Source organism: Spinacia oleracea, chromosome 2 (assembly GCF_020520425.1).
Source record: "Spinacia oleracea cultivar Varoflay chromosome 2, BTI_SOV_V1, whole genome shotgun sequence".
In the NCBI taxonomy this organism is placed as follows: Eukaryota; Viridiplantae; Streptophyta; class Magnoliopsida; order Caryophyllales; family Amaranthaceae; genus Spinacia; species Spinacia oleracea.
In genome coordinates this window covers 106,501,813-106,623,729 of record NC_079488.1, presented here as the reverse complement: position 1 = coordinate 106,623,729, position 121,917 = coordinate 106,501,813, and the positions used below count along the sequence as shown (strand labels likewise).

Here is a 121,917-nt window from a genome sequence, read left to right as displayed (position 1 = left end):
CTCGCAACGTTTGATATTTTACACTATTCACAAATTCTAGTTTGACTATTGTTGGTGATTTATATGTCAAATAAAACATAGTCATGTGGGATCTTGTTAGATTCGTCTCAATACGTATTTTCAAAATATCAACTTTTTATAATTTTTGCTTGGAGAGAATTTAAGATATTGACGATCTAAATTGTGAATTGGCATGCGTAAAAGTGACAAACGTTGCGAGTATTTATCAACGGAGGAAGTAGCTTATAGATTTCAATATCAATTAATGCCCTTGTGGCTCATTTGCTCCAAAAATAAATAATTTATTAAGTCTCATAAGGCTTGAGATATGACTTGACTTCACAGATAGAGTTGCAAATGGGGACAGACTATCTATACTAATATATTAAAAGGCGTTGTGGAAAATGTATATGTGTCACGTAGTACTCTCATCACGCCACATCATCCATTCACAAAGTATTATGTAATGGACAACCAAAAATCAATATAACAAGGTTCGAACAACATACCTCAAGTGTGGATGATAATTCTCATTACCATCTTAACCAACCACCAATTGTGGTTTATCTATTCACATTAATGTATAAATAAATGTTCACATGAAGTTTAAAACAAATAAATTTTTATGTGACTTTTAAAGTTCTATGGACTATTTTGAAAAGAAAAAAATTTAAAGCATTATGACGACCATGAAGAAACATGATGTCATAAGTCTCATAAGAATAAATTATAGGATTGCCTTACATAGCTGCATATATACCTAATTTATTGTTTATTAATTTGACGCACTTAGTTCCACGATAAAACAAATTATACAAAATTGTAAGATGATATGATTGAAAACTTACTTGCCTTGATAAATGACTTAGCGTGTCTGTGTAATTGACGAACTTAACGGTTACTTTTCATTCTATAGAATACAAGTATTTTGGTCAAATATTTAGCTCAAGAAAAATCTAAAACTTTAGTTATTCAATGTAGCAACCGGGGCATCGCCCGGACCACACACTAATTGTAAATTAAAATTAGGCAGTTTATAATAGTACAGAGTAACTCTTACTTTTTTCTCACATTCTTAATACTCCGTATAAGTGTAATGAGACTCGTAAAAATTCATTTTAACATTACTCTATCAGATTTATTTTAGCACTCTTCTTTGCTCTTACCGTTAAAGTGCCAAAATCAATTTTTTTAGTGCCAAAATCAATTTGGGGGACTGATGACATTAAAAATATTAGAATAAAATTAAAGGGCCATAAACTACCCATAGGCACATTAGTTAGCTGCTAAGGCAGGGTGCTGGTCCCCTCTATAAGCCTGCATATGTGTAACGCTGTAAATCAGAACAGTACCCGCGTGGATTACGGGGGACCAATAACCCACATGAATGAAATCGGGTTGGCGGGAAAAAGCTCAACAGAAAAAGGCGGGGGTTGCATGCAATAACAGATTCGGCGCATGGTGGTCATTAGACTTTAAGAATTATGATTAGCCACACCACTTTCTTCCTTAAACATCATGCTAATCATCATTATCCATATCACTTTACTAATCCCTACTATTTTTCTACTAACTCCAATCCTTTAGTTTCTCCTGAATTATTTGGGGCCTATGGCTTATGATCGAGATCAGTGGCGGACCTTGAACTGTTTTATGAAGGGGGTCGGTAGAAAAAAAAATTAAGTAATATACTATGTTATTATACAATTATAAACAAATTTTAGGAGGGTCGTGAGTAAAAATACACTACAAAATTTTCCGGCCGGGGGGACCAGGCCCACCCCAGCCATAACAAAGATCCTCCCCTGATCGAGATGGTCACATACTCATATAATACAGTCGGTGTATTAGAAATTTTATATCGTTTTAAGTTTGATGTAAGCATTTTCTGACCATACTTTTCGAAATCTTAATCAAAGTCTATGAGATTCAAATTCAATATACGTGTACGAGGTTGACTACATCGCTGGTGGACAGCGGCATAATTACCCCATACCCGGGGGTAATACGGTATTTTCACTTTATGAGTTGAAAAGTCAAACAAAGTACTAAATATCGGCAACAATGACAGTACTTAATACAACAATGACAGTATTTTAATAAAATAATGACAGTATTTATGCAAACGATGACAATACTAATATAACACTTGTATACATACTTTTACCCATTCATTTAAGTGGTCCATTTACTTTTTCTATTTCATTACAGTTGTATACAAAATTTCTTTTTTTTGGATGATTGTGACAGTATTTTAATACAATAATGACAGTATATATATACAACAATGACAATACTTATATTACCGTTGACAGTATATAACAAGTTAGCAACACTTTTATACTTTTATTTAAGGGTGGATCATCTTTCCAAATTTTTTTTTCTAGGGTGGATATGGGGTCTTTATTTCGCTGTCCACCAGCGATGTAGTCAGCCTCATACGTGTACTGAATGTTAAAAGTTGTTGTACATTTATGTTTGGAATTTTAAACCTTAATAAAAGGGAATCGATGATTCGTATCTATTTCAAGATTTTGGAGTAGCACATTACACAAAATTTCGATTTAAATATAAAGTCCATCATTCAAAAATATAATAACGATCGTCATTTGCTTAATTTATTTTATTATTAATCTACAATTATGTATGCATGATATTAGCAATGATTGATTTTGGATTCATTTCGGCTGAAAGTTTTAAATGGAGTGAACATTAATACCTTTGAGGGTCGAAAACTTGAAATAAAGTTATATGCAGCAAAATCAGTGGAGATGCTTTGCGCCGTTTTGTTATGTTTAAAAAAGCCATTTAAATCTATTAATGGTGTTTTACTCCATTAATAAAAAAACTAATCTTTGCTGCGAGATGGAATAAATTTTCTAGCAATTAACAGTGTGTTTGGAAATAAAACTAGTGGTGAAATATGTGGAAAAATCAAAAGTATGTGGAAAAGCATAATTAAAGAAATTATGGAGTACTAGTTTTTACTTGTTGATTGTTTAATGAGAAAACTGTTGAAAAGTAGAATATTCTACATAATTTCCCATTCTTTGGTTAGTTTAATGAGGAAAATTGTTAAAATTAATACTCCGTAAGAGAATTTTTAAATTCCTGTAGTTTTTCCATTGATTTTGTACGGAAAACTAAATGACACAATTATAACTAAACAAGGATTTTTACATATTTACACACATTACTTTTCCATAGTTTTCTTTCCCAATAAACAAACATGGTAAAATGGAGGAATTCATACATTTTTATAATCTTTCCCTAGTATTTAAAAAGGATAACCATAGATTATTGGAAGTCATGTGTCACCATAGATTATTGGAAGCCATGTGTTATCTCTCATTTCATTCATCAATTTATTATTAGTTTTTTTTATTATTGTTGTTTCTATGTTTTACAACTTTAACTCTTCTTCCACTTCATCTTCCTTATTCAACATCAATTACCCATAGTCCAATATACACATTAATCTCTTCCACTTCACCCCCTTTAACATTCAATATTAATTCAACATATATTTTTTATATTTTCTCAACCTTCAAATTAGGGGTGACAATTTCATCAAAGTCCGACGAATATTCGAACAACCGGAACCAAATATATGGTTGAAACCCAATAAAACGCTGATGCTAAACGGGTGGCGCGTGGATCGGGTGATGGGTCGGGTCGGATTCGGGTGGATCTTCATCCAACCCGTCACCTGATCCATCATTTGATCCATCCATCCATCCATTAAAATTATTAATTTTGTTTACTACAATTACTTAATTATTAATAGAATCATGTATGTATTACCTAATAATTTTTTATTATTAGTTTTCGGTTATTTTATAATGTAGATGTCAAAATTATAATTCATTGTCCACTATATTAACACATATTACTTTATATTGACTGATATTATAAATAAAGTTGACGATACTTTTAATTACTATTGTTAATCAACCGACCAACCCGATTCATCCGCGGATGCATGATGGATGAGTCGGATGTGGGTGGAGGGTAAATGGAGTAACGAATGGGTTGGATGATGGATGAAAAGTTGACGGATGGAGGCGGATGAATCTCCACCCGATCCACCTCCGATCCATTGTCACCCCTACTTCAAATTGCACCTCTATTTAATTCATATCCTAACACTTATAAAGCTTGGAACTTGGTTTACTATTCACCCAATAGTGATTTACCGATTCTACCCCCATTTTGTGCTTTGTTTTTGTTTTTGTCCTATTCTTAATAATAGTGCATGGACTATCTTACCCTCGGATTATGTACCAGTGCCACTTTCTCCTTTGCTTTGAGATTTTCCTCCCCCAGTTCATTTGAGCGTATCTTCTTTCGCTTTACTTTCCTCCCTCAAACCCCCTTCCATTGGAACCATGCTCCTGATTTCTCCTCCGCTCATAACTTTGTGTAATGATGTTTGTGTTTACTATCTCCTCTATCTCTCTCAAAATCAAGTAAACGTATTGGTTTCGTATTGTATTTATTACATGGAAATTGAATTTCAGCATAACTTTTCTACCAGTTACCCAATTTTTTGCATTTACCACAAATTTGTAAATGTTTGTATTTTACATAACATTTTTACGAAACAAGTTAATATATCTTGGGGGATCGTGCGCGCTAGCGCACGGTCCAACAACTAGTATTACCAAAAATCACAAGTCCTCACTAATTAAAACTTTAAAAGACAGCTGAACAACCATTATACAACCGCCCTTTCTATGAACGGGCTCAAAAGCTAGTTTTACATAGTTAACTACTCCCCCTATCATTTTTTATTTTTTACGCTTTCCATTTCTAGTGTCCCATTTTAATCTTTACATTTAAAATCTTTCCTTTTACTTCGTATATTATATCATAAATGTCCTTAGTATTCTGTCAAAAATCGTGCAAGTAATTATTTTAATTAATTAAAATCATTGGGACATTAAACTTTTCACATTTTCTCATTGAAGCATTAAGGCCCTGTTTAGTTCACCTTATTTCTCCTGATCTGATCCGAACTTATTTTTTCTGATCTGAACTTATTTTTTATGATATGATATGATATGATCTGATTCTTCATAATTAAGTTTAAACAAAAAATTACATTTATTAATATTAAACGACTTACGTGTAAAATAAATGTCACACAAATTTATAATAGTGTTATTATTTATTTGACTTTGCTCATGATTTAACTATTCCTTATATTAGATAGGCCTATACATGATCTAGATATATCGGTTATGATCTAGACATATAAGTTCTGATCTGGGTAGGTTTTGATCTATACATGATTTGTACATATCACATTTGATCTGGACATGATCTGTATATATCAGTTCCGATCTGGACATGATCAGTACGGTTCAGTTCTAATTTGGACATAATCTGTACAGATCAGTACTGATCTGGACATGATCTGTACATATCAGTTCTGATCTGGTCATGATATATACAGACCAGTTCTAATCTGGTCATAATCTGTACAAATCAATTCTGATATGGACATGATCTTTGCAGATCAATTTTGATATGAACATAATCTGTACAGAGTCGATATCTAGACCAATTATAATTTGGACATATCGATTCTGATCTGGACATGATCTGTACAAATCGGTTTTGATCTGAACATATTGGTTCTGTAAGGATCAATTCTGATGTAGACAAGATCTTTGCAGATTTGAACATGATTTGGACATGATCTGTACAGAGCAATTATGATCTGGATATTATCTGATCCTATCAGTTCTGGTCTGAATATATAATGGTTCTGATATATAAAAATTAGTTCTAATATGAACATGACCTGATCATATCGTTTCTGATATGGACTTAATGGTTTTAATTTGGACATGATGAATTTGAATGTTTTGTTAATGTTTTTTTTATGCCTTAAATAATAGATTTTAATTGCACCGACAACAACATTATTTTTTATTAAAGCAATAATAGTAATATAATATTAAATATAATAACAATGATATAAACATATACCAATAGTAATAATAATAAATAAAATAATAATAATAATAATAATAATAAAATAATATTAATTAATTAATAATAATAATAATAATAATAATAATAATAATAATTTGGTCTGATCTGATCTGATATGATCTGAACTTATTTTTTCTGATCTGATCTGATCTAAACTTATTTTTTCTGATCTGATCTAAACTTATTTTTTCTGATCTGATCTAATCTAAACTTATTTTTTCTGATCTGATCTGATCTGATCTGATTAAATCTGAAATAAGTAATAAGGTCCTGAAATAAGGTGAACTAAACAGGGCCTAAATCTCTCATACATTCTCAATGTCATATTTTGGATAAAAGTGAAAACATTATCAATAAACGTAATTTGCATTGTTTAAATAAATAAATAAAAGAATCTTTATCAACATTATTTAATTGTTAAATCACGTGCATGATATCAAATATAAAGAATAAAAAGGGACGGGAGGAGTAGTTAAGAGCTACTTGTTCCACCTAATCACTTTGCAGTATCATACAAGCATCAACATGGCAAAAAATGAAGGTCTTGGTCTAGTGAGTAGTGACAACAACCCAAGTCCATGTACTCTCGTGCCACACTTACAGGTATATGTCTAATTTTACTCAATGTAATGTATAATGTTGTATCGGGCCAATGTCACATTTTTTCCAAAAAAATGCGGCATGAGCACGATTCACAACTTTGTGTTGGTGCCGTGCTAGATCAGGTTGTGCACAAACCAGTAACATCTTTAAGTTTACGGATTTTTCATGAAATGCCCCCGAGGTTTGCTTTAATGCACCAAATACCCCTAAACTTTCCAGAATGCACCAAATACACTCGAGGTTTTAATAAATAACACAAAATGCCCATAATAAGCATTTTTCGTCCATTCCGTTAAGTCTCCGTTAACATTAATTTTTTTTCTTTTCTTTTCCTTTTTTTTCTTTCTCTTTCTTGTTCCTTTGTGATGTCTCCTCTTCTTCCCAGGAGTCTGCAAATCAATCCTCCAAATTCCATAATCTCCGCTCCTTTCTAACTCCCTCTGTCAATCCTCCAAATCCCATCATCTTTGCTCCTTTCTCTCTCCCGTTGCTTCTTCCAAATCAGTATCCATCGCCACCCACAACCACCAAGGAACCCTTCCTCTTCTCTTCTCCTTTTCTTTCTTAAACCCAGAAAATCAACTTTTACATCCCAGAAAAATCAGCAAAAATCAACGATTATATCACCAAAACATTCGTAACAAGATCCAAAACCAACAAAAAATTCAAAACCAACAAGATCCCAGAAAATTTCCAACAAAAAATACTCCAAATTAATCGATGAAAATACTCCAAAACCCTACTGTGCAGATTTATTCCAAAAAAAATAAAAAATGTGTTCTTCCCCAAATTGATTTTCCCCAAATCAATTTAAACCTAAATCGCAAAATCGTGTTCCATTGATTCCCACCTGGTTAAAATGGCTGGAGGATCTACGAATCCTCTATACCTCCATCAGATGGTCTCATATCATCTCCATCTCTAAACTCACAGGATCGGAGCTTCAGATTACCGAACATGGCGTCGGTCGATGGAAATGACGCTTCAATTCCATGGTGGTTTGAGATGAGAAAGATGATGATATGAGAAAGATGATGGTGGTTTGAGATGAGAAAGATGATGATAATGATGGCGCCGGTCGATGGAAATAACGCTTTCATGGTGGTTTGAGATGATGATGATGAGAAAGATGATGATGGTGGTGTGGTGATGAACAAGCAATTAACTTCACGTACATATTTTGGGTCAATTTTTGTTTTTTTTAATTAATTAGATTTTTAGGGTCTTAATTTTTTAGATAATAGTTAATTATTATTTTTAGGGGTTTAATTAATTTAATTAAGTGGTAATATTATGATTAGTAGAGAAAATTGTTGAATAAGGGTAAAAAAGTAAAATAATGTTAACGGAGACTTAACGGAATGGACGGAAAATGCTTATTATGGGCATTTTGTGTTATTTATTAAAACCTCGAGGGTATTTGGTGCATTCTGGAAAGTTTAGGGGTATTTGGTGCATTAAAGCAAACCTCGGGGGCATTTCATGAAAAATCCGTTAAGTTTATTACCATAGTAACTTGTAAGACCCCACACTACTTTATGCAAAAATGTAGCAAGAGTGGCAAAAACCAATCAATTGAATTTCCAACATCTCCCCAATCACAAGTGATCATAGACTTATAAAAGCCCCTCCTAAGTCCTAAACAATCTCAAAATCTCAATTGGTTACACCAAAAGACCAAAAACCCCTTTCTCCTACCCAATTCTTCAATTTCAAATCAAAAAATTGCAAAAGAAATGGGCAAAACTAAAACCAACCACAGCAACCTGCAAAATGCAATCATAGCATTTGTAGCCCCTCTTCCTTCCATCCTCTTCTACCTGTATTTCCTTACCCATTACAGTGAGCCTGATCATTCTCTATCATCCCTTTGGTCATGGTGTTACCACCACCCTATCCTCCTTGCCAATGTCTTCTTCTTCTTCAACATCAATGTCTTGTTCTGGGCTATTGGCCATCTCCAATCCAGCCACTGGGTATGATTTAATCACCACTTCAAATTTTCCTTTTGGATATTAAGTAGTTTCTTTTTTTAAAAGAATTGTTGATTTTACCTTCTGGGGTTTGTTTATAATCATGTTATTTGTGTGATTAAGAATTTAAGATGTTTTGCGGTGTGAAATTTTGAATTTCTTGGGGAATGATAGTATAATTACTACTATTGATTTTGTGAATTTTTTTGTGGGGTTTAAATTTTTGGTCTGCAGATGATTGATCCATATTGGACAGTACTTCCGTTGCTGCTAGGCTGCTACTATGCAACTCACCCATTAGCTACTTATAATATTTGGAGGTCTAGAGCTGTGATCCTTTTGACATTGATGTGGAGTTTAAGGCTTTCTCATAACTATTTTCGCCGTGAAAATTGGCAATGGGGTGCTAGGGAGGACTGGCGCTTTACTGATATGCGCCAACAGTATGGCAAAAATTGGTGGTGGGTCTCCTTTTTTGCCATCTATTTTGCTCAGCAGGTATAACACTCATTTATCTTTGTAATTTTCTTTTACATGTTTTTAAAGATTAAACAGTTCCTGCTGCAAAAATGTAATTGTTCAAGTGGGTCCTGCGAGTAGAGGCTGAATTTTAAGTGGTTTGATTTCAGTTGTGTGATCTTTAGGATCATACATAAGTATGCTTCTGGTGTTAAATGCTATAAGTTTGTTGATTTATAAATAGTAGCAATGTATGTTTATTCAGAAGAGTTAGGGTTTCTTGGTGAATAGCTTGAATGAGCTCTCTTTAAAAGAAACATTTAAATGTGTTACAGGTATTTCTGATGGGACTAAGCCTTCCCTACTACACCATACACGCTGTTGAAACACCGTTGAGCATGTGGGATATCGCAGCCATTGCTGTGTGTTTGGCTGGTATAGTTGTTGCTTACTATGCTGATACTCAGCTCCATGAATTTTCCACCAAGAATGCGGAGTTGAAGGCTTGTGGGAAGCCGATATTGCCTACTTTGGATGATGGCTTGTGGAAGTACTCACGGCATCCAAACTACTTCGGGGAGCAGTTGTGGTGGTGGGGACTTGGTATCTTTGCATGGAACCTCGGACAAGGGTGGACATTCTTAGGGGCGTTTGTTAACACTTTGTGCTTAGCTTATGTGACTGTTCTGGTTGAGGAGAGAATGGTTAAGCAACCCTTTAGAGCTGAAGCATACCGACAATACCAAAAGACCACCTCAGTTTGGATCCCATGGTTCAAGTCATCATCCCTCGAGGAGACAAAAGATAAGACCAATTAATTTGATATTGTTCAAATCCCTTGAACTTTTTCTATGTAATTGTGTTCCTATCCTTACTTGTCCCCTACTCTCCTTCAGTTTTATATTATGATCCATGATTGTTGCTTGTTTGATAGAGGATCTTCATGTGTTCTTTTCCCTATTTTTTTGCTCGTCCTAGCTATCTAATGATTCCAAGTGTATAGATCAATTGAGTCCCTTCTTATCTTGAATTTGCCCACCAAGTGTCAAACAAGTTAAATGATAAATCTGATCTTTCTAGTACCTTTTGTACGCTTTTGTTACCAATACTTTAAGTGTGCTAAATCAACACTCTTCATAAGTTTGGGCTAAGGCTAACTGATAGCCACTTGTTCTAATGTTCACTCTTGAATGTTGTTTTGGTGTTGGTGCAATAGAAGAAATCGAATCCAAATACTGAATACCAGATCAGTTTTGGATTCCTTGTTGATTTTACTGATCATATTTCCGTATTTCGTATATAATGGACTCTTTCAGATTTAGACAATAGTATTTACTGTATTGATATGTATCTGTGTTCCTGCCTTCCTGGTCTTTCTGATGTAAGCCCGAGTTACCTTTCTGGCCAAAAACTTTGAAGATTCGTCGTCAACCAAGTGAAATGAGGAAATTGATAAATGGGGATAATGTAATTGTCAACTTGAAGATTTAGTTTCTCAGAGGAAGATTTTGTGCTGTGGCTCTAAGATCTACAACGACTCAGGGAGAAAGTTATGTATGCATTCGGAAAAAAAATATAGACAGCACACATTAGTAATGACAGTGTCATCTAACCATGGATACCATACCGCACCCCTTTTTGAGAAATTTGTGCAGTTCCTAGTTCCTACTCAGTAATAATTCCATATATAATCAAACCTTCAATATAGGATATCCTTTGTGTCAAATAGCTTAACTGACCTGGATATTTCACACTCATCTGATTATTATGAGGACAACAGAAATATGACATAGTCGAAGTCTTGTAATTTCTGTGTATTCAATCCTCATTCTCAAATTAAGCATGTGAGTGAATGCGTAGTGGTTGATGATCGGCTTTCATTATACTGTATTCAACTTTTAAAGGCAATCTTGTTGTTCAAGGACATTAACTTTTATCAGACAACATAATCAACTACAGCACTAGAAAGATTTAATCCTCATGAGGCCATTCAAAATGCTGTCCACTTTGAATTAGGTCAAATGCTCAATCTCGTATTTCTTTACAAAGAGCTAGGATTGTAATTCTTGTTTCTTTGTTTCTTATTCCTATACACCAAGGGGTAAATCCCCTGTCGGAGTTTCTCTGTTTCTGTAAACAGCCTCTACGCTGGCTACCAGATGTTTTCCTTTCATAGATATGTCATCTCTGGCTTTTGCAAGAAGTGTATCTAGTTTCCATGTTACTTATTTCCATCTTTGTCTACAAATGATATTCTAAAGGAAAAGGCAGTAATAATTCCTTTTATTTCAATTAAAATTGTAGCAAGTGTAAATGTTTGTTACTGCTGTGTATTGTTTGCCTAGTGTGTTATGTGATACGACGTATTATTCTAGTGGCTTGTCTGCATGAGACTGCTGATTATTCTGTTGTCTTGTAATAAGAATTACATTCCATTCAAAAGGAAGGATATGCCCTGTTTTGTATCACACTTAGCAATGAAGAAAATTTTGTAACTTGTGAATTGTGATTGTAGAGTGCAAGTCGTAAGGCATGATCACTTTGCTCAGCCACTGATTGATGAACGTGTGTGACATTCACAACCTTCATTAACTGTGTCTCCAAATCAACACAAAAGTAAGAAAAAGTTGATAAAAGTGTAAACAAAGACTTCTTGCTTAGAAAAGCACATGATATGATGTTATCAGTTTGAACATGTCATTCCATCCTTTGTGTGTGCTTATAGATCACTGCATGAAGATCAGTCTGCTTAAGCTTTTTATCATAGACAAAAAAAAACAATGAAGAACGAAAGAGGAAGCATAAACTTCCAGATGTCAGGATGTCAGAAGTGGAAACCTGTTGTTGTCATACTGGCGGTCTACTTTGTAATGGCTGTTTTAAACTTTTTATTTAAGAAGATTCTCGATAAGGGAAAGAGTCATTTAGTTATAATCACTTACCGGCTGACAACTGCTGCTATTTTTTTAATGCCTGTTGCCTATTTCCATGAAAGGTATACCACATCTCTTTTTATAAAAAATGATAAGAACAAAGAAACAAGGTACAGATATTAAGTTCTTGATTGTCGTTGCAGGAGAAGAGGTGTGAATGTTAAGCTCACAACTCCAATCTTATGCTATCTCTTCCTCAGTGCTTTAATTGGGTGAGCAAGAAAAACTTATGCTCGGAATCCTCGGATACTTATTGTTGCTTCTTATTTTTATTTAAGATGCCATTTTGTTATCTTCTTTGAACTTGCTACAAAATCTGAAAAGGAAAAGATGTTTTCAGGGCAACACTCACCCAGTATCTGTTTCTTATTGGAATCCAATGCACATCTGCTGCATTTGCCAGTGCCTTCATCAACATGACTCCTGTCTTCACTTTCCTTTTGGCTATACTACTAGGGTAAGCATTATTACTATTTATTTACTTTGTCTAGTATCATTTTGAGAGTAAGGCTTGGTTGTTGTTGTTGTTGTTGTTGTCGTTGTTGTTGTATTTACTTCGTCTAGTAGGAGACCACTGAAAAGAAAGTAGTGTAACTGTATTCAGATTTTCTCAGGCAAGAGAGTGTGAACTTGAGAAGCACAAGAAAGATAGCTAAAGTGTTAGGTTCCCTTGTCTGCATTGGGGGAGTTGTAGTACTGATCTTGTACAGAGGAATACCACTGAACAAAGAAACTTTCTCGAAAACGTCTTCATATAATGCCAATACCTTGAGTATCGTCGCTAAGATTGGCAGCAAGCAGAGATGGATCTTCGGATCAATTTTCCTTGTGCTCAGCATCCTATGCTGGTCTGGCTGGTTCCTCATACAATCAAGGATTGGCAAGTTATACCCATGCAAATATACAAGTACTGCCTTGATGTCTGCTCTTGGTGCTCTTCAGTCAGCAATCTTGTGTTTTGCCATCAACAGGAATATGTCCATTTGGATTTTTACAGGAAAGCTGCAGATCTTTACTGTCCTTTTTGCTGTAAGTATAGCTTTGACTACCGAGATGTAGCTTTTTTTTCTTTGAATCAAAGTTATTTTTCTTATGCCATAAAAATATTTATTGAAGATTATAGTTAATCACTATGGAAGGCTGGACTGATTATTATAATAGGGATGATTTATATGGAGTTTCAGACACTACCTTTATGAACCACTAAAGACATTAGTTTCCAAAATATTCTTCCAGCAACTAGGCTAGGAACTTTTTATTTGGAAGCATTATCTTATTTTTTGAGAGTGGAGATTTTAGAGCATGATAATTCATTATTGTTTAAAATGCAGGGAGTTTTAGGATCAGGACCATGCTACGTTGGGATATCATGGTGTGTTGAACAGAGGGGGCCGGTCTTCACATCAACATTCAGCCCTTCCATACAGATATATATAACAGTAATGGATTTAGCCTTCTTTCATGAACAAATTTTCCTTGGAAGGTTTGTTTCTTTCTCTTTGTTTCTCAATTCCACGGAAACTAATACTTCTCTATCACTAGTAGTAGGAGTAACTTTAGTTTTTAGCCATTAACGGAAGGAATCTAGATTTGGTTGTTGTTTTGATTGTATTGATAGTACTCATTTCCCCCTACTTGTGGGTTGTTAACAGTGTTATAGGATCAATCCTGATAATTTGTGGTCTCTATATACTTCTTTGGGGTAAAAGCAGAGAGGCGTCACAAGATAACCTCACCAAGCCAGTTGAGGCAGTGCAATGCAATGAGAGTCCCGCAACTGCAATTGACATTATTCGTATCACCAATTGAGGATGTCCCTCTTTGGTTTGATGAGAATTCTAGTGTGAGATTTCAAGTCAAATAAGGGAAACTCACCTTTATGATCCCTACTTTGGCTGATTATGGACCTTAATTAGTCAATACGTTGAATATTTAAAACTAATTTTAAGTTTGAGGATGTTCTTCCTGAAATGGACTTAGATAGTGAAATATGAGCTCTTCATTAAAAAATTATTTATGTATCTTAATACTTCAGTAATATGTAATGGTCAACTTTTAACAAGTTAAACACTTTAATGAAAAACAAAAACAATTCATATATTACTATACTTGTGAGAATAACCATCATCCGTGGTTGTTCTCTTTCCTCCTTCCCTCCCAAGCTTGAGCTCTTTTCCGTGTGGTATTACCATTCGTGAAAGTCTACCTTCCTCCTAAATTAGAAGTATTGTCAGATAGTCCAGCCATTCTGGAACATCTCATCTGTATGCTCTTAGCTAATTATAACATGTAATCTAAGATATGTATTTTCCCAATAGGCTTGATACGAGCATTATTTAATTCATACCCTACAAATTTCTGGATCAGTTCTGAACTTCTTGTTCATTCAAGTAATTGTATCTGATAATAATAGAGTTGAGAAGCTAAATAATGTTTTAGCAGGTCATAAGATCTATGATCTACTGTTCGCATCTCTGATATATGGTAGAACTGCTATGAGTCTGTCAGACTGTTGACAAAAGATTTGGAAAAATTTATCATGAAAATAATCTAGGTGAAAGTAGTCGGTTAATAAGAAAGAAAATAGTAATTATGAGTACTAATATTAGATGCTCATCTGAAGATTGTGTTATAAGGCATAGAGATTGTTGATCGGGAATGGGGCAATTTTATTCTTGTCTGGCACTCAGGCAGAAGTATGGTTGCACACCAGAAATGATAGTGACATTTAACTATATTATCATACTTATCACCACTCTTTTTACCAAAACACTAAGTGTCTTGTGTACTTTGCTTGTATTTTAAAACACTATCTTCACTTCTAGTCATCGCTTCATTAAGAGGTGATCCTTCCGTGTCAAATTTACCAAAATAGGATAGTTGATCGCATCTCAGTTCTGTGAGGCGAAACAGCAATATGACATAGTAGAGCTATCTTTATTGCCCTGCATATGTTCTGCTACTGCTCTAATTAGAAATATCAGCGCTCTTTTGGCTAATTGGCTATACTAATTTTGTACTGCAAAGACGATAAAACTTGTAGCAGAAACAAAGCAAGTATCTGAATGGTTTGTTCCTAAGGCACCCACTGAACAAGAGCACTTTGGGATAGTCTTCTAACTGTTGTCACACAAAGAATTAACATTTAAAATCTTCAAGAAAAAAAATCACCCTCATTGATTTTCCAAATCGTACTTTTGCAAGATGTTCTACTTTTTTCAGCATGTGTACATCACTGCGTCTACAAATAGTGTCCTGAGACAGCTTATTCTAAGATACACTAATTGCTGCATAATGGCTTATAAATGTGATATGACATATTATTCTTGCTTGTTTAATTGCATATGAGACTATTAGTCATTCTCCTGTCCTTTAGTAAGAATTAGATTCTGTAAAAAGAAGGATATGCTTTGTTTTGCATCACACTCTAAATGGAAATGAAGATCTTCCAATTCGGGTAAGTGTAAAGTGAGTCATGATCACCGTTTGAGGTTACTGGATGATGACGAAGGCGTGTGACCTTGGTAACCTCTAGTCCTCTACTGTTATTTAAAATATTGGGAAGCATCAACGCTATAGTTAATAAAACAGAATATAAAATATGTTGATGCGAACTTCTTTTAGTTGAAAAAGCAAATGATGTGATCTTTCCAATTTAAGTGTTTCTATTCGTTCATTTTTGTGTGTTTATTTATTGCCGCAGTGTGATCAGTCTGGCAAAACTTTGTTGTACTACACAGGAAAGAAGACGAAGTGGGGAATAGGAAGTGTAACCTTCCCAATGGCGCGGTGTCAGAATTTGAAGCCCACTGCTGTAATACTGGTTGTTTTCTTCGTACTGGCAGTATTAAACATCTTATTTAAGAAGATTCTTGATGAGGGTACAAATCAGTTGGTTATAGTCACATACAGACTGACAGCAGGTGCTATTTTTTTGTCACCTATTGCCCGCTTCTGTGAAAGGTAATCATCTGGAGGCATTGCTTGGATCGACTTAATATGTAAAACTAACCCTGACCCCCCCCCCCCCCCCCTAGTATAACAAAAATTCTGGAAAAAATGCAGGTACTAAGGTCTGTACTGTAAATTGTAATGCAGGAAAAACGGAGTAAAGCTTACAACTCCAATCTTGTGCTATATCTTCTTCAGTGCTCTGATTGGGTGAGAAAAAAAAGAACATTATGCAGTTTTCTTTCTTCTTGAATGAGATGAGCTGCTTAAAATGTTATGAGTTGTTAAAAAGTTGGTTGTTTTTAGGGCAACATTCGCTCAATTCCTGTATCTTCTCGGGACTCAACACACATCTGCTGCCTTTTCCAGCGCATTCTCCAATATGAATCCTGTATTCACATTCCTTTTGGCTTTACCACTACGGTGAGATGATTTTTCACTTTCTCTTGTAGTACTAGTACCCATGTTACTCAGACCCTTCTCATATGAAGTACCCGTGTGGGATCCTCAATTCTTTGACAATAGGACACTTGACCCTTCATATTGAGGGGGAAAGGAAATTGTTCATAAATCATAATAGATGATTGCGTCTAACACTTGGGTACATACTTTTTCCTACGTGCATATTGAGTTACATAGATTATTGTTACTTGAATACAAAGGTATCTTGACTGCATTGAACTTTTGCAGGCAAGAGCGTGTGAACTTGAGAAGAAAACACGGGATAGCTAAAGTATTAGGTTCACTTACTTGCATCGGTGGAGCTATGGTACTCATCTTTTACAGAGGAATTCCACTGTCCACATATCATGCTAATAACTCGAGTAACACTTCCAAGGTTGGCAGCAAGGAAAAATGGATTCTTGGATCAATTTACCTTCTGTTAAGCGTCCTGTGCTGGTCTGGATGGTTTCTTTTACAGTCAAAGATCGGGAAGATATACCCACTTAAATACTCGAGTACAGCGTTGATGTCAACTTTTGGTGCTGTTCAGTCAGCAATCTTATGCTTTTCCATCAACAGAGACACTACCATATGGATTCTGAGGGGAAAGCTGCAAATTTTTACTGTGTTATCTGCTGTGAGTATGATTTATTATTTGCTGCTAATCAAAGTGTTTAATTCTTGTAATCAAAGTTAGTATGCTAATGTGAACCTTTAACATAGATTTTAAAGGTCCCACTAAATATTTCTACAGGGATTACTTAGAAGGAATCTCAGAATCTACCTTTATGCACCAGAAAGACCATCTATTTCCAAGATATTCTTTCAAATAACTAGACTAAGAACTTGTACTGAGTGCTAAATGAGATTGTGCTTTTTGAACATGAAGAAATTAAATTGTTCAAAATTGCAGGGAATAATGGGTTCTGGAATGTGCTATGTTGGGATGTCATGGTGTGTTGAGCAGAAGGGCCCGGTGTTCACTGCAGCATTCAGCCCTTCCATACCGATTTTTGTTACTATAATGGATTTCGCCTTCTTTCACGAACAAATTTATCTTGGAAGGTCTGTATTCGTCACTTTGTTTTATGAATTATTCCCTCCGTCTCAGATAAAGTCCAACGTTGCTTGAGCAAAATTATAACTTACAACGGTCACATGCAAAACGGTATGTGTTAACTTGCATCTGGACGAAGGGAGTACATATTGAGTTTTTTCGTGACAAGAAAAAAGTAAATCTTTTACAATCTGAAGTTGAAATCTGGTCTTCTATGATGTGTTGTTTTGGAAAGTAAAAGAGGTACACTATTCTGAAGACAGAAGGAATATTAATCATATGAAATTAAAAATAATAATTATGTTTCACTTTCACTTTGATTATTATTGATAGTTCTCAATTTCTCATTCATTTATCTGGTTTTGTGTTTTGAACAGTGTTATAGGATCCATCATGGTTATATGTGGTCTATATACACTTCTTTGGGGTAAAAGTAGCGAAGCGCGACATAATGCCAGTAAACCAGCTGAAGCAATGGAATGCAATGGTACTTCTGCATCTGCAATCAACATTGCTGAAGTCACCTCCAATTCTTAGATTGTTTTAATTGCATTTGTGCTCTACACCATTACAATGTTAAGTTAGAATCTTTTGAATTTGTTTGGCCTTTGTAATAGAGGATACTAAGGTATACCAGTAATTGTACTACTGTACGATATTATTATATACGAAGTATATGAGTTTCAAGCACCCGTATTAGGATAAGCTGTATCTTTAAATTCACATGGTATCGAGAGCGTAGGTTTTTCTTTAGATCCAAAAACCCTAAGGTTCTGTTTGGTAGGGCGTAAAACGTTTTCAGTGTAAAATGATTTTTCATGGATAACTTTTTTCAAGTGAAAATACAATTCCCAACTAGTTTTCCTTTGTTTGGTATCTTAAAGGAAAATGGGAGAAGATGGTGAACATTGAGGGGAAGAAAGGAGGGGAGGTAAGGAGGAAAGAAGGAAAAGTGGTTTCCCTCCATTTCAAATGGAAAAGGGGTTTCTACTTTTGAGGAGAGGAAAATTGGTTTTCATCCCTTTGTCAATCAAACAACGTAAAATGATTGTAAAGAGGAAAACCGTTTCCCATGAAAACGTTTTACGCCCTACCAAACGGAGCCTATCTCTCAAAATAAAGATTATCACGTAATTCCACCGAAAAGGGAAAAAAACAATCAGATTTTATTTTCTACACGCCAAGAAGCTAGAACACTTTGTTTCGAAATTTTTCAGCAAAATAATCCTGTTTCTCGATGGGATATGTTAGTTGTAACAAAATAATGTTAAGTTTCTTAATAGCTTTAATTGGTCATAAGATTCGATTTTTCGTCATGTAAGGTTACGAGTATTGTATGACCTCAATATCGCAAAATATGGACTATGCGAATGATTTTTAGTGCCTAATATTTGTTAAATTCCGCACGCATCGCGTGCAAAAAATACTATAGTATTACTAAAGCAAAGTGGTGAGAAATGAAAGACTTTTAATCCTCGATACTTGAACTCTCGTTAACCTGTCATAAAGAAAACGTTATTCCAAGATTTTATGTTCACCATACCCATTGATGGTTTGGGGCAGAGGATGAACCATCGTCAATTTCGTTCTGTGTTGTGCTATAGGCTCACGGTACCTTTATTCTCGGAAGGTAGTCTCTGCCCGAGTTGCAATGCTCATAGGATGGACCAATGGGGAGATCATGATGTCCATTGTTCTAGTGAAGTGGGGGTGAAGTTCAGGCATAATTTGGTGCGTGATGTTCTTGTTGATATTTGTTCCAAAGTTGGGATTGTGGTGCGCAAGGAGGCTCTAATGGGTTTCCTCTCAGAGGCGGGGAAGGACCTTAGACCTGCTGACCTTTTACTATTTAATTGGTTCCAGGGTAAAGATGCATGTTTGAATGTGACTGGCATCTCTCCCTTTGCAGGTTTGGGTGTGAGTTCTTGGGCTCCCGGAGTAGCCCTGCACAAAGATGTGGAGAAGAAAGAGAAGAAGTACTCGTCCAAATGTGAGGACAACGGATACAAGTTCATCCCATTTGCTTTCTCTACATTCGGGGAGTTGGATAAGGAGGCCTTGGACACACTATCACGTATCAAGTCTCTTTTTATTAGTCACTCCAACAATGTTAAGAGTGGGGCATTTATTTTTCATAGATTGAGCTTTTGCATTCAGAAAGGGGTGGGAGCACAGCTTGTTTCTAGACTTCTATCCAACTTTATGTAATATGTTTACACGTGATAATAATATCAGCTTCTACATCTATCAAGAAACCACAATAAAAATATAATTATGAAATGTTATTTGGTTTCTTTCGTTCTTTTATCTCTATTATATAAGTGAAGAGGTGGGGTTGTTTTAGTAAATCTACTTTTGGTGTCCCTCTTGGATCCATATTTATAGAATAGAGAATATAATGACAACCTACTTAATAGGAAAAGCCCAAAGAAACATTTTAAGCAATCTAGCCCCTTAAATAAATTCTTACCATTTTAATCAATATATTTATATGCGTTCGACTCTATTTAACTTATATGTTTCTTATATTCGCACGCGTTGCATTTATATTATATTTTTTACATGTTATTTCAGGTTTAAATGTAATAACACAAATTTGTTTCTTATATTCGCATGCATCGCGTGAATATAAGACTAGTAAAACAATAAACCAACCAATTGTTTGTTGGTTCAGTGGTGATTGAGGCTGAACTCGGTAGGAATGACCCTGTGTTCGATCCCCCACGACAACAATTAGGAGGGGACTGAACCTATCCACTCAAAATTCGCCCCAAATCCGAATCTATTACTATATACTAAAAGAGACACCAGGAATGACACGTGTCATTTCCTGGTGCAATTTTTTCCCGCCAAAATGTCTTTTTTATTTTTTCACTTTAAAATAAATAAATTACATTACGTTCTTTTAGGAAACTAAGATAAAAATATATTTTAATTACCATAGATGTGTACTATATTATTGGAGGAAAGCTAAATCAATATTATTTTTTCCTTTGTGATATAATTTTATTTATGTATTATTATAACTTTTTAATCTGATAAGAAATATAAAAAAATATTGATAAATGAACTTCTAATGTTAGTCTACTATTAATAATATAATACAAGGTAACTGGTAAGTAAGAATGTTAATTAAAATAATAATACATGGTAAGTAGACTATCATATAAGTTTATTTATCAATATTTTACTCAATTCAAAATATGTTGTATTTGACTAACTCGGTTATGCTCGGGTTTTTTCGAAAATTAGTCTTGAGTCATTCGGGTTTGGATAACGTTGTTAGATTCTACATACAAGTAAACGACTATAATTTTTAACTTTGTATAGTAATATGCAAATTTAGTTCATTTGAATATTTTTTTTACACAATTTTGAATTTATACTTTTTCATATATCCTTTTTACTTTCATGTTTTCCTAATATCACAAGTCTTTTAGTTACTATTAAAATAATAAATTGCTTTAGTAGTAGCAATGCGTTGCACGGGCCCTAAACTAGTTAACCCTAAGGGTGAACCGGATGCTAACACGCGCAAAAAAAAAAAAAAAAAAAAAAAAAAGAACAATAAACCAGCTCCTAAATCAATCACTGGAACCAAAAGGAAACAATTCAAAATTTATTTTAGTATTGTCATATTCTACAAACTAAAAAAGGACACACTATAAATTTTAAACCTTTAACATTTTTACCTCTAAAATATAAGTAGATAATCAATATTAATATTAATACGATTCAAATCATCTAAAATATAGTAGAATCAACATATAACTAAAAATCTCAAAAGAAACTAAGTGGCGCTATGATTGGAATAATTATGGAATGCTGTAGAATATATGTCATGTGAATAACTGAATGGAAGTAAAAAGGCCTACATAATTCTAGCTAAGAGGTGAAAAATCTTGAAAAGAGTAAATGCATCATAATGTTCTCTTATAAATATAGAATTCCACTCATTTTCTGCCCTACACCAAATTAACATGGCTCAATTTTTGTCTACTTTTTTTTGGTTGTTTTTTGTTTTTTCGGAGTTTGCATTGACATCCTCCCCTGCACCAAATAAAAACACCGAATTATATGTTGGATTTTCTTATTTGGACATCTTTTAGAAAAATTGATTTGATTTGGAGAGGGCGCCGAGTTTTACAACACAAGTTAAACAAAATGTCATGACTCCATAATTTTATATTTTTAAAAAATAATCCAATGTTTAACAAGTTTTTCTTTTAAACAACCGATAACTAAAACTCATAATTTTCAATTAGGACAAATGAAAAATAGTTATCTCGTATACTGGAGAATAATAACTCATAATTTTCAATTAGGACAAATGGACTTGATTAGCATATTCAAATCCAAATCTTCAATAAATTGTTTGAGAAAAAATCAGATTAGAAGACTCATATTTTACCTCAAAAAAGTATCAATCAATAATAGAGTATGTAATATCGATAGTCGAATCATATTCTTGAGTTATATCAACAAACCTTCTTCGCTTCACCCACTCATATCCATATTCACATCAAAACTTCTACCATGAATTATTATATAACTCATGCGTAAACACGCTCTGGGTCCTCTTTTAATAACCTCAGCTGCGAACAAACTCTCAAACCAGCAATCATCAGTTGTATGAGAATCCGCCGCATGATCGTATCGTTGTCTGATGTTCGTATGCTGCGAAAGCTGGTCCTCAGTATCCCCAATCGTTTTCCCTCTCTTTGGGTGATGTTATCCGCCTATCTCGGAATAATCTGCAGCTAAACAGATCACATGCTCAGTGACCCACCTCAATAAGTTCTTCCATATAGCATTCCCGAACATCAATCAATGATTTCTTGAATAGAGGGAACAACTCATCTCTTGTATTTCAACATGTATACTCTCTGCGTCGCAAGTGGGTCATATTTGATTTCGGACTGGACAAATGAAAAATAGTTATCTCGTACGGGGAAGAATAATATTTTATATTTTATAATAATTTTCAGAAATCATAGTTGTCAGTGGCGAAAGTTCTATGTCAAAAATAATAATAAAAGGGCCAGGAAACCATTAAGGATGCTCGATGAAGGGTTTCTTGGTGTGTTTTGATTTGGTCATTTTACTACATTAAATTAATGTAATGTGCCTCGATAATTAAAAGGTCCGGTCCTAAACCTAAGTGAGGGGGTGCAAGTGTGCAACCGCCTAGAGTCCAAAATGATAGAAACTAGATTAGGACGAGTTAACCTCTGTCCATAGAAAATATTAGCCCCCACTATATTGATGATGGAATACAAAGCTAATCTACCCCCGGATTCCCTAATCACGAATGGAATACAACAAATTCAACCATTACCATGAACATGTATTTTGGAAGAAACTGACATTTTGAGAAATATGAAAAATGTTATTAACATTAACCTAATGCATCTATACCTAGTCTATACCTAGTATTTTAAAACTGAAACCATAGGTTAGAATGTGACATGTAACCATATATTATAATGTGACATGTGTCTTCACATCATCAATCTTCTCTTTTAGGAAAAAAAGCTAAAATAGACAAAAATCAAAAGAGATCATCATTAATGTACATGTCCTTATGTTTAAAGAGGAAAACTCAAAAGACTTCACTTACAAAAAAAAAAACTAAAAAAAAAACTAAAAGACATTCATACAACTAAATAATCATAACTTAATGAGCTAAGTTAAATTGTTATTAATATTTCATAACTATAACATTAATAAACATTAGTTCTTACTAAAAAGAAGGCATAAGAAACTAAACATCTGTCAGGATGACTCCTCGGCCTCTCATCTTCAATGCACTCCTTATAAATAAATTGACTAACAACCATTTCGTTACATCACTTGCACAATCAACTATATATAATCACACATTTTCAAAGGTAATGTGTGTTTTACTTTATATGTTTATTATTTTTTTGTATGGCTAAATATCGATTTTCGTCAATTTATTATGATTATTTTAATAACCGTTTGTTTTTCTATTGACGTAAGATTATATGTTACATTATCATCACCTTTGATCGATTATTCTCACTAAATGTTGTTAGATTAACTTAGTAATAACCTTAACACATACATAATGTGGTTCTATTTATTTATATATTTATAACTTACATTAAGCAAAAATTTACGAATGCATATAAATAATTTAAAATTTCATAATATCGAAGTTATTATATGTCGAGAAATATAACTATGTAAAGTCTCATAAAACTTTACAAAATGCTCCCGTGCATTGCACGGGTCAAAATGCTAGTTAGATTAAATAGGAAAACCAATATGACAGTTACAAAATAACCGCCCTTGGTATTATCCTATTTAAAAAAAATTAATTAATAACCGCAAAAAAAATTAACGTTAAGTGCTAAGTCTTGATTAATAATATATAGCTATATTACCAACTCAATACTCGTGTGCAATAACGTGCATGTGCAGACAGCGACGAGCAGTAGCTCGTGTGCGCTGCGTGCATGTGCGCTGTTGTGCAAGGCGTGGACTTTGCGGCTTGCGTCTTGTGCGGCATGGCTGATGCACAACACATCAATGGGATGGACGCAAGCCAAGCCCACGTTGCATCGTTTTGTGCAATTTTGCTTTATTTTAATTCAAGGCCTAATTTTTGGGCTTTGGGCTTATTTTTGCACGTAGGGGCTAACATTGGACTTGTTTAATATTTTAATATATTTGACTTGGGCTGGGTCGTGAGTTTAAATATTTAAAATTAAAAGTTAAAACGGTATTGGTTTAAGTGGGAGTCTTTTAATGAATTTATTGAAATTGATTATTTTTATTAATTTTCGTAGGACAATCACTTTTAATTAAATAAATATTTGTTTATAATATAATTAAAGATTAATAATTTGGAATTAATTATCTTTTAGAGCGCGTGTACATGAACGTGATTTTAATTAATCATGTAACTAGTTTTTGGCCCGTTCTACGCACGGGCTATATTTTAGGAAACTCAATTAAAAAAATGGTAATTTTACGTACCAAAACGATAGAGGTATAAATGTATATATAAACTTTTATGTAAGGCGGTCTTACAAAAAAGACCACATTGGTGTCATATAAGTTAAAGAATGAAATCAATTAGTTAAGCACTGCAACTAATTAGTTAAGCACTAAAACCAATTAGTTAAACAATGAAACCAATAAGTTAAGAACTAAAACTAATTAGTTAAGAAATTGAACCAATTAGTTAAGTAATCAAAGTGGTCTTTCCGGTAAGGCGGTCTTACACAAAAGTTACCGAAATGTATATTACTTCACTAAAACTTTTTATAGTATGTAGAAAACTAAAATTTTCAAGATGTATTGGGTAAAAGCATTACTTTGAAGGAATATATTATGAGCTCTCACAAGACCACAAATATATTATTAGTTTAGGAGTATATCTTTTTTATCCAAGGGTTTTTTTTTAAAAAAAAAAATAGAATAAGAGAAATATGCTAGTATGGAGTAACTAAGTTAAACATATATATTCTTTGGATTAAACCAAAGAGATCCACAAATCTTCAATATGCTAAGAAATTCACCATCGTGGTTTGTTAGATTAAAACTATATTTCAGTTGCCAAGTATACATGAAGTTTCGCACCTTATCCTTTGCATCACAATCAAGAAAACTACCAAAAAGGAAGTTACTTAAGAATTAAGAGTTGATGATCAAGCTAACCAAACGTGATATGTCAAAATTCTGGAAAATATCAAAGACTGAACCATTTTTTTAAAACTCGAAATTATGCTTATAGAGGTAGGAGTGTGGTAGTAGTAGATGTCATACAGAATTCAAAACAAAAATGCATCCATGTTTGTCGGATTTTTGAGTAGTTTGTAAATGAACTTGAAATATGATGATGATTAAGGCAAGTCAGGCAACGGGATGCAAAGAAGATGCACCGTTGATTTAAATGGGCTAAAAAAAAAAGAATATAATGATAACATTAACTAATACCGACCTCATTAGAAGAAATATTTTTTCAGAAAACAATGGGGTGGACATGAATTTAAAGTCCATTACATAATTTTAACTTCCACCCACCTATATGAAAATAGTAAAATTCTCCAGAATGAAGAAATTTAGCAAAATAAGGCAGGGAGGAATATCGCTCTTTAAAAAATTGTAGACATGTAGATTTAATAAATAGTCAAATTCATTAACCCGGAAATTATAACTATCTGAAACGTTTCTCATTCTTGATTCACCATAACCGCCAATGTATTAAACTATGTCTCTAATTAAATTGTTCTAAACAGTTAAACTAAAATTGGAAAGGGGAAGGATGAAATGTTGAGATGACTTATTATGTATTAATTAAATGAAGAATTGGTTTAGAAGGGAGAAGTGGAAGAGGAAGAAGCAAGACATTGGCATGAGTATATGTTTTCCATTAGCGTCAAATTAACAACGTTTGGTAAATAAACAATTTATTCAAACAAATTAAGAGAATGACACGTGACTTTCATGATTTTAGTTTTTAAATATTAGATTAGATATAGATATATGCTTGCCACGTGTCTTCTAAATGGTGATATAAGTCTTCGCCACGTGTCTTCAAAATAAAGTTGCTTACGTATCTTTAAAATAAAGCTGGTTATCTTTTTTAAATACTAGGTATTGATTATGTGTAAGCTTACTTGGGCCATTCGTCTTAGAGTACGAATGGGTTGATGCATATTATATTATTATGTATTGCAGATTATGTAGGTGACTAGTATGACCCAACTAGGATAGTTAAATACAGTATGCGAACCGTTTTATCTTCGAATGTAATTTTTTAAATATGGTATGCGTACCATGAAGTTTTGTTGTAATAATTATTAATTCAAGTACTTCTAGGTAGCATTTTAAAAATTCTAAGTTAGTATTTTGAATGGTTTTCAACACGGTGCCAAGTTAACAAGGTGGAGTTTGAAGATTGTAAGCTTCAAGACCAAGTAAATGAGGTCATATTAGTTCACCAAGTTTACTTATGCTTTTATATATTGGTGTATGTATATTAGGCATGAGTATGTTGTTTGTATGTTTTGATCGAGGATTTAGTTCACTAAATAATCAAACCAACGTAGGAACAACTAGGTCCAAAAAATATTGAGTTTAAAAATTGCCTTCCAAATCAAGCACTTACAAAAATCTTCGAACCTAAGATAGTAGGTTTCTGCGAAAGCGAGGTGTTATTTTAGCATTCCTAGATGATAAAGTATCCCAAAGGAACACGTTGGCTATGGCTTTAACTCAAACAATATTGGTATATGTTGTGGCAATGGATTAAGTTATGACATTTTGTTAACCAAGAGTAATTTGGAATTACTAGCAATTGAGTTTTGCTTACCTAAAATCTTAAAAGGATAAAGACAAACCAAAGCATACTAAGACTTAGAGACTTTTAGGCCTTGGATTCGTTTCATTCATTTATGGACCATATTTTGTTTGCATGAATGAAATGTTTAATAGTTTTAATGATTGCATGTTTGCTTTTATTTCAAAGTTATTAAAGATTATGAATGATTATATATTGCAAATTCTTTTCAATTGTAGAATGTTTGAAATAACAATCAAAGGATCAGAAATTCTGTATGTTGAGCTGGGCTTAACTAACTCTCTTGAATGGGAAAGGAAAGTTTTGAAAACTAACGACATGCACTATGTTGGCAAGCATCCTTTCCCTAGCTAATATGCGAAGGATATGTTGCCACATAAACACCATGACAATTAGGGATATTTTATCCCCAACATGTATACATGAGTAAAAGTTATCCCGATATATGTAAAAGTTCTTTATTTGATGTTAATCTTACACATTTCATTTCCCATTTACTAATATTTGTTGGGTTCAAAGTGGTAGTTTCCTAAGAAATTACTCGTCACGAGCGAGACCTCCAATCGTAAGAGGACAGTCGTCCCCAAGGACATGCATACCCATAGGCACCTTGATCATCCTACAAAATAAGGTGTTATTGTTTATTTGTTGTTAGTATCAACAAGTTTTGCCGATCACAGTGGAAAATATAATTAACAATTTAAAAAATCTCTTATAAATTGGTAGCATAATAATTCTGAAAAATTATGCCCCCGAGACCCCGAAGAGTAAGAAACCGAATAATTGATTTGACAACTACGCATCTTTACGGGAATGTTAAGAGAAATAAAAAAATCAAACTATGATTTGTTAATAGTGCAACTAACAAGGTATTCTCGTGATCTATACTAATATATTAAACGGTTTTTTCATGAAATGCCCCCGAGGTTTGCAATAATGCACCAAATACACCTGCGCGTTTCAAAATTCATAAAATACCCCTAAAGTTCCGTACTGTTCATTAAATGCTCCTGGATTTAACGGACGTTAGCTTGCCGTTAGTGACGTTTTACCAATTTGCCCTTAATTGTTGTTTGGCGCAATTTAGGTAACAATTGTGACTGAAATTCCAAAAAAAAAAAAACTTCTCAACTTCTCTTCTTTCTCTCTCCTTTCCCCTGTTCTTCAACCCTCATCAATTCTACTGTAACTGACAAAATTCTGGGTAGATCTTCAAGAATTTAGTGAAATTTGTTGCGTTCTCTTTTGGCGAGTTCGTGGGTGTTCGTTTGGTGAATTCGCGACAAAAAGGGGGCAACTTGGAGGCGATTTAGAGCTTCGGGTGCAGTGGACGAACAAGGGCCCTTTTCCTAGTTGGATTATCTACTTCAAGGTAATAATCCCTTCTTCGCTGATTTATTTTGCTTGTAAAGTACAATTTTTTTCGCGAAATTGATTAGGGTTAGGGTTTTGCGAAATTGTCAGTGATTTTTTGAAATTGTCAGTTGAGATTAATTGATTGGTTAGAAGTTAGTTATTCCTTGGATTTGTTGTGAATAATTGTTTGGTTAGTTGTAAGTTGTGATTGTGACCTGTTGAATTTCATTGTGATCATGATTGTGGTTGTTTATTGATGAATTGTTGTTGGTTGAATCGAAATTCATGTTTTTTTTCCTTAAATTTTCCCTTTAGGATGACTGCAATGTGGTTGTTATTGCATCATGGATCACATAGCTTTGATGTGAGAGTTACAGACATGGAAAAGTATCGTCTTTTGAGGTTGTTTTTGGATATTTTTGAGGAATCTGTTAGGCAGGATGTGTTTTTACCTAGTACATTTGCCCTGTTTATTGAGTCTCCCTGTGGTAGAGTTGAGTTGGTAGATGATAAGACAATGAAGCTAATGTGGGGATGGAATTGGGGTAAGGACACTGCTGAAATATGGGTTGAGGGTACAGACAAACCAGGAGTGGTGTTTAGAAATGTTGTTGCCACAATTGAGCATCATAGGAAGGAGAGTGAGAGAAAGCTCAAAGAGAGACAAGATGAACTTCTTAGGGCTCAAAGAAAGGAGGAAGAGGAAATGAGGAAAAAACAGGAGAGAGAGGACATTTTAAGGGAACTTCAAGAACAAATGGAGTACACAATAGCTGTGGAGGTGCCTGTGGTTGATTGTGAGGACTTAAGCACTGAGTATGTGAGGATTATAAGCAAGGATGGTGCTGATGAGGTGTTTCCAGGAGCCTCTCAACCACAACCCACACAAGAATCTTCACCCTCCAAAAAACCTACTTCTCCTAAACCAAAACAAAAGGCCAAAGTCAAGCCAACTACTCCAAAAGCTCCTAAGGTTCCTAAAGCCAAGAAACTGACCCCTAAGAGGAGACCCACCCCAACTCAAAAACAGGCCACACCAAAGGCAAAAAAACCCACCCCAACAACAAAAAAGCCCACCTCAACACCACAGCAACCCACCCCAACTCCAGAACAATCAATCCCACCAGCACAGCAACCCACCCCAACAACACAGCAGCCCATCCCACCACCACAGCAACCCAACCCATCACCACAAACACACCCCACCCATTTCCCACCACCACAGAACACCCAAAATGATCAACCACCCCATTCCCCACCACCACAGAACACCCAAAATGATCAGCCACCCCATTCAACACCAACACAGAATCAGTCTGAAGCTGTTAAAAGGAAGGGGGCCAGAACTAGACCTACAGGGTTCAGGGTGAACAAAGTGACTGCCAAGAAAGCTGGAACTTGGGTATCCAAAGGGAAGGGCATAGGTAGGAAGGGTACAGGGAGGTCAAAGAGTGCAAGGGTGTTCACTGATATTGAGGATATAGGTTCAGAAGAGGAGAGTGAGGATTCAGATTGGGAGGAATCTGAACCAGACTCTGAACTAGAGGAGGATAAACTTGATGATTGGGTTGACTCTGATGTGGAGGCTGAGGTGATAACAGATGATGTGCCTGACTTATTGTTTGAGGAATGTTTGGATGGTTCTAGTAAGATGGATAAGGCCTACAAGAATGGAAAGATATGGACTCATCAACCATATGGGTCCATCAAATTAGAACCTTGGTTGATCTTTCCAGACAAGTCCACTTTCCTAGATGTTTTGAGGAGTTTTTGCATACAAGAGGGGTTTGGACTAAGTGTTGAGAGGGCTGACAGTAAGAGGTACACTGCAGTGTGTGCAATAGAAACTTGTGACTGGAGGATACATGCAAGTAAGATGTTTGACAGTGTCAGTTGGGCTATTAAGGGGATCAGTGGGTGCCACAAAACTTGTGGGAGATTGGAGGAGAACCCTGTGGTGACCTCTGAGTGGCTATGTAAGAACATGATGAGTCTAATTGAGGCCAACACTGATAGTTGGACACATTTCATGAGATGCTTGAGGCAGATGTTTGAGCAAGAGGGTTGCAACAAAGATGATTGGACCTTCATCAGTGACAGGATGAAGGTATATGTTTATTTTGCTCCTTTTTTGTTTCAATTTTATAATATTGCAACAGATATGATTGGCCTAAAATGAACATATCCTGTGTAGGGAGTTGACTTGGCAGTGAGAGATACTTTTCCTAGAGCTACTAGGAGAGTTTGCTGCCAACACTTGTACATGAATTGCAAAAACAATGGATTTAGTGGATCTGCTTTCTTCAAACTGTTTTGGATAGCTGCAAATGCACACAATGAGTATGTGTATGGTAAAGCATTAGAGAAGATCACTGCTCATGATCCAAATGCTGCTGCATACTTGGACACATGCCAGGAGCAGTGGTCCAGGCATATGTTTGACCCTGCTGTTTGTTGTGATCACAACACAACAAACTTTGTGGAGTCATTCAATGCATGCACAAAACCATACAGAGACATGCCTGTATTCTCATTGTTGGAAGGTATAGCTCACCACTTCATGTTCTGTTCCTTTATTTTGTGATGTTTGTGATGTTCTGTGTATAATGTTGTATGTTGTTGTGTTGTTGTACAGCAATCAGAAAGTGGTGTATGGAGAGGGTTGGGGCAAGATTTGACATGGCAATTGATATGGAGGATGGTCAGTTGACTGAGTATGCCAAGAAAGAGGTGGATGAAAGAACAGGAGAGTCTAGGTTCTGCTATGCTACAGCCTGTGGTGGGGGGGAATTTGAGGTCAGAGATGCACATGTGAACTTCCCCATCAGGTTATCAACTAGAAGCTGTGGGTGTGGGAAGTGGCAAATTTCTGGAATCCCCTGCAAGCATGCACTCAGGGTGATTTATGACCAAAGGCTGAACCCCATTGATTTTGTCTCCCCATTCTTCAAGTCTGCTGCATACAAGCTTACATATGCAGACCACATTCACCCCATGTCAGACCCAACACAGTGGCCTAACTTTTCTCTCCCTACCATTCAGCCTCCAGTCATCAAAAGACAAGCTGGCAGACCTGCTAAGAAGAGAAAGAGAGGACCAAATGAACCCAGGAAGGGGAAGAGAAACAGCAATGTGAAATGTGGAAAGTGCAGGGAGTTTGGTCATAACTCAAGGACATGTAAGAATGGAGGACCAAGCACTGGACCAAGCACTTCAGCAGCAGTAGGAGCAAGTACATCACAAGGGGGTTCAAGGGGGAGGAAAAGAGCAAACACAGCAACTTAACCATGCACAAAGTTAAAAGTTAGTCAGTTTTTGGTGAATTGTAGGTGCACAAAGTTAAAATAGCTTAGGCAATTTACAATTAGTATCACTTTTTGGAAAGAACACAATTGCTTAGACAAGATGTTTTTGTGCAGTTTCAGTGGCATTTGTCCACTTAGAAATCAGTTTTTGTAAAGCTCATATGCTTAAACAAGTGATGTTATTGCTTGAAATTTGTTACAACTCTACTTCATTGCTATCCAAATTAGAAATGCAAACATTATTACACCAATTTTTATTGCAAACTTGAATTGTTGTTTCTGTTGTTTCAGTTTCTTCTTCAATAGCTTCAACTCTTCATGCATTCCCCTGCTTCCTTCTTGCATTCCCCTGTTTTCTTCTTGCATTCCCCTGTTTTCATCAGCTCTGTTTCCCTTGCTTTGAGCTTCATCAAATGTCTGCTCAACAAAACCTTTGCACCACTTGAAATTATCACAAGGATCACACTTGTAGTAAAGCTTTTGCGGATTTTTAGCCGTTTCCGAGCTCCTAATTGCAAATCTTCTCCCACAATTGCAGTTTTTATTTGGAACTCTTAGGTATGACAAACTTGGGATGGAAGAGGATCCGGTTTTTGAATTAGAACTCATGGCTATTTAGGAAATAGAGGGCTAAACATGGAGCAAGTCAAGTGAACAACAGCCTTACTTATAGGCAGCATGAACATAACGGCTATATTGAATTAAAACTAGCCGTTGGATTCAAATTATGAAGTTTGGGTATTTGGTGCAAAGAACTTTACAAATAGGTGTATACTATGCAAAACCTTTATATTTAGGTGCATTTTATGAATTTTAAACATGACTTAACGGAGGACTAACGGAAAATCATAATAGGGGTATTTGGTGAACAGTTTTGAGTAAATAGGGGTATTTTATGAATTTTAAAACGCGCGGGTGTATTTGGTGCATTATTGCAAACCTCAGGGGCATTTCATGAAAAAACCGTATATTAAATGCCAATGTGAAAAATGTGTATGTACCATGTATTACTCTCTCCATCAGTTACGCCACATCATCCATTCACCAAGTGTTATGTCATGACATGGACAATAAAAAATCAATACAACGAGGTCCGAACACCAGACCTCACGTGTGGATGATAACTCTCATTACCATCTTAACCAACCACCAATTGTGGTTTATATCTTCACATTAATTTATAAATAAATGTTACCATGAAATCTAAAACAAAAAAAAATTATGTGATTTTTTTTAATTTCTATGGACTATTTTGGAAAAATAATACTCCCTCCGTCCCAAAATTATAGTATTGTTTGACTAAAAATACCGATTTTAAGAAAAGTGGAATGTAGTGTGTGGGAAATTGAAATATAGTACATTGATGATGAAAAAGTAGAATTATTCTACTAGAATATAGTACATGTAAAATGGAATAAAGTACATGGTGAAGAGAAAATAGTACATGGTAAAAGGAATAAAGTACATTTTAGTTTTGTTTTGTGGTCCCAAATGAGGGTAACATAGAAATTTTTTGTGTTCAAATAAGGAAACAAGACTATAATTACGGGACGCCCGATTTGAAAAACAGGACTATAATTTTGGAACGGAGGGAGTAATAATTAAAGCATTATGACAACCATGAATAATCACGATGTCACAAGTCTCATAAGCATCAACTATAGAATTGCACAACATAGTTGCATACGAAGCATATATCTAATTTGGTGTTTATTAGTTTGAAAGACTTAGTTCCACGAGAAAACAAATTATACAAATTATAAGATGATCTAATTAAAAAAATACTTGGCATGATAAATGACGTAGTGTGTCTGTATAGTTAACGAACTTAATGAATGCTTTTCACTCTGGAATACGTACAAATATTTTGGTCAAATATTGAGTTCGAGAAAAATCTAAAATTTTAATTATTCAATGTAGTAGCCGGAGCATAGCTCGAGTCACACACTAGTTAAAACAGTGAGAAACGCGAAAAAAGGTGGAAAAAAAAATGATCTGTTATGAAAATAGAGATAAAGGGAGAGAGAGAAAGAGAGAAAATGGGCGGTTATCATCTTATTCCAATCTCACATAATATGTACACATACGTACATTATATAGTATAAGGATGTCAAGGGTATAATGGGCATCCACAATACAATATATTTATAACACTCCCCCTTGGATGTCCATTATCTAAAATAATACAATGACTATGTAATATACATGAGATGATGCCTCGTTAAAAACCTTACTAGGAAAACCCTGTGGGATAAAAACCTAGTGAAGGAAAAGAGTACAACACTCATCATAATACGCTTAGGGATGTTGCCTCGTTAAAAACCTTTACCAGGAAAACCCAATGGGAAAAAAACCATGGTTAAGGGAAAAAGAGTGCAACGCGTATTTTCTCCCCCTTATGAATACATCACTTGAGATCTTCTAGTTCAATGAATATAATATTGTTGATAACTTTTCAAATGTAGCAACATGAAGCTCCTTGACTTTTGATTCTCCACCATTTGACTTGAATTTTCAAATCTTCACTTGTATGCACTAGGTGAGTATTTATATCACCAGACTTTTGACAATAACACCTGAAATAAATATATTTTCTTGTACATAATATTACAAAATGTATCCTAGCTTTCATATTGGACATATGTAAACCTTCTTCTGGAGGTCATAAGTAGTAGTAATCATCAATGTTGATCAAAATTTCCCTAGTCATACTTTCATGACAATACATGATAAATAATAATATCACTGTCCAACTTAGGGTATAATGTAATTTATGGTTCTTCTAGACCATAAAATAAAACTCAATGTAAGGACATTACATACTCTTATCTTACAATTTTGAATCAACTCATATTTGTACACGAATTCTTCCGTGAATAAACTAATATGTATATTTCATAATTCTCAGGTACTCAAACTACTGGTTGAGACAACAGTTCAAAAACACTCTTCAAGAGTTTAGATAATATTTGATCAATGTTATGACATTCATATTGTAAAACTTAAAGGGCTAGATGTTTAAGAATATCATGTATAAGTTTTTCAGGAACTCTTCTTATTTGCATGATTCATAACATGCTATTTAATCAACATTATATATATATATATACTTCTGTCGCAACTATTCGCCCATTGGAGTAAGAAACTCCTCTTATAATATTCATAAAGTTACAAATCCGTCTTATCATTCTTTGGATGCATATTCATATATGACATCATAATAGTTTTGAAAACATATATAACTGGATAAATGAAAATCATATCATGATAAAACATAAAACAAACTAAATGTATGATGAATGATGCATGTCGCATTTACCTTTTAACTACACATGTATATGAATGTAAGACTCAAACGCAAAACACTGTACAGTGTGGATATTTCAAATCCATAACTTGTTGGACTTCAGGTCCATGAGCTCATTTGATCATTATAATGATGTCTATATCGAAATAGACATAGATTTACAATCCCCTATTCAATCCATTATTTACGATTATGTTATTTGATTTGTACTTTTACTAATAACCGTTATGGATTAAGAATCACTCGTGGGTTAACAAGGCCCAACTTAAATTGGTTGATGAACCCAGCCCATTATAACCTAAATTTCGCCGTCCATCGGCTTCCTTCGCCGAGCCAAACTAAAACCCTAACAAAGCCCCTATTTCCGACACTGCTGCCATTGCTAACCTTTGGAGAGATAATCAAAGTGAAGGAAGAGATGGGAGAGAAAAGGAGAGACAGAGGAAAAGAAGAGATGGGAGGGAAGAAGAGAGATAGAGAAGACTCCAACAATGGCGGAAGAGAAGATGCCAAGCCTTCAACTTCAACCTTCAGAAAGGAGCAAATTCTACCTTCTATGATAAAGAACAAAGCTAAGAGGTCTGAAATTCACTCCAGGCTTAAGCATGAGAAGAAGCTTGATAAACGTAAGAAGATCAAAGCTCGCGATGCTGCCGATAAACGCGCGCTTGAGCTTGGCGAAGAGGTTTTCTTTCTCTCTCTCACTCTTAATTTGAATCGTTTGATTTGGATTTGATATTGATTGAACGGCTGTGATTAATTCTCACATTTTGTGTTGTAGCTTCCTACAAGGCAAATTCCTCGTACGATTGAGAATACTAGGGAAGCAGATGAGACTGTTTGCAAGCCTGGCGATGAAGAGGTTTGAATTTAAATTTTTGAAAATTATGGTTCTAATGCTTCAATTTTGTTGATAGTGCTCAAAATCTGGTTGAATAGTTGAAAATGTGTGTCATAGTTCTCAAAATGTGATTGGATTGTTGAAATTTTGTGTCATACTGCTCAAAATGTGGTTGGATTGTTGAAATTTTGTGTGTAATTTTGTTGCAGTTGTTTGCGGAATTAGATACTGATGAGTTCAGCAATGTTCTGAAAGGAGAGCGACCTCAGAAAGTATTGATCACTACATGCCGTTTCAACTCCACTGTAAGATTAACTCCGTTATTAGATTGTGGTTTTTAGCTCTTGATTGTTGTGTATATGTCCGACCATGTGTGCTTATTTGAGAAATGCATTCTGAAATGTGGTGGTAATTTCTGCACAACAAAAAAATCAATGAATTAGTGACTGATGAGCTTTTGAAAATTAAACTTTGACATCTCCACTGGTGTTACCTTACTTTCGATCTTTTCCGCGAGCCTTGTAGTGGTTTTTGTTACGTTCTGTGTATACTTTGAAAGGATATGATAATTGCCTCCCAAATCCTGTGTCATTTTTGTTCTTTGTTGTTTTCATTTCGAATTCAAATTCAAATTTAACCTTGGCTTTGAAGTTAGTTATTGATAGATAGGCGGGCCCAGGCCATTTCAAATTAGCTAAGTAGTTAAGTAACTATTTCTTTGTGCCTCAAATATGCTCCTTCGTTTGGAAAAATGATAGGTACTTATACTAATTTGGGATGTTTGGAAATATTCATCACCTTTTCTAAAATGTACTAATGTGAGTATTGTCGAATGGTTTATGAATGGGCATATCAAGATACCCCTATACAAGTTGATTGATGGCCATGATGGGAGGAGTGTGTGAATGATCCAGCCATTTCCAAGGATTTTTAGTAAAATTTCTTGACATGTCCGTTATAATGATAATGAGGGTTTTGGAATTTGGATAGTGTGATAACTATAACTGGATCTTGTTTCTTTTATGTTGAGATACAATTGAGGATCGAGAAATATATCTGTGAACTTGTGTAGCTCTAATATTGATATCCATGTCAGATAGACGCAAAGAATCTTTATTTTTAGACCCGTTGTATAGCAAAGATCGTAGTCCCTTGGGCATATGCCGCATAGCAGCTGGTTTGGGCAGTATTTCATATGGTTTGCCATGCTAGTTTGTCTGAGGGTTAAGGAGTTTGGAATAAATAAGAATTGGCATACTTGTTCTTGGTACCTATGTGTTGGAAATTCATGGAAGCAGTTGCTTGTTTGGCTCCTGGCTTGCTGCACATCTAGATGTTCTTGATGGCTGGGGTGCAAAGTTTCCTAACTTGAGTTGTTAACGATAAGGGCTTTAATTGAAGTCAATGTGATACAATCATGTAGCCATGCTGTACTATTAATTACTTTGTACTATGTGATCACAAAAATGTCTCCATCTTCTGATGTTGCACACTATTTTCTGTGAAATGAATGCATATAAGCTGATTTTCATCTGTTATGATGTCTACAGAGGGGACCTGATTTCATCAAAGAATTACTTCAAGTGATCCCAAATTCGTCTTACTATAAAAGGGGAACTTATGACTTGAAAAAGGTTAAAATTTATCTCTCTTGCATGTTATAATATTAAAAAATAAGTTATCTTTCTTCTTGCCAGATATCTTATTTCTCTACCTTTTCTTTGACAATTCTCTCAGATCGTGACATATGCAACTAAAAAGGATTTCTCTTCTCTGATTGTTGTCCATACAAATAGAAGAGAACCTGGTTGGTGACACTTTCCTCTAATCAACTGAAGTATTTATAGTACATTTTAGCTGACCCCTAGCTAGTCATCTTTTGTCTATGTGTCAACTCGATAATTGTTTTTATTGCTTCCTGCATATTTTGACGTGTTTCTCTGTTATGATATTTAGATGCTCTCCTAATTATGGGCTTACCTGATGGACCAACTGCGCATTTCAAGCTTTCGAAACTTGTTCTACGGAAGGACATTAAGGTTGGTGAAGCATTTGTAATTCTTGAATTGTAATACATAATTGCTACATTTGCAGTTCTAAACTGAAACTGTAGTTTTTAAGATACACATATTTTGAGACTTGTAGTGCCGACCCACTTACCTGAGCGTGAAAAGAATATATTGCTTTGTATTATGCTTTTCTCTGTTCATAGCTGATGTGTATTTCTGGCCTGTAATTTTGCCTAGTAAGAGTGTCTAAACATCTTGCTGTCCCTTCTGTGTACATTTTTTTGAGTCAATTTTCTAATTCATGCAAGACTGAAGGGGGTAAGGAAGTACCATGCGCTTAAGAAGCCTTTAACTTGCCTAAAATTTTCGTTCTTGGATGAAAAAAGTCTACCCATATATTGATAGCTTGATTAGTTGGTTGGTGTTGTGAAAATATACTTTCGACTGCTGCTGTGTATGTGTAGTGATCTATTTTTCAGTTTCTCTATTTTATGCTCATGGCTGTTTGTTCTGCAGAATCATGGTAATCCAACCAGTCATTGGCCTGAGCTAGTGCTAAATAACTTCACAACAAGGCTTGGTTGTCGTGTTGGAAGGTATTGTCTTTAATAATAAGCATGTTAATATCGTGCCTCTAATCACCCTATCCTTTAGGGTTTATGACTGGTTTCTAACAGTTTTCCTTGCTTGTTTCATCCAGAATGATACAATCTCTCTTTCCCCAAAATCCAGAATTCCGTGGTCGTCGAGTTGTTACCTTTCACAATCAGCGGGATTATATATTTTTTCGCCACCATAGGTACACCTTCTGCTGCTTGTTGCCTCTTCTGTTATGATGACATTTCTACCCCATGAAGATTTTGCTGTACTAATTTCTACATCTTTATATTATAAGGTATGTATTTGAAACCAAAACAGCAAAGAGTGGAGACTCGAAAAAGGACCAGGATCCTACAATAGAGAAGAAGGCTTCAGATCATTTCAAGGCCCGGCTCCAGGTGTGTATTTTCTAGTTTCTCTTTTCCTCTTCCTTTCTCTCTTCCACCCCCCCCCCCCCCCCCCCCCCCCCCCCCCCGGCTGCACACACACACACCACACAAAAAAAAACACTTTTCGGCTTTTAAGTTATTTTGGCTTTCATTCTGAAGCATATAAATTTTCATCTTATTTTTCTTCAATTGAACATAGTTCCGTCATTTCATTTGAGATCTTTCACATCCTCGCCTATCTATTTGATGAAGTGACCGTGTGCCTTCCACTGGCAGTGACTTGCAGCTTCTGCATGAAATTGCACACTTCTTTCCTCTCCAGTCTCCCCAATGATTCATATACTATTTTATGTTAATCATTGTGAATTTGGAAGACGGTAATTTCCAAATGTTAGGATCTTTGAACTGTTAGTTTATTCTTCCATGCAGGAATGTGGCCCTCGGTTTGTATTGAAATTGAAAAGTCTGCAGCATGGAACATTTGATTCTCAAGGCGGGGAATTTGAATGGACTCATAAGGTACGATAAATTTCTGCTTTTATTGTTTGAGCAAAAGAAATCATTGCTGTAATTTGCTTACATTCTTTTGTGGTTAAATTGTGTATTAATTTACTTTCTTGCCATTTGTCCGAAACAGCCAGAGATGGACACCAGTCGAAGGAGATTTTTCCTGTGATTTGGCCTTGGATTCCTGTGTCCAAATTTTGGCCCATTGGGTAATTGTAAAGCCTCAAATTTTGTTAAGTTTGTCGATGTATTTCAATTTCCAAATTATTGCCTTCATGAATGTCATCCTGTCAGTGAACAAATATTCTATCAATCAAATAACAATGAATTTTGTTTGTCTAAACATGTCTATTTTCTCTGTTCTTTTTGCAAAATTATCTATTGCCACTCTGCACTTTGCAAGTTGCCATTATATTGGGCAACAATAGAAGTAGTAATCTTTTTTAGAAGTTGAAGGCACATCAAAACAAAAACACCAGTAAAGCTAGCTGCTTTTGTCCAAGTTCGTACTGGTGGAGGAATGATCAGTAGATAGACACATTCTACAGTCATTAAGATCCAACTCAAACTTTCCATAGTGAACTTCACCAACTTGAATTTCCCCTTACTTTCTGTAGTCAACCTGCAAAATATTCTGAATATCAGAGTAGCCACCACCAAAGCGGTGGTCACCGACCATCCCCTGTAGACTATCATCCCTCCTACAACTAGAGCCTCCTGTCTACAGACACAAGATAAGCATTCACCTGAGAACTTAGATGACATTAGAGCATCAAGACCGGTGTAGTAAGGCAAGATAATAGAGTCTAAGTAGAGTGCTGCATGCAAAATTCCAGATATGGTTGATGCCTCTAGGAATACATACTTGAAGTCGCTTTCTGTTTCAGTGTTGAATGCGAGAGCAGAAATCCGAACCAGGTGGAGAATTGCAGGACCATTATACAATAGAGGGAACACGGTGTTTATTCTGTTTCCCTTTGCCATGATGACTAGGATGATGGGCAGGAAAATCGGGCCTGATGGGAGAAAGTATCTCCTCAAGTGATTGAGTCGAGTCGGGTGAGCTGCCTTTCTCCCTCTTATCATCCCCACTACCATCAAAACTGAAGTTGCTAAGAATGTGATGGTGATGAAGACAGTTGCCAAACTATCAACCCAAGACGGGTAATCCCCGGAATAGTTGCTGTTGCAGTAGTAATGGTAAGGACAGTTGATTGGGTCCATAGTTTCTTCTAGCTGCCATTTTGTGCATTTGAAGAATGTCCCTTGGATTTCCCCCTCCTTTATCGTAGAAAGAAAGGCTGAATTTCGAGAGGGGAGGAGTTGGCTATACATATTTTCTTGCACTTTTTTGCATATTAGAGTAGCATTAATCTCCTTACTTGTAAGTTTTGATTTATATGATTTTGCTGTGGTTTTAAGTTTTAACTCTTGAAGAAGGGAAGGTGGGCCTCCCTTCAAATGGTTGAGCAGTTGTTTTTGCTGAATGAGAATTGGATGAGGATTGACCAACAGCAAAAACTTGTTGAATAAGGGCTAGCTTGTTACTTGTTAGGAAGAATAAGATTATTGAGAGATGTTTTTAGACTTCTTGTGATTGAGATGCCTGAAGATTATGATAATAATTAACATGTATATGATGTGACTCTGTTTGTTATAAAGTGAGACTCTTTCCTAGGGTTTTTGTTATCGCAGAATCCGGGTTTAAAATGTATGCATTATTTTGGAGACTGGAGATTGAGATACCTGAAGTCCTGAAAGATTATGAATTTATGATATTCAATTACATGTAATTGCTGTGAGTTTTAAGGTGAGACTCTTTCCTGGGGTTGGTTATCGCAGAATCTGGGTTAAGAACTGATGCATAATATGGATGAATTCTGGATTATCATAATACGTAATCCTATATGTTACTATTTTCTATCAATTCTTTGTCAAAATTTGGGGAAGACTGAAGTATAATATTAATCTCTCCCTGGTTTGCTGAGGTCGGGAAGTTTGGCCAAGTCCTTAGGACTTAGGAGTGTGCATACCTTTTTTTGGAAGCAATGATGTTAGTTGATGATTGCAACTGATTTGTTTAGCCTTTGAAGTGGTTAGAAGGCGATTAATAGTATTATCGCTTCTGGATTAAGATGGAAGATCAATTAATTAATTTTAAGTTGATTATGCTGCCTTTTAATTATCAAAGTAGTTTGATGAACTTCTCTAATCCATAAGTATAATAATAAGAATTTAGTGTTTAGACTCAAGAGTGCCTTGTTCAATGGTCAATGGTCAATATGGTGTTGCTTCAATGTTACTTGGTAATTGTTGGGGAATTTTTATTTGTGTAATTTAATTATCGACCGTTTAATTATTTATTGTTGACATGGTATTAATTTGAAGTAATTTTTTTTTATTACTGCATTTGGAAGGGCAAGAACCATAACTTGAGCCGTTTATTGGGCTGAAACCTAGTAGAGTACTCCCTCCGTCCCTTAATACCCGCACCGGTTTGACCGGTGCGGAGTTTAAGACATTTGAATTGACTTATTAATTTAATGAATGTTTGTTGATAGTGGGTTATTTTTTTAATATAGTTAGTGGAAAATGTGTAAGGGGTGGGGAGTGGTGAGTGAGGGGTGTTGATTTTATATGATTTTTTTGTAGGGAATAGGGGTGTAGGTGGGGTAGTAGGTAAGTGTGAGAAATAATATAACTTTGGTAAAGATTTCCATTTATAGAAGCGGTGCAAGTACTAAGGGACGGCCCGAAAAGGAAACCGGTGCAAGTATTAAGGGACGGAGGGAGTAGCAGATTAGGTAGGCCCAACATATTTGATACCCCTCCGTATTTTTTTAAGAGATACACTTGGCCGGGCACGGATATTAAGAAGAATAATTGAATGAAATAAAATAATAAAGCAAGTGGGGTTGGATAGATATTTTAATAATTAAATATGTGGCGACCATGTCATTTTGGTGGGTGGAGGGTGGGGTGGGTTTATGAAAATATTTGTTTAATAAGATGGTGGGTGATAGAGTATATTACTATATTAGATGTATTATTCAATTAGATGGTGGGGTTGATAAGTTACTAAAAATGGCAAGTGTATCTCTTAAATAAATACGGCCGGAAAAGGCAAGTGTATTCCTTAAAAAAAATACAGAGGGAGTATAGGAAAACGGATACAGAGTGGTGAGTCTGGTTTGAGGTGACTGTTGAGCAGAAACCCATTTGCTTATTTTTGGTTTCCCTTGAAAAAAAAAATTGGGAGTTGATTGAGATTGAATCCGGGTTACCACTTACCAAAACCTTATTGAGATTGAATTCCGAGTAGTCGTGTAATAGCATATCATTTCCTTTACTGAGTCTCCATATATTATAAGCTTAAAAAATACAAGTCTCATTGGAATTCAGTTTGACCTAGTGATAAGGATTGTATCTTACAACTATGAGGTTGAGTAACCCTTATCCTTTCCCTTACTTTTAAAGTGTCATGCTAATTAATTTGATTTGGTCGGTCTGTGCGTAAGTTTTACCTAACGGAGTAAGGAAGTTTATCTTACCCGTCCGTAAAAATATTTGGTAGAGAAAATTTGTAATTGATCATGTTAAACATGTGACCTACTATTAATTTTCAACAAGTTTTTTTGTTTTTGGTTTTTGTTATGGTGTTGTGGGTTAGAATGCTACCATTAGTAATTATAATTTGGAAAAAATAATCTGAAATTGCATGGTCATTGAAACACGTTTCTATATCGGAAATAACGTGCTTGAGCTTCTTCTGACACCCAAGTGTGTAAGACTGTAAGCTTGAGCATACTGCATATTGCATAAATGCATACTGGTATCTCAATTTTGATCTTGCAATGACATGAACTCAGACGGTCGTAGTCATGACAGCTTTGTATTTATTACAATTGTTAAAGATATGTTAAGATATTAGATATTATTCTGTGAATATTCTGTAGAGTCCTAACTATGGTAAGTTACCTAATGTGTACCTAGGGTTTAGGTAACTGAGTTGTACTATATATACGTGCGTTATTAATGAGAATGATAAGAGATTACACAATATTTGACATGGTATCATGAGCCTAGGTTAAAAATCCTAGATTTTTTTTTTTTTTTTCCGCAAGAAATTTGAGAGAGTGTAGCCGAGTATTGAGAACAGCGACTTTCTTCGCTTGTTGAGTATTGAGATTAGGAGTTAACAATTCCTTAAGTATCACCATGAGTTCCGATGAGGAGGCACCACCGAAGGTCATCGCCGCCGCCGTCGACCTAGACTACTATCTCGGGTCAGGCGACGGCCCCGGTATTGTTATCACCCCTGTGAAACTGAGAGGAGCATCGAACTACGATGAATGGGCCAAAGCCGTTCGTCGCTCGATGATTTCAAAATTCAAATTTGGATTTCTTGACGGTTCTGTGAAGGAACCCATTACGGACGAGACGAAGATGAAACATTGGATTGCGGTCAATTCGATGGTGGTGTCTTGGATCACAAACACCATTGACGAGAGTTTGCGTTCGAATCTGGAGGACTTTGATATTGCTCACGAGTTGTGGAGTCATTTGAGGACGCGGTACTGCGTCGTGTCGGGCACCAGGGTCTGCCATATTAAGATGGCTCTGAGTGGTTGCAAGCAGGGCACGTCTGAGGGCGTCATGGAGTACTATGGCCGCTTGTCGAAGGTATGGAAGGAGTACGTACAGTATGCACGAGTTCCCAGGTGTGTATGTGCGGGTTGTACGTGTAATATAGCGAAGCAGGTGGGGGACATTCACGATGAAGATCGTCTGCACTATTTCCTAATTGGCCTGGATGATCACTATGAAGCCATTCGTGCACAACTGTTAGCACGATCGCCGTTGCCAGGACTCGACGAGGCGTACCAGACGGTTATGAATACCGAGACCATGCGCGCCAAGGCTGCGAGAGGTCCGGAGAGTGTCATGGCGTTCAAGGTCGAGACTAAGGCTCGGTCGAGGTCGGGAGATGTCAGTGGCAGATTTTGTGGTCATTGCAATCGTGAGGGTCATGAGGAAGAAACTTATTATCAGCTGATTGGATTTCCTGAATGGTGGGATGAGAAGAAACGAGGTGGACGAGGGCCTGGTCGAGGAGGCAGGACGTCGATTAGAGGAGGCAGAGTAGCTCGTGGGGCAGCGTCGTCGACCAGTGGTGTCGCTCGGGCCAATGCCGTGAGCAATGCCACAGGAGGGGCGACAACCACTGTGACGAGTGGAGACGGATCGCAGGGTGCAGTGACGACAACCAATCATGAGCTTGTTGGGGTGACGAAGGAGCAAGTCCAGCAAATAGTTGACATCTTGTCACGACCTTCAAACAAGTTGCAAGGTAATCTTGATTTACGATGGATTGTTGACAGTGGGGCATCACGTCATGTGACGGGTGATATTTCAATCCTGAGAAATATCAAGACATCAAGAAATCAACAGGTTGTGTTGCCGGACGGTCAACCTGCAAATTCAAACCAATATGGTTCGGTGGTCTTGGAGGATGGTTTCGTGCTCGATAATGTTCTATTTGTGCCTAAATTGAACTGCAATTTAATTTCTGTAACTCAATTAAGTGACGAATTACATTGTGCTGCTCAATTTACTAACAAAATGTGTGTTCTTTAGGACCGCTCGACGAGGATGGTGATTGGCGTAGGTGATCGACAGGAAGGACTATATTTTTTCCGTGGGGCTCCAAAGGTTCGTGTGCTAGCAGTGGAGTGTGTGGTCGACTTGTGGCATCAACGGATGGGGCATCCGTCGGAAAAAGTGTTGCAGTTACTTCCTCATGTGAGTCATAAGATTAGGAAGAATAAAACAATTTGTGATGTATGTCCGCGGGCGAGACAATGTAGGGAGAGTTTTCCAGTTAGTGTTAGTCGTGCTAGTCGCACATTTGAATTGGTTCATCTTGATTTATGGGGACCCTACAAGACTCCCTCGTCTTGTGGGGCAAAGTATTTTTTTACCATTGTTGACGATTATTCTAGAGGTGTGTGGATTTATTTACTAAGTAATAAAATGGAAGTTGCATCGACATTTCTTAATTTTGTTGCCATGATTAAGTGTCAGTTTAATAGATCCCTTCGAGTAGTACGCAGTGATAATGGTACTGAATTCAATTGCTTACAAAATTATTTTCGTCAACATGGGATTCTGTTTGAGTCGTCGTGTGTTGGGACGCCTCAACAAAATGGGAGAGTCGAGAGAAAACACCAACATATTTTGAATGTTGGGAGGGCGTTACGTTTTCAAGGAAATCTCCCAATAAAATTTTGGGGGGAATGTATTTTGGCCGCCTGTTACTTGATAAACCGTACACCTACCCCGATCCTTGACAATAAAACACCTTATGAGATATTGTTTGGTAAACCACCATCGTATGTGCCTATCCGCGTGTTTGGGTGTCTGTGTTATGCATATAATCTCCGGTGTAAAGGGGATAAGTTTGAGTCTCGGAGTCGCCGATGTGTGTTTTTGGGTTATCCGTTTGGCAGGAAGGGATGGCAACTTTATGATCTAGAGACACATGAGTTCTTCGTCTCACGGGATGTCAAGTTTCATGAAGGGACGTTTCCTTTTGTAGATGAATCGGATGTGTTGCCACTGGTGCATGATGGTCATGGGGGGCTTGACCATTGGAGTTTGGATGAGAGTGGGACTACGGGTCCTGAGACCGTGTCGTCGCGTGCAGGTGATACTGCTGGGGTGTCGCCGCCTACAGGTGATACTGAGGGAGTATTGTCGCATCCGGGAGCTGATGAGGGGGTGTCATTGACCAGTGGCGACGACAGGGGAGTGTCGTCGCCTGTGAGGGAGGAACAACAACATGAAACTCCTAGTCGAGTGGATTCAGACGTCGTCTCCTCACAGACAGGTGTAGAGGAGACGACGGGTAGTGACGAGAGTGAGACAAGGCAGTGTGTGGAGGATACGGAGTTAGGAAGGGGGAAGCGTGCGAAGTTTCCGTCGACAAAGCTGAAAGACTGTGTGATACATACAATACGGGAAAAATATAGTACTTCCGACAAAACACCTACGGCGTCATCACTCTCAGGTACTCCTTATCCTATCACATATTTTGTTAATTATGAGCGTTTTTCGTCAAAGCACAGGCATTATATAGCAGCATTGCAAGAAGGGCAAGTTCCTAAGAGTTTTAAACAAGCGATGCAGCATGAGGGGTGGCGTCAGGCAATGGCTGCTGAAATCGACGCGTTGGAGGAACAGGGGACATGGACGTTGGAAAATTTACCAGAAGGGAAGAAAGCACTGGGGAGTAAATGGGTGTATACTGAGAAGCGTGATGAGGATGGGAATTTGTTGAGACTGAAGGCTCGATTGGTATGTTTAGGGAATCATCAGGAGGAAGGGTTGGATTATAATGAGACATTTGCTCCCGTCGCGAAGATGGCGACAGTTCGAACTTTCCTAGCTGTCGCAGCTGTCAAACAGTGGGACGTGCATCAGATGGACGTCCACAATGCGTTCTTGCACGGTGACTTGGAGGAAGAGATCTATATGAAGATTCCTCTTGGATTCCAGAAGAATCACTGTGACAAAGTGTGTCGAATGAGAAAGTCGTTGTATGGGTTGAAACAAGCACCTAGATGTTGGTTCCAGAAGTTGTCGACGGCATTGACGCACTATGGATTTCGACAGTCGCTGTCCGATTATTCTCTCTTTACTCTGTCTAAAGGTACGTTGCAGCTGAGTGTGCTCATTTATGTGGACGACATGATTATCGCAGGCAATAACAAGTTTGCGCTTGAGAGTTTTAAGGCATACTTGAAGGAGTGTTTTAAAATGAAAGACCTCGGGGCTCTGAAGTACTTCCTTGGGTTAGAGGTGGCACGAAGTAGTCAAGGGTTCTATGTATGTCAGAGAAAATATGCCCTCGACATCATCTCAGAGGCCGGATTGTTGGGAGCAAAGCCTGTGGACTTTCCCATGGAACAGAATCATAGGTTGGCATTGGCAGACGGGCCAGACCTGTCGGACGGTGAACAGTATAGGCGTCTGATCGGACGTCTGGTTTATTTGGCTGTCACGCGACCAGACGTTGCCTACTCTGTACATGTCCTATCTCAATTTATGCAAGCACCAAAGGAGGCACATTGGGAAGCAGCTTTGCGAGTAGTGAGATATTTGAAGAAGTGTCCGGGTCAAGGTATACTACTTCGGTCGGACAGTGCGTTGCAGTTGGAGGGGTGGTGCGACTCGGATTGGGCAGGGTGTCCAATGACGCGTCGGTCGGTGACTGGATGGTTTGTGTCACTTGGTATGTCGCCAGTTTCTTGGAAGACCAAGAAACAGCATACTGTTTCTCGGTCGTCTGCTGAGGCAGAATATCGATCAATGGCAGCTCTGACGTGTGAGTTGAAGTGGTTGAAACAACTACTACGCGACTTGGGGGTGACACACGACCAAGGCATGAGGATGTATTGCGACAGTCAGTCTGCGTTGCATATTGCACAGAATCCGGTGTTCCATGAAAGGACAAAACACATCGAGTCAGATTGTCATTTCATTCGAGATGCAATCAAGGAAGGGATCATCAGTCCGTCGTACGTGTCGACGAAGGTTCAGTTAGCAGATATCTTCACCAAAGCGTTGGGGAAGGCGCAATTTGAGTTTTTTTTGAACAAGATGGGCATTCGAGATCTACATGCTCCACCTTGAGGAGGGATGTTAAGATATGTTAAGATATTAGATATTATTCTGTGAATATTCTGTAGAGTCCTAACTATGGTAAGTTACCTAATGTGTACCTAGGGTTTAGGTAACTGAGTTGTACTATATATACGTGCGTTATTAATGAGAATGATAAGAGATTACACAATATTTGACAACAATTCAATTCTTTTAAAATACCGAGTACCATTTTTGAACTATAAGAACAAGTATTGTAATTAGAGTATCCATACATGTAATGAGTTTCACTTGTTATTATGTTAGATTCTCTGGTAACTCGACGATCTATCCAACTCTTTTTTTTCACTTACTATACTAATGGATTGGTGAGAAAGAGGAAACATTCAAATAATTTGATGAGTAAACGTCAAAATAGTTTAGAAAATATAAGCTCAAAATATTGAATTTTTCATATTGCGTGAATTACAACACTGCTTAGCTATTAGAACAATTAACAACTTAGTAAAATCGGTTTAAAATTTAAAATTCCAGTGAAGTTGGTTTGTAATAACATCAAACGAGTCCTCCAGCCAACTATCATCGTCTGGATCCTACATGTTTTTTCCCGGTATCATTTCGCCTTTGACTGAGCTTTCTGGTTCCTCTTTGCCCACGGACTGCCATTTAGAATGCTACTGCTACTTGAAATCCTAGGGCTTGCAATTCAAATCCATTCTTTAGTCAATTATAATGGTTTTTTTTATATTTTATTCAAGTTTCATTTTTTGAAAAAAAGTCATATATCCAAAACTCGAAAATTCTAGGCATATTTATTTCGATTAAAAACACAAGTGTAACAATTTTAGGGAGGTCCACCGGCCTCCAATTTACTTATTCTAGGCATCAATATAAGGACATTGATACAAGCTATCTTAGAAGTCTCTCCCCTAGCTCAATAACAAGACCAAGTTAGAAATATCATCTAGACAGCTTAAGTTACAAGGCTTCCCAAATGGATTATCCTCATGTGGATGATCTTATTCTTAAGGCATAAAAATATTCTCCTCTCATCCCTTTTACCATATTTAAAAAAAATAAAAATAAACCTTCGTCTCTTTGTTTGCCTCATGTTTTTTTAGATGTCTCTTAAGATTGTTCATACGTTAAATTGTAAGTTTTTCACTTGTTCTCTCTTTCTTTATCAAGTTATGTGCTTATTTTATAACTATTGAGTTTTAACTACGGGACAATCAAAAGGGGACGAAGAGGGCAAGTTACAAAATTCTTATATATATAAGAATAATACCAATTCCAGCCAGATGATGGGAGTGCCAAAGAATCTAAGGTTTCTTGAACTTTGAATGGCATATTGACCTGCCTGAGTTGTCACATTTTTAATTTCCCACTATGTACCATAAAGATCACTATGAAGATCTTCTATTCGACGTCGATCAGATCGACACAGGCTGAGTTGAACTCCCTAGTTACTTTAACACCTCCCTTGTATTAGCTTTCGTAAGAAGCTATGTTTCGTTGGCTTCCTTGAGAAGCTTTAGTTTTAGTTGTTTTAATTTTCTTCTTATTAATTTTTTTTTTCTAACCTATTAGTCTTTCCTAAAGACAGAGAGGCTTTTAAGATTCTTTGGTTTTTCTCTGAGACAGGAGACCTTAGAATCGTGTACCTTTCCTTATAAAAAAAGAAATATATGTATCATTTTTTAATATCCATTACGAACAAGATGTGTTAAACTAAAAACCAATTGGAATTGGTTAGTTTAAACAAAGACCTACAACTTTTAATGGCACAATTAAGGGGACGGTAAAGGATATTGAAATGGCGAAGAGATCGAGTATAATAATATGTTGATAAAATGGAAATTGGGGTTAGTGTATTTATTATATTACAACTAAGTAATGAATCTCATGCTGGTGATTGTTACTGTAACTTACCATCTCATTAATTATGTCATAAGTCGATTTAAGAAACGGGTTGGGATATTGAATTGACATACTACTATCGCAAAAGGAAATATAACAAGCTGGTTTGCAGATAGAGTTATTGAATAAGGATGTCATTTCTAAATATACACGTTTGACGCTAAGGAATATATTATTTGCGACATCTTCTGCTTTGTTTACCATTCATTTATTTGAGAAATACATATACTATTCGTTCTTTTTTAGTTGTAAAGTTTCTATCAAGAGGCGTTTGTTATGTTACAAGATTTCTATTTTTGTTAGCTTCACCCATTTGATTTTACCAAACTATCCTAACCTACTCCTTCCGTCCCAAAATTATAGTCTTGCTTTCTAAATTAGACGTCCCAAGTTTATAGTCTTTTTTCTAATTTTGGCTACTAAGGTCCCCACTTTCTCATGTACTATATTAATTAAATTTGTATTGAAAACCCCACCCTATGTACTATATTTCATTTTCCTATATACTACTCCCTCCGTCTCTTTTTGTTTTGTACGTTTTCCTTTTTGGGTATTTCAAAATGTTCTTTAGATTTCCTTTTATATTATCACATAAATGCCATAATATTCTATCAAAATCTGTGTCCACTAATTATTTTAACCAATTAAATTCATTGAGTCATTTAATCTCTCACACTTTTCCATTGGGACAATAAATGTTTCTCATATTCTCAATATCAGAATTTTGATAAAAGTGAAAACATTATAAATAAACGTAATTTGCCTTGTTTAAATGAAAAAAATAAAGGAATATCAACACACATTAATTAATCGTTAAAACGCGTGAAAAATATCAAATGTAAAGAACAAAAAGAGACGGAGGGAGTATATTCTCTTTCATATCTACTTTATTCTACTTTTCAATACAACTCAATCATCATTTGTACTTTATTCCACTTTGTCATGTACTCCCTCCGTTCCAAAATGTTTGTTACGTTTGGACTTTTGGACACTAAAGATTCTTTTGGTTTTTTATTAAAAAAATAAACTGAGTAAAACCCCAATCCACTAATAATTACAACAACCAATAAGATTGTTTTATTTATCAAAATGAACCAATAATGGAAAAGCACAAAGATTGCTAACTTAACATACTTGGGAAATTGTAAAGAAATTTAATGAGTTGAAAAAATTGGACCAATTAAAATTAAAAGTTGGCACAAAAAATAATAGTATAATAAGTTTATAAAAGGAAAGATTCTCCCATGTAACAAACATTGTGAAACACCCTAAAAGGAATACGTAACAAACATTTTGGAACGGAGGGAGTACTACATTCCATTTTTCTTAAAACTCGTGTTTTTGGTCAAACGGGACTATAATTATGGGACGGAGGGAGTACATTCAATAATCCACATTTTTTTTAATTATATAAAAAAAATGAGGGTATGAATGTAATATTGTTACCTTTTCACTTTTATTACAAAAATTGAAAATAAAACATAAAAAAACACATGAACCAAAGTAAACATAAAGTCAAATCCTGTCTCATAATGAAGTACTTGAAGACTTGAAGTAGCGTATATGGGCGAACCCGTGAGAAGTCTCAGAACACACACACAACTACACAAGTCACACGACCGCCTTTCTTCTTCTCCACCTCTTTTTCTCTCTCCTCTCTCTCTCACACAGAGCATAAAACAGGAGGAGGAAGAAACAGAGAACCCCTAAAACCAAAACCCTCAAAAAGAAAAAAAGAAAAAAAACTATCCTTTTATGGATGATTTATTAACACGATTGAATTCCCAATTTCCCTTTTGAGAATTTAAAGCAGAATCGCGTTGATAGACCGTGGATTCTTCGAATCACACCATTTGCTTTGTGCTTCTCTTTCTCTCTCTACCACTGTCTCTTTCTTTCTGCATTGTGCGTGCTTCGTACGGTCTATCAACGCTCTCTCTGCTCTCCATTCTCTTTCTTAAATCCCCCCAAAAAGCTAACATCTTTTTCTTAATTTTCAGCTTAATTATTGTACCATTTATTATAATTAGTTGATGTTATTCTTGCTGTTGAATTTCTTCTTGTGTTGTTGATTTAAGTGTGTGATTGAGCGAGATATGGAAGGAGAGAATAAGGTTTCGGATGATTCGAGGCCGAATTACTGGCTAGATGCCTGTGAGGAGCAAGATGATATAATTCCGTGCGAGTTTATCGGCGATTTTGGCGAATTCGGGAGCTGTAATCAGCCTGAAGTTGCCGGCATTGATCCGAGCTTCTTCGGCGGGATTGATCATATACTTGATAGTATCAAGAATGGTGCAGGATTGCCTATTGCTGCTGATAATAATGATGGTATGGATATTATTACTCCTCCTCCTACTACTCCTAAAGATATGCAAGTTGAGAATTTAGTTGTGAATTGTAATGTGGAAGTTCAAAGATCATCTGACAACAAATTGAATGGTGTTGATAATGGTAGTAATAATATGAACATTGATAATGATAATGATAATAATATGAATATGAATAATGGGGATGGAGATAAGGGTGTTGTTGTTGATGTTAGAACGAGTAATGGAGATTCGAAAAGGCCGAGTGCTAGAGAGGATTGTAACGTTGATAGAGACCGGGATAGTGAAGAGAGAGGTGGAAAGAGGACTCGTCTAAGTAGTGGTTTTAGAGACGAGAGAGGATATTCAAGTCGTGTGCAGAGTTATGGGGAGAGTAATGGAAGGAAAAGGTATCGAGAGTTTGACGAAACTGGACGGAGGGATAGGGATAGGGATAGGGATAGGGACTTGGGTGGTAGGAGAAGGGAGTATAATAATAATGGGAGGAGAGAAAGTCGGGATAGGGAAAGGAGAGATAGAGAAGGAAAAGGTTATTGGGAGAGGGAAGGGCCGGGGATGAAGGAAATTGTGTATCGTGTGGGTTCATATGAACCTGCCCGAAATAGAGACGCAAACAAGGTGGAGTTTGGGAAGAACCAAGAGTGCAACGTGAGGGTTGGGAAGAATGAGGAGGGTAATAATAAGGAGAAGAATTTGGAGGAACGGGCACGCCATTATCAGTTGGAAGTACTTGAGCAGGCGAAGCAGAAAAATACTATTGCTTTCCTGGAGACTGGTGCCGGAAAGACTCTAATTGCTGTTTTACTTATTAAAAGTATCTGCAATAGATTGCAACAGCAGAACAAGAAAGTGCTTGCTGTTTTTTTGGTGCCAAAGGTTCCACTAGTTTATCAGGTAAATGTGTAAATGGTTGGAAGTTTGGTTGAATTTTTTCTTTCATGAGTTTGGAGATTAACTAATGTGTTCCTGTGAATATATAGCAAGCAGAAGTTATACGCGAACAAACTGGATACAGTGTAGGACATTACTGTGGTGAAATGGGTCAAGATTTCTGGGACACTCGGCGATGGCAACGGGAGTTTGAAACTAAGCAGGTATGCTTCATAACCTTGGAATTTCGTAATCATAGAAGTTTGAGTGCAGAAGAAGGTTGCTGTTCGACACACAGATGAGCTCTTGTTTAAATTTGGTAAAAGGAGTTTTTGGAAATAATTTTTTTCATGGTGTATGAGTTATTATTCGATCCATCACAATATCTTATGACTTAGTATGTCATATCCGCAACATTGAATGTTTTATTGGTAGTTTTACTGTCATCCGTTTTGTCTATTATCTTTGTCCATCTCTTTGTCAAATTGCAATTGCCAAGTAAATCATAATTGTAATTTGACTTACTGGATATGATATGCAGAAAATATTTTCAATAAGATCCTCTAGTTAACATTATACTGATTTGAACAAGCCGTGTTTCGGTATCTGAATAGTTTCTACGAATATCTGAATGTCTCTCCTTTACCATACAACTGGATTGTCTGCCACACAGAAAAGGAGAAATGTTTGAATCCTGTCCTATCCTTGGCTTTATCGTCATTATGTTGGCACTTGACGGTCAATGCTCCGGATAAAAGTGAGGTTCATTAGCTTCATGTGAAACCCTGCACAGCATTTGGAATCAATTACTTTTCCATTCCGTATTAGCTCTTATTGTCCAAGAATTGTCTCTAGGGTTTGGGGATTGTCTCATATTTGGGTGCACGCCTATACTTGTAATTTACACATCATGAATATCAAAATCAATCTATACTAATATATTAAAAAGCGTTTATAACAAAATATATGTGTCACATGTCACGTGTCACCCTGTTTTAGCACTAGAACCATGCTACGTAACATATTTAGCAAGTATCATTACAAAAAAAATGAGTTAATACAAAGATTCGAACTTTTGACCAACAAGTATTAAATAATAAGTCTTACCAACTTAGCCAAGTATTTGTTGTGCTTTACTACTCTATATAAATGTACTTAACAACAACTTAGCAACTTTAATTTTGTGGGTTTTGAATTTTTTTTTTCTTCCATTTGCGTCACATAAAAATTATTTTCTTTTACGCAAATTTTTTTTTTGAAAAGAAAGTTGAACATACATATATTATTCAAACTAACAACCTGAGCCATCGCTCAGGCAACACACTAGTGCTGGATAACATTGTGTATGCGTATCATGTATCATAATTACTTCAGGCATTCAGGTTATAAGATAGTGTGTTTGTTGGAGCCTATGTCGCTTATGATTCCTACTGCTTGATGTATACTTCTTTTATTTCTTTTAGTTGCACCATATTGTCTTCGCATGTTTGGCAATGCAAAACTTTGACGGTTTAACCATTAATATCTTTAATTATCTAAATCTTAAAATTATAAAGAAGTTGATATTCTGAAAATACATATTGCAACGAATCTAACAAGATCCCACGTGAATAGTTTTTTTAACGTGCAAATAAACAAAGGTGGTCAAAGTAGAGGTTGTCAATAGTGTGAAAATCAATGTTACAACTAGAATAACCGGGGGCAGAGGTTGTTTTACCACTTTACCGTGATTAGCATTTAAAAACTTTCCTTTTTGCAGGTATTGGTCATGACTGCTCAGATTTTGTTGAACATTTTAAGGCATAGCATAATCAAAATGGAATATATACATCTACTTATTCTTGACGAGTGTCACCATGCCGTCAAGAAACATCCATATTCACTAGTGATGTCTGAATTCTATCACACAACTCCAAAGGAGAAAAGACCTGCTATTTTTGGGATGACTGCTTCCCCTGTTAACTTGAAGGGTATGTACCTAATATTCATTTTTCCCCTATCCTATGTTTGGGTGTTTTAGCTACCTTATGCTTTACAATCCAGTAGTCACTTTGCCATTGTTGATGGGGCTTCTTTAATGTGTTCTCTTTTCTCTTTGATTTCTTTTGGCGATACAGGTGTTTCCAGCCAAGTGGATTGTGCTATCAAGATACGTAACCTAGAGACTAAGTTGGATTCCGTAGTTTGTACAATAAAAGATCGTAAGGAGTTGGAGAAACATGTTCCAATGCCATCAGAAATTGTTGTGGAATATGATAAAGCAGCGTCTTTGCTGTATCTACATGAACAGATCACACAAATGGAAGTAACAGTTGAAGAAGCTGCACGAGCAAGTACAAGAAAGAGCAAATGGCAATTTATGGGGGCTAGGGATGCAGGAGCCAAGGAAGAGCTACGCCAGGTCTATGGTGTCTCTGAAAGAACTGAGAGTGACGGTGCTGCTAATTTGATTCAAAAATTAAGGGCTGTTAACTACGCACTTGGTGAACTGGGACAGTGGTGTGCTTACAAGGTTACTGTTTTGCAATCTGTAACCTGCTATCGGAGTTTTATTCTTTGTCCTCTATGTAATTAATCACCCACGGACTGTTTATACTACTTGCAGGTTGCACACAATTTTTTAGTAGCCTTACAAAATGATGAGAGGGCAAATTACCAGCTTGATGTCAAGTTTCAAGAATCCTATTTGAGCAAGGTGGTTGCACTTTTACAGTGTCAGTTATCAGAGGGAGCTGCTTTCAACAAGGATGCCAGCAGTACAGAAGAAGTGAATGGCTTCCATCAAGATAATGGCAGTGTTGATGAGATTGAGGAGGGAGAGCTTCCTGATTGTCATGGTGAGTATTGTTGTCAGTGTCCTAGTAATCTGCTCAACGTTTTCCCCATTGTTTATCTTCTTCCCTTTCCCTTGAAAATTTTGGATTGGAAAAAAATTATATTAGACTAATATCATTAATTTCTGGCAAATTTGTCAAAAACTACCTTATAAAATTGAGTTTTTGCGAAAAAGTACCTTATAAAAAGAATGTTGTAAATAACTACAGTACCTTATGAATTTTTTATTTGTAAGATACTACCTTTGGTTGGATTATAACATTGATTCAAGATTCCGGGATTAACTTTACTAGGTGTATCTCACGTGATATCTAACGGGGAAGGGTAGTTAAATGGCATTTAAGATGTATATGGTAAAGTCAATCCCGAAATTTCGATTCAATGTTCATAATTCGGAAAAAGGTAGTATCTTACAATATAAATTTTATATAAGGTAGTTAATTACAACATTTTTCTTATAAGGTAGTTTTTCGCAAAAAAGATTTTATAAGGTAGTTTTTGACAAATTTGCCTTAATTTCTTGGTGTTCTATGAAATTATTGTGTTGCACATTGATATAATTTCAAGGAAGACTTCGACATACTGACAAATGTTCATGCCTTGACAATGTGCGAAGACATAAAGTGTTAACTGGTGTTTATATTTAATTTATGTGCATTGCAATTAGTTGCGACTTTGATATCAGGAATAAGGGCAATGATAATGGAGAACCGTATGGTTCTTAAGAGTAAGTGGGGCGTCCCATCCTCTGGCATTGTCAGTCACTGACTTAATTCAATTGTTGGGGTTATTTTTTTTTTTTGGGCGTTTAGTTGTCTCTGGTGGAGAGCATGTTGACGTTGTCATTGGAGCTGCTGTAGCTGATGGGAAAGTCACCCCCAAAGTGCAGTCACTGGTAAAAGTACTGATGAAGTACCAGCACACTGATGATTTCCGTGCAATCATCTTTGTTGAGAGAGTTGTGGCTGCATTGGTTCTTCCAAAGGTTCAGTATACAGTAATTATTATTTTTTGGTCATGATGGGTCCTGCTTCTTGTACATAATGTGTTATGGCTTGTCAATTGTTATTTATGCAGGTTTTTGCTGAGCTTCCATCTTTAAATTTTATCAAGTGTGCAAGTTTGATTGGACATAACAATAATCAGGAAATGCGAACGTCACAGATGCAGGATACAATTGCTAGATTCCGGGATGGTCGTGTATGTTTCTATCTTGCTTCGAACTGAAAAATATGATTTTGATATAGCAATCAATTTTCTATTCTCTGCTTTCCCTTGTTTTTGTTTTTTTTGTTTTTGTTTGTTTGTTTGGGGGGAGGGGGTATTATCCTGAAGATTAGTGGCGGCCTTACATTCCTAAAAACTTCAATGACTGTGGGAAGTGCTGCTCCGTATTATTTGTATCTCAAATGGAATTTCAGATTTATGTTATAGGTCATCTTTTCCATGGTTATGTTCTATTGATATTAGATGATCTGAAGAATTTTCACTTGGTTTCTGCTTAAAGTCTCATGTCATTGTAAATATGTTTTAAAGTATTTCTCCCCTGATGACTTGTCATTGTAAATATTTTTAAAATATGCTTTATCAATGAAATGTTAGGCGTCTTAAGGTTGAACTAAATATTCTATTAGCATAACTTACACATTAACCCTATTCAGAATCATAGTTGAAGCTTTTGATACTATGAAACAGAATCAGTTTCTAGCTGCGCTTGTTATAAGACTTGGATGATTATCATGATTCACAATGGTTCTTTCTGCCATTGAAGTTATATTGGAATGAATGTCAATACTTGGTGGACTTCTTATGCCATATAATTTTTTTCACACCTTCAGTGTTTGTAAATTCACCTTGATTTTCCCCTTGAATTGTTTTCAGGTGACTTTGCTAGTTGCCACTAGTGTTGCTGAGGAAGGTCTTGATATTCGACAATGTAATGTGGTGATTCGCTTTGACCTTGCAAAAACTGTTTTGGCATACATCCAATCTAGGGGACGTGCAAGAAAGCCAGGATCAGATTATATCTTGATGGTTGAAAGGTACTTGTACCCTCTAAATCCTTAATGCTCCTTTTGATTAGTACATATGTTTAAGAAAGGTGCAAAGGAGAGGATATACTTAACTCGGCTGTATTTATGTTAGGGGGAATATGTCACATGAAACATTTCTAAGGAATGCTAGAAACAGTGAAGAAACTTTGCGTAAAGAAGCAATTGAGAGGACTGACATAAGTCATCTCAAGGGTACTGCAGGATTAGTATCAGCAGATAATGTCCCGGGTTCAGTGTACCAGGTAGCTTCTACTGGTGCTACTGTGAGCTTGAATTCTGCTGTAGGCCTCATCCATTTTTACTGTTCGCAGCTACCCAGTGATAGGTGCAATTTTTTTTCATCTTTGACATCTGTTGTTATTGATCTGCGTTTATTAAGAATATTTCTAGACATTTAAACGCCAAAATTGTAATATATTGATATGATTCAGGTATTCAATACTTCATCCAGAATTCATCATGGAGCGGCATGAGAAGCCAGGTGGATCTACAGAATATTCTTGTAGGCTTCATCTCCCTTGTAACGCTCCTTTCGAAAACCTTGAGGGCCCGTTATGCAGTTCAATGCGTCTTGCACAGCAGGTTTGTTCAATCTTGAGGTTCACTTTTTAAATATCAGCATTTTTATTGCCTCATTTTGGCGAGATTATTTTGTCCTTGTGTTGAATGCCTTTAATTATTAATTTTTCTACGGACGACTTCAAATCCAGGCTGTTTGCCTTGCTGCTTGCAAGAAGCTTCACGAGATGGGGGCATTTACCGACATGCTCTTGCCTGACAAGGGAAGTGGGGAAGATGGAGAAAAGATTGAGCCAAATGATGAAGGAGAACCACTTCCAGGAACTGCAAGACATCGAGAATTCTATCCTGAAGGCATAGCTTCGATACTTCGGGTTAGTATTTTTAGCCAAGCTCATATATGGTTGCATTTTGTCTCGGAATATCCCATCATGCAATTTTAAATGTTCCGTTTAGCCTTGTGTTGTTCTCCTAAGAAGGCACCATAATGTTATTCCTTCAGATATTGCTCAATATGCTATCATGTAAATAATTGGTTGTATGCTTTGATGTAGACGATAAAAGTACCCCTGAAAGTTATAATTTGAGAAACTGAAGTGGAAGAAAATAATTCGTATAATCTAGTTTTAAGTCCTAAGGTTGTGAGCATGATGCCATTGTAGGGTTTTGACTTTTGAGATTTCTGTGGTTTAGCTTCAGGTTTTTCTTTGCTGCTTACTATCATGCCCCTTTGGTTATTTTTAAAGGTTTTACCTGCTGCATTTCATCATTTTCACTTTTATGGCTATATCCTTAGCTCTTGTTTCTGGCTGTTCAGGGGGAATGGATCTTGTCTGGCAGAGATGGTTGTGATAACTCCAAAATATTTCATCTCTATATGTATGTTGTGAAATGGGAACATGTAGGATCCTCGAAGGATCCATTCTTGACCCAAGTTTCAGAATTTTCAGTACTTTTTGGCAGTGAGCTGGATGCAGAGGTATCTCCTCGAGACTTTCTTTTTGGCTGCTGCATTGATTGTAGTTTCAGTTGTTGCATTCATTAACGTTTTCTTGGATAACAGGTGTTATCGATGTCGATGGATCTCTTTATCGCTCGAACCATGAAGATTAAGGCCTCTCTTGTCTTTCGGGGCTCTGTAGATGTCACAGAAAGCCAGGTGTGCTTCACTTGTTTTAGATCTATAACTCAACCTTTTAGCCTTCGTGTAATTTAAACTTATGGCCAGAGTTTTATGGCCCGTTTGGTAGCCGGCCATAAATGGTGTCAATGGGAATGAATTCGTAGGTCAATTTGTAAGAAAATCAATATCCATTCCCATAGTAATGCTAGTTCACTCAAAATAATCTCTTTTTCTTTATAAATTTCCATTACCATCCATTACCATTTGGGGAGTGGTATTGGGTGAGAATGCAAATTTATAAAGAAAAACACCAAGTTTGAGACAAAATTTCATTACGATGGATATCATGATGTTATTTTCTTGTCAAATAACACTTAGATTTATTCCCTTTCCCACCATTCATTACTGGCTACCAAACGGGCCGATTAAGGTACTGGTAGTTGAGAATAACTTTAATATCTGCTAATGTGCAGCTAGCATCCCTGAAGAGTTTCCACGTGAGAATGATGAGCATCATACTGGACGTGGATGTAGAACCTTCTACAACTCCGTGGGATTCTGCAAAGGCTTATCTTTTTGTCCCTATGGTTGGCGATAAATCTTTAGATCCTTTAAAAGAAATAGACTGGGATCTCATTGAGACTATAACTAGGACAGATACGTGGAACAATCCCTTGCAAAGGGCTCGACCAGATGTTTACTTGGGAACAAATGAGCGGAGTCTGGGTGGGGATAGGAGAGAGTATGGGTTTGGGAAGCTGCGTTATGGCATGGCATTTGGGCAGAAATCTCATCCTACTTATGGTATCAGAGGAGCAGTTGCACAGTATGATGTGGTCAAGGCTTCTGGATTGGTTCCTGATCGGGATTACAGTTTGCAGGACAATCTAGAACTGCCGAAAGGAAAGTTGATGTTGGCTGATACCTGCATTAGCGCAGAAGACTTGGTGGGTAAAATTGTGACAGCTGCTCACTCTGGAAAGAGGTTTTTCGTTGATTCGGTGCGTTATGATATGACTGCAGACAACTCATTTCCCAGGAAAGAAGGGTATCTTGGTCCTTTGGAGTATAGTTCATATGCAGACTACTATAAACAGAAGTATGGTCCCATACTAACGTCTTCAACCCCTCCCCCTTCTCCTTTCTCTAATCATGTCTTTTCTTGCTCCACACTTGATCACATGCTCTATATTAATTGGCCTTCCTGTATTCCAGTGTTATTAAGTGTGTTCTTTTTTTTTCATCTTATGTCAATAGGTATGGAGTCGAATTGATCTATAAGAAACAACCTTTACTTAGAGGTCGTGGTGTTTCATATTGCAAGAATCTCCTTTCCCCTAGATTTGAACATTCAGAAGGTATGTTGGCTCTCCGAAAAAAAACCCTTTTCCCTGTTCATATCTTCTACCAGGGCTAACTGGTTTCGTTGGTGCAGAACATGTGGGTGAATCTGAGGAGACCCTTGACAAAACTTACTATGTTTATCTACCTGCTGAATTGTGTTTTGTACATCCACTTCCTGGAGTGCTAGTTCGAGGTGCCCAGAGACTCCCGTCTATAATGAGACGTGTGGAAAGCATGCTACTTGCTGTTGAACTTAAAAGTATCATTAACTACCCTGTCCCTGCTTCCAAGGTCATCCCCTTTTCAGCATTCCTTTGTCCTTTTTTGTCAATAACTTTGTTGCCTTGAAGTGATTATCTATTACATTATACTAAACAGACGCTGGGAGCGACACGTGTCACTTCATGGTGCAAAATTTTCCCGCCAAAAATAGTTTTCTAAAGATATATCTACTTTATTTCTATCCTTTTTTATAAAATGTTTACGTATGGAAAAAAAATATTGGAATATAGGATATGACAACTAATAGATGCCGCATAATAATGAGTTGCTTATTTTAGTCAAACAGGTATATCAAATGGAAAATTTATTTACTTAATATTTTGGTCAAATTAGCATATTAAGCATATAAAATATGTAATACGTAGTAGGAAGAAAATTGCAAATGAAATGAGTATGTAACTGATTTATTTATTATGCTTTATAAGGAGAACTATATCAGTTAAACATTTTATACAAAAAATGATCAAATAATAATTTTAGATATCCGTGCGTGCACGGGATCTAATCTAGTATTTATACATTCATTTAACCAGTTTGGCAATTCACAGATTCTGGAAGCTTTAACTGCAGCCTCTTGTCAAGAGACATTTTGTTATGAAAGAGCCGAGCTCCTTGGAGACGCTTATTTGAAATGGGTTGTTAGTAGATTTCTATTTCTCAAATATCCCCAAAAACACGAGGGTCAGCTCACGCGAATGAGACAGCAAATGGTAAGCAATATGATATTATACCACCATGCACTTGAAAAGGGGCTTCAGTCATATATCCAAGCAGATCGCTTTGCACCCTCTAGGTGGGCTGCTCCTGGTGTTCTTCCAGTCTTTGACGAGGACATCAAAGAAGGGGAATCATCTTTATTTGGTCAGGAAAAGGGTAATGCAAAGACTGGTCTTGAAAAAGATGTCAATAATAACTATGATGATGATGATGATGAAATGGAAGATGGTGAAGTTGAAAGTGATTCAAGTTCTTACAGAGTCCTTTCTAGCAAGACATTGGCAGATGTTGTTGAAGCACTCATTGGAGTTCATTATGTTGAAGGCGGAAAGATAGCTGCTAACCACTTCATGAAATGGATTGGAATAGATATAGAGTTTAATCCTGATGAAATCGTGTGTCCAAAGAGACCAAGTGTAGTTCCAGAAGGTGTTCTTAGAAGTGTGAATTTCGATGCGTTAGAAGGTGCTCTAAAGATTCAATTTCGAGACCGGACGTTCTTGATTGAAGCAATTACTCATGCGTCACGTCCGTCTTCTGGAGTTTCCTGTTACCAGCGACTAGAGTTTGTGGGTGATGCAGTCTTGGATCATCTTATAACCAGGCACTTGTTCTTCAAATATACAGATTTGCCCCCTGGCCGTCTGACAGATTTGCGTGCTGCAGCAGTTAACAATGAAAATTTCGCCCGAGTTGCGGTTAAACACGAGCTTCATATGCATTTACGACATGGGTCCACTGCCTTGGAGAAGCAGGTTTTTATTTTATTTTCTAATTCATGCTTGCAGCAATTTAATCTTTTCTATTTCCTTGCAGATCTAGATACTATCTTCTGTACCGCTTGTTGATCTTTTCTCAATCCTCACCATTATTCTATTTGAACTTCTGTTGTAGATACGGGATTTTGTGAAGGAAGTTGGAGTTGAGTTGTCAAAACCTGGATTTAATTCATTTGGCTTAGGGGATTGCAAGGCCCCAAAGGTTCTTGGTGATATAGTTGAATCCATTGCCGGGGCTATTTTCCTAGATAGCAGTCATGACACTGCAGTTGTGTGGAGAGTAAGTCTCCTAATTCACCAACATTTTGACATTTTCATCATCACAAGCTAAATAGGCTTGAAGTTTTGAAATTCAATTTTGGTTTGGTGGCTCAGGTATTTGAGCCTTTATTGCAACCAATGGTTACTCCAGAGACACTCCCAATGCATCCGGTGAGAGAGTTGCAAGAACGATGTCAGCAGCACGCTGAAGGTCTGGAATATAAGGCCAGTCGAGATGGGAATTTAGCGACTGTTGAAGTTTATGTGGATGGAGTACAGATTGGAGTGGCGCATAATGCGCAGAAAAAGATGGCACAAAAACTGGCTGCACGCAACGCTCTAGTAGTTCTCAAGGAAAAAGAAAACGCAGAAGCTCTGGATAAAGCGGAGGAAAATGAGAAAAAGAAAAAGAACGTTGGACAAACATTCACAAGGCAGACATTAAATGACATTTGCTTACGTAGAAATTGGCCCATGCCACTTTACAGGTACGAGTAATTTTTAGTCCCCTCCCCCCTCCAAAAATAAGTTCCAAAGAAAGAAATTGATAACGTTTACATATATTGGCGTATATAGGTGTGTGAATGAAGGTGGTCCAGCACATGCGAAGAGGTTTACATTTGCAGTGCGGGTGAATACCACGGATAAAGGTTGGACAGGTGAATGCGTTGGAGAGCCTATGCCTAGTGTTAAGAAGGCCAAAGACTCGGCTGCTGCACTTCTCTTGGAGCTTCTCAACAAATGGTATTCATGATTTTCGACTGTGATCCCAGAGTTGAGTTTTCTTTATTCTCTGTATTGTAATTGCACTTGCACTGAAGCATGGCTGTTTGAGATTATTAATTACCTTCTGTTGTAATACTAATTTTAGTTCTGTAACCTAATGTCAAAGTGAAATACTGTTGGTTTCATTTGCAGTTTTGTATTTTTTTTGGGGGGTATATTAGGAATAAAGAAAGAAGAGGAAACACTTTAGGTATTTCATGGTAGAGATCATGTTGATCACCTAACAGTAGAATGTGAGTAAATTATCCAGTGGATAGATGTACGAGAATGACTAATATAGTAGTATCTCTGTATGAGGGTTTTTTTTCCTGCAAATGGAATTTTCCATTTTTATTTTATTGAACTTAATAATAATAATAAAGTAATCTTGTTTTATTTGTAATATTAAATCAATGACAGTTTATGGTGTTGTTTTATGGATGCCCGAGCGATGATTGAATCTCCATTTGTTTTTGCATATCCTAACTATCTTCATCAGAAATGCTTACACAATTGTGTTTACGTTGATCTCTATTTAATTCCAAAGAGATATTGTTCAAAAAATTTTGTGTAAGATCACGTAACGGTTAAATCATTTTTTTGATTCTAACTAAACTAGTGTAAAACATAACTAAAAATAATAAAATCATAACTAATTGAATAACAAAAAGTTAAGGTATAAAGGCAAATAGTTAAATTTATTAGTCGAATAGCTATTATTTTTCAACAAACTTATTATTAACTAAAACTCATAAAATCTTAACAAATTAATCTCATTGCTTAACTAATCAGCTTCATTGCTTAACTAATTGGTTCAATGCTTAACTAATTGAATTTTAGACTTAACTAATTGATTTCAGTGTTTTGGGTAGACATAAACATAACATTGATGTGAATTGGGATATGGAGAAGGGGTTGTTGCATCCATTCACCGGTGGCCGAGTATAAGGAGTTCGATTCTCGTTAGGGTCGGGGGTTCAGCCTACAGGTAGGTTGTGCTTAGCCACTTAGGGCCTTCACAGTAGCCAGTACTCAGTAAGGCATCTAATTAAAATTTGCAAAATTGAACTTTAAAAAATATAAATATCATTAATAAAAAAAACATAACCAAATTTTGGCTAACAAAGTTGATAATTCCCTCAAGAGAAAAAATAAATAATATTACGCCGTAATCCCCAAATATAAAGGGGTTGTGGTGTTGAAAATAACTCTTTGAACTCTGATCTGATCAGAGGAGTATGTTGCCATGCTTATACTGTAGTAATTTTAGTGGGTGAGAGGAATTATCAGCTACTTCCTCTAACTTTTAACCCCAATATCAATAAACTTTCTTGAACATTGTAGAAAAAAACTCATAATCTTTTGACGATGCTCAAGAACATGGTTGCACATATGATTTACCGCTTCAGAGTATGCATTATGTATTCACCATACAGATCCCTGCATACAATTACAGACAGAGAACAAATATCGTTAAAAAGGAAAAAGATTAAAAGAGATTGATGTAGAATTATGTTAAGTGCTGCTTACATTGAGTGCTGGATAGCCTCAAAGGCGGCCTCCTTTGGCAGAAAGTCATTAACAGCAACTTCTTTGTTCTCATTCTTCTTGTCTTTGTTTAAAAGTTAAGGAGATACACCAAATGAAACCTTGGAAAAGTTAGAAATCTAATACGAAGTATAATTATTTTGAAAATGGTGACATTTAAGGATACAGTCTTCAAAGAAACGACGAATTTCTGCAAGTCTGTGTGGAGGAAGTTCCTTGATGTCTGAGTAAAACTTGTACTCTGGATCATCAGCACAAACTGCTATGATTTTGTCATCTGCCTCACCCTGCATCCATTTTAGGTTATGTTATGTTACAGAAAAATTCAAATCCGGAAGTATCTGAGGAATTCTGAGTTTAGTACCTGATCAATCATGGGCATCAACCCAATTGCCTTTATTCTCAGAAAACAACCAGGAAGGACTGGTTCCTGTTCATCATCAAAATCCATCAAATCAGGACCATTATGAAAAAAAATTCTGATATTTCTACATTTTTCAGTAGACATGATTCTTCTGATGTGTGCTTAAACAGCTTAGTAACATGGACGTAAATCTGAATCACATTTTTAGCAAATCGAATTACCTGCATGAGGACCAAGACATCGATAGGATCATTGTCATCACATAATGTGCGAGGGATAAAACCATAGTTGTGAGGATACACCACTGATGAATACAGAATACGATCAACCTGTGAAATTATTTCATAAACATTCAAATGTTCATAACATAGTGGAAAAAGTAATAGAGAAAACCGAAAAGTCTGCATAACATTATAGCTCAGAATAAATCTATTACCTTAATTAATCCTGTTTTCTTGTCAAGTTCATATTTGACCTTGCTTCCTTTTGAGATCTCAATAACCTGTATAACATAAACCAAATCAAGATCTTGTAACATTAATGTCAGATCATTTCGTAACTCTGAATGCTGATTTAAGGTCCGAAACTGTTTTTTTTTTTTTTTTTTTGGTAAATAAGAGAAGTATAATATTTTTCAACCCCTTTTCAGATCTCACATCCATTATTTAATCAGAGTGACACATTGAATTAAATTTTTGGTATAAACTTACACAATTGGCAATTTTTGGTGCTTCAGGACCTGCAACCAGAAATTTACAGAAGCTAATTAGTTTTTACTAAACTCTTGTTACAATGTTACCAGACAAATTACATAGGAGTAATTGCAGATATAATACCAATGTCAAGATCATGCCATGGATGTGCAGCAACTGATCTCCTGGATAAGGAGGAAAGGATTCGCTCATTCAATTTGGCAGGTCGACGTGGTGATGGGATCACCATCTCTTCATTTTCATCTACTGCTTCAAAATTCATCTCTGATAGGCAAAATATAACATACTGTTAGGCCAAGTTATCTTCTCATTTGTACACATGATAAATGTGTTTCTTATGAGTTGTCTTTTTAATACAATAAGGAAAACATGTAAAATGGCGGCACATGGATCGTGCCATGAGCCTTGCCGCGAGATGGCTTGCACAACACCATCGGTGTCATGCTATAGAGGCCGCGGCAAGGCCTAGTGCCATGTCTAGCAATACAAACATGAAATAGTCTAAAAGAAAAGTAATAATGAGTACCTTCAAACTTAGGAAAATGTAATGGAGAAAATGTAATTGAGGAGGAGGAGGATATAAAATGATGTTAGAAGAGAGATTATATATATAATTAGAGAGAGAGAGAAGGAAGGAAGGAATGGTGATTAGCTTATGGTTAAAGAAATTATAGGGTGCAGAATTAAGGTGGCACCTCTGATTCTTCTTAAACATGTCTTTGCCAAATTAAGCCTTTGGCAGCTTGGCATTGCTAATTTTGTGGATTATTGCAACTTTTAGTCGTATGGTAGTGGCTTTGTGGGTTTCCACTTCCACCCATCAACTGCGTTAGAATTTTTTATTTATTTGTTTTTTTTTAAAAAAAAAACATAGGTAATCTCCTACCAGATCGTCTGATACTTACTTAACTGTCAAACCATGCTCATTAGTATGTCAGTTGTGTAGGAAGTAGGTGATGTGGCATTTGATTTGACAATTGGTATAAGAATTCCTAGGAGTAATTATTTAGTATTTGGTTGGGCAAATCTCTGCCAAATACAAACATTCCAACCTTATTCACTTGTGGTTCATGATCTTTCACCAAAGGATAGTGCCTCATTATAGGAAGGTAGTTGAACTTTAACTCAACGATCCAAAATAAGGAGTAAAAACTCAAAATCCCTCTTTCCTTAATTATTCTTCACATCTTAATCTTAATTAAGGCAAACTCTTATAAAACATGGTCGGACACGGTCAATGTGCCAAGTATACATATTAAGCTTTGATAAACTGAAAGTCTGAAGATCAGAACTCAGAAGATCAGAGAATGTGTATAAACATGAACATCATTGTCATTGCTAAATGAAATATAGCCATATACATATAATGTAGGTTCAATTACAAGATCAAAACAAAAGTTAGAAACAATCATAAGCACAGAGTTTGATAAACAAATCATATGTAGGTTCTGGAAACATCTTATGTTTAAGGGACATAAATGGAATCTGGAGATATGGAAATCATCTGAAGAAGACTAGAGTTCGAAAAGGTCTCCTCCAACGCTGGCCCTCTTCGACTACCACCATCGATACTATCCCTCGTGATATGCACAAGTTCTCGTGCAACGTCCACCATCCTAAGTTTTCCATCCCCTCCAAAGAGCAAACACCTTGTGGCAATATCAGCAACTCTATCAATCTGATCCCTCCGAAAAGGAGGCTGTTCGTGGTAGTAAAGAAGAGGGTCAACTATCTCTTCTATCTTACCATCCCTAGTCTTGTGCAAAGCAACTGTAGCCATATCTGGGTGTTTTGAGCCTGAAACTACCTCTAAAAGAAACACACCTAATTCATAAACATCACTATTATACAACTCTAAACTACTGAATAACCCGAAACAAGCTACTTTGATGTTAAAATCTTGGTCTAGGAAAATGCTACTAGTCTTGAGATTATGATGGGAAACAGGAGGTGAAACTTCATGCTGTAAAAAAGCAAGTAAACTAGCTGTTTGAGCAGCAATGCTTAACCTCTTGTACCAATCAAGACCAATCTTTTCTGGTTGTCCTTTGTGCAAATGCAAATGGTCTTCGAGGGTTCCATTTTCAGGGAATTCGTACACCACCATAGGAGTGTAACCTGAGTCAATACAGCAACCAAATATATGAGCCAAATTCCGGTGCATAATAGTGGATAAGAGCTCAACACGAGTTAATACGTGCATTAGGTCTTTCTCATTCTCACATATGACTCTTTGGACTGCAATGTGAGAACCATCTTTAAGTTTGCCGGTGAAGACACTTCCACCACAACTGTCCATCACTTTCTGGCCCTCGTTGAATCCACCCGTGGCTTCGTCTAGTTCATTTAAGGTGAAAAGCCGCGTGTTACAAGATTTTCGGAATGATAATGTGCTGCGAAATTGGGGCTTGTTGGGAGACCCAAACGCGGTAGATTTCACTGACCTTTTTATCAGACACAGAAGGATCAGCAAAGAGGCAGCAGCAAAAGCTGATGTCAGAACTCCTGCAGATTATTAAATAAAAATGTTTTTGTTTATATCAAATTCTTTTGGAAGAGGAGCAAATGATTAATAAATGATGGAAGTCAGAGTACCAGCTAGTATTATCATCTTTCTTTTGTTGTGCCTCTTTGGTTCACAGTCTTTGCCAAATTCTTCCTTTCCATCCTTGAAGCATGCTGCGAAAACCAAATTCAATTTCGGAAAAAGAAAATTACACATTCCCTTGGAAGAACAGATCCTCAAAGGCCAAGAATGATTCAGAGAATGATGAAACACAGAAAAAAAAAAAAAAGAAAAAAAAAAACCATGTAATTTACACCAAAATTTCCTTACAGAAATTCATTTCAGGCTGTAAACACCAAATTCCTGCATTTCTAATCCAACCTCAAGTCCTCAATCATTCAAATATTCAATGCTTAAACCTTCCCCTTGATCATTATCACAAATTTCAGAATTCCATCAAATATAGGCATGTTTTTCCATCTTTAAGCACATCTAACCAAAAAAAACTACCACAAGTATATGTTTCTAAAGTAATATCAAAAGGAGAAACCAGTACCCTGCCAAATTGACAGGGATTCAAAGAATACAAAGTAATAAACAGGAAATACTAGAAAGAAAAAGGCAATAGTAATACAATGAACAATCATGTAAGCAAAACAACTCACATTTCAAGCAAGCAGTTCCATTGACATAACCATCACCAACAAACCCATCATCACAAATGCATCTTATTCCATGCTTTAAAGTAGTTGCATTCACTCTATATGCATTAACATCACAAACTTCTTTAGATGAGTTCATAGGAATAGCCCATTCTAATTTCACCCCTCTTTTCCCTGAACTCATCCCTCTTGGGACCACCCAAGACGAAAATCCCCTGCACTCAAACTTAGCAAACACATCAAAATCATCTCCTATATGCCACACACTATGATCAGTTAATGGATAGCAACAAACTGGCCCACTCCCATTCCCATTCCCATTCCTATCACAACCAGGTAAATCATTAGACTCACAATTAGCTTTACACAAGGATGAATCCTCACAATCATACAACCCAATTACATTGTCATTTGATACCCCAAAAACATCATTCCCCCCAAAACCAAACGAGCTTAAGTCATTATAAGGGCGGCAAGTGTTGGAAAACCCTGGAAAATCAACCAAAACCCCATCAGAAAAGAATTCCAATACCCTGTAATTTTGGGATTCAATGTTAAGGAAAAGGGAAGTTGAGTTAAGGCAAGTTAGTTGGAATGAATCCGATAATGGGGGATTAGACCACCCACATGAACCATTGTTTATGTAAAATGGGAAAGTTACTTGAAATCTACCACAAGTTTCATTGCAACTTTGATGATTAAAGATGCTAACTTTATGATTTAATTGTGATTTCTTGAGGGATTGGGAGATGGGTATTGCACCCAGTTGTGTGAAAGTGAGAAAGGAAGTGAATATAAGAGCATAAATTAGAGAGGGCATCTCTTACTTTGCAACCAACTTCCAGAAAGGAAGAAGAAAATGAAGGGGGGAAAGAAGAGAGTTTTTGAGTAATTTGTGAAGTTGCAAAGTTGTGGGTGAAAACCCAGGTATTGTAGTGAAAAACAAGAGGGTGTTGAAGAGAAAGAGGCCATGGAGATTGATGTTTTGGAGAGGAGAGAGAATTGAATCCTTTGAAATTAGGGAAGGGAAGACGGTTTGTCTCAGGTTTGGCCTACACTTACTATCTGGGTTCGTGCCTTAAACCCTCTCGTGGGGTGTACTAAATTTGGAACTTCATATTTTTAAACTTTTCGCTTAAATATAACTTTTTTCTTGATTTTCCGTAAAATAAATTCACATAAGAATATAAGATCGGATAAATTCAAATAAGATTAGTTCAAGATATATTAATATAAAATAGGGGCTATTTAAGTGTGAGTATAATTTACGGCTGAAATTCGGAATAAGTTTGGATAAATTAAAAAATCAGGCGAATAATATATATCCATAATGAAAAATATGTAGCGATCCTACGAGTTATTGAGTTAGGTTATTTGGTTCAATTGACTTATGCAAGGCAAAATAATTTTTTTTTTAACAAAGTAACATCAGTTTTTAGTTTTCTGTTTTTTACAAAACATATGATTTATATTGAATCATGAACTAATAAATAGTCATACTTATGGCAATCACGTTAATTTTGAAAACTGGCAACAAAAAACTGGAAACTACCTTTTGCGGTTTTTATATTTTGGTTTTGTAAAAATCAGAAAACAAAAAACGATACCGAACATGCTCTAGTGGATGTATTATCCAGTATTTTTATGGCTTCTCGTAAGGTATAAGATACTTTGTTAATATATATATATATATATATATATATATATATATATATATATATATATATTTTAATAGGTAAGAAGAAGGGACCCTAACTGAACCAGCACAGGTCAACCAGCCCAGCTTCCCAGGTCATCGCTTGAGCCACTCCCAAGCATTTCGCAGTTGATGAGGCTCGAACTTATGACCTCCAAGTCACAAGGTGAGTTCCCCACCAACTCCACCAATTTATTTTGGTATACTTTGTTAATATATGAAGCGGAGTAACTATGTTGTATATTTGCATGGTTTTCAAGACTGAATAAGTTTAATATTCCGTATAAACTGAGAATTTTGGAATGAATGTGAAAAATAGTGGTTTGGACATGAATATACTTCAACAACACTCCACATCTCCACTTTCTCCCCTAAAAACAATGTTCATTGTTCATATCCTCCAACTGCCTTATTTTAGTATAGCAAGGCTTGGTTTATAACTTTTGATTGACAGCGAGGATTAAAGGGAAACTAAAGATTTCCAGTATATAAGTAAACTCTTGAGGTGTTGGGCGTACAAGTAAAATATGTAATTGTTGGGAAAAATCGGCTTCTCCACTTTGGGCTTATTTATGAGTTAGAATAATCAAACGGCCCAATAAGCAATTCCAGAATTCAGCTAGGTCAAAGCCCAAGTGCTATCAAATGGCCCAACAAGACAACCAACAAATTTGTAAACAATAGCTATAAATGTCAACTGTACATCATTAATGAGATACATTCCACATTTATTACACATACTAATCACATTATCCACTTATCTTAATACACGTGTTTACTACTCCCTCCGTTTCAAAATGTTTGTTACATATTACTTTAATAGTGTTTCAAAATGTTTGTTACATAAAGAATCTTTCTATTTATAAATTTGTTACTATTATTATTTTCTGAGCCAACTTTTATTTCTAATTGGTCCAAATTTTCAACTCAATAAATCTCATGAAACCAAAAGTTAAATTATGACAAGTTAGCAATCCATGTGATTTTTAATTATTGGTTCATTTTGATAATAAAACAATCTTATTGGTTGTTCAATGATTAATGGATTTAGGTTTTTTTTTTAAAAAAATAAAAGATGAAATCAAATTTGCACTATATTCAAAGAGAGTAATAACTGTCAGAATTTGGAAAGATAGAACCTAGAACATTTAAAATTATAAAAAAAGAACCTTAATTATACGTTAATAAACGTGTCAAAATCCAAACGTAACAAACATTTTGAAACGGAGGGAGTATCAATACAACTAATTACCGAGCATAATACAATACTCATACGTTCTCTTTAATCAGACATATTACCTTATTATGGATTGTTTACACCCGAAACAGTAACTTTTTATACGATCCTTTAGAGTTGAGGGTTTGATCCTTTTTTGAAACGTGTGTCTCTTTTCATACGAAAGTTAAATATAATATATAGTAGTATTTTCTCCTTAGAGCATCAAATACTCTCATTTCAAGCTAGTTTGTACCTCAATCGTTAGCTACCAACTTGTTATTTAATAATTGTGTCTCACTTGTGAATTAACCATTCATCGTTTCTTTTGTCAGGCAAATTAACTTGCCCAACGATCATTCTAGTAGCTTGAGACTTCTAAAAGTTGCAAACAAGTCCCTAAGCTACAACTATTTATCAATTTACTTGATTCATTTTTCTTATTGGGATGCCTAATTATTCACAAGGAGAAAATAAGGTACTACCTCCATGTTTTTTTAGTTATATTCACTTCACTCTCTTCCATTTTTAAATACACATTTATCTCACCCCTTTTAACCCACATTGTTATACCTTTTCACACACTATCTCCTACTTTTCCTTACATCTATTCAACCTTTTTTTCACACATACCTACTGTTTATGCCAAATTTCGTATGGACAACCTTTGGTTGGGACATAGACGACTAGATAAAATAATTATGCAAATGACAGGGAATAAATGACGGAAAATAAAGAGAGACGAGACAAGAGATGGTGACGCGGAAAACCCGAAAGGGATAAAAACCGCGGGTGGCAATGAGTCCACCAATCCACTATGTTATTGGCATGAAAATCCTCGTTGAATACAAGTACATTGTTTATTCGCGGGTATGTAAACGATGCTAATAGTAAAACATAGGTAAAAGATAACAGGGTGTACGAAGGGAATACATGAGTGGATGATATGCTTGGGGAGGGCTTGTTGTGGATGAGCTTCGTATTACGGCAGTACGTTTGTTGTTAGGGGAAGGAAAGCTTGCTATTCTCTTCTGATCACTTGGATACGGGGAAGATAATAGAAGTAGGAGATGATTAGTTAACCGTAGGTGGTTTGGGTGGTCTTCGAACGGTTTCTCACAGGAGGGTAGATAATGGGAAGTAATATCTTGGGATCGGAGAGGATCCGATCCTTTAGGTCTTGGATGATGGTGGTATTTATACAGAACTCTAAGTCTAGTATTGTTGAGATAGTTGTGCTAGTAATGCTCCTTGAATTGCTCAACTGATTCCACGATCTTCTAAACCGCTTCCTTGACCTTCTCTAACTGATTTGACCTTGACTCAGCCACAACGACTCCCTAAAAGTAGGAGCTAACTGGTACGATCTGATTCACGTTGACCCGTTCATGCGTCGATCTCACGTCATACAAAACGACCCATAACAATAGCCCCCATTTTCCTAATTGTAGCAAGCCGGAAGTTAGGAAAATAATCTTTAAAGCTTGTCACCATGTTCGTTTGTTATCGACGCTAATCTGTCACTGTCTTCGGCTTGTCCGTCGTCTTTCGTACTTAACCTTGTTCAATGACGTCACCACCTGGTGTCATCCACGATTTCTGATAGCACTCGATGTCATCACGCGTATATTGGTGTCTTTATGTCGATGTTGGTGTCCTCAACTTAATGAGATGTAAACCTGACATCTTGTGAAAGAATCGTTTCTCTCAACAAGCGTAAGACGAAATAATGTAATTCTTACAAAACTTTGCGAAAACATGTTAAGACATAGCCGTTAGTTAGGTATCCGGCGTCATGGACAACTTTTGTATCTTCGTCTGTCTTTTGATATTTGCGGGCGTCGCGGCCGACTGTTGTACCTTAGTCTGTCGTTTGATGTTTACTGCGTCATGGCCAACTGTTGTATCTCAGTCTGTCATCTGATGTTTACAAGCGTCATGACTAACTGTTGTATCTTAGTCTGTCGTCTGATGTTTACAGGCGTCATGACCAACTGTTGTATCTTAGTATGTCGTCTGATGTTTACAAATGTCATGGCCAACTGTCGTAACTTAGTACGTCGTTTGACGTTTACAGGCGTCATGGCCAATTTTTGTATCTTTGTCGGTCTTTTGATGTTTACAAGCGTTCCTCTATTGTCGCCGTTGTGTGACATTCATCGTATGCAGGCGATATAAGCCTCTTCGTTTGTTCGTAGTCATGCGAAGAATTTAGAGATGGAAGTTGCGTCGAGTGGGCACAAGGCCGAATCATTTTAATCAGATGTAATGCCATGTGAGGGTAGGTAGCAGGCGACTAAGTTGAATTTACAGGTAAATGAAGTGGATTGTTCGAAGCAAACTTATGACGAATGTCAAGAAGAGTCGAAGAGTTGTGAGGTTTCCTATAACATGAGGACGAGGGATAAGAGGCTTCGATGGTGCAGTCTATGGAAGGAGAGTTTAGCCTATGGGATTTTCGGAACAGTAGTCTAAGTAGGTTTTGAGTATTCTGGGCTGGCTTCGTTTGTCGTCGGTGTTGAAGGGGAAAGACGTGTGTTTTTCTATTTTGTATTTGGCGATTGGTTAGGCGTTTGGACAAGCGTCGAGGGTGCATACACGTCGTTAGCTTAAAATGTTGTTTACGTTGTCTCTGTTGTTCGTTGTGGAATAGATGACACCTGTGAGGTACTCAAAGCACGAAGTTATGTGCACATAAATAGAACCTGCGTCGTTTGTAGTGGTCGCGCTTAGAAGCGACATGTCGTCGTTGGGATCCAATAAGTTTAAGGGTCATGACCATGGAGACGTTGTCGCTTGTAGTTGATAGCGTCGTTCGTTGATGTCGTCTTCTGATGATGTCGTTCGTTGCTGTTGTCGTTGGTGATATCTGATAGGCTGTCGTACACCCGTCAAAAATAAAATCCTAGCGAAACCTCCTAACAATGCAGTAGGGTAAGCAGGGTCGAATCCACAGAGAGATGGCTATTTAAATCTAGCTTTCAAGGTATGGCGAAACTAACAATGTCACGAAATTTAGGATTGAATGTTTAAACTAAAATAAATAGAAAAATAAACTAAAAGATCTAGGGCAACGGTTCACCATGTTCATAGTCCAGAATCAATCAAAACATCATCAACAACTCAAATATTCAAATTATCTAGAGCACAAGTTAATCCTACGGTCGGGTCTTAACACTCTCTATTCCACATATGCAGTACGATCGCTAACATAATCAGAATTGCTAGTTGTAGGTAAGCCTCTAAAATTCGATCTTTCGATTCTAAATTCTATTAGCATGATTTAATCAAACAATTGATCAGATTGCAAAGATTAACAATATAAACCTAATCAACTAGAAATATCAATGAATAATCAAACCATCAACAATAATAATAAGGATTCATAATATAAACATGGATTCCCAAACCCTAGACAGGAAACTACTCAATCATGAAACGAACAATGAAAATCAAATCTAAGAATGAAAACATAATTAAAATCAATAAATAAAATAAAAAGGAAAATCAATAATACCTCAAAGAATTACATTAATGGAGTTTGTAGAAAAACTATGGTTCACGAAAAAGAAAAGAGAGAAAAAAGAACGTGAAAGAGGAGTTCTAGGAGAATTAAAACCTTAGGAAAATAAAAGCATCAGGGAAATAAATAAATTCCCTTAAGTATTTATAGTTTCTCTTTTCTAAAATAAATAAATAAATAAATAAAAAATAAATAAAAAGAAGTCGTCAATGATTGGTCGATGGAACGATGACGTGGCGACAAAACCCGAGTACGACCAAGTTGGACGGACAAGAGGATAATATGGGGCGAAATATGGCAGCGAGGGATCTTGGCGAGCCATCCCTCGCTGGCCCGATGAAGCATGTAAAAGCATAAGCAAGGCAGAGGCAGCGAGGGATCTCGCGCACCATCCCTCGTTGGCCTGGTGAAGTGTATAGCAAAGCAAAGCAACGAAGCAATGAGGCAGCGAGGGATCTCGCGCACCATCCCTCGCTGGTGTCGAGCCATCCCTCGCTGGGAACTGTTGTGCTCGTGAAGATGGTGGGCGTAGCGTTGCCGCAGCAGCATCGTCACACTTGTTTTCGCCATAACTCTTGATCCAGAGGTCCTCTAAGGCCGTGTGACCCATCGTTGGAAAGCTCTTTCAGTCTACTTTCTAACCCAATCAAAATCGTCTCGTTCCGATCAGTAGAACTTGATATATTATCAAAAGAGTGAACGCTTGTCAGTTTTGATGCTTAGAAAAGTAGCGTTTAGCTTCGTTGTTGACTCGAAATTTATCCCAAGAGGCATGTAATGATCCTCGAGTCAACATATCGTTCTTTTATCGTTCAAACCAACCCTAAACACTCGAATGCAACCAAATGACCATAGAATCACCTGAAATATTAAGGAAAACACAAACGACGCGTAATAGAGTACAATAGCGACAAATTATGCAAAAACGACCTCAAAATGCAAATAAAACGTGACGAATGCCTAGAAATGCAACCTAAATGCGCCTAAAATACCCTATACAAATGTGATTCATCAATTTCCCCCAAGCTAGACTGTTGCTTGTCCCCAAGCAACACTGAACTAAAGACAAAGAAATGAGACGCACGTGACTTTCATTAAACCATGGCAAGACCGATTCAACTCTCGAGCAAACAATCAAACAAAGTTATTGAGACAGAAATCTAGCTCGGATACAAATAGAACCACAAAGCATCATGATCCACAATTGAAACAACCAATCTTAGCCACAAACTATTCTCAATCAAGGTAGTCGTCGCCGCATACCTTGTAGAATATGAATATATGATGCAACATGGGGTAAGATAAGAATAGCAAGAAACGATTTTCATTCAATCACAAAACAAACATGCCGATCAAGAGGTCTTTAAAATAAGCTTGTAATGGGGCTAGGTAAAAAGAAAGGGTAGGGTATAATTTGGGAAAAAGTGAGAGTAAGGTCCAACTGGGGGAGCAAATGTGAACAATATGCGTCGGCGTGATAATGCCGAAAATTCAACTCCATCAAACCATGAAACCCGAACAATCAACCAAGTTATAACCAAGGGAAAAACATAATATAATGTCAATGATCTTTCTTCATTCCCTTTCCCTGCTTTCAAACTACATACAAAAACGAAAAACATATTTTTTTTATTATTTTTCTTTGATTTTTCTCTTCTTTTTTTTTCTATTTTTTTTTCTATTTTTTTTCTACTTTTTTTTTTCTATTTTTTTTTTCTATTTTTTTTAATGAAAAATGAAACTTAGTAATGAAATCGAAGTACATAACTGTTACAAGCTTTGGTGCCAAAAATAATATGCACCATCTCCAAACCACATATCCAACCATAGCCTCGAACCACGAACTATTGGCTTAGTATGCCAATCAATCAACATCAATGAAACCATTACGAACACCGAAGCTCCCCCAAGCTAGACTCGGGACAAGTAACCAACGGGGCTAATAGGGCTCAATTATGTGGAGTTAAAAGAATAAAAGGACAAGGCTACAACATGGGTATGAAAGGCAGGAACTGATGTTTCTAAATTCGTCTGAAGGCTTCCTAAGAGAATGGCCTCTGTCATACGCGGCTTGCGTGAGTTGCAACTAAACTACTAATGAATCTCAAGCCAAAATCATACAATAACAAGTCACATCAATCACACAAACACATAGTAAGGTGACCTACAAGGTAATTGGCTAGCTATTCTTGACGCGAGACCAACATCTTACCGCGTACCATTCAATTGTTTCACACAATGCTAAGCAGTTATCAATGTATAGCACAACCGACTGAATTTCGAAATCATATCTAAGTTCAAAAGAAGCTCAAGAGAGTCAAATAAAGCCCGAACACGGTTTGAAAGTCGAATGCAGGACACAAAGGCGCACGAATGAAAATGAAATGCAACTAGAATGAAACATTAATATTAAGAAAGCAATACATTTTTTTCGTTGTACGTAAACTCCCACCCCTAGTGAGTGGTACAAAGCGCACAACACCTATTAAACAATAAAACTAGACTAAAGTGCAACTAACATGCGCAAACTGATGATGACAAATATCCTCCCCCAAGCTAAACAACACATTGTCCTCAATGTGAACAAAGAGGATGCAAAAAACAACATGAGAATAGGGGAGAAATACAACTCACAAATAAGGAGCTTAGCACCAAAGGCTTTTGACGCCACTGCCACGATGTGGTAATGAAACTAGCCAAGAAACCTAACAATGCTTGTACCTAGAGAGATATTTCATCACTTAAGCACACATTAGGTGGTTAGTCATAATAAAAGGAATTAAAACAGTAAACCAGGTTGCCTCCCGGTAAGCGCTGATTTTTAAGGTCCCGCACGACCCTACTCAAATTGTTAATCAGAAGAATCCAACGCCTTGAGTAGTTTATCAAATGCCCCTGCAAACATATCATTGAGCACTACATATGGCTTGAGTAAAACCACATTCATCCTCTCAAATAGGGTGTTAGCTAAATAAGCAGAAAAACCAAACTCAAAAGAAAAAGAATCAGAAGAAGAAGAAAAAGAAAAAGAAAAAGAAAAAGGAGAATATATACAAGTTCCCTCTAATTGCTCCTTAGGCAATGTAAACGTTTTAGAATGAGCATCAAGGTCGGCAAGGTCAAATGTATCATGGAATGGAGACCTATTGATAAAGTGCGAAAGACTTAACATGGGGGATGTAGGAAAAAGATCAAGCCTCCGCGAGAACAGGACATATGCGAGAGGAGATATAGGCTCAACATTAATGCTTTTACCTATAATTCCACCCCCGTGAACAAACTCATCACTAAAATCGTCAACCAAAAGTTTCGCAACCAACGGTTTCTCAACCATCGATTCTACAACCATTAGTGATTCCTCATCCTCCAAAGTCTCCGTTATATCCAAGTTTTCCTCATCAGTGCCAAAAGTCAAATGATAACCTTCCTCCAACGAAATAACATTCTCAACAAATTCACCATCATCATCATCATCATTATAAAGGATTTTCATGTCACAATAAAATGGTTCGAGTTGGAAACTTTGCATATCAAATCGAAGGAAAGGGTTGACAGTACTAACATATGACTCGTTATAGGGACAAAGAGAAGTATCATGGTCATGACAATGACAATAAGAACAATAATACGGGGGAGGGGTGTGAGTTTGAGGAATAGGAAAAGAATTTTTTTGCAGAGTAGGTTCAACAAACATTGTCATCTCCCACTCATATGTATCTCTAGCTAATTGCTCGATCAAGTCCCAACACTCTTCTGGAGTCTTCTCCACAAATACATAACTACTCATGAAATCCAACACCAATCTTGTATCTTCATTCAATCCCTCATAAATCACCATACATAGTTCCCATTGTTCAAAAATATGATTTGGACCAAGAAAATCTCCAAGCCTATAATAATATCTCCAAAACACTTCATTCTCAAATTGAGGAAAACAAATAGATGCCAACGGCAACGGCGCCAAAATTTGATAGGCTGTCGTACACCCGTCAAAAATAAAATCCTAGCGAAACCTCCTAACAATGCAGTAGGGTAAGCAGGGTCGAATCCACAGAGAGATGGCTATTTAAATCTAGCTTTCAAGGTATGGCGAAACTAACAATGTCACGAAATTTAGGATTGAATGTTTAAACTAAAATAAATAGAAAAATAAACTAAAAGATCTAGGGCAACGGTTCACCATGTTCATAGTCCAGAATCAATCAAAACATCATCAACAACTCAAATATTCAAATTATCTAGAGCACAAGTTAATCCTACGGTCGGGTCTTAACACTCTCTATTCCACATATGCAGTACGATCGCTAACATAATCAGAATTGCTAGTTGTAGGTAAGCCTCTAAAATTCGATCTTTCGATTCTAAATTCTATTAGCATGATTTAATCAAACAATTGATCAGATTGCAAAGATTAACAATATAAACCTAATCAACTAGAAATATCAATGAATAATCAAACCATCAACAATAATAATAAGGATTCATAATATAAACATGGATTCCCAAACCCTAGACAGGAAACTACTCAATCATGAAACGAACAATGAAAATCAAATCTAAGAATGAAAACATAATTAAAATCAATAAATAAAATAAAAAGGAAAATCAATAATACCTCAAAGAATTACATTAATGGAGTTTGTAGAAAAACTATGGTTCACGAAAAAGAAAAGAGAGAAAAAAGAACGTGAAAGAGGAGTTCTAGGAGAATTAAAACCTTAGGAAAATAAAAGCATCAGGGAAATAAATAAATTCCCTTAAGTATTTATAGTTTCTCTTTTCTAAAATAAATAAATAAATAAATAAAAAATAAATAAAAGAAGTCGTCAATGATTGGTCGATGGAACGATGACGTGGCGACAAAACCCGAGTACGACCAAGTTGGACGGACAAGAGGATAATATGGGGCGAAATATGGCAGCGAGGGATCTTGGCGAGCCATCCCTCGCTGGCCCGATGAAGCATGTAAAAGCATAAGCAAGGCAGAGGCAGCGAGGGATCTCACGCACCATCCCTCGTTGGCCTGGTGAAGTGTATAGCAAAGCAAAGCAACGAAGCAATGAGGCAGCGAGGGATCTCGCGCACCATCCCTCGCTGGTGTCGAGCCATCCCTCGCTGGGAACTGTTGTGCTCGTGAAGATGGTGGGCGTAGCGTTGCCGCAGCAGCATCGTCACACTTGTTTTCGCCATAACTCTTGATCCAGAGGTCCTCTAAGGCCGTGTGACCCATCGTTGGAAAGCTCTTTCAGTCTACTTTCTAACCCAATCAAAATCGTCTCGTTCCGATCAGTAGAACTTGATATATTATCAAAAGAGTGAACGCTTGTCAGTTTTGATGCTTAGAAAAGTAGCGTTTAGCTTCGTTGTTGACTCGAAATTTATCCCAAGAGGCATGTAATGATCCTCGAGTCAACATATCGTTCTTTTATCGTTCAAACCAACCCTAAACACTCGAATGCAACCAAATGACCATAGAATCACCTGAAATATTAAGGAAAACACAAACGACGCGTAATAGAGTACAATAGCGACAAATTATGCAAAAACGACCTCAAAATGCAAATAAAACGTGACGAATGCCTAGAAATGCAACCTAAATGCGCCTAAAATACCCTATACAAATGTGATTCATCAATATCGTCAACAAGTGATCTGTAGAGAATAGAAAAGGTAGAGGTGGACGTTCGCTTGATGCGATGTTAGCGTTGATTTTCAAATAAATAAGATGAAACATAAATATAATATAATTGCGTTTGGAAGGATATATTCAATGCGACAGATAACAAAAACTGAAATTGAACTTTAATCGCAGTGTAGTGAAAAATGTAATAAATTAATCAACGCACGAAGTAAGTGTTAGATATTACTTAATATGGGCTCGTGTAACGAAATTACGTCGTGTCGCTGACTGTCCCTTGATGACGATTCTACAATCAACAGCATTGTCCTGATGTTGTGACACCTCTCGTCGCCGATCTTGTTTTCGTTCCTGAGATTATTGTCATCGCTTGTACCACCGTCATCACATTTGGCGTCGTCCCGTCACGTTGAATGATGATGCATCGCTGGTCTTGACACTGTCCATTCCAACGTTGGTCGGCTTATTGGTTGATCCTCGCACTTTCTTGTTAATCGATTGACGTCCTATCACTTGTCGTCTTTGGGAAACCCAATGACTTTTCTTTATCCGCCTATTTCGACATGTGATAGTAGTTGAGCCCCCAATGTTTGTACATTTGTCTTAGCGTCGTACCTGTTACCAAAATCTTACGACAAGATCATCATGAAAATAAATTGTATCACATCGTCAGTTGAATTTCAAAGTTGTAACAAGTATATTAAACTGAACGGGAGTATGTACTATCTTGCCCCCCTGTGGCGGCTTTAGGAAGATATCATGACTGAAGTCGGCCACAGATATGATGACGTTCGCTTATATTTGACGTCGTACATGCGTGCCAGCATGATGCAACCTCTAAACGTCCTGTCAAGTCAAATTACCTCAAAACGATTTGATAAAATGGTTTAGTCATTAGAGAAATTGAGACATTCATGGTGCGATGCAAAAATTTATTAGTTAACTTGATGAACGTTGAATACGAGACATATTAATACAAGAGAACAACAATGAATGAATTGAAATGAGAAAGTGTGTGAAAAATAGTTTAGAAGTTACTCATGTGTCATCATGGTCATTGATGATGATTATTCGACATTCCGATTTCCTTAGCTTTCTCGATAGTCTGGTGGCGTCGTGTCATCGGTCATTGCCATCTCGTGGCGTCGGGGCATACCGTCATGATCAAGGTAATCTGTTGTCATTAATATACATACTAACGCGTATAGTCGCGGCATGTCGTTAGTAAATGAAAAATAGTTATCACGGATGATATATGAGAAAATTTCAATAGGATATGAGGTGTTAGTTTATAAAATTTTGACGTCACTAATAAATGAATTGAGTCACTCATACCATTCGATTGTGTTGATGACCCTCACGATCTACGATGTACGTGGCAGCGACAATACGTGTATATTATAAATAAAAGATAACTCACTTCGAAAGTATGTTCGTACCTTTAGCCCCCATTGATATTCATGTATCAATCAACGATCTGTTGGCGAACTTACGAAGAAATATATTGTTAAAATAAAGATGTTCGATAATTACTTCTACGTACCATGTTTAACGCCAAGAAACTTCTTGTCGTCATAGGGGTAACCAGAATGGTCGCGTCCTGCTGTCGTGACTTGCTGTCGTGGCGTCATGTTGTATCGTCGTGACCTCATGTCGTGTCGTGACCTCGTGTAACACTTCTAACGTTGGTCGCCTGCTTTACTCACGACCTTGCCAAGCGACACGTCCGTACCTGTAGACAAGACAGTACCTTGTCACCTGCATTCTAACGTCGGTCGCCTGATGTACGCATGACCTAGCCAAGCGACACGTCAATACCTGTAGACAAGACAATACTTGGCGACACGACATGATCAAACGACAAGTGGTGACGATGTTAGTACAAAAAGTAGGATAACAACGTATAGCATATATTTCAAAGTGCTTTTGGAAATTAAAACAAGCAAAGTATACTATATAAAAAGAAAATCAAGTATACTATATGAAAATTAAATGAGATAGAGTATACTATATGCTCCCCTGTGGCTACTTCAGGACAACTACAAATTCTCCTATTTGATACTTGGACTGAAGTTAGCCACAAAATCTAGTATTGCCGACAATTTGTTGCTGAATCTCCATTTGTCGCCTTCGTTTTTGGAGACGTCGTCGACTGATGTGGAGGTGACGTCGGACGAAACTATGTTGACGTCATGTCATTGGTGGATGACGTCACGTGTTCGCATCTGTTTTAGTGACAACAAGGACTAGAAACAATATTAGTTTAAATTAAAATCACTGGGGTTGAGTTTTATACCATACTTCTCGCGACGTCAAGTGATCAAATCGTCTCGAGATCTTATCAAGGTACGAGACAACTCATATTGTATCTTGTTTGTGGTGACATCTGCATGATGGTCCGTGACGTCTAGACCGAAACCTGTCACGTATTCGAAAACGAGGCCAAACGGTTAGAGTTGAATATTATAAATATTAGTACCTATTTTCGATGTCATCAAGCGTTGGTGTCGTTGTTGTCACGATATGCATCATCTAGGTTGAATTCGACCACTCAAACGCGTCACTTCTAGCGATGACACTTGCTGATGTCGACACCTGATCTGGCGACGACATGTACCCTGACGTCATTCCATATTCCATCGACTAACGAGCCTGGCGACGACACCTGACCCGTCGACGACACCTGACCCGTCGACGACGCCTGACCTTCGACGACACCTGACCCGTCGACGAGACCTGACCGTCGACGACACCTGACCTTCGACGACACCTGACCCGTCGGTGACTCCTGACCGGTCGACAACACCTGATCCGCCGACGACACCTGACCGTCGACGACACCTGACCGTCGACGACGCTTGACCCTTCGACGACACCTGTCATGTTGATGACATGTGCCCCGACGTAGCTCCATCTCATGGTGGCGACAAAGTATGACAACAATCCATAGCCTGACGACAAATTTATTGGTGAACCCAAGTGGGTCGGGTATTGTGTTTGAGAGAATATTTGTGGATATGTGTTTGAAGATAAATCTAGCCATCTCCCCACAGACGGCGCCAAACTGTTTATGCCAAATTTCGTATGGACGACCTTTGGTTGGGACATAGACGACTAGATAAAATAATTATGCAAATGACAGGGAATAAATGACGGAAAATAAAGAGAGACGAGACAAGAGATGGTGACGCGGAAAACCCGAAAGGGATAAAAACCGCGGGTGGCAATGAGTCCACCAATCCACTATGTTATTGGCATGAAAAGCCTCGTTGAATACAAGTACATTGTTTATTCGCGGGTATGTAAACGATGCTAATAGTAAAACATAGGTAAAAGATAACAGGGTGTACGAAGGGAATACATGAGTGGATGATATGCTTGGGGAGGGCTTGTTGTGGATGAGCTTCGTATTACGGCAGTACGTTTGTTGTTAGGGGAAGGAAAGCTTGCTATTCTCTTCTGATCACTTGGATACGGGGAAGATAATAGAAGTAGGAGATGATTAGTTAACCGTAGGTGGTTTGGGTGGTCTTCGAACGGTTTCTCACAGGAGGGTAGATAATGGGAAGTAATATCTTGGGATCGGAGAGGATCCGATCCTTTAGGTCTTGGATGATGGTGGTATTTATACAGAACTCTAAGTCTAGTATTGTTGAGATAGTTGTGCTAGTAATGCTCCTTGAATTGCTCAACTGATTCCACGATCTTCTAAACCGCTTCCTTGACCTTCTCTAACTGATTTGACCTTGACTCAGCCACAACGACTCCCTAAAATTAAAGTAGGAGCTAACTGGTACGATCTGATTCACGTTGACCCGTTCATGCGTCGATCTCACGTCATACAAAACGACCCATAACACCTACCATTTTACATTCCCTATCTCCTACTTTATCTTACACTAACTCACGCTTTCCACAATCTTCTTAAACGTTGTATCAATAGTAAGTGAATACAAAACAAAATATGAGTAGAAATTATTGCGAACTAGAGTGTTAGATAGTTGGGTATACAAAATCTACCCTACTTTTAGATACACAGAGAGTTAGATATATTTAAGGAATATTTTTTCACATTTAAATTTCTACAAATGAACTAAAAGGATAAATTGTTTTTTACCACCTACAAAAATCGAAAAATTATTTTTTACCATCTAAAAAACCAAAACTTGTATTTTACCACCTAAAAAAAATTTAAAATTTGTTTTTTACCACCTAAAAAATAGGAAAATAGATTAAAATGTTATGTGGGGGTGGCACAATAACGGTAATATTTCATATATGTTCTTTTCTTCCACTATTTCATGTAATTAGCTCTCTTCTCTTCCCCCGCTTTCTTATTTTTCATGAATTCACATAATTTTTCACCATTATTAATTCATAAAATTAACAAAATTTAATGAAAATAAAGAGAGAAGGGTGAAAGAGTTAAAGAAATTCATGAAGGGAGTGTAAAAAATTGGAGAGAAACTGAATTTAGTTAGCCACACATAAATGTTGCATCTACTTTTTAATTTTTGGTGGTAAAAAACAAGTTTTAATTCTTTTTTAGGTGGTAAAATACAAGTTTTAGTTTTTTAGGTGGTAAAAAACATTTTTTAGTTTTTTATAGGTGATAAAAAACGATTTGTCCGAACTAGGATGATTATAAAAATAAAAAACTCTTCCATATATCTAATCCGAGAACAAGATGATACTACATACTTTTGTCAAATGTTAAAAGTTGATTATAAAAATAGAAAAGTGGAAAGCAGTTGGGCCATGGACAGACTTAAAAAGCTGACAATAAAATCTATTGGAGTTCAAACTCATAAGGTTGCATGGGCCGGACGTAATCAACAACCACAAACTGTATGGGCCGGATGTTCTTAAACTAAGTCTACTTTAAAAAATCAAGTTTTGTAATAAACGCGTGGTAACAGTAAATAGAAAGATTACGTGGGAGGTAAAAACAGCAATATTCCCAAAAAAAGAGGGGTAAAATTGACATTGGGTTGACACCAACGTTTACCATTTTTGGCTTGGAGAGCAAGGAAATTCTCTCTCCTCTGTCAAGGTGTCCCCAGTCCCCACAACGGGACTTCCCAGGAGAATAACAGAGTTACTACCGGGGTCCCATTTTAATGGACTCAACCCACAGCTTCGGACCCAGCTTCGGTATATTTCTCCAATTTTAGGTGTTCCACGCTTCCACTTTGCTCTCTCAATTATTTCCGCAACATTTTCTTTTTGTATTTCATTTTTTTAAAATAAAAAACTAATTCATTAATAAATAACCATACGACATCTACAAGAGAAATATAGATCTGACAAATACATAACAAATTGAATCAAATTAAGATTTCGTTCTTAACTATGGTCATTGAATAGATCTTGCATTATAAATGCATCTCGTACATAAAGCTCGAACAATCCACTTTATCCATCTGAATGTACTCGAAAATTTGATATTTGTTGCGATTCCGCAAAAAAAGTTTACCATCGAAATTCACTACGAGGAACGACAAACCAAACTTACTAGAACTAGACTCCACTACAACGAGACTAACTAACAATCACAAATCCGCTCATATGGTTAATATTTATTGAGTGTATTAAGAGGCAATGGGTGAACTAAATGAAAATAAGGGGTCATAAATAGTCCAATTTCTGAAGAAATGAGGCTATTATCGACCTACAAAGGGTCAATGGCCAAGAAATTAAACCTTAGCTAGAATTGGAGAAGAAGAAAGAGAAGAGGGTAGAGTGGTGCTGTATATTTCAAATTACAAACACGCCTACTTCATTTTTTTTTCCCAATTTCAAATAACATGGAAACGTAAAATTCTAATTTATCCTTTTTTTGTGTGCGAATGAGACACAAGGCAATATAAATTATAAACAGGGGATGGGGATTCGAAGCTGAGATTTATTATAAACAAGCCATTATTCTTAACCATTAGGTCAATACCTCCTTGAAAAACTATTAGCTAAGTGTGAATTGCTGTAAATTTGGCGACACGACCCATCTAATAAAAAAATACAGAGTATGTGTGTTTTCTCTTTAATCTTCATTTTTCCTACTTTTCATATTTTTAAGCAACCATACGCACATACAATTCTTCGATGATGCTAGCACTTCGTGACAACATTCAACCAACCACTGATATCACTATGTGCAACCTTTCGTGAACCTGCCATGGCAACCAAGGAAAAAATTGCTAGGAGACAAGACAATATATTATTGGGATATTCTGAGCACTTTGAAGACAAAATTTTGTACGTAGGGTCTTTGACATGGATTGTTGAATTTGGAAATCTTTGGGGCTTCCAAACCCCCGCTTATTTGAGGAAAGTTTGAGTCAGGTTATCAAACTAGGTCATTCATGATTAGCTCTATAATAATTATATACAAGTGAAATTTCGCATTTCGATCAAACCATCATCCATATTTTAGGTACGAGATAAACGCATTAACAAGACTATGTTATTTTTCAAATACGAAGTATGCATATTAAAAAAACATGAGTATAAACATAAACAATTTGTTAAAAACGCATGAATATTACATATTCCGTAGTTACTAAAAATACAATGTATTAAAACGTCACTTTATATTACCAAGGTAAAATATAATGTATTATGTTTATACAACATATGTGCAAATCCTCTTTTTAAAAAAAAAGAAAAAAAACATATATGCAAATTGTTCAGACGATTTTTATTTCAGACATTTTTATTTCAGAGCAAAGGATACTCCCGTAGTAAAATTACTAATCTACACGTAAAGAACAAAAACAAAAAATAAATAAATTTTGTTGACATGATGGTTCGGCAAAAGGCATTGTGGTATGGTAATCCGAACCTTCACAACGTCAAATTTCCCGCTATTCTTCAGTTTGTGTCAGAGGTTACTTAGCTAAGTTTCTAGAGAGAGAAATGTTTTTTTCTTCTTTTTTTGTTGAAATAGAAATGTTTTTATAAGGAGTCCATTGGTCTTTCTTGCTTGCAACATCTTTCTCTCTCTGTATTGCGAAACTTGCTCAAGCTTCTTCACTCTTTCTCTCTCTTTCTCTGTAATTTTAGCTTTCTGGGTATCCTATGAAATGGCAAAGTAAGCGAAATTAACCTTAACCCAGAATTCAAAATGAAGTCTTTAGATTGCTTTTTCTTCTTTTGAACTTGTTTAAAATTGAATTTCTGTTTTCAAATTTTCATGGGGTATGTGGAAACATTGGAGAATTTTGTGGGTTTTTCTTCTGGATTGATTTTGATTTTGATGCAGAAATGTCATGTTTTCACTCATTTTATGTGTTTTCGTCTGTTTCTAGGGTTTAGTCTGTAGCTCTAATGTGTACTTGATTTTTGGGGTTTTACCCCTTTAGAATACTTTCTGGGTTGATTTTGATGCATAATTCATGTTTTCTTATAAATTCAGAATGTATTGAACTATGAATTTTGGATGATATTGGAACAATGTAGGTTGGATTGATATTGGAATTCTACCAAACACATTGGAATTGAATGAATATAGAGGACAGATTTATCCCTATTCCAGGAGCTGGTACATTCACATTCTATGGTTCAGTGAATTCCAATTAAGAAATATGGAAATTTTGTACAAAAAGATTTTAATGTTCATGGGATTAATGATGGCAATGTTGAAATTTGCCAAAAATAATAATTTGTAGCAATGTACTATGTGCTAGTATGAATTCCTGAATAATTACCAAAAATGGAAATATTAATCTTGGTTGATGTGATAGCCAATAAATAAAATTAACTGAAGCAATAACCTGGTGATACTGATGTTTAGACATTCAACTCATTTTTTGTCTGATTGAATGTTTCAATTGTTATTGTGATTTTCCTGTTGTGCATTTTGACTAAGAGCTACATTATTGTGCAATGCTGCATTTTGTTTGATTGATGTTGTTTGCTATGCATACCTGATTTTCGTGTTTGTCCGGTTGAGTAAGTCTCTGATGTTGGTTTGTTGTCTGCAAATTGATGTTGCAGAACTTGGATTGTTGATTGTAAAGGAATTGCCAGTAAAGTAAGACATGCAAACTTATCTTCATCTGTGCAGATTAAAGACTGTGGAGCAAAGCGTGAATGTCCCAATTGCCATCATTGGATTGACAATAGCGATGTAAGACAAAGTTTCCACTTGCTGTTATAATTCTATCCATATCAGTAATTTGATTACAGTAACAAGATTCTAACCTGGTCATCTTCTTGACAAACCACATTTAGATGTATTGTGTCTAGTAATGGAGGTTAACTAGAGTTTATTACTGAACTGAAGTGTTTATGTGATTTGGTTCTGCACAGGTTTGTAATGAATGGCCTGGTCTTCCTGCTGGTGTAAAATTTGATCCTTCTGATTGTCAACTGCTGGAACATCTTGCAGCAAAATGTGATGCAGGAGAAGAAAAACCCCATGCATTCATTGATGAATTCATTCCAACACTTGACATGGATAAAGGGATTTGTTACACCCATCCTAAACATCTTCCAGGTTAGAAAGCATCCATCATACTTTGTATAGAAATCGACTTAGTTTTAGCTTCTGCATTATTATTGTAGTAAGAAAGACATTGACAGGACAAAGTGCTGTTTGTGTAAAAGACTATCAATTTGACCTTAACATTCACCAGAACTGTCCCTTAAAACAAAAGGAGAATGAGGTTTCTGTATAGAAAAGGTTTGATCGGCAACTTTTGTGTAAGACCGTCTTACCAGAAAGACCGCTTTGATTACTTAACTAATTGATTTTATTGCTTAACTAATTAGTTCTATTGTTTAACTAACTTGTTCTATTGCTTAAATTATATGACACCAATACGGTCTTTTGTGTAAGACGGCCTTATATAAAAGTTTAAAGCGTACTTAATTGGCTTGGTTTTGTCCTGCAGGAGCTACTAAAGACGGGTCTAGTTTTCATATTTTTCACAAAACTTCAAATGCATATGCTTCTGGGCAGAGAAAGCGGCGAAAGATTCATAATGAACCAAATGAGGAGAGTGTTCGTTGGCACAAGACTGGCAAGACTAAAGCTATATTTGACAATGGAGTTCAGAAGGGGTGTAAAAAGATTATGGTCCTCTACAGAAGCTCTCAGAAGGGATCTAAGCCTCTCAAGTCAGATTGGGTGATGCATCAGTACCATTTAGGGTATGAAGATGATGAAAAAGAAGGTGCTTTTGTTGTTTCAAAAATATTCTACCAAAAACCAAAACAACCTGAAACTGATGACAGTTGTGTAGCCACTGTGGAAGAGAACACTAATGCTGTGGCAACTTTGTATTGTCCGAAGACTCCGATGGTTCTTACACGCAATCCTCCTAGGGAAAATATGCTCATTGCTGCGGAGGTTAGTATGGAAGTTTACGTACTTTTATATAAGGTGGTTTTACACAAAATACCACCCTGTTGTCATATAATTTAAGCAATACTGAAACCAAATAGTTAAGCAATCAAAGTCGTCTTTTCAGTAAGGCGGTCTTACACAAAAGTTGTTGATCAAAGCTTCTCCTGAACTCGATAAGCTGCTCCCCTGTTGTTTATTGACACTAACTCACGTAAGTTCTTCTTCTGTATCAGGATGAAAAATGTACAAAGATAGAAACTTGTTTCCCTCAATCCAGCTCAGTGTATGAAGGAGATGTCAACAACCCTCCTGAACACCCGGCAGGGGAGTCTCAGGCTCAAGATCAGGATCCGGATCCGAACCTTAATGACATTGATGATCCATTGTTCTGTAACGAGATATTTAGTTCTTGTGCTCCACTTGATGACAGCATTAGCCTAAATGACTTGAATGGATATATTGGATATTATGATAATCTTGATAACATACATCTTGATTCCCTTCCTGAATTTACACTTGCAGTAAGTTTCCTGATTCATCCTACTGCATTATGATTTATGCCTGATTTTCAACTCTGATATGAGATTTTAATTTACAAATTGTTACTGCAGGATTTACAGTTTGGTTCTCAAGATAGCACACTTGGTTGGTAGTATCAAATTGGAATGGGATTCCCAAATTTTGTGAGGATGCCTTGAGGGGACACCATATGGGATTTCAGTCCAATGTTTGGATTTACCAAATCATATTCGATCTTTTGAGGCACCAATACAAGATTTTAGACGGTGCCATATATGACTAAAAGACTGCTGAAGTATATGGCTGCACCCCCTTTTATTCTTGTGTTTATGCCTCAAATATGTCAAGCAACAGGAAAAAAAAACGTTTCATTTCTTTCTGCCTGTATGTTGATTATGTATCCTAACTTGTGAACAAGATTGTTATGCTGTTAACTTATTGTAAATACATATTCCATGCTTTCATGACTGTATAGTGTACATATTTTATGGACTATGAACGCTCTAAACCATCTCCCCTCTCTCTTAATAACCAAACCCCAAACCTTTGTTCTCTTCTGCTTGCCGGCGGCCTGACTCTGTCTCTCAAATCGGGTCGTCGGCGAGCATGTGTAACAGTATAAGTCATATGATTTAGCTTGGTATCACTGTCAGTTTTCAGTTTTTGGTTTTTTGGTTTTATAAGTCATATGATTTAGCTTGGTGGTTTTCATATTTTGGTTTTTAGTTTTGTAAAAAATAGAAATCTGGAAACAAAAAACGATACCGAACGAGTGGGTTTCAATTTTTGGGTGGTCGAAGTAGGGCAGTCGAATCCCTCTTCAGTCCCTTTGCTAAATCGTCGTCTTGCTTTTGTGGGAGAATCATCTTGTTGTGGTTCAAAGTGGGGAGGAACTTCTCAGATCCGATTGCAATAACATTGCCGTACACTATTTTCAAAGCTTTCCTGAAAGTCGTTGTTGATAATCTTATTGGTAAAGGTTTGGGGTAAGAGTTTCTAATTTGGGGTAGGACCAGTTTAGAAGATGGTTAATTTTTTGAATTTTAATAACAAAGCTAATGGAATCGCCGTCATCTCGTAACGTTGGATTACGCCAATCTTAGTGGTAAAGATTTTGGTTAGGGTGTCTGTTTTTGGTATTAATTAGTTATTTTCGGAGGATCTTAGGCTCTGTCACCATTGGTTTATAGCTTGCTTCAGGTTTCTTTCCCTACGATGTTGGCTTGGTGGTTAGTGCCAATGCTTAGTTTTCTTAGTTTTCAAGTCGTTGTCAGTTTGTGGTTCTAGTTTCGTAGTCGTGTTTTTGCAATTTAGGATAGTAAAGCCTTTTTAGTTCCTTGCGGTTATCTGGTTGGTTAATAGTTAGTTGTCCGTGGTGAGTTTGTTCAAGGTTGAGGAATGCAGGAGGATCTAGTTTTGGGTTCAGGGGATGCCCTTCCACTGGCTGGCGCAACCAAAGAGCCAGTCAACATAGTTTGCTGTGGTCTTGGTTCTATTATGAAAGAAGAAGGTTTTAGGAGTGTTAGTGGAAGGATCGTTTGGTGGTTGTGAGTATTGGTTGTCCTGTTAGGTTTGTGAGGAGTTGTACTCTCCTTACGTTCAAAATTTCATATCTAAAGACAGATCTCCAAATTCAAATTTCAGAGCTTGAGTCTCTCTTGATCAAATAGGAGCAGACTCGAAGTATCCATTCAAAAGGATATTGAGTCCCGTTTGTTGGCGCGTTTAGGTTCTGACCTTATGCTCACAAGGTCGTATCAATCGTCTCGTGATGTTTTTGGTCCTTTCGTTTCTTTCTTCGTCTTTTAAGTTGTCCAAGTTTAAACGACCTCTCCTTACTGCTCATTGCCCTGCCTCAATCCAAGTGGAGAAGGGAATGAGAGTGCAAGACGACGTCAACAGTCAAGGGTAGACAAACAAGGTGGCAACTATCTTCGTAGTTTTTAATTTTTCTTGCAGATGATGTCTAAGAGAGTAAGAGCTTGTAGAACTTATATAAACAAGTTTGGATGTGTAAGGGTATTTAATGACCATCAAAGTTTAGGATGAAGGAATAACATTTTACATTATGAGCTCACATTTCTAAACTCAAACATTCATAGTAGTGGATTTGCTAGCCTTGTTAGGGCGCGAGAGTTTCTAAACGTCAACCGACTTGTGACCAAATTGAACACAAGTCACTCAATACAAATCTTTTCAAGTAAAATCAAGTATGTAAGTACCAATAACACAAGTGGCTTATTGGTACTAATTAGTACCACATTGGTATACCCAAAACACACTAATTCAGTATACCAAATTAATCAGTACTAATACGAGTCACTTGCGACAATTTTACACACAAGCCACTTTTGACATGAACTCCTCATGCTAGCCTTGCTTATTTTGAGCAGGACAGATTTTGGTCATTGGTGCTACCACTGTTTCTAACTGTAGTGAAAACGAAGAACACTCTCTCTTTGAATCGATATGCCTTTAGAGCAAAGCTAATGGTTGCTCTCTTAATTTTGGCCATTAATTTTATTTTTTTATTTTTTTTATTTATCGAGATCTCTCTTTCACCATACTCGTGACCAGCTCTCATGCACATTTATAACCATAACCTTCAACGATTACCTATTTTTACCTTACCCATTAGGGCCATTACTTATGGCCATGTACAAATTAAATCGAGCTTTGGTGATGATCTATAGGGATTGTTTAGAAGGTGTGTGTTAGGGTTGAAGTGGGTAGGAGAGTTCTTTGTATGTAGGTCATATATGAACCTATACCCTATAGTATGTAAAATAATAATGTACGTAGTACCTGATAGATAGGAATTATAAATCCCAAAGTAAAAGTAAAACTTTGTTGTTTCTTACTCTATACATACAAAAACAAATATAAAAACAATACATACTTTTAATATGCATGCTTATATAGCATATCCTAATAAAGATCATCTAATCTAATACAAGTAAACCATGTCATCATATCTAATTTCCTTATTTTAAAATTTTGTTTAGAGATTTCGGTTAGTATGACATTTTCTATTAATTTGACACACATATTTCATGGACACATTATCATACCAGTGGTTGACTAATTGCATTTAAATTTCTTAACAAATTTACCCCCAAATTTGGAAAGAAAAATCAAGCTCATATCATCATTTCCTCACCATGAGTCCATGACCAAGTTAAAAACAAAGTTTGGAAGAAATTTGATTTTTAAAGAATTTAAAATCCCCAAAAAAATATCTTATTCTCTGAAAAGCAATCAACAAATCACAATTCACACAAATACTTCGCTAAAAAACTCAACTTCCACGCTCTACGGCCTACGCTATCCATCTCTCTCTTCTCAGTATGCGATCTTCTGCTTCTTTTTACCACTTTAATTTTCATTCTTTTTCTACTGTTTTCCCAATCTAATACTTTTAGAAACGGGGGAAACTAATCAAATCAAATCAAACCCAGTATTAAGTTGTATCCACAAAAAAAAAAAACAGTGAAGAAAGACTAGTTCTTTACTTCTTTCTGAGTAATTCGAGATATGGGGTTGTTTTTTAATCACTGATTTCAAAAGGGTATTTGAAAAAAGTAAAACCCAGAACTAGAAAAAAACGATGGATTTTGGCGCAGGAACTTCACGATGCCGTATGGTGGGAGATTATATTATCGGGCCGAAAATCGGGTCGGGTTCATTTGCAGTTGTATGGAAGTCAAAGCATCGTCATCTGGGTACTGAATTTGCAATCAAAGAGATTGATAAGAAGCATTTTAATGATAATTTGAGGAAAGAGATTTCTATTCTTAGAAATATCACTCATCCCAATATTATTCGCCTTTTTGAAGCCATTGAGGTTCGTTGTTTTCTTCATATTTAATTTCATAAATTAAGTTTGATTTTCTGGGTTTGTTTTAAAATTTATTTTTGATCGGTTTTTGTAGACGGAGGAAAGGATATTCTTGGTGTTGGAGTACTGTGAAGGAGGTGACCTTGGAGCTTACATTCACAGGCATGGTAGAGTTTCTGAAGATGTTGCTAGGCACTTCATCAAGCACCTGGGTATAATTTTCTACATTATTTTTTGTTTATTTATTTATATTTTTATTTATTGAACTTCGAATGTTGCCATTATTTGTGAACTTGTGATCATTATTGAGTTTGGTACTAGTTTTAGTATGTGGGTCAATTTATGCTTTTACATGAATTTGAGTTTTGTTACGCTATATCTCATCAACTTTGTGGGAATTCTGATGATTTTTGGGCGTGGAGTTTGGGTTGGAATATGTAGTTAATATAGAAGATAACTCCAAGATCGAAACTTTGATTTTTGTTTCCTTAAAGGTACCCATATAACTCATCAAAATCGACCTATTTCCTTAAAGGTTACCCATATATACTGCATGTGCGTTTGCATTCAAGATCGATTTGTGGTTTTGATTTTTGTCTATGATCCTGTGTACATTGAACTGAATTAAGTTGATTTCAAGTGCTAAGGTAAATGTTTTATTTCCTCTCATTACACAATTTTGGTTGCCTGTTCAGCTGCAGGATTGCAAGTGCTTCGTGATAACAATCTTATTCATAGAGATTTAAAACCCCAGGTATTATATGCTTAGGATATCAATTCTTAAATTTCAGTTATTTTCATGTAACAATATCGAACAACATAATGGATTTCCCTAATTTATAAGTTTTTTCTAATAATTTTTCCTTTTGTTGTTTTAAGCCCTTAGTGTTCTGAATCTTCTGATGCTCTTTTTTTTTGAACTTACAGAACCTACTGTTGTCTGGTAGGGAGGTAACTCCATTGCTGAAGATAGGTGACTTTGGCTTTGCTAGGTAGGATGTTTGTGATGACCTACTTAGCTTTTGGAAGCATTAATTGCATCTCCTTTTTCTCAATGAAAGACTATGTTGGTGGTAGGAGACTTTGATGTGTTCTTCTCTTTCTTCACATGTTTATGTATGACTTGTTTACTTTTATTTATACTGCACTGTCACAAAAATTGTATTACGTAGAACCATTGTCCATTACCATTAGTGCTCTTTTGAAGAAATGATCCTTTTTACTTTCTTGACGATTATTCCATGCAATCGTAAGGTCTGTGACTGGCTGCATCTCTTTATTTTTATTTTTGTGAGGGTGGTTGGGTGGGGGGGGGGGGTTCGTCTGCTAAATTCCTCTTATCAGTGCCTTTAAATGATTTTTGCGGGTTGTATTCTTTGCAGAATATTGTTGCTGAAGGTTCGTAGAAAATATGAGAACATGGTTGATATCTTTCTTTCTCAAGTTAGTGGGGCCCTTAACCTGTAACTGGCTTGCTTTATCCACATCCTTACCCACTTTATCAGGATCCAAGATGTGGTTCCGGGCAAAAACACAAAAAAATAAATGACAAATCTTGACGGTGCTAATGTAAGACTGTAACTAGGCAGAATGAATGTGTAGAAATGAAAACGTTCTTATTTTCTGATGATAGTAATGGGACACTCGTGGCTTGTGATGTTGTATCTGGGTGCCTTGTTCGGTACATTGTTTCCAGAACTACTAATTTCAAAGAAGTGTTTATCTTGTAGATATTTGACTGCTCAAGGCTTGGCTGATACACTTTGTGGTTCACCACTATATATGGCTCCTGAGATAATTCAGAACCAGAAATATGATGCAAAAGTATGCAAGTGAATCTAATGCCCTTAAGTTACTGGATTCCTTGGTGTTTTTCTAACTTACATTATATAATCTGGTATTTCCAGGCTGACTTATGGAGTGTTGGAGCAATATGTTATCAGCTGGTGATTGGGAAACCTCCATTTGATGGCAATAGTCAGTTGCAGGTATTATTTCATTACTGCAATGCATATTCCATAACATTAATTGTTAACTTGGGGCTGTAATTTATTTGAGTCTGAAATTTTCTGTTGTGTACAGCTTTTCCAGAATATTTTGAGATCCACAGAGTTGCGATTCCCTGAGGGAGCTCTGCAGGTTCTGCATCCTGACTATGTGGAGTTCTGCAGAAGCCTTCTGCGTCGAAATCCAGGTATCTTTCTGCGGACCTAATTGGTTTTTCTTCTTCTGTGTTTGCATGATTTTGGTTCAGTACAGAACACTTTCTGTATATAAGAAACAGGAATAATCACAGAAAAGAAATAACGAGAAGTATTTTTGTGTTATCCCAATGCAATATGAAAGTTAGTGTGGAATTTGCCAACCCGAAGTGAAAATGTTCTTAATGGATGTTTTGTTAATTTGTCGTTTAGAAGTGTATCTCTAGGTGTTGTGAAGAGGAGATATGAACATTGGCCCTTGGTATGGGGTCTTCTCTGCTTTGTCCTTTATGTTGTTTGGTAGTGGACACTGCAGAAACAAGAGCACCTCATTTGTGTTCACGGATAAATATAGGGGTACGGAGTGCCTGCAGGATGAATGAGATTATTTTTGTGGACTGCTTACTGAGAGACAAAGAAGTTGGTTATTAGAATTTTTCTGAGGCTGAAAATTTACTGAAAACTCGTAATCTAAAATTGTTTGCTTGTGGTACACTAGTAGTAACTTCAGCTGAGGTAGGATCCTTACTTGATAGGAGTGTTGTTGTCTTCTTTCCTTGAAAACATAATGGTATATTAAAGAAAAGTTTTCTTTTTGTTGCTCCAAAATCTATTAGAAGAAATCAGGCACTCCCTTCATTGACCAGTCTTGAATTTAACACCTACATTGCTTATGTCTACTTTCCTTCTCCTTGTTTTGGCTTTTTTGACATGATCTGTTGGAGTAACTGGATGACTTGACATGAATCTTTAACATTATATCATTCGTTTTAAGGTGGTAATGATCTGCGAGTTTTAGATGTGGCTTGATCCTAGTATCCTACACCTTGGATTTTTTCCTATGTTTCTCAAATACTTTACGGGTACATATCCAAGTGTTAAAGGCTCAAATTTTGGGACACCGGGACACGCTATTTTTGAAACATATTCCTTATTATAGAAGACTTTTTGCATGTGCTTTTCACTTTCATACCCTCTCACACACGCATTTCAGGTTAGCTTGTTTTTTTGTTCTTGTGTTATTCTTATACTGGAGTACTGGACCCATTTTTTAGCATATATTGCATACTTTCTCTTCTTTTACCTCCCTTATCGCTAATTCTATGAATATGTGGTTGAAGATAATCAAACTGGCGTAAGGATTTCATACCTTTGTCAAAGTGTTAAGTGTCCAACACAGACACATTTAACGAAATGAACAGTAGAAGTAAGTCAAGTAACACTCGCGCTTTTTCCTTTGTTTAAGTTGCATGTCAAATCACAACCTGGTGAAAGACGGTAGGATAAGCAATATATGCGGACAGTCACCCCGTTTTTGTTAGTGGTTTGAAATGATATTAGTGGGCTTGACATGCATGTTCCACTCTAGATATTGAACTTACAATTTCTTATTAGCAGCAAGCTAAACAATCATCTGATTCTGGAATACCTACTGATCCGAAGATAGGCTCTTCTTGTCATTGATATCACTATCTAATCTAATGATAAAATTTAGGTTTCATCAGTGTGAAATACTCACTGTACTGGTAGGGACTAATGTCTGTATGTGTTGGAAATGCCTCCTTGTAATGTTTTCAGTTATCGTACACTTGAAGTAGATGTGGTGCAAATATGAATTGTTTCTTCTTCTTTCTCTTCTTTTCGCTCTTTTTTATTTGATTTGCAAAGTTAGATTTTGTTTATGGGGACCGTAAGAGTGGGGAGATTTGAGGAGGAAATAGTACTTATAGTTAGCCCTTTTGGCTTGTGCTTGCAGTTGAACGGCTTACATTTGAGGAGTTCTTTAATCACAAATTCCTGATGGATCCCAGGTAATTTTCCTGATTGTGAAGCTATAGCCCCCTAACTCTAATTACTCTTTTCTTTTAGAGTTTAATTAATGTTGATTGTATTATCGAACTACTACGTCTCAGTACTAATCCTGCTGAGACAGGGTCTGGCTAAGTTCTTATGCAGCCTTACCTGTACTAGTTGAAAATTATTCGAGAGGCTGTTTAATGTTAACCATCTGTTTCAGTTAAAAGTGGCTGCTTCCTGTCAAATTCAGATTCAAAATAAGCTGCTAGTTTCTTTTCATTGGATAATGAAATATGTAATCTTCTTATCATATGTAGGGTTGAAGTCGATGCGGAATTCTCTTCTCAGATTTCTCGAGTCAAATCTCTGGTTCTAACTGATGACCATGGTCCCCTATTCGATCATGACGATAAAATAGCGCCCAAAGAGAGTGTAAAACGTAGGGTTGAAGTCGATGCGGAATTCTCTTCTCAAATTTCTCGAGTCAAATCTCTGGTTCTAACTGATGACCATGGTCCCCTATTCGATCATGACGATAAAATAGCGCCCGAAGAGAGTGTAAAACGGAGTTCTGTAAATGATGAGAAAAGGGAATTTGAGAAGGATCATCGTAACACATCCGGTGGTAGAAGTGTCGATGGAGTTATGCCAGATATTCTTACTGACAAAACTAGGCACTCCGATGAGGATGGCCCACAGTCATTGAGTCAAACTCGAGGTCAGTTTATAAAGATTCCTCAGTTTACTTCCCTTGATTTCAGTTAGTTGACTATCTTGCTTTTTCTGTCCAGTTGCTTGTTCATTGGATTCCATCGAAGGAGAATATGTCCTTGTTCATTCTAATTTTGCTTCAATGGAAATCCTCACCTCTTCTTTGGGAACTTCTCTGAAAAAATGTTCAGCTACGAAAGCTTGCGAATTAGCACCAAAGAATATTGACAAGCAATTGCCTACCATGCCAGAGATGAATGAACTGGCTCCCAGACTTGTTAGTGGCTCCGATAGTGTTTTACAGAGTGAAGAACAAGATCTACCCATACTGCATCCTTCAACGAGGTTGCAACTTATAAACCAATATGTGGGTGTTCTTTCAGATCTTGCACAAGAGAAGGTGAGCTTCAGCCTTCAGGTTGTTCATAACTTAGTAGTTTTCTTTTCTTTGTGGTGTTTAATCTGCACTGAAGTCACAGTAAGTGGATATTGGTGCCTTGATGGGTTATTGTTGTGGACATGTTTATTCTGATTAAGTGGCATTACAAATTACGGATTCTGTAACATAACCATAAAAGAGAGCAAGTTTGTGACAGATTCATTTGTGATTCTAGAATGTAGCTGATTATGTGAAGCCACTTGTCGCAGTTTAATGCAGGCTTCTTTCTGGAATCATTTTCAGCTGAATTGGTAGTTTTGGCTCTATGGAAGAAGGCGTTACGAATTTGCAACTCATGGCTGTTAGAAAGTGGTCTACCTGAGAGCTCTTCAGCAAATGAATTCGGCGAGGGAGCTGCAAGTTCTTCCTCTCAATTAAAAAACACCACAGACTTCACGAACCCTTCATCTGTGTCTGCCTGGGCTGAGCAAGGCTTTCTTAATGCATATGATGGAACTGAGAAGTTGTCCAAGTATCTGCAAGATGTGGATGGTAAGATAGCTAAGATCTTGTAGTGTTCTACTCACATATTTAAGGCAATGTTCTGTTATCTCGACTTGTTTTGACTTATTTCAGAAAAAATAAGTTCAGATAAGTTCAGTTAAGATAAGAAGTTTATTTACTACATTTTCACCCACAAATAAGTTCATTTAATACAAGATAAGTTTTTTTTTTCCAGATAAAACAAGTTCAGATAAGTTCAAATAATATAAGTTCACACAAAATAAGTCGAACAGAACGGACTATTTCCATTTCAGCATCAATGTTTCCATTAACAATGTTAACCCCCATTGCCGTATGTGTGTGTGTCAGGTGCTGCTGAGATGCCTGATGCAATGGAGATTATATTTCAGACTGCAATTGCTGCTGGAAAAGATGGAGCTGTAAGCAAACAAATTCTACAGATAGTTAATTTGTAACCCCTCTTCCATTATTGTTACTAATGATGGGGTGAATGCTTGTTTCTCTTTCTCATTAATTTCAGGCGGACGAGTTTGTTGGGAATCGAGATAGCGCTTCAATGATGTACTCCAAAGCTCTGATGTTGTTCTCATTCATTGTCACAGAAGCTCCATCTTTGTCGCTGAATCCTCCATTTTTTTTAGCTCCGGAAAGTAAGCAACAAATCCTTAAATATATTAAGAGCTTAGAATATCATTTGAGTCATTCCCAGACTTCTGTGAAGCAGCTGCCAGACTTTGGTATTAAGTAAGTACAAAAGAAACTGTACAGAGTTTTCTAGAATAACATTTGGGTGGCTGACTACTGACATGATTCCCCATACCCGGTGGAGTCGTAAGAAAGTTCGGTAATACTTACACAAGAGATGACAAATTTTTGCTATGATATCTTGATATAGAATTTTAGTACAGACTTCTTTGTAAACAGAGTAAATTCTAGGTTATAACATGTATATATGACTGTCTATTCTTTCTGGAATGTAAATATCAGCAGCATTATTATGTGACTTGTATTGGTGTTTAACGCCTCTATATGTTACCTGCACTGTGATCGAGTGACAAGAACAAAAAAAACTTAATATTTATATACAGAGTACTATTTTTAGTAGCTTAGTTAGTTGGTCATGGTCAAACTCCTGAGGCAGTGGTAATAAACTGGTACACAAGATGTAAAGATCTCGAATCAAATCCTGTTTACATCATTGCCTTTCGTGACACTCTCTACAACCTTAAAAATGTATTACTTGTGCTACATAATGATTTAATTTAGAATACCGGGCACATAATGATTTAATTTAGAATACCGGGGCAATCGGGCTACTGAAGCAGCAGTGCAGAGAATACCAGGGCAATTGGGCCACTGAAGCAGCAGTTCAGATATTTGCACACTCATGAGAAACCCTGAACAGGTTTATTGCCCCTTTTTTTGAAGAACGGGTAAAGTTTGGACTATTTTTTACAAATTTTCCTTTATCTTATCATTTTCAACATGCAAAGTAGTTTTTATATAATTTAATTCTTATTTTTTTTTAGCTTTCTAAATTTATAGAAATCCCGTGCATTAGCACGAGCACGAACTAGTTTAGATTGAATCATGAACAACCCCGTAAAAAACAGTTGGGCAACACAAAGATTATGAAAAATACCATTTACTGTATGAATTTTAATGATTTTATTTTTTAATAATAAAATAAAAACTGGAAATAAAAAAAATCATGCGTCCTAAATTTTATTTTTAGTAAATTAAAAATGAGTTTTTTTTTTTGTTGGTGAGGGGAAGTTAAATTAATGACCTTTTGGGATCATTATTATATAGAGCTGCATAAAATTAAAATTAAAACACAAGACACACTAGAAATGTTGGAGCGATTTTCTTCAATATTGCATAAAGATCCAATAATTTTCAAAATACGTTACTTTCTGAGTTAATTCCCACCATACCGTCCACATCAGCAAAATAAAACCGGTCTATCTTTTTTATAAAATTTACAGTAACGACGGTTTACAGGCTAAATCGCTACCTAAAACAGCGATTTATGTATTTAATGAACCTCTATTTCAGATAGCGGTTTAAATAGTGGAGCGCTAAAAGCCGCCCGACATTACTCAAAACCGCCCCACTATTTTACTTTAATATCCTTATATAATGAAACTTTTCTCCCAAATTAATTACCCCATCTATCTTGAAGAGAGAAAGTATCTTCATCCAAACCACCATCATACACCCATAAAAAAAATTATTTAAACCAAGCAATTTTATTTGTCAATAAGTACATTAATCAATAAATTAAAAAAATACTAATTTAATTTTGATTCCACAAACTTATGCATTTTAAGTTTACACCATGGTAGAGACTTATGCATTTTAAGCTCACACCATGGCATAGACTTATGCATTTTAAGCTCACACCATGGCATAGACTTATACATTTTAAGCTCCTGCCATGGTACGAGCTTAAAATTCATAAGTCTGTACCATGGTACAAGCTTAAGATGCATAAGTCTCTTAATCTTTTCTCCGAAACAAATTACATCAAATTCAACAACAAATCAAAACATTAAATAGTATAGACTTATGAGTTTTGAGCTCCGACCATGGTATACACTTATGAAGTTTAAGCTCCTTCCATGGTACGAGCTTAAACTACATAAGTCTATACCATGGTCGGAGCTCAAAACTCATAAGTCTGTACCATGGTACAGGCTTAAACTTCATAAGTCTGTACCATGGTACAAACTAGAAATGCATAAGTTTCTGAATATTTTTTTCCGAAAAAAAGTCCTCTTGTAAATTTGATGTTCCACTGGTAGTCTCGGCCATGTAAAAATTATTTCACATTATGTTTAGGGTGGGCGGTAAAAAGGGAAAAGGTAAAGGATAATGGTAAATGCTAAAATGAGAGGGTAAATAAAGAGGGTATATGAGTAAAATATTAGGGCGGTTTTGAGTAATATGGGGCGGTAAATAATAAGCCCCTTTAAATAACACACCAAAATCGAGTCAGGGGTTAGAGCGTTGTTATTGATTTCAAAATAACAAAAAAAACACATCTCCCTTCCCTAGTTCCCCGTTGCTGTGAACAACGCTGCCCCCCACCCTGCCTCTTGATCAATCGCCGGCCGTCAAATCCCGGACTGCCTGACCAGTCACCCACCGACGTTGCGGCCAGACCAATCACCCACCGACGCTACTCGTCTGCCGCATAACCACCTGTTGCGGTGGCTGCAGCCAGGTAAATTCCTAATTCTTTTTTAAATTTTATTTATGTAATTAATTGTTAATTGAATGGAAAATTGGAGTGATACAAGTATTAGGTTTTCGTTTGTTTAGGGTTTAGGGTTTTGCTCATAATTCTACACGGTTTAGGGTTTTGCAGACGCTCTTCATCAGTCGAGAAGCTCAGTAGAGAGAGAACACACCAATATTTCCCCGCCGTCAAAGAAGAAGAGCGTTCTTCATCAGTCGAGAAGCTCAAGCAAGCGAAAATGGCGAAGATAAACTACAAGAAACTTCAAGGCAGCCAAAACCTAAGGCTACGTCTTCTTCTCTCAACACTCTCCTCAACTCCAATTCTCATCGTCGACATTCGATCAAATGAAACAATCCCCGGCCTTCTTCCTCACGAAATCTCTCTCCTACGACTCATCGAAAAAGTCTGCGATGATTGTCATGTTGAAATTAATGAAACTGGTATGTTCAATTTTTCAATAAATGGGGTTTAGGGTTTTTCTAGGGTTTAAGGATTCTTATTGTTTTTGTTATTTATTTTTTATTAATCGTTGATTGCAGGTACGAAATTGAAGTACAAGCCTGGTATTGTGATGGGTGGAAAGTATTTGGTTCATGATTGTGGGTTGAGTCGTTCAATTGGTTATTTCTTGGAACCACTTGTGGTTTTAGGTTTGTTTGGGAAGAAGCCTCTTTCAATTAGGCTCAAAGGTACTGCATTTATTGTGTTTGATTTATGTTTGATTAGTGTTCTCACCTTGTGTTTTTCGTTTCGATTTCGGTTGTTTTAGAGGAGTTAAGCTAAAGGTTGGGGTCCAACCTTTTGGTTTTTTCACCCTTTAGGACCTCAACCTTTTTTTTTCACCTTTTGGGGACTCATATTCATTTTTCGGCCAGTTAACCATAGTTTAACTCACCGTTAACCATACTATCACTCAAATAATAAATTAAGACAAAGGTTAGGGTCCAACTTTTTGATTTTTTCACCGTTTAGGACCCGAATATTTTTTTTCACCTTTTGGGACCTCATATCCATATTTTGTATACCAACGTTATTTACTATAAAAAAAATCAGAAAATGCCAAAAAAAAAAAAAAAAGTTAGCGCTCAAATTAATAATTATAATAATAGTTATTAATATTTTTATTTTTATTAATTATTATGTAATAATTGTTATTAATATATTTAACAATAATAATAATAATTCATCTTTTCCAAACCCCATCATACAATTAAAACTACATAGTACTCTTCTCCAAACATCATAGATAATCTTTACTCATTCATAAGACCTTTAATAGTTGAAACTTAATTTACGTAATCCAATAACAACTTATTTAAATATGTTTATAGAAAATTTGAGGTCGTAAATTTTAATTCGGAGATTGCTGATTAATTTTGATCGAGTTAAGCATAAATCATTTAAGTACCTCATCAAATATGAGCATAAATAAACCAATTGTCTTTACTGTCATAAAACAATCAAGAACTAGTATGATATATTAACTTGTGATCAAAATCAAAATTCGTTTAAAATTAACCTATTTTTATTAATTTTACGTTTTTGTGTGGACATTATTAATATTCTTCAAACAAACCACAAACAATTGTGAGGATATACCATCAATGACAGATCTTCCTAACAACTTGGGTCCCGGGCGGAAAATTCCGTAGTGTATTTTTAGTTCCACCATCCCCGTAAACCTTTGAGTATAATTGTATGAATATCGTACTCTACTATATAAATTGCTTAATTCTTCTATTGTCATTGGACACCATAACCGAATGTATAAAATATGATCAGCTTGTAAATAATTATTTGCTTCTTTATTCATTAAATTATTTGATACCCAAATCAGTTTATATATGGGCTAAGTTTATGAATTACGTTACATATTATTTTAATTTGAGCTTATTGTATGTTAATGGTTAGAAACTTTAATAATTGAACTGGAATTACATGAAAACTTGAATGAGGTCTCAAAAGGTGAAAAAAGAAAGTTCAGGTCCTGAAATGTGAAAAAACGAAAAGGTTAGTCCTCAAACTTTTGATTTACTTTAACCTTTTAACCCAAGGACCTAACCTTTTAATGACTCTAGTTAATTTTGGCCGGAAAAGGGGAATGAGGTCCCAAACGGTGAAAAAAAAAGGTATAGGTCCTAAACGGTGAAAAGTTCAAAAGGTTAGACCCCATTTATTAGCTTAACTCTGTTTTAGAGGTTGGAACTTGTATGCCACTTGCACATGCCACCCTTTGTTTTTCTTACTGGAATTCTGGTGCAGTTTTGGAGTTCTGTTTTTATTGTTACTGGAAAATGTGTGGTTTAACTTGTTGGACATTCATGCTTAACTTTTTATTGGTTAAACTTTAGTACGTTGTTTTTGGTAATTAACTAATGATGTTACCCTGTTAATCTGTTACACACTTGATTGCCTTAAATTCTACAGTATTACTCAATAAATACAGTACTATGATAATGAAAAAGCTCTTCTTAGTGAATTAGTCCGCAGTTATGGGAACTAGTAGGAAATTTTGTTGATGGTGTATTAGAATACTGGAAGCTGTCTGCAATGGATTCACCTCTTTTGATATTGAAATACAGAGAATAGAAGGGAATTAAGAAGAAGAATTTAGGGAAGGTGCTTTTTAGCTAATTAGGATAATTGAAACATACCCAAAATAAACTATAGGTGTAATAAACATTAAATTGAAGCACTAAATAATCTACCCACCTTTGTTGAGGAAGACAGTTCATGCATGCTTCTTTACCTGAACTGGCTGTTAGCATCTGTTCCTTTCTGATTCTTTCTCGTAACTTGGAAGTTTTCTTAGCGCTGTACAAACTTTCATTTCAAAGTTGATGCTAAGGTCTTAGAATTCAAGTGACTTAAGTTATTTTCTCACCAGGTATAACCAACGATTCTAAGGATCCATCCATTGATACCTTCCGGTCAACTACCTTGAACATTTTGAAACGCTTTGGAGTTCCTTCAGAAGGTCTGGAGCTGAAAATTGAGAACCGTGGAGTACCCCCTCTGGGTGGTGGAGAAGTAGTTTTGTCAGTACCAATTGTGCATACTAGTTTAACGGTAAGTCTTTTTTAGCCTTTTTATTTACTTGAGTCATACTTCCATGTCTTATATATCTCCATTCAGGCAGTGAACTGGATTGATGAGGGAATGGTTAAACGCATCAGAGGGGTGTCTTTTTCTACTCGAGTATCGGCTCAGTTTGAAAATGCAATTATACATGCTGCTCGTGGGATTTTCAATCGTTTGCTTCCTGATGTCCATATCTTCACCGATCACAAGGCTGGTGCACAAGCTGGAAAGTAAGCTTCTGCTTCTTTTTGCCTATAATTTCTCCCTTAACCCGAAAGTGCATGCATGTCTCCGGCATGAGGTTATGGATATCATGAGAAAGTACACTTCCCCACCAGAGTATTACTCTCGTTTGGTTGTTTTTTGAAATGGTTAAATTGACTACAGGTTGAGAAAGTAGTGCTTTGTGTAATAGTCCCTAGTGTCCTGTTTGGTATTGCTACTATTGATGTTACCCCGTACCCCTGTCTTTTGAGTTATGGTGATTTATTTTGTATGGATGTCTGATTCTGATTCAGTTCCCCCGGCTTTGGTATTTCACTGGTCGCTGAAACCACTTCTGGATGCTACATCTCTGTTGATACTACTATTTCTTATCCACGAAAAGAGGAGACAGCTGAGATTGAAGACGATGAGAGGGCAGATCTGAAGCCACCTGCGGATGTTGGTGTGGAAATTGCTTCTGCTTTACTTGGTGAAATTGAGCAGGGGGGAGTGGTGGACTCCACACATCAGGTTTGTGCTATCAACAATCATAGATACTTGTGTGTCAAGTGGGTTCAAATGCTTATATTGATTTTACACATTATTTTCTGTTACCATATTTTAGTAAAAGCTACTTCCACGCCAACATCTTGACTATATTTTTATATTAACAAATACTCCTGACTGGTTTTAAATATTTTTGAGCTAGGGTATTTTTAAATTATTGTTTTAATAGATTACTTTGACAGCTTGATGAATAAACTTAGTATTGGCCGCCAAAGATTAAAGTGGCTTCTTATTTTTATAATAGTATACTTCGTAAGAAAAAATGCTGCGTTGTACTTACTTGAAGTTTGAACGCCATAGAACTTGTTTTTAGGCGAGTTTGTTTTGAGACAAATGAATTGCAATCTAATTAGACCTGAATCAATAGTGATAATAGATCTTTATAATCCTTTAGCATGGTAATGGTGGTTGCTCTATCGTTCAGTGTGAGAAATGAAACTGCATTTGGTTTGTCCATTTTGACTCCTCCATTTGAATTTGCAATAAAAAAAACCTTTCTGATAGCAGATTAATACTAAAGATCCCCATGCTGGTTCTGTTTTCTTTTATTTGTTGAAGATAACCTCAACTTTCTCTTCTAAGTTGGACATATTTTTTGAAGGCAAAAGTATTTGATATGTTTTGGCTGAGTAGTACTTCCTGACATAGTAATGTGATTAAAAAAAACAATTCGAAATAGCGAACGTGTCTTCTATATTTTTGTTATAGGTGTAGGATTTTCTTGAATTGATATTAGTTGCACAGTATAAGTGAATTAAGAAACTATCTTTGCTTGTTTAGGAGTTAGAGAATTCAGTTTTTTTGCCTTCTAAAATCCTATTCCACCAAGTCACTAACTACACCATTTTCTTTATATTTACTGGTTTTGCAGGGGTTGTTATATCTTCTTTGTGCTTTATGCCCTCAAGATGTATCTAAAATCCGTGTAGGAAAACTTTCTCCCTATGGAATAGAAGCATTGAGGCTGATAAAAGAGTTTCTGAGTGTTACATTTGCCATCAAACCTGATCCTTCAACAGGCACGGTCATACTTAAATGTGTGGGATGTGGTTTGAAAAATCTCTCCAGAAAGCTTTCATGATATGGCCATCTCTATACAACTTTCTTCTCCGGTGGAAGTATGATGAGTATTGAAGTAATATCGAGATTTAACAAATTTTGCAGGTGATTGGATTACTGATTTTGATATTTGTAGTTAGTGGTCGTTCTTTCTCAAAGCAGATAGTTGATAGCTTCCACCAGCAACAGTGAAATTCAGAGTCACATTTAGGTTTTAGTTTGCCTTTTACAGGAGAAACACAAATTCGACTATAATTGAAATGTTATTATTTCTGGACACATTATATTATACGGAGTAATTACAACCTTTCTGCCCAAAATAGATATGTGGTCATTAGCTTGGAGAGTATTGTATTGTGAGTCATTTTTGCAGGCTAGGTTAGAATTACCATACCATGATGAAATCATGTGGCAATACAATTTTGTTTTCTGCATTTGATAAGTTTTGCTTTTGTAAGACATACTCCCTTCATCTGGAATTAATTGGTCACATATCTCTTTTGTCTGTCGTTGTAATGTGCTACTTTCTAAACAAAGCAGGTTAAAATCCGAAGTTCCATGTACTCATATTACCTTTGACGATACCCTTAACCAGACTTCTTTAATTGGAGATGCAGAGTTTATGATTTTAAGTCTATTCATGGAGATTGCAAGCATCTGAAGAAGTCTGACAAATAAGATACAGCAATGTAGTCTCTATTATAGTACAAACATGAAAAGTCTCGTGAACTTTTCAGGACTGAAATTAAGCTAAAATTGAAAAAAATAATATAAAAATTGATAATTGGGGGGGTAAGCAAGGTTTCCCTTACAGAAATTGCTTGCATCATTAGACATTATGTTGAAGCCTCCCCGTCGAGGCGTAATCTCTTGGAACATTTTTCTTGCTGTGCGTTGGAGTTCATCGCTGTGCTTTCTATGGCCTCCACAGAACACCTCTTGTATGGCTTAAAACCGGTTCTGTTTGTTGTATTCAGATTCCCATGTTCAAGACTAAATGTCAGCAGCCCTTCTTTGCGATTGTCCTCTTCTCTTAATTTAAGATTTTCTATTCCTTGATTACTGGAGCAAAATTCCCATGCATTGCTGTTGAGATCGAACTGTATTCCGCTATAGCCTTTCTCTGCATTGTTCCTGTTTTCACCAACAGTGACATTCACTTCTTGGTTCTTACCAGTTACATTTAAAGGTGGTGAAAAACTCTGGGGTAACACCTCTCTTGAGAAAAGTGCTTGAAATGCCAAGCGCCCCTGTCATGTAAATTGCACCCACATACATTAACAAATGAACAAATGACACAATTCAATTCAATAAATAATTTGTTTTAATAACAGAGAGTCGTGATTACCCCCTCGGAGACCTCCTTCCAGGATTCATATATGTTGCCAATGAGTCGATTGCGGCGACTACTTGGTTCACTGGTAGTAGGTCGACTGACATCAGGTTCGTTGGCTTCTTCTTTTCCTAAATCATTCTTTTTCAAAGCATCAGTCTCAATATCGCTACCTGACGGCGTGTTAGAACCACAAGATGAGCGATCCACCTGTTTCTTGCTCTTCCCCTTGTTTGCGTCCTTTTGCTCACTTGAAGCAGGGACATTATTCTTTTCGTTATTGTCGGCTGCCACTTCAACATCCATTTTTGCACTAGTAATATTACCAGAATCAGGCGAGGATGTTGCTGAAGATTTGGATGCTGAATGCTGTGGTTGTAAAGCTTCAGACAATTCTTGATTACATTGCTGAACTTGTGGTTCAGGAACTTGGGAGTTCTTGATCTCTTCTCTTTCTTCATTAGCAACTGGAGTTTGGCCAAAATTAGCTAATGGAGCACTTACTGAGGTAGGAGGTAAAGAGAAGCCAGCATGTACAGGAGGAGTACATAAGGGGAGCAATCCATGTGCTGCCCACCAAGCAGTAGCAGCTGCTACAGTTGCAGCAGCAATTTCTGCCACACTAGGAGTTGGGTTCATTTGTCGGTGTGGATAACCTCCAACAGTAGAATTGGCTGAATTTTCTATTGCACAGGGCCAAAATGAAGCTGCAAAACTTGCTGCAGTATGTGCAGCGGGATTCTGGAGAAGAGCAGAAACAATCATGCTTGAGAAGGTGGAGGACATCTGCAGAAATGAAGAGTAGTTTTCTTGATTGTTAGGGAAGGGACTAAATGGAGGGTGGGAATTGGGGAATATTTGGTGATTAGTAGATCTTGAAGTGCTAGTTTGGCTTTCTACAGCAGCTGAAACTGTAGGATTGCTAAATAATGAAGGCTGGTCTGGGATCCCCATATGATGAAATGCAGGTTCTTGATATGATACATCTGAAGAAAGACCCTGACTGCATGATCCCAGGTTTCCATCAAGAATATGAACAGGAGCATGCCTGGGAAATGTTTTAGCTGCATTTGTTTCATTTTCTGGCATAGACCAACATGATCAGATTCTTGTTTTAAGCATCATCAATGATCCCTATGTTGGATGAGTTTATAAATTGAAATCTCACCTGAGTCATTCTGAATCATGTCAACAACATCAGACTTATCGGGCTTATGATTTCTGTTGTGTCCGGCAGCAGCATTAAGATCTCGTGTTTCATTGTCGGCTACTGGTTTCTTTATTGGCACAAACTCCATAAAGTTGGATAACTTTCTAGCTGATCCCACAGCCATGGCTGGGACTTCATTGGAAGATGTTCCCAAGGCAGATGGTGCTTTACGAAGAAGCGTAAAGGCTTCAGTGCTGCATTTGTCACTGCCATCAGTTTCTTTAGGGCTTGATTCCGCATCACCACCAACAGCTTCCTGAAGATTAATTAACAATTACATGTGGTGTGTAAAGAAAAATATATGAATGAAGGAGGATAACAGGCATATACAGGAAGGTGATGGATAAAGCATACCTCAGCAAGTTGCTCCTTTTCTGAATCTAAAACTTGTTCTGTAGTATGTATAGAACCTGGTGGTATTTGATTCCCATCCTTTGCTTTAACCTGCGTATTTGGGGAACTTATAGCGCCAGTCTTGCGAGGATAAGGATTGCTTGGTTTCCTTTTCGGACGTGGAGGAGGAATTTCTATGTCAATAGCTTGCGCTATCGGAACACCTTTAACAAGAGCCTCCTTTTCCAACTGAAAGGATAGTACACAACATTTCAGAAAAGACCAATTGAAGCTTGAAAAGACGATGTAGAAAAAGCTTGAAAAGTGCCCTACTGGCTACTGAACAGAAGTACATGTCTCAATTCTGTTTCTTGTATAGATATTTCACAAAATACTGATTGTTTTAGAAGCCAGACATTATTTGGGGACTCGGATCATGATTTTTATATATGGTTATTACAACAAAAGAGTGAAAACACCATCTCAATTTAATCTTGAAGGAAATGTGGAATATCCACACTCCAAAATTATCCCTCTAGGCAACAGTAAATGTATCAAATCTGTTTTAGCTTCTTCCAATAACATATAATCCTGTTTTCTCTTGTATAGATATTCACAAAATCCAAACAACATTGCGAGAGCCATTTTCTACAAAACCCCTTTCAAGATACCTCAAAGGAATAATAAAAAGACTTGATAAATTTTCAAAATGAAAGTTACAGTTGCCTTTGCACCAAGCAAATGCCTTATTCAAATACAAGGAGCACTATACAGATACGCGGTTATGAAAGTAAATCCCTTTTGGGACATGTTTGATATTAGCAAAGATGTCGCAATTCAGATACTTGACACTCAAGACTGAAAGGACTCCATTCTGACTGATGAATATAACAACTATGTCAAGCAAAATGATGATGCAACGGACAGAACTACACAGGACCTGTTTAAGGATGAGATACATCTTGCATGCATTTATAAGCTATTCATCCACTTCAAGCATTTCTGGGTATGATTTAGTGAATATCAGGTAACTCTGCAATATTCTCTGTTTCTCTATGCCTTTTCAACAAGGAAATCCTTCACAATCTTCCAATTTAAAAACTATTAACTTAGAGTTCAGAGAGCTAATAAGAAATCAAATTTAACAAGGGAACCATGTCCGCTCAGAGAAAATTCTCCAACTGATTGTAACAAGAAAAACAAATTTCTCCATATTTCTAATCTACAGTTCATCAATGATTCAATTATACAATTAAAGGCTTGGCCTTAAATTCCCATGTTTGTTATATTACATACTAGTATTTAAAACTAGGGAAGCAGGGATAGACATCAAAAACCAATGTGATTTACCGGTTATTTCATAAACTTTTTGTGAGAAACTGAAGGAAAACTCCACTATGAGAAATGAGAGAAAATCAGATAAGACAAATTCATCTTTACCTTTTTGAGCTTTATCAAAATGAAAAAAGGGGGCTGATTTGACCAAGCTACAAGATCTCGGTCAAACCAGCCCCTCTCATAAATTGTAATAGAAAACTGTTGAGCTATGCATAAGACGAATTTGCTAAAATCCAACAGTTGAAAGCAATATCAAATAATAATTTTCTTAACAGGGAGGAAGGAGTGCAATATTCAGTAGCATTGGACTCAGCTACCTAGAGACTCAAAAACACATGAACTTTCTAATGCTGATCTACAGTTCAGGAAAAGAAATAAAATAAAATAAAAATATTTCTCTCCCTTCTCACTTTGGCTCAATACGGAGTATATATTTGGGTAACAATTCCAATTAAAAATTTCAAGCAAAAAAATTCCAGGTTTAGCAAAAAAGAAAATGATAAACTTCACACCGGCTCAGAAGTACTGAAACTACCTAGTCTGCCTGTTCAAAGAAATTGGAAAATGGAAAGCTGACATAATTGAAGCTTCACCATTATAAGGCTGAATTTGTTTCCTTGTAAAAACTAATGTGCTTCGATCTAAACTAAATAAGACATAAAAATCTACGGCGAGGGGATGAATAGTTCATAAGCCCACCAGCACATCAGATTCAAATGTCATACTCCAAGTCTCCAACAGTCCAACTAATAAGAGGATTAGTAATTCTATCTACCCCATAATCATTTCTTCAGATAGCATGAATAAAACTTAACCTCAAATTTACCTTTAAACAGAACAATCTTTTTAAAGAAAGAATATCAAAGCTATAAGAGAAGCGGACGAAAGAAACCCTGAAAATGAGGGAATGAAGGAAACATCAAGATTAACCGCCCACATCCTACAAGCTGTTACTGTCAGAATGATTCAAAAACTCCATCAACACATCCAGCACTAGTCCACAACCAACAAAATCCTAGGTAAATTTATTATGTCAAGGTATAAACATTTTCATAGCAGCCATCAACAAGACCTCCCCTCACCCCCTATCAAAGCCCAATCTCAGCCTTCCTTTAAGAATATGCAGCTTCTTTTGATCTTTATAGTTAACACTCGTAGTTTTCCTATTTTACATCCTATTGAGGTGAGTAGAGGACTTGAAACTGGGATAGTTAATACTTGTAGTTTTCCTATATGGCATGGGCTCAACCTGTTTGTGACATTTCAGAATGGACGAAAAGAACCTCAATTTTTATATGGCATCATCTCAAACTAAGATAACCAATCTTTAGAGAAAAATCCAACTTCTGAATCACATATACTAATAGGCTAGCCATTGTTTTCATGAGTTGCCTATCCATTTGACCAAGGACACCATAAGATTCCCCAATGCAGAACAGGCCCGGTCCTGACATTTTGAGGGCCTTAGGTGAAATATGGGATTTGGGCCCCTTCGAAAATAATACGTCTTTAACTGAAATAATTTTTTTTTTTTTTTTTGTGAAATCCATTATATTGTTGAATTCAAATCAATAAAAACTTACTATATCTCATTTGCAGGATCCTAAAATTTCAAAATCCGGCTCTAGTCTATTTCTTGAAATATTTCAATAAAATAAATACTCACTTAATTGCAAGATAATTAATATGCGTAAAGAGATATTTTTTAAAAATAAAGGTTCATTTTGAGCATATAAAAATATCAGTTAATTTTGTCTTCATTAAAATGCTTATCTATTTTAAAACTTATAAACTCATAGGCCATAGTCCATCAAATAAGCATTTTTTTGCTCACATAAAGTTATATCAATTAGAACTGAGTACTAAAAGTCAAATACTATGTACATAAACTCAACGTAAAACACACAAAAAAAATATTGACAAAGTTTTTTTTTTTTATAAAAAAAAAGAGTTAGTAAGGGGAGTCGAACCCTAGACCTCTAGTAAATATCAAAACTTTAAAACCTACTTTCTACCAATGAGCCAAAGAAATAACATGTGTATTTAATGTGTTGTTTATTATTAGTACTAAAATTTCTGGAAAGACAATTATTTTGGGCCCCTTTCCGCCTTGGGCCCTAGGCGGTCGCACCCCTCGCCTACCCCTTAGGGCCGGGCCTGATGCAGAAAGACGTCTCATATCTCATCAACTAAAGCTTGCAGCAAACTAAAACTTGCAGCCTTACAGTAACTTACTGATGGTAAAGCGATTTTAAAATGTGAAAGTGTGCCATAGCCATATCTCATCTACAGCCAAAAAAACCAGTTTCCTTCCTTACTTGATAGAGCTTCATTCTCCTTATAAACACGAACAATTTCCTTATTTGTCAACAGGCCGACTGATGTCACTCTCCAAAGAAAATGGAATGTAAATAGAAAGAGGATGTTCCTGTTTATTGCTTAGTATCAAAACCAATATAGGTAAGAGTAAGACGCTTATCTACAAGCCAAAACAGCAACGTATGTAGTAATCTTTCCCGTCGATTTACAGTCTATTTGGAACAATTCATTTAAACCAACATACCTAGAATCTGGCTTCATGTGGTTCCTCAAACGATGAAAATATGCTGTGACAACAAGAAACCCCCCCATCCCACCACCACCCACCCACCAAAAATGGGCAGAAGTGCTCCAACAAATGCTCCCACACAAAACCTCATGCTTCTACAGTGACTCCAAGAATTAATTTCAAAACCAAAGCATTCTAGCAATAGTTACCATAAATGCTAGTACCCTAGTATTGGTATGTTGGGTGTGACAAACGGGGAATAAATTATTAGCATTTCTATTCTAATTTTATGGCAGAAATACCCCAGCAGATGTTACACACAAACCACTCGCTTCTACAATGACTTCGAGAATTAATTTCAAAACCAAAGTATTCTAGCAATAATTACCATCAATGGTAGTAGCCTAGTATTGGCATGTTGGGTGTGACAAACAGAGAAAACCCATCAGATAAGCATTATTATTCTATTTTAGGTATAATTCCAGAAAAATGATATATTGGAGCATTCTTTTTTGCCCTTACATCATAGAAACACGAAGTTGTCTCCTTGCAGATAAAATGCAAACCAGCAATGAAGGACACCATGCCTTTGTGTTATATAGACTTGTTTGTCATCAACTCTTTATGGGAGACGAAGATGTTTTACATAATGCAACATTCTGCAGAAAAGCACTATTTTTAGAAGTTTATGTGGATCAATGTGTTAAACCGAACAAGTAACTGCTCAAATTTAAACATGGCACCCAACTTGAATTTGACGTCTGGGTCCTTAGATATCATTACCAGAGACAGTTGGCATGCATGTACAGACATGTACCATGCAATATGACACATGGGTTTAATCCTTACTGTAAAGGTTGTTTAAGGATATTATTTGGAAGCTTGTGAAGTCCTCACCTTATTGATTCACAACGATAAAATCAAACATTTGCATCATTCTCTCGCAAGCAAAAATACATTTCTAACACCTAAATGACTAATGCACAAGTAAAAAGAAACTTTAACATCATTCAAATGTAAAGGAGAATGATTCTAGATGATTTACACCTTCATTGACTTGACTCAAGAACGTGATGGAATCCCATAAATGAAAGAGAGGAAGAAACAAATATAGAAATAGGAGGGGGAAAAAACTTTCCAAAACAAAGAAATTTTAACAGGGAGAAGAGTGACTCACCAAAGAAGATCCTTCTCCAAGGAGGACCCTGACAAAATCATTACATGAAAAAGATCCAAGTGAATGGAAATGATATATTCTATAGTTGCTACAGCCTCCAGACACTATTAGGTATGACAAGGGCCTCGGCTAGGTTCGGACATGTTTTAAGGGGGCATAATTGTGTCCACATATGCTAGCTATGAAATAGCCAAAAAAAATATGCATAGGCAACTGGTAGCTAAAATTACTCTTCAAAACCTTCTCTATTATTTTGTATAGAAATAAGAGTTGCTAAACATTTATAGTGAATACGATATGCATATAAATGTATAATCGTCTTCTACTTCAGTTTACTTAAAACTTTAACACTTTGACTACCACATTTGTCAACAGACATCTTGGACCATTAATCTTTTATTATACATTGATAAAAAAAATAAAAGTTGATATGTTGAAAATATACATGGATACTATTCCAACAACATTTAACATAATAACATATGAAGTATATTAGTAAAACACATGCTCAAAGCTAATATATAAATGGTGCAAAAGTCAAACTCTTGCAATATTAAGGAAACACATGAAGTATGTAAATTCATCAGATTAAATATGGTAAACGTTTTTGAAAATGTTAAAATGGATAATCTAGTAAAATAGAGGTCTATACCAGAAGTCGCGAAATGATTTTTAATCGATGGAACGGCATTTTGCAGTATGCTAGAATTGCAAGTGAAGTCCTAAATTAACAGAACGGCATTATATTAGTTTTATGATTTAAGTACCTTTACTAATCTCCAACACTCAAGTCAACTTTATGGCATTATCAATTGTTTTCCCTCCATGCTTTCTTTTTTTCTTTTGCCCCTTCATTCTTTCCCTCCTTTTCTTTATTTCCTTAGCTCTTCTTATTCAGTTTTCCCCTTAAATCTTGGAGTAAACAATGCAGTGAACTAGAGACTTTGCACTATTCCAATTTCCAAGTAGAATTATAGTCAAGAAGAAAGATTGGTTATTAAGCATTTGGCAAGCCAACAATTTCAGCACTGTCTCTATTTATACACAAAATTTGCAATAAGATGAGATGATGAGTTAAGGAAGGAAATCAAGGAACAGAATAATTCCCCTTTAGAGGCTAGTAGTCAATGACAAAGACTCAAATGGATGAAATATAAAGGACCAATCCATTAAATTGTACTCCTATGCATGCTTGTGCAGGAAGAAGATGGAAATAATAGAGATGAAGAACTTGGGATCAGCAACATTCTAAAGCATCACATGCTTCCACAACAGAGAAACAATATCCAAATTAAGGACCCAAGAGTTTAGAAGATATCTCAGAGAAAAAAAATTAACATCTTGAATCTTTTGCTTTTGGGGTAATGGCAAAACATGGTGTTTGTGTTGTGGAGGATGCCCGCCTAGATTAAAACCGTTCCATGTTAGTTGAAGAGCTTTTTCTCACCCTCAGCTCACACTACTAAAAAAACAGAAAGGAGGAAAACATTTTTGTAATGCCAAAAAGTTGAAATGATAGAGGATTGGACTAAGGAACAATATCTCTAAGTATCTTTTTATATATTGTATTACAAGAAGCAATATGTCTACTTAAAGGGATACCATATCATTCAAGGCATGGAGTGTTTCAAACTCGGTCTGAAATGAGTGTAACATAGTGACTATTGAAAAGCCCTTACACGCAATAGAAGTCTATGGATGACATTCATGAGCTGAAGAACACATCTAGGTAAGGCCATGAACTCTGTGCATGGACTATGAGGTAAACAACTTCATGTTGAGAATGCTCTTTGAAGAGCTTGACAAAATGTCTATGATTGGGATACTCCTCTGAATTGAACATTGCTCAAAGGCTTGTCACTTAGCAGTTAGCTAATAAAAGTTGGAGGTTAGATATTGCCCATCAATGAGGTATTTCTTGTGGAGCTTGACGCGGCAGGGGCTATTTATGATGATCAGGAGACTGAGAGTGTGTTTTTTTCAAATGCGAAGAGAGTGAGCTTATATCCCTCTTTTTTTCTTATCTTCTAATTTTTTTGGAATGTATTTGTTATTCTTCTCATTTTCACTTTTCTTATAGTTTTTTTTTTTCTGACAACTGTTACATAAGGCAATAATTCACCCTTGCCTTTCTAGCGAGGAGATGTATTTGTTATTCTTCTCATTTTAACTTCTCTTATAGTTGTGTTGTTGCATACGAAGTATTATGGTTTCTTGGTCAAGAATGCAAATGACTTGAGATGACAAACTAAATGTCACAACAAAGATAACCCTATGACGATGATTACATAATAAAACATATCTTACTATCTGTTAAGAAAAGACCAGTTGCAGGCTCTCAGTTCTCTAACCCCTAAATATTCAGGTCATGGAAATTCGACAAAGTAATTGACAAAATTATGCACTGCATTGGAAAGAAGGACCTTTTCCACATACTAGCAAGAGAAGAAAAAAAGTGTAACCAAAGCATGAAACGGAAGATACCGATGGACCTTTGAAAAGAACTTCTGTGCATGACTTCTTATTTGGACAGCGGTCTTTGTCCCGATATGTTCTGTACACCACCAAATAGAAAAGAGAAGAAAAGGAGCAGCTCTCCAAGTAAGATAAAATATAGAAAAGAAATAGCATTATGAGCCCATTTAGTGAGGCAGAGAAGAAAACTGAATGGATAAGGGGCCAAATTAGTCGCAATTCCACTGTTTGGCTTACACTATGTCACAATTGAATTTATTTTAGAAATATTATCATGGCTACAACTAAATCAAAAGAATTGGTCTGCGTAGAGCATGTGGCTTCATTCATAGCAACACTCTCATATACGAAGTACTTCATATCTTCCCCTATTCTACACCAAACAATATCTAGAATATTGTAGGATCAGAAGAATGAGGAGATCAATGCCAATTCAAGATCTATTAGGATAGCAAGTGTGGTTTTGGTGTGAGCCAAACAACAGAATTGTCAAAATAATTCCAATTCAATTCTGTTCAAATACAATACTCAAAATTCTCATTTATGAGCATGCCAAGCGGACTGACATGCTTTTTCTTTGGTGATAACAGACAATCAATAGATTCTACTTGATACCAAACTCTAAACCCACCTCGCCCTTAAATTAATTTTCAATTTTAGGAAAAGTTTTGGATTTTCACTCTCATGGCCTAAAAATAATATAAAACCAATATTTTTGCTATGAAGTAGCAACTGGCAAAGCCATCACCTACTAGATAATTCAGTAAAATGGCCTAATGCAAGACTAAACTCATGGAAATAGAACTAGACAGTAGTAAAATATAAAGAGCAAAATTAAACCTTCAATTCGCTGCCAAGCTCGACCATGTAGTTTCAACGCCTCGAGAAACCTATTGTGCTCCTCTTCTGTCCATCGCTCACGTTGCTTTGTGATCGTGTAAGGTTTTCGAGTCTTTAACATCCCAACAAAATCAAATTAGCAAAGCATAATATTTTCATTTTCCTAAGTCCAAACCATATACCCCCACTGATGCAATATAAAAGTTGATTTTGCCAATTTCTTGTGACCGGAGAATACTTTATATGCAAATTTCATTTATTCCAAACTTATATAAGTAGATTTGGCCAAAATTTTATAATCCAAAACATGAACCGATTTCATTAATTTCTTTTGATCCAGCTTAAATATTGCCAATTTTGTTTGATTCAAAATAAAGGCAGATTGAGTCAATAACAGCTTTTATCCGAAATAGAGACTGACTTAGTCCATATTTTTAGTCCAAAATACAACTCCTTCTATCAGTTCATAGTTCATGATATCAATTCAAGATTATTGCCTTATAGGTTATATAATTACATCAATACAAGATGCAAAACTGGGTATTACAATTTAACTAAATTTATTCCCATATCTTAGTATTAAGCAAATAGCAAAAAATAATTGTAATTTGTACCAAAGGGAGTAAGGTATACTAAATAAACTTCAAGCAAATACACAAATATAAGTAGAAAAACAGAAGCACCTTAATGATCGGCTCTTCGCCGGAAGAATAAACGTCCATTGAACCGACACCGCTGGCAGCAGGCGGTGTACCGCAAAGCTGCTTCAGATCCTCTTAAGCAAAAACAAGGAAGTGATACAGTGATACTAAAGCCACTTCTCATCTAGTCATCTCCCCCAAGAACCCATAGTGGTAAAACTCAATACTACTGCACAAACACAAACAATTTCCAAACAAAAACAACAACAAACGTATTCAAAGATAATCCGCCTTTTTGCATTTCCCGAACTAAATTCAATCAGAATTCACATAGCTAATGATATTTTTATATAATTAAAGAAAAATAAGGAACCAGACTTCCCTCCTTTTCCCCAAAATTTCTCTTCTTAACAGTTTTTTTTATATTCCTTACAATCACAAATTCACAGAATCCTCACCGAAACAATCGTGTCCTCGCAAATCTGCTCAATTCAAAAAAAAAAATCAAAAAAAAAGTCAGATTCAATAGATAATATAATTAATTAAAAGATAAAATTCCAAAGAAATAATTGAAATCGAAAGTTACCTTATGAAGACACTAAAGCAGATGTTATCTGCTCATGACGACAAAAAAAATTAAAAAATAAAATAAAAATTCACCCCATTGATTTGAGGGAAAAGAGGATTGTAATTGATCGAATTCAACTCCAGGAAGTTCCTGAGAATGAATTTGAGCCACGAATATTTGTAGGAGAGAGAAAATATTGTGTCGGACTAAGGAAGAATTGAGCGCAGTTAAGTAGGAGAGAAAGAGTGAGAGTTCGTTGAGTGGAAAAAATGCAGAGAAATGAAGGAAGAAGAAGACGGTGATGATGGTGGTGGTTTTTTTTTTTTTTTAATATTTTATTAGTAGGAGAGAGGAGGATGCCAAATTCAAGGAAGAGAAACCAGGAGTTTCTCAGAACGAATTCCAGCCACGAATATTTTTTGTGGATTTGATTGAATTTTCACTTTTTTAATAAAAGAAAATTGGAAATTTTATGTGGATGGTGCCAGGTGGCAGGGATTTAGTGGATAATTCAGAGACCTACTTGTGCACTTTTTGGTGTGTTTTTAATTTAAGGAAGAAGAAAAAGGAAATAGAA

General features: G+C 36.3%; 13 protein-coding genes across 27 annotated transcripts; 9 read left to right on the top strand and 4 right to left on the bottom strand.

Annotated features, from left to right (window-relative positions):
* Positions 1–8,254: 8,254 nt before the first annotated feature.
* LOC110785882 (uncharacterized protein C594.04c) lies at positions 8,255–9,969 on the top strand. The gene is made up of 3 exons (XM_021990398.2): positions 8,255–8,582; positions 8,814–9,077; positions 9,374–9,969. Exons 1-3 carry the CDS (start codon positions 8,343–8,345, stop codon positions 9,854–9,856), a joined length of 987 nt encoding a protein of 328 aa, XP_021846090.1. The 5' UTR covers positions 8,255–8,342; the 3' UTR covers positions 9,857–9,969.
* A 1,838-nt stretch (positions 9,970–11,807) lies between these two features.
* LOC110785890 (WAT1-related protein At4g01440-like) lies at positions 11,808–12,716 on the top strand. Its single transcript, XM_021990410.2, has 4 exons — positions 11,808–12,033; positions 12,115–12,183; positions 12,312–12,428; positions 12,576–12,716. The coding sequence occupies exons 1-4, from the start codon at positions 11,819–11,821 to the stop codon at positions 12,625–12,627; spliced, it is 453 nt and encodes a 150-aa protein (XP_021846102.1). The 5' UTR covers positions 11,808–11,818; the 3' UTR covers positions 12,628–12,716.
* A 589-nt stretch (positions 12,717–13,305) lies between these two features.
* Positions 13,306–18,113, top strand: LOC110785877 (WAT1-related protein At3g30340-like). 2 transcript variants are annotated; one of them, XM_021990395.2, is made up of 7 exons: positions 13,306–13,454; positions 15,712–15,934; positions 16,070–16,132; positions 16,229–16,345; positions 16,613–17,003; positions 17,280–17,431; positions 17,801–18,113. In XM_021990395.2, the coding sequence occupies exons 1-7, from the start codon at positions 13,433–13,435 to the stop codon at positions 17,958–17,960; spliced, it is 1,128 nt and encodes a 375-aa protein (XP_021846087.1). In that variant the 5' UTR covers positions 13,306–13,432; the 3' UTR covers positions 17,961–18,113. The 2 variants fall into 2 exon arrangements, with proteins under 2 accessions (XP_021846087.1, XP_056693667.1); XM_056837689.1 differs by having other exon boundaries at positions 13,314–13,454; positions 15,675–15,934.
* A 12,016-nt stretch (positions 18,114–30,129) lies between these two features.
* On the top strand, positions 30,130–32,182 carry LOC130468082 (uncharacterized). The gene is made up of 3 exons (XM_056837688.1): positions 30,130–30,220; positions 30,308–30,656; positions 30,749–32,182. Exons 1-3 carry the CDS (start codon positions 30,143–30,145, stop codon positions 31,396–31,398), a joined length of 1,077 nt encoding a protein of 358 aa, XP_056693666.1. The 5' UTR covers positions 30,130–30,142; the 3' UTR covers positions 31,399–32,182.
* Positions 32,183–35,046: 2,864 nt separating this feature from the next.
* Positions 35,047–39,414, top strand: LOC110785857 (uncharacterized). Its single transcript, XM_021990375.2, has 11 exons — positions 35,047–35,410; positions 35,507–35,587; positions 35,776–35,871; positions 37,117–37,200; positions 37,304–37,373; positions 37,523–37,605; positions 38,092–38,171; positions 38,276–38,374; positions 38,471–38,573; positions 38,994–39,083; positions 39,202–39,414. Exons 1-11 carry the CDS (start codon positions 35,144–35,146, stop codon positions 39,238–39,240), a joined length of 1,092 nt encoding a protein of 363 aa, XP_021846067.1. The 5' UTR covers positions 35,047–35,143; the 3' UTR covers positions 39,241–39,414.
* LOC110785867 (uncharacterized) lies at positions 39,400–40,809 on the bottom strand. Of its 2 annotated transcripts, XM_056837687.1 has the most exons (2): positions 39,818–40,806; positions 39,556–39,693 (listed from the first exon to the last, which is right to left on the bottom strand). In XM_056837687.1, the coding sequence occupies exons 1-2, from the start codon at positions 40,404–40,406 to the stop codon at positions 39,689–39,691; spliced, it is 594 nt and encodes a 197-aa protein (XP_056693665.1). In that variant the 5' UTR covers positions 40,407–40,806; the 3' UTR covers positions 39,556–39,688. The 2 variants fall into 2 exon arrangements, with proteins under 2 accessions (XP_021846078.1, XP_056693665.1); XM_021990386.2 differs by having other exon boundaries at positions 39,400–40,809.
* A 10,434-nt stretch (positions 40,810–51,243) lies between these two features.
* LOC110785848 (endoribonuclease Dicer homolog 1) lies at positions 51,244–63,971 on the top strand. Its single transcript, XM_021990364.2, has 20 exons — positions 51,244–52,879; positions 52,966–53,079; positions 54,615–54,825; positions 54,973–55,367; positions 55,461–55,692; positions 56,503–56,675; positions 56,768–56,890; positions 57,572–57,732; positions 57,836–58,069; positions 58,176–58,326; positions 58,455–58,637; positions 59,081–59,242; positions 59,327–59,422; positions 59,860–60,485; positions 60,644–60,744; positions 60,822–61,021; positions 61,561–62,484; positions 62,624–62,788; positions 62,884–63,257; positions 63,346–63,971. Exons 1-20 carry the CDS (start codon positions 51,752–51,754, stop codon positions 63,521–63,523), a joined length of 5,931 nt encoding a protein of 1,976 aa, XP_021846056.1. The 5' UTR covers positions 51,244–51,751; the 3' UTR covers positions 63,524–63,971.
* Positions 63,972–64,597: 626 nt separating this feature from the next.
* Positions 64,598–66,883, bottom strand: LOC110784927 (soluble inorganic pyrophosphatase 1). The gene is made up of 9 exons (XM_021989368.2): positions 66,686–66,883; positions 66,283–66,423; positions 66,157–66,185; positions 65,883–65,948; positions 65,668–65,775; positions 65,447–65,512; positions 65,249–65,369; positions 65,065–65,146; positions 64,598–64,974 (listed from the first exon to the last, which is right to left on the bottom strand). Exons 2-9 carry the CDS (start codon positions 66,419–66,421, stop codon positions 64,932–64,934), a joined length of 654 nt encoding a protein of 217 aa, XP_021845060.1. The 5' UTR covers positions 66,422–66,423; positions 66,686–66,883; the 3' UTR covers positions 64,598–64,931.
* Positions 66,884–67,447: 564 nt separating this feature from the next.
* On the bottom strand, positions 67,448–70,409 carry LOC110785832 (probably inactive receptor-like protein kinase At2g46850). Of its 2 annotated transcripts, XM_021990352.2 has the most exons (4): positions 69,331–70,409; positions 68,755–68,838; positions 68,383–68,664; positions 67,448–68,277 (listed from the first exon to the last, which is right to left on the bottom strand). In XM_021990352.2, the coding sequence occupies exons 1-4, from the start codon at positions 70,145–70,147 to the stop codon at positions 67,625–67,627; spliced, it is 1,836 nt and encodes a 611-aa protein (XP_021846044.1). In that variant the 5' UTR covers positions 70,148–70,409; the 3' UTR covers positions 67,448–67,624. The 2 variants fall into 2 exon arrangements, with proteins under 2 accessions (XP_021846044.1, XP_021846038.1); XM_021990346.2 differs by having other exon boundaries at positions 67,448–68,664; positions 69,331–70,408.
* Positions 70,410–88,309: 17,900 nt separating this feature from the next.
* On the top strand, positions 88,310–91,736 carry LOC110784914 (SUPPRESSOR OF GAMMA RESPONSE 1). Its single transcript, XM_021989362.2, has 6 exons — positions 88,310–88,490; positions 89,396–89,528; positions 89,711–89,897; positions 90,295–90,752; positions 90,983–91,270; positions 91,361–91,736. Exons 1-6 carry the CDS (start codon positions 88,483–88,485, stop codon positions 91,400–91,402), a joined length of 1,116 nt encoding a protein of 371 aa, XP_021845054.1. The 5' UTR covers positions 88,310–88,482; the 3' UTR covers positions 91,403–91,736.
* Positions 91,737–94,444: 2,708 nt separating this feature from the next.
* On the top strand, positions 94,445–101,823 carry LOC110785825 (serine/threonine-protein kinase ATG1a). Its single transcript, XM_021990338.2, has 13 exons — positions 94,445–95,112; positions 95,201–95,318; positions 95,802–95,860; positions 96,034–96,098; positions 96,837–96,930; positions 97,014–97,094; positions 97,189–97,300; positions 99,064–99,118; positions 99,422–99,822; positions 99,896–100,215; positions 100,464–100,746; positions 101,068–101,138; positions 101,240–101,823. The coding sequence occupies exons 1-13, from the start codon at positions 94,876–94,878 to the stop codon at positions 101,465–101,467; spliced, it is 2,124 nt and encodes a 707-aa protein (XP_021846030.1). The 5' UTR covers positions 94,445–94,875; the 3' UTR covers positions 101,468–101,823.
* Positions 101,824–103,725: 1,902 nt separating this feature from the next.
* LOC110785811 (probable RNA 3'-terminal phosphate cyclase-like protein) lies at positions 103,726–109,393 on the top strand. 2 transcript variants are annotated; one of them, XM_021990333.2, is made up of 7 exons: positions 103,726–103,948; positions 104,093–104,406; positions 104,506–104,655; positions 106,854–107,035; positions 107,102–107,277; positions 107,566–107,782; positions 108,690–109,393. In XM_021990333.2, the coding sequence occupies exons 2-7, from the start codon at positions 104,202–104,204 to the stop codon at positions 108,897–108,899; spliced, it is 1,140 nt and encodes a 379-aa protein (XP_021846025.1). In that variant the 5' UTR covers positions 103,726–103,948; positions 104,093–104,201; the 3' UTR covers positions 108,900–109,393. The 2 variants fall into 2 exon arrangements, with proteins under 2 accessions (XP_021846025.1, XP_021846018.1); XM_021990326.2 differs by having other exon boundaries at positions 104,083–104,406.
* A 142-nt stretch (positions 109,394–109,535) lies between these two features.
* On the bottom strand, positions 109,536–121,694 carry LOC110785764 (protein LATE ELONGATED HYPOCOTYL). 11 transcript variants are annotated; one of them, XM_021990279.2, is made up of 10 exons: positions 121,359–121,682; positions 121,231–121,254; positions 120,815–121,001; positions 120,132–120,243; positions 119,301–119,370; positions 117,469–117,538; positions 111,775–112,002; positions 111,379–111,676; positions 110,226–111,292; positions 109,536–110,127 (listed from the first exon to the last, which is right to left on the bottom strand). In XM_021990279.2, exons 3-10 carry the CDS (start codon positions 120,851–120,853, stop codon positions 109,714–109,716), a joined length of 2,298 nt encoding a protein of 765 aa, XP_021845971.2. In that variant the 5' UTR covers positions 120,854–121,001; positions 121,231–121,254; positions 121,359–121,682; the 3' UTR covers positions 109,536–109,713. The 11 variants fall into 11 exon arrangements, with proteins under 11 accessions (XP_021845971.2, XP_056693662.1, XP_056693661.1 ...); XM_056837684.1 differs by lacking the exon at positions 117,469–117,538 and having other exon boundaries at positions 119,309–119,370; positions 121,359–121,694; XM_056837683.1 differs by having other exon boundaries at positions 120,815–121,254.
* Positions 121,695–121,917: the final 223 nt, after the last annotated feature.

Excerpts from the sequence above, each read along its gene's own strand:
- LOC110784927 (XM_021989368.2), bottom strand. The coding sequence starts at position 66,421 with ATGAATTTTGAAGCAGTAGATGAAAATGAAGAGATGGTGATCCCATCA. Across the intron at positions 66,186-66,282 it reads ATGGCATGATCTTGACATTG|GTCCTGAAGCACCAAAAATT; the intron begins GTATTATATCTG and ends TTCTGGTTGCAG. Across the intron at positions 65,513-65,667 it reads ATGTCTTGGTCCTCATGCAG|GAACCAGTCCTTCCTGGTTG; the intron begins GTAATTCGATTT and ends GATGATGAACAG.
- LOC110785811 (XM_021990333.2), top strand. The coding sequence starts at position 104,202 with ATGGCGAAGATAAACTACAAGAAACTTCAAGGCAGCCAAAACCTAAGG. Across the intron at positions 104,656-106,853 it reads TCTTTCAATTAGGCTCAAAG|GTATAACCAACGATTCTAAG; the intron begins GTACTGCATTTA and ends TTTTCTCACCAG. Across the intron at positions 107,036-107,101 it reads TTGTGCATACTAGTTTAACG|GCAGTGAACTGGATTGATGA; the intron begins GTAAGTCTTTTT and ends ATCTCCATTCAG.
- LOC110785764 (XM_056837683.1), bottom strand. The coding sequence starts at position 120,853 with ATGGACGTTTATTCTTCCGGCGAAGAGCCGATCATTAAG. Across the intron at positions 117,539-119,300 it reads TTCTTTTCAAAGGTCCATCG|GACTTCACTTGCAATTCTAG; the intron begins GTATCTTCCGTT and ends CTGTTAATTTAG. Across the intron at positions 110,128-110,225 it reads GGAAGGAGGTCTCCGAGGGG|GGGCGCTTGGCATTTCAAGC; the intron begins GTAATCACGACT and ends TTTACATGACAG.
- LOC110785890 (XM_021990410.2), top strand. The coding sequence starts at position 11,819 with ATGAAGAACGAAAGAGGAAGCATAAACTTCCAGATGTCAGGATGTCAG. Across the intron at positions 12,184-12,311 it reads TTCCTCAGTGCTTTAATTGG|GGCAACACTCACCCAGTATC; the intron begins GTGAGCAAGAAA and ends AGATGTTTTCAG. Across the intron at positions 12,429-12,575 it reads CTTTTGGCTATACTACTAGG|ATTTTCTCAGGCAAGAGAGT; the intron begins GTAAGCATTATT and ends AACTGTATTCAG.
- LOC110785857 (XM_021990375.2), top strand. The coding sequence starts at position 35,144 with ATGGGAGAGAAAAGGAGAGACAGAGGAAAAGAAGAGATGGGAGGGAAG. Across the intron at positions 35,872-37,116 it reads CATGCCGTTTCAACTCCACT|AGGGGACCTGATTTCATCAA; the intron begins GTAAGATTAACT and ends TGATGTCTACAG. Across the intron at positions 37,606-38,091 it reads TTCTACGGAAGGACATTAAG|AATCATGGTAATCCAACCAG; the intron begins GTTGGTGAAGCA and ends TTTGTTCTGCAG.
- LOC130468082 (XM_056837688.1), top strand. The coding sequence starts at position 30,143 with ATGAGATGCTTGAGGCAGATGTTTGAGCAAGAGGGTTGCAACAAAGAT. Across the intron at positions 30,221-30,307 it reads TCATCAGTGACAGGATGAAG|GGAGTTGACTTGGCAGTGAG; the intron begins GTATATGTTTAT and ends TATCCTGTGTAG. Across the intron at positions 30,657-30,748 it reads TGTATTCTCATTGTTGGAAG|CAATCAGAAAGTGGTGTATG; the intron begins GTATAGCTCACC and ends GTTGTTGTACAG.
- LOC110785867 (XM_021990386.2), bottom strand. The coding sequence starts at position 40,406 with ATGTATAGCCAACTCCTCCCCTCTCGAAATTCAGCCTTTCTTTCTACG.
- LOC110784914 (XM_021989362.2), top strand. Across the intron at positions 89,529-89,710 it reads ATTGGATTGACAATAGCGAT|GTTTGTAATGAATGGCCTGG; the intron begins GTAAGACAAAGT and ends GGTTCTGCACAG. Across the intron at positions 91,271-91,360 it reads TTCCTGAATTTACACTTGCA|GATTTACAGTTTGGTTCTCA; the intron begins GTAAGTTTCCTG and ends TTGTTACTGCAG.
- LOC110785877 (XM_021990395.2), top strand. The coding sequence starts at position 13,433 with ATGAACAAATTTTCCTTGGAAG. Across the intron at positions 16,133-16,228 it reads TTCTTCAGTGCTCTGATTGG|GGCAACATTCGCTCAATTCC; the intron begins GTGAGAAAAAAA and ends GGTTGTTTTTAG. Across the intron at positions 17,004-17,279 it reads TTTTTACTGTGTTATCTGCT|GGAATAATGGGTTCTGGAAT; the intron begins GTGAGTATGATT and ends TCAAAATTGCAG.
- LOC110785825 (XM_021990338.2), top strand. The coding sequence starts at position 94,876 with ATGGATTTTGGCGCAGGAACTTCACGATGCCGTATGGTGGGAGATTAT. Across the intron at positions 96,931-97,013 it reads ACCAGAAATATGATGCAAAA|GCTGACTTATGGAGTGTTGG; the intron begins GTATGCAAGTGA and ends TGGTATTTCCAG. Across the intron at positions 101,139-101,239 it reads CTGCTGGAAAAGATGGAGCT|GCGGACGAGTTTGTTGGGAA; the intron begins GTAAGCAAACAA and ends CATTAATTTCAG.
- LOC110785882 (XM_021990398.2), top strand. The coding sequence starts at position 8,343 with ATGGGCAAAACTAAAACCAACCACAGCAACCTGCAAAATGCAATCATA. Across the intron at positions 8,583-8,813 it reads ATCTCCAATCCAGCCACTGG|ATGATTGATCCATATTGGAC; the intron begins GTATGATTTAAT and ends TTTGGTCTGCAG. Across the intron at positions 9,078-9,373 it reads CCATCTATTTTGCTCAGCAG|GTATTTCTGATGGGACTAAG; the intron begins GTATAACACTCA and ends AATGTGTTACAG.
- LOC110785848 (XM_021990364.2), top strand. The coding sequence starts at position 51,752 with ATGGAAGGAGAGAATAAGGTTTCGGATGATTCGAGGCCGAATTACTGG. Across the intron at positions 55,368-55,460 it reads GACAGTGGTGTGCTTACAAG|GTTGCACACAATTTTTTAGT; the intron begins GTTACTGTTTTG and ends TACTACTTGCAG. Across the intron at positions 58,070-58,175 it reads TCGCAGCTACCCAGTGATAG|GTATTCAATACTTCATCCAG; the intron begins GTGCAATTTTTT and ends GATATGATTCAG.
- LOC110785832 (XM_021990346.2), bottom strand. The coding sequence starts at position 70,147 with ATGCCCTCTCTAATTTATGCTCTTATATTCACTTCCTTTCTCACTTTC. Across the intron at positions 68,839-69,330 it reads TGGAACTGCTTGCTTGAAAT|CATGCTTCAAGGATGGAAAG; the intron begins GTGAGTTGTTTT and ends TGGTTTTCGCAG. Across the intron at positions 68,665-68,754 it reads AAAGATGATAATACTAGCTG|GAGTTCTGACATCAGCTTTT; the intron begins GTACTCTGACTT and ends AATAATCTGCAG.